The sequence below is a fragment of the Onychomys torridus genome, chromosome 10 (genome assembly GCF_903995425.1).
Source record: "Onychomys torridus chromosome 10, mOncTor1.1, whole genome shotgun sequence".
NCBI classification, from domain to species: domain Eukaryota; kingdom Metazoa; phylum Chordata; class Mammalia; order Rodentia; family Cricetidae; genus Onychomys; species Onychomys torridus.
In genome coordinates, this window is record NC_050452.1 from 681,680 (window position 1) to 822,830 (window position 141,151).

The 141,151-nt window shown below is 40.5% G+C and overlaps 2 protein-coding genes across 2 annotated transcripts; one reads left to right on the forward strand and one right to left on the reverse strand.

Annotated features, from left to right (window-relative positions):
* The first annotated feature begins 17,522 nt into the window (after positions 1-17,522).
* C10H2orf73 (chromosome 10 C2orf73 homolog) lies at positions 17,523-66,052 on the forward strand. The gene is given in 7 exon segments (XM_036201042.1): positions 17,523-17,608; positions 22,101-22,194; positions 29,103-29,179; positions 36,056-36,263; positions 44,354-44,507; positions 64,935-65,050; positions 65,735-66,052. Coding segments are annotated over 7 exon segments (1,053 nt in total).
* A 69,433-nt stretch (positions 66,053-135,485) lies between these two features.
* Positions 135,486-140,660, reverse strand: LOC118592236 (the record flags this gene model as incomplete). Its single annotated transcript, XM_036201043.1, is given in 7 exon segments — positions 135,486-136,346; positions 136,992-137,324; positions 137,811-138,091; positions 138,395-139,037; positions 139,591-139,718; positions 139,973-140,261; positions 140,532-140,660. Coding segments are annotated over 7 exon segments (2,664 nt in total), but the record flags the coding sequence as incomplete, so codon positions are not given.
* Positions 140,661-141,151: the final 491 nt, after the last annotated feature.

A 141,151-nucleotide genomic window follows, 5' to 3' on the forward strand; every position in this document is an offset into this window, starting at 1 on the left:
ATCATATCTGCCATTTCTCTGGAGGTAGTGGTGCATCCATCTCAGTTGGTGTCCTTGGTTGGGGGTTGGCAACCTCAGAGCTGATGCTAGCTGTTGCAGGGGCTGGCGTGTATAGGGAGTCCCTTGGCCCAGGCAGGAGAGGGAAACTGCAAGATATGCTCGAAAATGGGTGAGGTTAAAATGGGGTCTGGAGATCAGACCAGATTTCTTGATACAGTAGCAGAACTTTTCCCAGGGAACTGTAGGTATCTGTAAGACAGCTGGAAAAGATTTACATCATAGCAAAAAATTCAAAATCCATAAAAGTTTAAGGACTCTTAAGAACTGTCTGTAGTCAATGTTGTATCAGTTTATCAAAGATGCATTTATCAATATTATAATTTTGAACCTCTGGAGTTACATCTGAAAACCATCTATCCTGTACCATGAAGTTTGTGAATGAGGCATACCTGTCTGTAACTTTAATAGGAAACATATTAATGAACTGTCAGTAAACTTGGGATTGGAGCTGTCAAACTGATACACCCTGGTCATCAAACATCATCAGATCTGAGAAGGATAAATTTAAGCTTTCCAGCTACCAAGGCAGCAGTCCCAAGTCTCTCTGTGTTTGCTGGGGGGGGGGGGGGACCAGAAGCCCCAAAGGAAGCATTTGTTCAGCTGATAGACCCAGAAGATCTGACAGATTTTTTTTGTGGAGTAGGAATTTGGGGAGGTAGTCCTACCTGTCTTAGCAGAGAGGACTATATCTATCTCTGTTACTCCTCCTTATTCATAGTCTGGACAGGATCTCAGCATTTTGCTGCATGGCCGCCTTGACATAAGCTTTCAGGTGAAGGTTCAGTGGCCATCTATCTTCTTGGAGATGATACAGGATGCTGCTACCAGGAGCTGACATGTCTCTTTTCCATAAAAAGCTTTTATGTTAAATGCCATATTCTCAGATCTCTACAGGTATTTGAGGACTGAGGGAACAAAATCTGTTAGATGTATTTATGACTTTGAGAATATATATATATATATATATATATATATATATATATATATATATATGACTTAAACCTGAATATACAGGTTTCCCAGTTAGTTATGGCATAATGAAGTTAGCAAGGGTGGGGTGGGGGGCTAACCTTCTTAAGCCTGAATAGACCTTGAGTGAGGAGAGACATTCTTTAAGCTGTTGGCTGTGATATCTGAATCTATTACCATTTTTCAGATCCTGTAGTTGTAGTTCTGATCTTTGAGTACAGCCAGATTATAACCTTTAATGACTTATACAGAAATAGTTATTTCTTAAGCTGCCTCCTGAGAAGGTAAAGAAGAGTGACAGGAAAGATCCAGGGCTGAATGAGAACAGGAGGAAAGGGGCTTGTGAGTCAGGGTGCCGCCCAACTCTGAATGATTTATATAGACATAATAATTCCTTAAGGTCATATAATGTCACCTCAGTTCTGCATAAAGAAGGTCAAGTGCAGAATCTTATTGCAGAACCATTTTAATTAATAAATATCAACAGGGAGCACAGGATGATGTATTCTCTATAGCTGCTACAAGTTGAACTGGGGCACAGGTGTTCAGGACCCAGGCAATGGAGGATTTATAATCTGACCTAGCAATAGAGGAAGAAAATAATTACATTTGGCTGGGGATGGTCACATCACATAGACAAGAGTCTCTGTTGGCATCCATGGCAAGGAAAGTGTTGTAGGTTCCATAACTGCTGCTTCAGTGTTTCTGCCACCCTGCTGGAATATAGACTAGAGACAGGAGTTAAACTTTTATGAATTTATTTGAAGCTTTCAGGATTATAGTTTTGGTAATTGGAGACCAGGAGAGAAAAAATATGCCATCTTCAGGAATAAACATATGAGAAAGACTCCTGAACTGGAGCAGGGATGGGACATCTGAAAAGCAGCAGTAGACTCAGCAGTAGGTTTAAAATTCTGAGCTTGTGACCCAAATAGTATCCAAATTGTATTAATGTTAAAATCCAAAATTTAAAATCTTATGTCTTGTATATATTAGAGGGACCAGCCTTAATATTACACATCCCAGGGACTCAGGAGAGAGAACTACTAATAGCAAAGACTATTTTCGGGAAATAGAATATAGAGCACACCAAGCTCTATAGTCCACTTGCTTTAATTCCTCTGGCATAACATCCTATTTACACACCTTCAGTTCTGTTCTCATGCCTAGCTTCTTTATTACCTGATTTCTCTCTATATTTATCTACTGTTCCCTCTAAGTTCTATCTTAATTCTCTTATCTTAACTCTGCCTCATCTAGGTCTTTTTCATCTTGTTGTTACCCAGCTAGTACTTCCCCATCTGACTCTTCTTCATCTTCAATCTTATCCACACATTCTCTCTGATCTAAATCCTCCTTATCCCTCTCTGTTCTAAGTTCTCTACGTCCATCCTAAATCTTCCTCCAATTATATACCCAAGTAATAGCAATCCCCTGGTCGAGCAAGGTCACGAGGCTTGAATTCTATGGGGTCATAAAGGTAGGTAAGAATTTTCCTCAGGCAGTGACCACCAGGCTTTCTTTTATAACCCAAAATGGGAGTGGTAAAAGAGGAGGTCAACTGAGTGCTAATGACCAACTGGTTAGTATATCAAAAAGGGGATCTGTGTGCTCAGTCTACATTCCTAGAAGTGGTTAGGTAAGAAGTTAGGGGTCTATTAGTAAGGTTGTTTAAGAAAGGAGGGTTTCACCCTAAATTGCACAAGAAATAAAGCTATCCGCCTGACCTAGGAGGCATGTGTTGTTTCATTTGGCCTTGGATGCATGATAGGCATTTTAGATAAATACACTGTTAAGAGTTCCTGGAAGTACACAAGAAAATCATTTTAGGAACCAGTTAATATATATACAAAAGCTAAAATATCATCAAGACTCCTTAAGCCATGGCTTAACCTTTGGAGAAGTCCTTGACTTTTCCAAGTAGTAGCTTTTGTGATAGTAGCTGAATTCCATTATGTTTTCTTGTGGCTTGCAGCACTTATGCATTAGTGCTGCTACCCTATCCCACAGGAGCATAGGAGTATGTTGTCCCCACTCCTCACAGGAGGGGCAGCTGAGGACCACCAGGCCAATGAGCTGGAAAGTTGGCTATATCGCCAACATGTAGTTCCGCTGATGCCCCCGAGGGGAGTATATATGTCTCCAGGCCCTGCCCACACAAGAGGTCATGGAGGAATAAACAGCAGACTAAGACTGGACCTCTCTCCACCCCACCCAGATGGTTCAAGTGCTGGGTGCCCCCACCCACACTGCCCTTAGTAATACGACTTGCCTGTTTTGACCTTAGCCAAGATGGTGGCTAGACCATGTGGTTGCCCTTATTTAAGATGGTGCCACCTGATCACATGATTGTCCCTATCAAATATGGCACCTGACCACATGACCAAGTGGTGGCAGAGCAGCCAGTGGAGCCCCATTGCAGGGCAGCAAGAAGGCAGGCTGCTAGAAGAGGGAGGGCAGGGCTCCAAGCCATGGTGTGTGTGGGGTGGGGGGGGCTCACATCAAACTCCAACAGATGGGACAGGAGGTTCTGGTGACAGAGAGAAAAGATTCAAGTGACACAATTACAGACAAGGAGAGGAATTAGGGACAGGCCAAGGCAGTGAGCTTTGCCTGGTGGGCAATTTTACATGTTGCAGAAAGGAACCTGGCTGCAGGTAATGACATAATTGCTTAGCAGAGGCTAGAGAAGCATGGGGGTTGGGGTGACAGGGAGAGGGCTGGGGGCTGTAGGCGCATTTTTCCACAATGAGATATACCAGCACAAGATAACCAAAGGGCTATTGCCACAATGGCGTGGGCCGTAGAGGGCACAGGCGCAATGGCGTGGGCCGTAGAGGGCACAGGCCTGAGGGACTTAGGGCCCGGAAGAGAAGTGGTACCAGCACCATGACAGAATCCTCAGGGGTGGGAAAATGGCCAAAAGGGAAGGATCTTTTTGTTTGTTTGTTTGTTTTGTTTTGTTTTTGTATGTGGAGCTGAGGACCTAACCCAAGACCTTGCGCTTGCTAGGCAAGTGCTCTACCACTGAGCTAAATCCCCAACCCTGAAGAATCTTACAGATCCAATAGGGTAAAGAGTTTCTCCGTGGCCCTCTGGCCAGAAAAAATGGTGGGTAGTACCGGATCCCAAAGCTCCTCCAAGTGACATAGGCAGGAGAAGGTGGTGGGGTTGTCTGGCAACACTGGATGCCAGTGTTATGATATTGTATGAGGGAGGTCCTGGCAGGTAGAGTCAAGGTGCCCCACATGAGAGACAGAAATGCCATATAGACAGTGCTCAGTGAAAAGGTTTTTCGCGGGGGGTGGGAGAAAGGGGGAGGAGGAGGAAGGGGTGCACCACCTCATGGGAGGAAAGCAGAAGAGAAAGACCAAGGGGCCGAGTTTTTCCTTTTACAGGAAGGGCGGTGCCAAGGGTCAAAATTTCACTGGATGGATCAGAATATTAACAGTCCGAAAGACTGTTTCTCAGCAGGAGCAAGCATACCCTTCTTCACTGTGGCTGCTGACAAAGCTTCCTCCAGACCCCACTTGACCGTCCCTGACACAGAAGCAGCAGGACTCACTGTCTGCAATGCTCCCCATAGCTGTTCCTTGAATGACTAAAAAGTGTTGAAATATCACAACTTCTTCTTAACGTTGCTTTTTGTCTCTTAAAATAAAGAAAAGTTTCTAAGATTTCTTTTCCTGAATCTTATAGCCAATTATTAAATCCTCATCGGTTGGCAGAGAGAGCAACAAAGAGGAAACTTAATCGGGTTTGCCTCAGGCTTGTTGTAAGAGGATTAAAACCATGGCTGCGTTTCCAAACTCTGGAGAAGCTTGTAAATGCTGCAGTAATTAACTTCAAACTGAAACACAAATTCCATTACAATTCTATAAAGGAAGGAAGGGTAGGCTAGAATAATAGTATAAAAGACTCAAGAAAGCTTAATTTGATTAACTATTTTTCAAAAGAATGGCATTAGCCTAGGAGGTATCAGAGGTAAACTAAACTATTAATCAAGTGTCTTCCGTTTTCTCAAAGTTCTCAACTGTGATTCTTTTTTAGGGTCAAACTTTTAGACTTTTTTTCTTAATGGAATCTTAAGTTGCCTCTCCACTTTACTTGTGCTACAGAAGAAGGTTTCTACCCACCCACATCAAAACAGTCACTACTGCTCAGCAGCTCAGTGGCAATGTCACACTGTGGCACCATGTAAAGTCACAAGCAGCAGTCATGATGGCCTTTGTGATTACATACTCATTCTTGAATCATTACTGTTTTTGTTCAGCTGACCATGGCACTTGTACCTGTGTCAGAGCTCACTGTGAATGGTGACTTTCCACAAGCAGATGCAGCACACTTAACCTTTGCACCCATCACTGAATTGTTGCTATAGCACCCACGCTACCACCACCCATTCACCATGTCCGAGCGAGGGGCTGTGGATCAAAAACCAGAGACAAAAGACAATGGGTCATACGTGCCAAAGGATGCCTAATGCCATTTATTGAAGAAGGGAAGAAACCTTAAATACAGGCTTATAGCACAATGGAAGAACCCCTGGAGGGCAGAAGTTCAGAAGTTCGCTACTGATCTTCTACATTCTTACATCTAAGCTGTTTACACCAAATGCAGGATACACAGACAAAGAACCTCTTGTGAGCATTCAGGAGGGTGGAGACCAGCAGGGAATCAACATAGGGAGGACACCTGGTTAAGGTTAGCAAGCAGGGTGGCAGTTACCCAACTTGGGAGTTCCAGGGCACTACACTGAATAACTATCATTCCCCATTGACAGCCTTCAGACCTCACTCCTCCACTCACCATCCACTCCTGTCACACGGTTTGATTTTAATTGTTCTAAATCTTGTGATTAAAATGATTTGATCTAAAACTTATTCTCACAACACAGTGCTCCCAATCTCTACAATATAGTCTACAGGAGAAACACCTTGCTCAGGGTATCATGTCCCATTGTTACCACCATGCTTTAAAGCTGAAGGTGGACGAGAGTCCATGGAAGGCCATGATGTCTAAAAGGGAGGAAACTGATGCAAAAGCAAATGGCAGTTGTTTGACCTCTTGCTGGGTGAGGTTAAAGAGAGTAAGGGCAGTAGGTTGACCTCTTGCTGGGTGAGGTTAAAGAGAGTAAGGGCAGTAGGGAGAAATAATTATTGAGGCTTATTTTGGATTTTGTTTCAGTTTGAGTTGTGTTTTTTTAAAACCATCTTTATAACACTTTATTTTGTGTGTGTTTGCATGTGCACAGACATGTGCTACAGTGTGCATGTGAATGTCAGAGGACAATTTGGGGCAGTCTCTTTTCTCCTTTCACCATATGGTTATAGAGATCAAACTCAGGTTGTCAGGTGTGGCTGCAAGAGCAAGATCTGGCCAGGTTTTGTTTTGTTTTGTTTTGTTTTTTAGACAGCGTTTCATTCTGATATCTGTATAGTCCAGGACAGCCTGGAACTGAGAAGTCTACATGAGCTCAGATCCCCAGTCCTCCAGCCAGTGTTCTGAATGCTGTGTGTCAGGCTTCAACCTCACTGAGGCTTCTGTGCTTCTTTTGTGTCAGGTTATAAACCAACCAACCCTACAAGTTCTTCTACTACCTATCATTGTCATTATTTCATTTTTTATTTTTTGATTACTGGGTAAGCACTCTACCATTATCCCTTGATTGATTGATTGATTGATTTTGGTTTTTGTTGTTGTTTTGTTTTTGAGACAGGGTTTCTCTTTGTAACACTGGCTGTCTTTGAACTAGCTCTATAGACCAGGCTGGCTTTGAACTCACAGAGATCCACCTGCCTCCTGAGTGACAGGATTAAGGGTGTGTGCTACTACCACCCAGCCCTTGATTTTTAGAGACAAGACTCATTTAGCTTAGGCTTACCTTGAAGATGCCATCATACAGCTCAGGCTGGCCTTGACCTTTCTACTTTTATCTGCTGATGCTGGTATTAAAGGTATGTACCACAATGCCCAGATCTTTCTTATTTTTAATTACCAACAAAAATATTCAAAATTGAGGGCTGTAAGAATTTAAATAACGTCTTCAGTGACACAAAGAAAGGCTTTCAACACAGGTCTAGTCTGAAAGTTCAATAAATAATAGTTCTCCTCCCCTCAAAAGTACAGAAATGGTGATTTGCACTATCAAAGGACTCAAAGTAGATTTTATGGGTAGGTGCTGAAAAACTCAAGTTGTTTAGCTTAAAAGAACTTTTAATTACCATGTATAAAATGTGGAGATTCTCTAAGGAATACAATAACAGTTTTTATGTGTGTCTATTAAAAAGCTAGAAATTTAGAAACAGTATAGATTTAGTAGGATATACACACTGGCCTACAAAGTAAATAAAATGAAAAGTATTTGTAAAAGAAAGGGTTTTTATAGGTCAATCTCATTCAAGGCTTTTCTTATTACAGAGAGTTCTTTTCTAGGTCTTGGGGTCTTAAATGAATAAATTAAAGCCTTACAGTCCAGTGTTAATGGGTCAGAATATAGAAGTCACTTAGAAACTAGACAGCAAGGCATTGCAACTGCTGTGTGGAAGAGTATTATACCTCTGGAACACTTTAGGCATAACAGGAAAAACAGCCTTAAAAAGAAACTAGGAAACGTAGAATACCTTCCAAACCCCAGTGATTCCTAACCTTTTAAAGATGGTAACATTCATACTGTTTCATTTACAACATCAGTTTCCTCAAATAGTTATGAGGAAAAACCACTAATAGCAGTTCAATACTTTATGTATAAAAAGTCAATAATTATTATCAAATCCATAATGTGCAATACCCTAGAGAAAACACCAACGATGGTTGGAATATTATATTTTATCATCAACACTGAAATGTAATACCCATAACTGTTGATTAATTAATATATATCATTGCAGTTTTATTGCCAAAGTTTTCCTATCTGAGTGGTTTAGACCCCTAAGATTGTGACCTTGTGGTAGGTCTTTAATTAAATTTAATCAAAAGAATTTTTCTTCATACAGTAGGCCTGGGAAAGATGGTTCAGTGTACAAGAGTGCTTCCTGTGTAAATAAAGGACCCAAGTTCAAATCTGAGCACCCATACAAATAATAGAGTATGGATGCACATTCCTGTAACCACAGTACTGCATAGTAGAGACTGGCAGATCCTGGGAGCCCTCTGGCCAGCCAACACCCAAATCAGTGAGTTTCTTCTTGCTCAATGAGAGAACCTGTCTCAAGGCAATAAAGCAGGAGTTTGTGGTAGAGGAAGATACATGACATGTTGCTCTGGCCTCTGAGTGTGAATGCAAAGTGGCACCCATCCACCCACACACAGTTTGTTCAGGTTTACATTTTATATTGATCACACACACACACACACACACACACACACACACACACACACTCTGTGCCTTCCCATCCTCCCTTTTCTCATCCCTACATGGTTGTCATTTAGACAATTTTATTTCTACTTTTGTTTTATACATACATGGTTTTGCATAACTATATAAAATGTAGAAACCACAGATGAGAGGAAATGCATAATTTTTGTCTGAGACTGACTTAATTCACTTATTCTGTCTCTACTTTCATCCATTTTCCTGCAAACAACTTCATTTTTCTTTGTGACTGAAAAGTTCCCTTGGCACCACACACAGGTCACATGGCTTGATAAAGCAGCACTACCTAATGCTAGCTATTAAATCTTCTACACTGCATCTATTAAACCATCTCTACTAGGTGCTTCCAGATTTTATGAATGAAGAAATTCAGGCTTCAAGATACTAAATATCTTCCTTAAACACAAGCTAGTAAGAGACATATCCACAATGCAAACACCTGCTGCTCCCAGGGCCTTTGTGCCTGCCTAGTCAGTTTGATTGTTTTGATTGTTAGGATAAAACTAGATATCTCCATGCGGATACGAATGCCTGGCTCAGCAAATGTCCACCATGACCCCCACCACCACACACACATACACACACACACACACACACACACACACACACACACACACACACACACACACACTTCCTAGCTTTCCAGTTCTCCAACCCATTTCCCTCATGCTTACCACCCATTCCCTCCTCCAAAAACACACACACCATCACATATTCACACACCCTCCCAGCTTTTTAACAACACAGTCCATACCCAAGTATGTAGGTTGCAAAATGTCAAATCTATCCACAATCAATTTTTCTAAGTCTGACAGGACTTTAGGACATGCATACAGAGGTCTAGGGTCAGTCTCCACTAAACCACATCTATCCCAAGCGAATAGAAATGTGCAAACTGACTTTCGTGTCCGGTGATTACACACCCTCCTCATACACAGGAGAGCTCAGTTCAACAGAAACCTCTCTAATCCCATTCCCTTTTCTATGCAGGAAAACACTTCAGTTATCACATGTGCCAAAGACGTTTGGCTCTGGTAGTGGAAACTGGAAGCAATGGTAAAATGAAGTAAGAAATTCCAGGGCCAAGGTGAACGTTAAGTCTTTTCCCGAGAGCTTGCGAAGAAACCTGCAGTCCCCTCACCCACCTTGAACCCCTACACCAACTCCGCTCTGACAGGGCAGATGCAAGCACCACAGGGAACCTCATTTGCAGAGGATTGTTCCTTTGTTCTATTTGAAAGCTCGCCACAGGTCTGGAGACAGAGATTAGGTCAGAAACCACGGTAAAGTGGCAGCCAAGCTTCCCCACGGGAATTAGGACTTGCACAGCACAGAATGTCTCACGGAAAGCCAGTTTCCCAGACAGCGTGGGGAGGCCTGGAAGCCATCCTCGCTCACTCCTCAAGACCATCCTGGTCCCAGCGAGGCTGGCTCTACGTGGCTCTAGGACTGGCTAAGTTCAAACTCATTGTCCAACCTGAGGCCAGAGATAAGAACAAGAGACTTGCTGGCTCTTTCCCTCCCTCCGGCTTGCGGCCAGCAACGTCTGACTGCGAAAGCCCAAGAGAGCTCCCTTACTGCGCCTGCGCCCAAGTCCTAGCTTCCTGTAGCTTTTCCCGGAGGCTTCAGTCGCTTAGCAACACTGGAGTCACAGAGGCCGCGCTCTGGAGCCCCTCTCAGAGTAAGGGTTGGTCAGTGTTCTCTCCTAATGTTCCTGGCTGCCACGTGCCAGGTCGCGGAGGGGGCCATGGACCGAGAGGAGAAGCAGCAGTAAGTGCTAAGGTTCGACTTCCTGTTTCCCTTTCTGAAAATCGTTAACCTTCTTGCAAAACATGAATGAGACCCAAGGAGTGGCTCAGCACCTATGATCCAGGACCCTTCATCCAATAGGTTCCCTCGCTGCTTTCCAAGGGTTGAGTGATTACAGTATTCTTTTTTAAATGCACCGTTTACTGAGCACATACTGTGTACCAGGTACTTTATGCGCGTTTCCTGGTCTGAGATTCTTGAGGCCATCCTGAAACTTGAAATAATCACTCCTTACACCCCACATAGGTAAAAATCTGTGGCCTTTAGTTTTGAAATTATCCAGACTCTACTGCTGCTCACCACTTCCTCTTGTCCTCACCCAGAGTCAGGTACCTCATAGTACAGAAGTCAGCTTCTCATAGATACAGGCATCTCTTTGCTTCCCTAATCTCTCTGTAGCCTTCTTAACATGGCCTCTTAAGAAAATGTTTCCACAGGGCGCTTTGTGCCACTTTCAGAAGTACTGCCTCCTCTTTGCTGCACCTACTGCCTTCCTTCTGGCAGGACTGCTCCTGCATGCAGCTCATTTGCAAGTTATCTCTAGTGATCTTCAGAGTAACACCAGGACAAGCATCAGCATCACCTAAGAATGTATGGAAATGAAAACTCTCGGAGTCTCTTTACACCACACACACTGAATTTTGAAACTCTGGGACACCAACAATCTGCTGTTTAACAAAGCCTTCAGGTGGTGACCTGCATCTTGGAGGCAGTATAGCCAGTAGAGATGATGTGGTGCCAAATATACCTGTTTCTAAAGCAGTATTTTTGTTGTTAGAACAGTGGCTCTTATTGTGGGCCAGCTAGAGAACTAGTTGAAATAAGTCCCTAGGAACAAGCCTCTAGATTACTAGGGTGAATTATACTGACAGATTCGTATGTTTTACAAGGTCACCACTGATGCCAGGGCTGTTCACTTTGGAGACCATGCTTTATGTCCTAAGGATGGATACATTTCTGATACAGAGCTCCAAAAGTTACAGTTGGCTCTGCTGGAATGTTCTTTCCTCAAATATCCACTCAGTTGTGCCCATCCCTCCCTTTCTTTTTTCAATTACCACCTGCATAACACAGCCCCCACCCTTCCTAAATATGCACTCTCTCCTCCCACATACATGCATGCCTTTTCCTCCCTGGGTATTGTCTTTACCATGTAATCTAGCAGATTATACAAGTATGCTCCTGTTTTATTTCTCATCTGCCTTCATCAGAATGTAAACCCTATGAAAACAGAAATTTCATCTATTTTGTTCCTGTTATATCCTCGGTGCCTCATGCAGCACTGGGCATGTAGATACCTGCTGAATGATTTAGCATTATTACTCTTCTCAAATCCTTACAATAGCAATTGTTCCTTCATATAAACAAAGGAATGGAACCTTAGTTATTAAATGGCAACGTTTGGATTCTAATCCAAACCTAACTGCTTCAGAGCCTATTAGGGTTTTTGGTTTTTTGGTTTGGTTTGGTTGGGTTTTTCACTATTGTTTGCATTACTGGTATGGAACCCAGGGTCTCAGGCATGTTAGTGTTTTATTTGTATTTTCCTTGGATAAAGATGTTACTACAGAATCATGTATTTTACATTTGTTATCTCTAGCCATTCATACCATGCAATGCAGAACTCAGTAAATGCATACACATGTAAGCCAACATCCATAGTTCTTTCCTTCAAGAACTTCAAGAAAGAAACTTTGTTTCTAGAACAACTGTGTTGATGGGCTATGACAATGAGAAACAGATGAAGAAAACTGATACTAAAGAGTTCACAGTGATAAATTTATTAACTAGAAAGTCACAAATTTTAAATAAATATGCATCTCTAAGAATGTACTGGAAGCAGCTTAGAAGTCATTTAAACTTTTCCAATAATCAGCTTTTCTAAATCCTTTGCAGAAAGACATTTTTGTTACAAAGCAAGGAACTAAAAATCACAAAGAATTTGAAAAGTGTTTTTATGTGGAGAGTGGAGTGAGGGCTAAAGGTGTATAGCTCAAACAAAGCCAGAGTGGAAAACAATTCTAGTTTATTTGTCTGAAATATGTAAATGGTTCAACATAAACCACAGCTGGACACTCAATCTGGGTGTCAGGCAAACAGTGATCAATGAAATAATCTTGCCTGCATGGAACTTACTGATTCATGTGGGTATTTCTGGTGCTTACTAGAAGCAAATAACTAGATGCATGCAATAGTAAGTACCCTGAAGAGATTATACAAGTCTAGAGAATCATGAGGAGGGAAATCTAGGAAGTGTCTGGGAAAGTGATTTTTCAGCTGCTCAGGGTGTGAGGACAGAGCACTAGTGTTGGATAAGGAAGAGCATGAGTAGGTGTCTTGAGGAGAAGAGAGAACTGAAAACAAGAGACAAAGACACTTGGATGACATTGAGATTAGGCCACCAGATTCTATTGTAAATGCAATGGAAATCAATTTGAGGCTTTTAATTGAAAAATGATACAATAGAAAGAATGGGCTGGCTTTGATTTGAAATAAGGTAGGAGGTATATTTTAAGAGTTGTGTATAAGGCAAAGCATAACTACCCATTGTTCACTATAAATCTGGAATCTTTGCTGTTGTTATTCATTTATCCTGCATTCTCCTCTCTCCCTGGAAATCACACTTATCTGCTCCTGCCTAGCTATTGGCCATTCAGCTTTTTATTAGCGCAATCAGAGAGCACCTTGGCAAAGACACATCTTCATAGTGTACAAAAAGATTATTCCACAACATTTCTTCCTTTTTGTCTAAATAAAAAGGAAAGACACAGTAAAATCATATACAATGACCAAGTAAGAATTACATTCACAATGTCTAGTCCATTTGTATTTGGCAAATTCAGAGAAAATACTCTATTATCTATCTGATCTTGATGAGTCCAAAGTTGTGAACCTAAACCATTTCCTGTCATAACTTGTATTACCAACCTAAAATATCTTTTTAAACATTAAAACATTTTCTTAGGTAAACAACTTAAGCAAGCTTTTATGTCTCTCAAACTCTGTAAACTTTATCTCTCTTTTGTAAGTTTTCTTAATTTGATAACAAAGAAGATGCTATAACTATCTAGTTTTCAACCTTCATCAGAGACTCAAGGAGGATAAAACATTATTTGAGTAAACAGAAAGTACAGAGCAAACAAATTCCAGAACAGTAGAAATGACATAGATATCTGGATACCACCCGAGGTTCCTCTGCAATGATGGGGAATCTATCTTTTGCCTATAGGCCTAGAATATCTGACAGACTTTTCTATGAAGCATAAATTTTGAAGGACTGTCCATTCCTTTGCTTGGAAAAGTTTGGCAGTCACTTTCTTTTATGTCTTGCTTATCCAATTTGGACAGCATACTGTCAGCAGTCGAGGGAAGGGCAGCTTCTTGCCCCATGGCTAACTTTTGCCACAAAGAAAGTAAACTCCATATGGAGTTTCTTTGATGTCCATTATCTTCTCTGAAGTAGATTGGTGCTGCTAGAAGCAGACATGTCTATGGTGATATTTTATTTGTACTGAAATGTGATTTTATTTGTACGTTAATAAATAAAGGTGCCTGGGGATCAGAGGTAACAGAAAGCCATAGCAGAAGCTGGGCGGTGGTGGCACATGCCTTTAATACTAGCACTTTGAAGGCAGAGCTAGGCAGATCTCTATGTATACAAGGATACAGCCAGCATGGAGACACACGCCTTTAATTTCAATAACCATAGAAGACCTGGAGGTTTGTATAGACGAACAGTGACAAAGAGGTCATGTGGTTGGGTTTACAACCAATGAGAAGGCAGAACAGGAAATCAATAAAAAGGACAGACACACAGGAAGTAGGCCTCTTTCTGAGGAGAAGGACAACAGTGACAGCTAAGGGTAAGAAAGGTGGTTTTAAGCTACTGCTCTGACCTCTTGGGCTTTTAATTCTGCAATTGACTCTGTGTTTCTTATTTAATAAGACTGTTCATCTACACATGTCTCATTGTCATTTAAAAAACCCTTATATTATTAAAACATCTTAAACGCCATATTCTGTAGATCTCTGAAATGTTTGAAGAACACCTGTATATCTAAAAATATATGTCTGACCTCCAAGACATACCTAACAAGTTTGATTATAATAGGTGACTATTTATCTGCATTTTTTATTATTCTGAATAGTTTTTAATAATAACTTGCAAGGACTAGAAATTTAAATTACATTGTTAAATGAGATGCATAGGTACAATACCTTAAACAAGGATAGAAACATATGTACAGTATATTCTAATAAAAATTACCTCAAATTTGTTTCAATAAACAAAAAACCATATCAATGTAATATTTAAGACTAGTAATTACTTTTTTGGTTTAAAAGTAGATTCAATAATCTACTCTTTTATCCTATCACTTCTGTATCCCTCTTTTTTCTTTTCAAAAATGAGATCCCTTAATATAATCTCCTTTGTTCAACTTTTTTTCCTGACCATTACCAATAACAATTTGTAACCAACTCCCCTAAACAATGACAAATATCCATAACCCATTGAATGTCCAAAAACATCCACCCCACCTCTTGGGAATTTAGGCATCGTGTTCTTAAAATTGCTTCCTGTTGTCTAGGGGGCAGTGTCATCTCTAGGGGATCCTGAGAAAATTGAAATAATGGTCAAGTCTTAGGAGAGGTAGCTGTATCATTTGTTGTCCAATCTCTATGTAATGAGAAAGTGCAGGGCTTGTCTCAAGTCATGGCTAAAGTAGTCTATGAGGCTGGACCATCTCAGCTAGCCACCTTGAAGTTGTCCTGAGCAGGTTGCAGTTCAAAGCTGATCTTTGGGTGGTGTTTGTCAGCTTAATGGTGTTATTATAATCTAAGTGGAATTGTTGATGTAGGGCCTCATCCTCCTTTTGGAGACTTCAAAGGTTGCTATTAGGAATGAGCATGGTTCACTGCAGAAAACTCAAACATTTTAAATGTCACATGCAGCAGATTTTGAAGGTTAAAGGACCACAATTTGTTAAGGATATCCAGAGTACAGGAACTTAATTCCTAGTTATCTGGTAGACACTCAAACCCAAAATTATCTACAGAAAGCTAGATTAAGCCTTTTTCCAAAATTAGTACTCTATATGGCCATTAATAACAGGACAGATATATATATAATTTTGAGATAATATTTATCTCTTTAAAAAAGTGTTAAAGAGTCAAAATAAAACCAAAGAATTATGAGATTAGTGGCAATATAATAGTCCCTTAATTTTGGTTTTTCTATCCTTATAGCAAGCATGCTTGGGTTTAGAGAAGGAGAGCGCCATGCTGCAATTCCAAAGCCAGCTTTAATTTTTAATAAAATTGGGACTACAATTTGCTTTATATGTCTATAAGAAGAGTAGAAACAAACATTTGGAAAGATTTATGAAATTTTATCCTGTTGGAAATGAGATATACCAATAGGCCAATTTACTCTTTTTCTTGGGACATTTTCTCTGGATGATTCACCCCTTTGCTTTAGATATCTCATTTTTCCAGTGGTCTTCAAATTCCTTAGCCTTCATTCTCGTGGAAAGACAAAAACGAAATCCTGCCCCAACCCTAACTTTGTGGAGTTTCCTTTTTGGCAAGTTATATCTGATCAAATGAAAGGTAATTGTTAGTCTTATAAGTTTGTTTAGAATGAATGGTCACATTGCTTGGTGAACTATCAACTCTTCTAATCAAGAGGTCTCTCTTGGTCAAATCTAATCTTTATCAATTTTAATGGTATTTGTAGTTTTTCTTCTCCTGTGGAAACAAAAGCAAAACCTCTTCCCAAATTAACACATACCCTGGTTTCCATTCAACACATCTTTAAAGTATGCAGACTGATTTAATTCAGTAGTTTTTTTTCCTATTATGCAATGTCTCTCCACAGCTGTCATTTCTTTCTCATTAGCATTTAGAAAATTGAAAGTTAATAGAGCATCATGTAATCTATCTCTGGGGTCTTTATTACCCCTTTCTGTTTATTAAGCATATCTTTTAAAGTGCAATTAGATCTTTCTATAACTGCTTGCCCTGTAGGATTGTATGGTAATTGTAATATGCTTTATATTGTAATATGCAAAAAATGTTTTCATTTTGCTAGAGACATATGCTGGAACACTGTCAGTCTTATTTGTACAGATATCCCCATAATGGCCATAACTTGTAATAAATGTGTAATTATAGACTCAGTCTTTGCAGAATTCAAAGCAGTTGCCCATTGAAATCCTAAATAAGTATCTATGCCAATTTAAATCCTGAATAAGTGTCTATGATATTGTTAGTAAACTGACTGCAAAAGGTGAGTTTTGCAACTCTGTGGGTTTGATGTCCTGACTACCTGGGGAGTTAGGCAACACCTTGAGCTGCTTAGGACAGCTCTGATGACTGACCTGCAAGGATACAGTTCAACTCTGAAGGGTGAGGTATTCCAGACACCTCAAGCTGCTCAGAACAACAGCTCTGCCCTGAAGGTGTCCTGGACACCTGGAATTGTGTAGCACAACTGTGATGGCTGAACTGCAAAGAAGCAGCCCAACCCTGGAAGGGAAATTTTTCTGACTTCTCAGGAGAGTCAGGCCTGGAAATACTTCAGCAGGGAAGGGTATCCTGACTCTTTGGGAATATCAAGGTATACCTGGTGTGATGGGGGATGGTCTCCCTGCAGGATATAGCAATCCTGCTCCTTTCCTGGAGAGCCTCTGCAGCTGACCTTTGCTCAGCCCCACTTGAGGAGGGTTCCTAGCAGAGCTCTGCTTCTTCTACCTAAGATATTGCTTCTTTTGCTTCACTCGGTGAAAGGGGAGACCCCTGCAGAAATGTAGCAATCTCCTCTGGCTCTGGAGAAAAGTGTTACTTATTAGCTCTCTTTTTCTCCTCTATCTGAGGGATGTCTCAGCAAGGATCTTCTCCACACCAGTGAATGAAGATCTTCACACCCAAAAAACTCTTTTGAGGAAGAGATTTATTTGGGAAGGAGGAGTCCAGGAGAGTAGCTGCCTCTACCAGGGTGGAGAGAACAGCCTTTTTTTTTTTTTTTCTAACTGACTAGGCAGGGCGATTTTCACAGGAAGTCTAGGGGGTGGAGTCAACCCCAGACCCAGGGTTCTACTATCCTGCTCTGTGATTGGTTGGTTTCATAAGTCAGTTGTCCAGGGGCAGAGATGTCTCTGATCTGACTGAGCCCAATTGTGTTTCTTTCTGCCCTGATCTGAGCCATCTTTCCCTAGTTCTGTGTTCCAGGGTCAGGGTGGGTTTCTTTAGTCAGCCCCTCTTCCCTACAGATATGGCATACATATTTTAATTTTTCATGTGCTGCAAAATGAAACACATCCAACTGCCAAATTTTTCTAAGTTCCCTTTGGGTTACTTCATGCAGGTAGTAGAGTTTGGTTATACAAAGAACAAGTAAGATAATTTCCTTGGATTGTTGCCAAGTGATGTATACATCTTTTTTCAAACCCTTGCTATTAGCATGGTGTTTCTTATGAAATTCTGAGGCTTTTAGCACATTTCCTACCAATAGTTGACCAATTTCATCATTTATCTTGTGCTAGAGAGCCTGGTAGACTCATATGGGACCTAATATGTCTTATATACAAGGGGTGATTTCTGTTTCTGATTATTTCTTGTAATTGAATAAATAACGAAGTTAGTTCTGAATCATCTGGAATAAGTTCAGCAGTTTCAATATGTAAAACAACTCTTTCTGCATATTGAGAGTCATCTAGTAATACTGTGAGAATAGCATATAATTCTGACTTTTGAACAGAATCATAAGGGCTTTGAACCACTTTACTTAAATTTCATGACTTATAACCTGCCCTTTTTTGGCATCAGTGTAGAATGTAGGTGTCGCGCCCGCCTCGACCAGCAAGGATGACGCAACACCGGGATTCTTCTTAATACAGTTTAATCAGGACCCTTGGTTAGTTGCATTGTCTCTCCCCTGGGGCAAGCCTCTTCCAGTACCTTAGTAGGGCTGGGCTACCAACCCCAGGCAGCCACGTGGGCACTGTCCACAGGTTCACACATATGCCAGCAGCACACGAATCCAGCCATAGCCAAATAAGGAGCTGTTTACCACAAAGAGTGTTTGCCATCGGGAAGGCAGAGGGTGGAAGCCAGTGCCATTTTTAGGGTGCGGCTACACGCAGCTCTCTACAGTTCCCCCTTTTTGTTTTACAGAGCAACAGGCAAGAGTAGAGGTCTGATCTCTGCTAAAATGGAACATGTACTAATGTTTGTCCAGGCGTCGTCCACCCAGAGAACACTAGACCCGTCTGATACCCTTTTCACAGAGGTGGGAGTTAGGGTACCAACCCACATGCAATCAGACTTGCTCTTCTTGAGGTCAACGTATCATAACCTCAAGTGCAGTGCGCAGGCCTCGCATCCTGTGCCTAAATATCTTTTAAAGTAGCCAACCAGGCTTGGGGGGACTGTCCTGCATCAATGGCCATAAAGGCTTGGACAATCATGGCTGCATGGCGACGCTGTGAGATCCTAATGCGACAAATACACCACAAGCATACTAGGGAGGTGAGCACCAGTAAGCCTACTAGGGCTCCTATTCCCGCCCACTCCTTCATGTGATCCATGGCTGTAGCAATCCAGGAAGATAAACCCTCCACCAGTCCAGTATCCACTCGGGTTGAATTCACTGTGACAATAGCCACTCTCAGCTGGTCCATCAGGTTATCGAACTCTCCGGTCCAATTGCCTAAAAGATAACTAGACAACCTTTTAGATAAATTTGCAGCAGAACAATTGGAAGCATCCAAATTCAAAAAATTCAGAGTAAATAATGCAAGAGAGAGTCTGTCCTTAGGGGTACGGCCATAGCCTATTCCCCCTTTTTGTTTTTGAAGTAACTCCTTCAAGGAGCAATGAGCACGCTCCACAATGCCTTGACCTTGTGGATTATATGGTAGGCCATGTACAAGTTGCACATTCATCTGTTGACAGAAGGAAGCGAACTTCTGTCCGGTATAGGTAGGACCATTGTCTGTTTTTAACTGTTGAGGCTTACCCCATGCGGCCCAAGCTTCTAAGCAATGAGCTTAAGAGGCTTTCTCTCCTGTCATTGGGGTGGCATGAATGATTCCAGAACATGTATCAACAGATACATGTACGTATTTGACACGTCCAAATTCAGAAATGTGTGTAACATCCATTTGCCATATTTTTAGGGGGAGCAAACCATGAGGGTTAACTCCTAATCTAGAAGGATGATGAAAAATGACACATTGGGGACAATCTAGTACCACCCTTCGTGCATCCGCATGTGAGATAGAAAACTTTTGTTGTAATGTCCTTGCATTAACATGAAATTCTTTGTGGAAAGCATGTGCTCGTTGTATGGCAGAAGCCACAAACATCCATTCCTGTCTAGTACACTGGTCCACTATGTCATCACCTTTAGCCAATGGACCTGGCAGACTGGTATGTGCGCGGATGTGTTGCACAAAAAAGGGATTCTTACGTTGCCAGGTCAGTTTCTGTAATTGGCCAAACAATGAACTAACAGGGCTAGAAGATTTGATGGGCCCTGCACATTCAAGGCTTTTTAAGGCATTAACAACATAACTAGAACCTGACACTAAATTAAATGCAAATGGACAAGCCTTGAAAACTTCAAGAACTATTGAAAGCTCCACCTGTTGAGTGCACCTGGCAAGAATTGATGCTTTACAGGTTCATTAGAATCCACCATATAAGCACCACAGCCTGTCTTAGACCCATCTGTAAATATAACTCTTGCTCCTGGAATGGGCTGGGAAGCAGTTACCTTAGGGAAAACTACAGGATGTTCTTTAAAGAAAGTTAATAGTGGATGTTTAGGATAATGGCAATCTATGTGTCCTGAATAGGTACAACGCAGTATTGCCCAATCATCTATGGCAGCACATAATACCTTGACTTGAGTAGAAACGTAAGGAACAACTAGCGTTTGTGGTGATGTTCCAAAATATTGTAAACATTGCTGAATACCCTGTTGCGCAAGTAATGCTACAGCAGTAGGATAATACTCAATTGATTTTGTAGGTGAGATTTTAGTATAAATCCATAACAAGGGTCCTTTTTGCCATAAAATTCCCGTAGGTTGTAACTGGGTAGGCAGAATGCACAGGGTAATATCATCATTATTTTGTACTCTTTGAAGAAAAGCTCTTTGTAGCCTATCATCTAATTTTGTTAAGGCTTCTCGGGCTGCATTGCTTAGTTGCCTCGGTGAATCCAAGGCTGCATCTCCAATTAGAACATCATATAATGGTTTTAATTCATAATTGGCCATTCCTAAACTTTCTCTTATCTAATTTATATCTCCTAATAATTTTTGAAAATCATTCAATGTGCAAAGATGATCCTTCCTTAACTCCACCTTTTGTGGCATGATATGATGATTAGTTATTTTAGAGCCAAGATAATTGACAACTTTGTACTGTTGCACCTTCTCAGGGGCAATACAGAGTCCCTTTTGTTTTAGCCGTTCTACAAGTGAGCTATATGCTTCTTGAAGAATGCTCTGCTCCTTAGCTGCTAACAGTATATCATCCATATAATGGAGGCATCTCAAGCCAGGAAAACGTGCTCTCAAGGGTTCTAAAGCAGTTGCTACAAATAATTGACACATTGTAGGACTGTTGGCCATGTCTTGTGGCAATACAACCCACTGATATCTTTTATCAGGTTCCTCATGATTAGTGGACAGTAAAGTGAAAGCGAATCTCTCACTGTCTTTGCTATTCAGTGGAATGGAAAAGAAGCAGTCCTTAATATCTACCACAATAATAGGCCAATTTTTAGGCAAGGCTGACAGCAATGGAAGACCACGCTGTACGGGTCCCATAATTCTCATTTGCTCATTTATAGCTCTAAGATCATGTAACAATCTCCATTTTCCTGATTTCTTCTTGATGACAAATATGGGTGTATTCCAGGGAGAAAGAGAGGGTTTAATGTGCCCTTTCTCCAATTGCTCCTTCACTAATTGATATGCAGCATGTAATTTCTCAGAGGAGAGTGGCCACTGAGGAACCCAAACTGCCTCCTCCGTTACCCAGGATATGGGAATGCCCTCCTCAGCGGCCCCTAGGAAAAACCCAACCCTTGTTTGGGTTTCCTAGGTACTGGTTGTATTGGCTCCTTTCTGCCTTGCAAAAATTTTCCCAGGCCAAAATCAGGATGACACTCCATGTTTTTCATAATATTTTTAGATTCTTTGGAGTATTCATTACTCAACTGAAAGCCCATGGATTTCATAAGATCCCTCCCCCAGAGGGACACTGGAAGCTCAAGGCCGTAGGGTTGCATAACGCCAGAGTGACCTTTTGAATCTTGCCAATTTATCAAATTTGTACTAATATTAGTAACACTGGCATAACCCAATCCCTGCAGTGTTTGTGAGGAAGCCTGTATAGGCCAACCTCAAGGCCAATCTTTGCTAGCTATGATATCTGCTTCTGTGATCTGCTCCAGTATCCAAATCTAGGTCTCTTCCCAATTTCTCCCAGGAAAGCACTGTGAGGTTTCCTGAAATTGCAAACCAAGGAACAACTGCATCACACTGTTCCAGAAATCGTTCCAGGGTGTTTTCTTTTTTTATTTTCAATTTCTTAGAGAGAAGCAGCTCATTAAGAGCCAGAAAAATTGGGTGCGAGGAGGAAGCGCCCATGTTAGTATATTTCTTTCTTTCCTCAATTTGAGAAGTTTCTCGGAGGTTTCTCAGAGCCTTTAACAGCCCCAGCCCTCCGGTTTCACCTGTTTGTTTTGTTTGACCTGCTGGTTTTGTTTCACCTGCTTGTTTTGTTATGCAAATTACCCGTCCACTATAGTCGCACAACAGGTTTCCCTTGTTCACTTTGCTATTCTAATTACCCGTCCGCTTTGGTCGCAGCCCTATTGAATTACCTGTCCGCTTTTGTCGCGGCTCTATTGAATTATTAGTCCGCTTTTGTCACGGCTCTGTTATCCCGCTCTCCCTTCTACAGGTGAGCGTTACCTGCTTTTGTCGTGGATCCCCAGTTTTTTTTTTTTTCTGAGCACTTACCGATACCGCCTGACTGTAAAAAGTTCTGAATCCCAGGGAGAGACGTGGTAATTTTCCCCGTACGTTCGTTTCTCCGTTTTCCCCGTACGGGCCACCACTTGTTGCGCCCGCCTCGACCAGCAAGGATGACGCAACACCGGGATTCTTCTTAATACAGTTTAATCAGGACCCTTGGTTAGTTGCATTGTCTCTCCCCTGGGGCAAGCCTCTCCCAGTACCTAAGTAGGGCTGGGCTACCAACCCCAGGCAGCCACGTGGGCACTGTCCACAGGTTCACGCATATGCCAGCAGCACACGAATCCAGCCATAGCCAAATAAGGAGCTGTTTACCACAAAGAGTGTTTGCCATTGGGAAGGCAGAGGGTGGAAGCCAGTGCCATTTTTAGGGTGCGGCTACATGCAGCTCTCTACATGTAGGGGGTCCAGAAATTGGTGTTCCCTGTAGAATGTGAGGAAGGATCCAATAAGTTCTCTTTGTAAACTGAAGTCTCTTGATTTTAGAATATTTGTTGCTACTCTCTCCAAAAAAAAATTACTGCAAGCTCTTTGTCAGTGTTCATTTTCTGTCCATAACAAGGAAGTTTCAGCATTAGTAAAAGCCACTACAATTTCTGCTGGGTCTATTCCTGCTAATTGAGGAAGTCTTCATTTTCCTTGTAGAATCAATTCAGAAAACTTTTCTACATAGGTCTTTAATTTTTTCCTCTGTATGGTAAAAAATATCCAGTCTAAGATATTATCTTCTCTTTGCATAAGAATTCCAGTAGGAGAATGCATAGAAGGTAAAATAACAAGAATACAATCAAGCTGTGGACCCAAATGATCCACATGTTCATTCTGTAATTTCTTTTCTACCAAATCCAATTCTCTTTCAGCCTCATCTTATAGTTCTCTTGGATTATTTAAGTCCTTTATCACCTTGTAAAGTTTGAAACAAATTATATAGTTCTTGAATTGTCAATCCAATTGTGGGCTATAGCCAGTTAATATCTCCCATTAATTTGAAAATTAAGAGTTCATAATTGATCTCTCCTGATTTGTACTTTCTGTAGTTGAAATTTTTAATAAACCTATGTTATATCCCAGGTAATTAATAGACTCTCCTCTTTGTATTTTTTCAGGAGCAATTTGTAATCCCAGACAAGGCAAAATTTCCTTTGCTTCTTCAAACATTTTCTCTAAGGTATCTGCATCTGAATCAGCTAGTAAGCTATCATCCATATAATAATAAACTATAGATTGAGGAAACTGATTACAAATTATTACCAATGGCTGTTGTACAAAATATTGACACAAAGTAGGGCTATTTAACATTCCTTGTGGAAGAATTCTCCACTGGTATCTTTTAACAGGCCAGGAATTATACGTAGGCACTGTGACAGCACATTTTTCTCTATCCTGTTCTTGCAAAGGTATAGTAAAAAAGCAATCTTTTAAATTAATCACTATAATAGACCATCCTTTAGGTAATAAAGAAGGCAGGGGAATTCCAGGCTTTAAAGACCTCATTGGCTCAATCACCTTATTAGGAGCTCTTATATCTGTTACTGTTCTACACTTTCCAGATTTCTTTTTTATTTCAAATACAGGAGAAGTCCAAGGACTGGTTGATTCTTCAATATGTTGAGCATATAGCTGCTCCTGTACCAGTTGTTTTAAGGCCAGTAATTTTTCTGATGTCAAAGGCAATTGTTCTACCCAGACAAGTTTATCCATTGACCATTTTAACTTATCCTAAGTTAAACTTTAGTTTTTCAATTCTTTTTCTATAATTCCTAAATTCTAATTTAACTTTTTTCATGTTTTTCTGAATTTCTTGTCAGTACTGAAACAGAGATTAACATATATGAGACAACTGTTTTATCCCTTATGTAGATGACTGTCACTTTGCTATCTCACTTTTTATAGGTATAACCCTAGTATCAATGTGAATCAACTTCTTATTACAAATCGAGTACCAATTATAAAAAAAATGTTTTTCATCTCAGACTTGTGTATTCCATTTGCTGTAAAAATCACCCACTTTACAAATAAACAAACTGATATCAAGCAGAATCAAATCTTTTTATTTGTCTTGCTATTTGAGTCAGTCACCATTATAAGAAACTCCCATTCACAAAGTGCTCAAGAGCTAATTGCTGAAATTTAACACATCTGACTATAATTTCAAAAATCTGTACTAAGTTCAAGATTGTGGTAAACCTATCCTTTTTTATTCTTAGTAGCCTAATCAGCAATCAGTTTTTCATATGCAAGTGCCCAAACAACATTCCATCTGCCTATGATCATTGGCCATTTTAAAGGAGAGCTGTCAGTACCTTTGAAAGACCAGCAGCTGTTGTGACCTGTTTATATACCACCTGAATGGGTGGTGACTGTTATTTATCTTTTAATATTTTTCCCAGAAACATACCTTAGTTTATGGTTTGTTTCTGATATGGGAGGAATGTTAATCTGAATATTCCATTGCTGTAACAAATTGTCCCCATAAATTCATTGCTACATTAGCCACATATGGCTTTAATTTTCCTCTCTGTCCTTCTGGCTCTATGCATTTGACCCATCTTGAGCTTTGTGTTTCCTGATATAAAGTTCCAATCCCTAAAATCCTGAACATTTACCTCCTGAAGAGGCCAATTTGGATGCCAAGATTTTGGTACAATTATTGTTACATCTGTCTCTGTGTCATACCAAACACTCAATTACAATGTCATTTATTCACATTTTTAACTTCAGTCTTTGATCATTTACAGAAGTTTGCCAAAATATTCACTTTATGGTTTCTCCTGAAATTTTTGTTTTATCTTCTAAAGCTGTTCTGACATCCAAAGCAGTATGTTTTGCACATAACAGGCATTCAGTCTTTTAATTGCTCTGTGGAAGAGTTTTCCCAATGCTCACAGGAAGTGACTGAACCAAATTTGATATGGGGGCCTGTGAGAGGCCCCCTATGGCATTTCCTGATGGCAAAGGGCTACCTTGCTTGTCTCATGTTGATCTACATTCATTAGACCAATGTCTGCCTTTGCCACACCTTCTGTATATTTCAGAAGGCTGAGGTCTTCTGTTTGGATTCTCTTTAGAAAAAGACATTGTTCCTAGGAATGCCCTGCCTACAATTCCTTTTCAGATGATCTGATTTACCATAACTGATACATCTAACCCTTTGATTTTTCTTTGAATTTTAAGAAGTCACTTCTCCTATCCAAGTATCATCATAAGCATGAGATCCAATATCTGTGGTGATATTGTGTTCCCCAAAATATTGTGCACACTAATAAACTTACCTGGAGTCAGAGAACAGAGTAGCCACTAGATATAGAGGCCAGAAAATGATGGCACACACACCTTTAATCCTAGCATTCCGAAGGCAGAGATCCGTCTGGATCTCTGTGAGTTCAAAGCCACACTGAAAACAGCCAGGCATGGTGACTCACACCTTTAAATCTCAGGAAGTGATGGCAGGAAGCAAAAAAGTATATAAGGTGTGAGGACCAGGAACTAGCCTGGCTAAGCTTTTAGGCTTTTAGCAGCAGTTCAGCTGAGATCCATTTGGATGAGGACTCAAAGTCTGAGGAAACAGGATCAGCTGAGGAATTGTCAAGGTGAGGTGACTGTGGCTTGTTCGGCTTCTCTGATCTTCTAGCATTCACCCCAATACCTGGCTTCAGGTTGTTTTTATTAATAAGACCTTTTAAGATTCATGCTACAAATATCAGATGTAATTGTAATCCATTCATCTATGGATGCTGATCTTGCCTTTAAAGGCTTGGTCACCCTTTTATATTCTGAATTAGCATTTTCAAAAGCCAACGACTCAATATTTATCTAACTTTTGGATCTGACATCATTCTATTTACAGCTGAAGTCAATCTTTGTAAATAAAATCAGTGGAGGCTGCTTTTAGGCCTTGTATAGTTTTAATTAATGGCTCAGTCCTCTTTCCTGATTCTTCAACTTTATCCCAAGCATTCAAAGCTTCTGTACAGCATAGGGATAAGGTGTGATCATAAAATGTGCCTGTCTTTCCACACCATCATAATGGTCCTCGCCAAGGATTTGATCTTGTGAAATCTCATAACCTCTAACCCTACCTCGCTGTTCTATGACCGTAGCTTCATCTATGCACCAGGTTCTCCACTGTAACTGAGGACAAGCTTCCAATGCTGCTATTACTAGATCTTTCCAGTCTTGTGGAATAATTCTGTTCCAAGTGTCTTCACAAGGTGACTGCATACTATATGAAACTACTGCTTCCTTAAATCTCTTCAAATCTAACATTTTATAGGATCCCAGTTAGTTTCTGAATAGCCTTGGGGATGCCTATCATCTGGTAGTCATTCTTGAATAGTAACTGAATAAATTAAGGTTGGTTTTCTAATAACCTTGGGCTGCTCCTCTTCAGTTTCATAATGCAATAGTGTAGTAACTACTGGTGTAAGCTCCTGTCTCTGTGTGAATATTTTTCTTAGTTCCATTAGTCTATCTTTGTAAAGATTTAATCTTATTAGTCAATTTTTTGTATTTGAAACTGATATCAAACAAGTATTTTAGGGATAAAACAAGAATTATCAAAATGATAATTGACATTATGTAAATCCCAACTAAGTTGATTTTCCCTTCATTTACTTATTTCATTTTCAAACCACACATTATGGAACTATACAGAGAACTAACTCTGTGCATCATAATATTTCCCATTTTTAACACGAGGGAAAAACTTTTTTTTTTAAATTAATTTCCCCCTTTACAAATTCCCAGTTACCTCATCAGATCTGATGATGATGACAGTGAAGTGTGAGTGTTTCTGTCACTGTGTAGCACAGATAGGCAGAGAACACAGATGGTGTACAGCCTGGTTGAGGACAGCTGCAGCTGCTGGAACATAGCTGTAAACTGAGAGTGTGTGACAATCGTGACAACAATAGAATCCCAAGCAGATGCTGAGGTGGCTATCCTAGTGTGGCAGTAGCCCAAGGTGGGGATGGAAGAAAAGCCTGCAACCCATGGGAGAAGGAGCCAAGGAGCCAGACATCTGAAAAGTGGACATGGGAATGTGTAGAATAAATATGTGTGATGGGAGCTACCTGAAGGCAGAGCTGGCCCATCATGGGTGGGTAACTCCAGCATTTGGAGCCCTGGCACCTGTGGAGCGAGTTTGGGGCCTGTGGAGTTGGGTGGCAGCTAGAGACTGTTGTAGAGAGGCAGCTCTACAGAAAAATCCCAGCTTTGGTCAGAGGGCTTGGAGCAAATGAAGAAAAGCCAGCCAACTTTGGCAGTTGCAGTGGCTACAAAGCCAGGAGTGAGCAGCTATCTCATGTTTTCACACCTCAAGTTGGATGTCAGGTGATGCATTTATCTAATTATTCTTTATCAATAAAAACTCAGGAGCCAGATATTGACGTAAGATCCTGAATGATCAGAGAAGTGGAGAAGTCACCAATTGCTATCTCTCTCTTCCATTCCTCAATCAAAAGACTTGGATCCTCTCTCAGCCATGCCTTAACTGCTTCCTGACTCCATACTTCAATCCAAGACCTCTATAACCATAGTTTTGGTCAGCTATTAGCTAGCTCTATCTTCTGACTCCAAGCAAGTTTTTTTTTTTTTTTCAGAATATGATCAATATCTCACACAACATTAAACAACCCTCATAAATTATGACAAACATCCATAACCCATCAAATGCCTCTTGGGAATGTGGGCATCATGTTCCTAAAATACTTCCTGTTGTCTGTGGGCAATGACATCATTAGGGGACCCTGAGAAAATTAAGATAATGTCAAGCCCTGAGAGAGCTAGCTGTACCATTTGTTGTTCAGTCTCTGTAATGGGAAAGTGCAGGGCTTATCTGAAGAATTGGCTAGAGTAGTCTGTGAGGCTGGACCATCTTAGCTGTCCACTTTGAAGTTATTCTGGATGTAGATTATTGAGGAAACTGCAAGCAGGGGCATTCTAAGAAGCTGTATCATCTGGACTACTTGTCTTCATTGATGTCTGGTTGATTTTATTTTTTCTGAAAATACAAAAACTTTTAAAGTTCACATACATATCTGCATTAACACAATTATGGAATGTGCTGTGTGTATAAATCAGCTAAAGATGTTTTTTTGTTTTATATTTTGAGCAGGCAAAAACCATCTGTCAACTTTATAAGTATGTTTGGACTGCATAACTAAACTGTCTATGTAGCCAGTAAGATTTATCATGCCTCATCTAGTCTCAGAGCTGCTTCCATGTACGGGGATCAATTTATATGGAGCCTGTCTTGTTGTTTTCATTTTTCTTCTTTTATGTCTGCAACCAAGATCCTCAGAAGGTCTCCCCCAATCAAATCTAATCTGCATACCCTCTCCTGCAATTCAACACATTTCCTGACTTCCATTCTGAAGTAAAGACATCCTTAAAATATGTAGTCTGGTTTAATTTAGCAGGTTTGTTTGTTTGTTTGTTTTTTACAATCCAATATCTCTCACAACATTTTTTTTGGTCATTAGCATTTAAAAGTTCAGTCAACAAAGTACCATACACTGTATATTTTCAATCTTTATATGGCTTACTCTTCTTTTATATTAACTTACTCTTTCTTTAAAGACTTTACTTTGATTTTTTAAACTAATTTTTCTATGACTGTCTGTTCCCCATTGTCTTTTCTTTCTTTAGCATCTAAGCACATTTTTAAGCACACTATACCTGTTTAGAGGGTTTTTTTTTTCTGTCTGGATCTGGCTTTTTTTGCACCTCTGCAATGTTTCTCTGACCATATGAGGCGAGTCTTAAAAAGCCATGTCAGCTTCCACAAGGCTCTATTTATCTCATGGTGTTAGTGACTGGCTCTGCCCCTTTCAGGTCCTCAGGCAGCAGCAGCAAGAGCAACACCTAACTGTCCCAGCTGTGCCTAACTGTCCAGCTCTGATCATCCTGCAGTAAGTGTTTGAATCTAGTACTGAGTTGTGAGTAGTGAGCTGTCTGTTCAAGTGCTCAGCTGCACAGCAGGGCCTCTTAAAGGAGCTGTGCCTGTAGACACAACAAGCACTGGATCTACCTGAGGGACCACAGTCACCAGGAAGCTGAATCTGTCTCCATGTTTGTAACTTTTTTCAGCCTTCTCAGGCCCTATGTGGATTTACATGCCCCACATTGGGTGCCAACTATAATTGGTCTTTCTCATTGGACTTCCTTTTGGTACCACCAACCCCCAAATAATTACATATAGATTTTTTTATTAATTATGAAAGATTGACTTTTACCTTAGGCTTGTTCCCAACTAGCTCTTATAATTTAAATTAACCTGTTTCTATTAATCTGAATTATGCCACATGGTTCTTTACCTCTCTTCAGTATTGTCAGTCTAACTCCCTCTGTGTCTTGCTGGCATCTCTTGTCCTACCTAGATTCATCCTGAGTTCCTCTCTCTCCCTGAAAGTCTCAATCTATTCTCTCCTGCCTAGCTATTGACCTTTCAGCTCTTTATTAAACTAATCAGAAGACACCTTGGCAAAGACACATCTTCACAGTGTACAAAAAGATTATCCCACAACAATAATGTTTTTATTCCTTTGAAAATCCTGTACAACATATTTTGATCATCATCCCCCTCAATTCCTGCTATACCCACCCTCACCTTCCTATCTACCCAACTTCATATTTATTCTATTTCTTTTCTTCTCTATTTCTTCTTTTTAAAATTATTTATTTATTTATTTATTTATTTATTTATTTATTTATTTATTTATTTGTTTGTTTATTATGTATACAGTGTTCTGCCTGCACTCCAGAAGAGGATACCAGATCTCATTACAGATGGTTGTGAGCTACCATGTCATTGCTGGGAATTGAACTCAGTACCTCTGGAAGAGCAGCCAGTGCTCTTAACCTCTGAGCCATCTCTCTATACCTTTTTCTTCTCTTTTTTAACCTATTGAATCCCATTTCTGTTACTCAAATACTCTTGAATTTGGAGCCTGAATCACACCATTAAAACTAAACTAAAACGATAACCCTGACTGTTCAATCCTAGCTGCTATCATATACCAAAACTCCTTAAGTAGAGGTTAGTTTTTTTGCCCATCTACCATTTTCCATGCTGGTATTTGCCTGGATTTAGTTTGCACTGGTCTTATGTATGCTGTTACAATCATTGTAAGTTCATATGTGCTACTCTCCTGTTATGGCTAGGAAATACTGTTCGCTTGTAGTCATCCAACATTTCTGGCTGTTAATAATCTTTCAGCTCCCTGAGAAAATCCTTGAGCCTTGAATGGAAGGGTCTGGTATAGATGTCAACTTAGTGTTAAGTATTTTGAAGTTTCTTATTCTCTGTAATTGACCAATTGTGAGTCTTTGTTTTAATTGCCAATTATTGCAGGAAATAGCTTCTCTGATAAGAGATGCCCAGATCTACAGGTAATTAGAAATCATTTTAAATTATGGCCATTTATCAGAATAATAGATTCTACCAGGGCCTATGATTTATTTAGTCACATGTTATTGACTCCATTAAAGGTGCCAGGTATGGACTCTATGTCTTGGAGTGGACATTAAATCCAGACAGAAAGTGGTCAGTTACTCCTTATATTAGTTACTTTTCTATTGTTATGACAAAACTCAAAGGAAATTTATACAAGAAAGCATTTAATCAAGCTTACAGTTTCAGAGTGTTAGAGTCATTGATGGCAGAGCAAAGGTATGGCAGCAGGAATAGATGCAAGTTCATATCTTGCCCCACAAGTAGAAGGCAGAACAAAAGCACACTGGGAATGGAACAAGTCTTTCAAAACCTCTAAGCCTGCCCCCAATAACATACCTTCTCCAACAACACTACACCTTCTAATCCTTTCTAAACAGTTCCAACCAACTGGAGCCTATTGGAGCCATTTGCGTCCCAACTACCACACTCCTATAATATTTATGCCCTTGAGCCTGTAGGTATACCTTGACAAGACAGTCATTATTATAGCTCATAGAATTAGGAGTGGAGTAATATTGATAGTTACTTTTCTCCTTAGTTTCATACATAGCACCTCCCTGCACTATAAAAGCTAGTCAGTAGGGATAAAGCTTTCAAGTCAATATGAACTTAATTCTTCTGTTTTGTGACTCAAGTATGTGGTGTCTTGAGCAATATGGTCTTGTCATCAAGTTCTGGTGGGTAAAAAGAGTCATCACAATAACCTGTAATGTTTGGGGGTCTATGCAATCCCACTGGCAAAAACATAAATAAAAAAGAGATAATCCATTACTAGTCCTGGGAATTTCTTTGCTAGCACGTGGTATTGGGTTATTGCTTTACCATGGACACTCTGGGTAGTGTACTGGCTTGTTTTGCCAACTTGACACCAACAGATTCAAAAAGGAAGAGAATACCTTAAATGAGGAACTGCCTCCATCAATGTAGGCATTTCTATTGGGCATTTTCTTGATTAATGGTTGATATAGGAGGGCTCAGCTCACTGTGGGTAGAACAGCTGGTCCTGGTTGTATAAGAAATCAGACTGAGCAAGCCATGGAAAGCAAGCAAGTAAACAGTTTCTCCATAGTTTCTGCTTCACTTCCTGCCTCCAGGTTCCAGCTTGAGCTACTATCTTGGCCTCTTCCAATGATGGACTGTGATGTGTAAGCTGAAATAAACCATTTCCTCCCCAAGTTAGTTTTGGTCAAAATGTTCTATTACAGCAATAGAAAAAGCAAACTAATATAAGATGATAATGTGGCTTTTCTAAAAGGCCTTTAGCTGTAGTAATCTTTCCTCATAATCCCACCTCTACTCTACCCTCCCATCACCCATCCCATTTAATCCTTCCTGTTTTACTATTCTCCTTTCTCCCCTCATTTTACTGTATTCTGTCTTCCCCTGCCACCAAAGAAACATTTCTCCCTGCCCTTTGGACCCCTTACTGGTTTCTTAACCTCAAAGAGTATTCCAAACAAAACATACATATCTAAAGATTCAAAGCCAACATCCACATATTAGAGACAATATGCCATGCTTCTCTTTCTGAGTCTGAGTTACCCAATTCAGAATGACTGTTTCTAATTACATGTATTTACTTGCAAATTTTATTTTTCATAACAGCTGAATAATATTCCACTGTGTAAATTTACTGCATTTTCAGTTGATGGATATCTAAGCTATTTCCATTTCCTGGTTATTATGACTAGAGCAGCACTAAACATGAGTTAGCAGGTCACTCTGTATATTAGCAGGGTACTTTGTATGCTATATGCCCAAGAGTGGTAGAGCTAAATTGTATAGTATATCTACTTTTCAGTTTTTGACGAAGCTCTGTGGTGATTTCCAGAGTGGCTCTACCAGTTCCCACTCCCACCAGCAGCTAAGTGTTCCCCTCTCTCTACATCTACAACAGCTCTTCTATCTTTTTTTTAATCTTTGCTTTTTTGTCATTTTATTTTTATTCTGACTAGGATAAGATGATATCCCAAAGTAGATTTAATTTTCTAGGGATGTTGAACTATTTTTTTGAAATGTTTCTCAGTCATTTGTATTTCACTTTTGAGAACTGTTTACATTCATGTCTTTTTTTAAATTAGGATATTTATTTTCTTCATGTTTAGCTCTTTTAGTTTTTTGTATCTTCTAGATACTAATCCTTTGATAGATATGTAGCTGGTAAAGATTTTTCCTCCATTCTGTAAGCTGCTTCTTCACTTGAATGATGGTGTCCTTTGCTGTAAAGAAGTACCTTTTTTATGTCTTGTATGTCTAGCCCTCTCCTGTTCAGAATGTCCTTTCCTGTGCCAGTAATTTCAAACTTATTGCTCACTTTCTCTTCTATCAGATTTAGGGTATTGGGTCTTATGTTAATGTACTTGATTCATTTGGAGTTGAGTTTTGCATATAGGTTTAGAGATAAGGATCTAGTTAACTTCTATATGCTACTATCCAATTTAATTAGCACAATTTTTTGATGGTGGTATCCTTTCTTCAGTGTGTAACTTTGGCCTCTTGGCCAAAAATCAAGTGGCCATATATTGGACTTATTGTGGATCCTCAATTTTATTTCACTGATCATGTCTGGTTTTAAAACAATGATATTCTGTTTTTATTACTATAGCTCTGTAGTATAGCTTAAAATTAGGGATGATGAGTCTCCTCTCATTCTTCTATATTCAACAGTTCTTCACTTGTGGGGTTTCAAGCCCCTGGAGGTAGTGATGGTGGCAAATGACCCTTTCACAGGGGTTACCTATGACTATTGGAAAACATAGATATTTACATTACAATTCATAATAGCAGCAAAATTACAGTCATGAAGTAGCAATGAAAATAATTTTATGGTTGGCACCACCACAACTTGAGGATCCATAGCTATTATTCATACATTTAAATTTTTTATAGTGACAGAGTTTCTGCATGTTGGATTTAACATTTTTCTTAGACTAAGTTTCTCTACCTTGTCTTCAAAACCTGATATTCTCTCTTCTACATGATCCATATATGGGTCAGGCTTTCCTCTGAGCTTTTTGTTTGACTTTCTGAGTTTTCATTTTGTTTTATTTCAGTTTGTTCTTCAGAGTTCATCTCCTTATTCTATTCTCTTTTCATATCTTGAATTGTTTGCATGATTGTTTTTCCTAGGTCTTCATTCAGGCATTTACACATACCTTCTATGAGTTCCTTGAACATACTTATAATTGCTATTTTGAAATTATTTTCTTCTGAATCAGCTAAGTTGATTTTCTCAGGGATTGCTATGGTGTGGGTTCTAATTTTTGGAAGAGACATATTATCTTGGCTATTCATGTTGTTTGTGTGTTTGTAATGGGATCAAGGTATCTGGAATTAAGTCATTGATGGTATTTCTTGATATGGATATATGGTCATTCTTGAGTGGGTATTTGGATCTTTGTTTCTTGTTACCCCAACTGAATGTTTCTTGGTATTCAGTCTTGGGGCCACTATGTATTAATGTACAAGTGGAGTGTCAGAAGTGACCTCAGTTCAATTAGGCATAGGCACAACTTGTCAGCCTAGGAGTAATTTAAAAGATTCTTGCTGCTGATCTCTGGGTGTCTATGGAGGGATCAGTGAAGTTTTCAAGTGGTCCTTGAGTGGCAGAGGATGGAATCACAGTGAAAGTAAAAGTACTCCATGGGACAGGGCATAGGATGCCACACCATCCTAAGATAGAAGTGGGTGAGGTTAAATCCAGCCAAAGTCCTAAGCATAATTTACCTACACTCTAGGCATTCTCTTTCTCTTAGGATATTCTCCTGCTCCTACAGTCCCAAAATGCAGCTATTTGCACCCTTATCTCTAGCTCAGAAAGTTTGACTTCCTTCTCTTATAAATACTGTATCTTCTTTATACTGCAAATATTTAAATTTCTCTCTCTCTCTTTCTCTCTCTCTTTTTTGTAGTTTTGGTGCCTCTCCTGGATTGTGTTAGGCTGGCCTCAAACTCACAAAGATCTGCCTGGCTGGGATTAAAGGCATGTGCCACTGCTGCCTGGCCTAGTTGTCTCTCTCTTATTTTTCATTCAGACTCTAATGGTCCTTGAGTTTTGAAAAGTTTTCTTTCCCTATAATCTATGAAATATTTTAAGCATACCTTTAAGATTTTCCTTGCAATATTTTTTTTTTCGAGATAGTACTTCTCACTGGCCTGGATCTCATTGTATAGACCAGATTGGCCTTGAACTCACAAGAGATCCACCTGTCTCTGCCTGTGCTGGAATAACAAGTATGTGCCACCTCATCTAGCAATTTTTATTTTTATAGCAGTATTAGAAGCAAAGAACACTGAGACTGAAATGATTGTTTCACCTGCACAGTGGTATTTTCTTAAAATTATAAAGACATTTGGTGATATGTTTTCCAAGTGAACTTTTAACATTAAGTCATTATCCTTGTCCAGATGCTTAAACTGTGTAGGCATAGACTGTGAAAAAGGCAGCTCTTAACATAGAAACTTTTTAGCTTTATCTATTTGTCTATTTACCTACCTACCTACCTATCTATCATATATATCATACCTATCTGTCTATATATCATCTATCATCCATCTATCGTCTATCCATTATCTATCATCTATTTATCATCTGTCTATCATCTATTATCTATCTATCCATCTATCTATCTATCTATCTATCTATCTATCTATCTATCTGTCTATGTATCTGCTTGTCTATCTTGTGTGTGTTATATGTACCTGTGGGGATGGGTTAAATGTGCCAATGTGGGATTGGAAGTCAGAGGAGGATGTTGGGTGACAGTTCTACCATTCTCTGTCTTATTGCCTTGAGAAAAGTCTCTCACTGAATCTGGAGCTAGGCTGGCTGCCAGCAAGCCCCAGTGATCCTTCTGTCTCTACCTCCCACAGCCTTGGGGCTGGAGGTACTTGCATATTCTGCTTTTTACATGGGTGCTGGAATTTGAACTCATGAGGCAAGTACCTGCTCTTGCCCATTCAGATGTCTCCCCAGTCCAATAAGAAAGCTTTTAAAGATGTGTTCAGATTAGCATGTAACCTACCCACATGCATAAATACTCCAAACATGACTTATAAGCACAATCATATCACTACTCTTTACTCCAAGAAAATGAATCTGTTCACTATACTAGTGTGCCCTGATGAATAATCACTGTTAACACAGATTCTTTATTTCCTACAGGATTTAGAGTGAGAAGATACTCCAATGTCAAATTTTAATATCATGAGACTTTCAAAACTAAATTGTCTTCACTAATGCATAAAATATATTTAGACTTTATCTCCCTTAATTGTAACCAATGAGATGCTTATTGTGATAAATGATTTACTACTTAATTATGTTTTTCAGACAGCATAAAATAGAAGATGCTGGTATAGCATGCATAACTGAAAAAAAAGAAGATATCAAACATGAAAAAAATACTGGAAAAATCACACAACACTCAAAACTTTGTGTGGACAGAAGACGTGTGAACTATGCTAAATTCATTAACACAAATGCAAGAACATACAATGAGCCAGTTCCCTACATTGAGAATAAAGGGCCAGCAAAGCAGGTTAGACAGATGTTTGTTATATACAAATATAGAGTTAGACTCGAAAGCTGTTTTGCAGAACAATTTGATCACAGTCTATTTTAAGGACATGACACATCTCAGAATAGTGCTGCTGTAACCAGTGGTTAAAGCAGTGACCTAGAGTCTTCTGGCAGAGAACTGGGGTACCTAAGCTCTGTGTGTGTGGGCGGGGGGAAGAATCCAAACAGTCACGTTTCCAGAGCATCACACTGTAGCGCTGTAGCGCTGCTTGAGGATTGCTGAAAACTCTCTGTAGGGTTGTGTTTGTGACATGTGCTAATATAGCATTTCCCATGACACTCAGAGCCACTTACTAACGCACATTTCAACATTAGCTGACAGGCATTGATGCTTCTAATTGTGTTGTCTTCATTCTGTGATCATGTCTTCTCCATGTATATCTGTATGGTGTTCTTTTTTATTTTTTCATAATGCCTCAAAGTAAAAACTTTATGAAAAATGCTAGGAATAAGCTATATTTTATATAAAGTATATTCTTTAATCTCTTCAACAATTTCTACGAGGTATAGTTGGAAATATTTTGCAGGTATTACAGTGTGGTTACAATGTAGGCAGATAGAACAGCTTTTTGATGACCCGAGAACAATTGGCTGATCCAAACTCCTCTCGCTCTATATACCATAAATATAGTAGATTATTTCTGAAGTTGGGTTTGTAGAATAGTTTGCTGTATTTGTCTCCTATTGCTGTTGTTATCAATTACAAGCCTTGGTACCGGCTCAAAGTCACTTCAGGCAGTCTTGAAGTTTGGAAGTCCCAAGTCAGTCTCACTGGCTCCTTGTAGGGGTCCAAAGGGAGAACCTGTTTCTTGCCTTTCCAGCTTGGAGAGGCTGCCTTTATACCTCGGCTCATGGCACCTTCTTCTTCAGAGCCAGCAGCATCACACTTCCACCCTTTCTTCCCAACAGCTGCTCTGCCTTCCTCTTAGAAGGACCTGTGAGATAACTGTGGGTCCATCCAATAATCCCTCATCTGAAACTCTGGCCTGCAGAGCCCTGTGCAATGTGAAGCAATTGTTCACACATTAAGAGATTATGACATGAGTGTATTTGGCTGATCAGAGGAACATTTTTCTGACTCTAGTGTTTACACTGCAGATTTCACCCAGTCTAGCATGTAAGACATGTTACTCACCATAAGCCAGCTGTTGAATGCTGCCTTTGCCTGCAAGCTTCCTGAGCTTATTTGTGTACATACTCTTCCCCTGCTCCAGGATGACAATTACAAAACTGACCTGTTTCTGTAATTTTACCATTTCTAGCAAGCCATACAAAATAATATGTACAGTTTGTGACTTAAAAAAACCTCTCAGGGAAAAAAAAAAAAGCATTTACAGTTTGTCATATGCTGCATGCACTTGAACACCCTTTCTCTACCACTGTGTGTTTCCTGACTCTGGGCAAATAAGCTTTGATGTTCTTATCTATGGAGCAAAGATAGTAATTATCTCTCAGAGGGTTTTTTGGTGAGGATTTGTTGTATGACAAAACATTTCCTGGGGAGATGCAACACACACATCTACTGGTCCCAGATAGGGAACCCATGACAGACCAAAGTACAGATATTATCAAAGTCTAACTTAGTGAACCAGTGAGTTTTCTTGGGGTTACTTACAAGAGTGTGGGTGACGGGTTACTCACAGGAGTGTGAGTGATAGGCTAGTTACAGGAGCAGAGATGACACAAAGGCGGCTTTACCAGCAAGGTCCACCCCAGCAAGGTCCAACCCAGCAAGGTCTACCCTAACAAGGTCCACCCCAGCATGGTCCACCCCAGCAAGGTCCACCCCAGCAAGGTCCACCCCAGCATGGCTCACAGCTCACAAAAGCTGGGAAACCAGGAACACACTCTACAGGCTGCAGGCAGCTCCACAGGTTGGAGAGTATCCTCGTTTCCAAGAGACTGTGGTCTAAACCTCTTCTAGGCAGCTGGTCTGGTTTGGGTCTCCCCCCCCCCCCAAATCAGCTTCTTTCCTTCTGAGAGGGACTCTTAGCTGTCTTTATTGCTTACTCTGGCAGGGAGGGGCCTAGTGAACCTGGTCAGTTTCAGAGACTTCCTGAAGCTATTTTGAGTTCTTTATCTTTCTGTTTAAAGAGCTTCCTGTAGGATGTAGTGTTTTAATCTCTAAGGAAACTGCTACACAACAGAGTTTAGGTAGAGACCTTGGTCAAGCCCTTTTCTAGACACTGTGGATTCAGCAGTGAGCCAAATAAATGGAGGAAATGCCCTGACTTAGGCTGCTTATATTGATTGTAGTGGAGAAATGGCAACATAAGTCTAGGGTGTTGGATGGCATGGGCTGATATAAAAGACAGAAGGGCTCCTGGCAATTTTATTTTTCTTTTAATTCTCTCTCTCTCTCTCTCTCTCTCTCTCTCTCTCTCTCTCTTCCCCTCACCCCCCACCCCATAACTTGCAAGAGTATATGTTCTTCTTTAAGTCATCAGACTTAGTGGCTGAGCCATCTTACTGGCCCAGATGGCTTTAAATAGGTGATCAGAAAAGTTTCATAAAGGTTTTGAGTGACAGCGTGGCCACCATATAGAACATTCATGATAGACAAAGGAAGCATTGTATAAGTTATTGTTCTTAAGTGGCAGAGTCTGACCTTCACAATTATGGGACTGAGGAGCCTACTGTATCCTACTGACAGCTGGTTTCTGTAGTAGGAGACCTAGCAATGTTGAGTCATAGATGCTATTCATTGTCTGCTGCTGCAGAAATGATTGTAGTTTCTCATGTATGTGTTTTCCATCATGCCATTTGTGGAAGGAGAAATGTGCCATCTGAATGGCCTCAGACACCTCACCCTGTTCCACTTCTTTCTCTCTCTGGTTAGGTGGAGTCCTGCATCACATCAAATTTAAATGAAGATGGGGGGCGGGGAGAGACTCTCCATACTGATGCCATCTACTGTTCCTATGTTAACAGTGACTGAGTGCTAGCTCAGAATTGAATCTAACTCTCTCTCACACACACACACACACAAGACATCAAGAGAACAAAGCTGGGTCAGAAAATAGAAAAGTAGAAGCTTGAAAATTTAATTCCAAATAGTTTACTCTCATTTACAGGTCTTGTAAAAACAACAACACAAATGTTAGGACATGCTGTCAACAAAGCTAGCTGGCAAGTGCAGTATACTCACTGTTTGTTGGTGCTAGACCAGTAAGAACCTGGCAAAGTAAGTCTGAAATTGAGTAAAGCACAGATGAGAGAGATGCACCACAGTTAAAGAGGGATTGGCATGCACAAGGAAGGGAATGTTTATATTTCAAAAACAGATACAAAAGCAACAATGAACCTGCAATTGCCCTAATTTCTGAGAAATCCCATGATAAGTGTCTTTGAGCTTGTCTGAAAATGCTTACCATTTCCCAGATAGCTTTCTCTATGGGAACTCCTTCTGTATAACTTCTATTAATAAACAAGTTAGAGAACTGGAGTTCCACAGAACACAAATTAGAAGCAACTGTTACAGGAGATGTAAGAGTTGCTTTTAAAAAGCTATTTTCCCATATCCCTGCTATCTACAGTTTGAGAACATTGTACCTCACATGACCTTGGCTGTCTGGTGTTTGTGATAAAATGTCCATTTTTTTTTTTAAAGACACTGAGTTCTACAATTAAATTCCATGGTCTTTGTAAGGTTTTGTCAGAAACCCATGTCCTTAAGAATCCCCAGAACATGGTGGTGGTGGTGGTGGTGGTGGTTGTGGTGGTGGTGGTTTTTTTGTTTTAGACAGGAAATTTGTGTGTAGTTCTGGCTGGCTGGCCTTGAACTCACAGAGATCTGCCTGCCCTTGCCTCCTGAGTGCTGGGATTAAAGGGTTGCACCATAACAACCTGCCCCACCTGGCTTTTGTCATCACAAGTGGTCTTAGCCAGGCAGCTGTGGCTACAGCTTTGCTTCTAGGCCTACAACCTCTTGCATTCACTCAACTAGTTTCTCTAGAATGTTCTTGCTTTTACCATTTATTGTCTGAGGAAAATCCCATGATTTACCAAGGGAATGGAAGATAGTAATGTTTACTAAAACATATCTGAAAGCTTAGGGATAACACGTAACATATATTAGCATAGCATTTTATAACAGTAATCTCCTTAGACTGACTTCTAAATGTGACCATTGGACCCATGTGGCAACAATCAAGTTTTCCAGAGTCAGAAGTTAGAGAGATCTTTACCATCAAGAATATGTCGGTATTTCCCCAAAACAGAGCCCCAGGCACTAGCACCCTCTGGCCTTAGACTAAGAGAGAGAGCTCCCTTTTAGCACTCAAAGCTTCAAATGAGAAACGACTCTCTTAGGCAGTGTCCCCTTTACAATCTGCAAAACATAGCCTGCTCTACAAAGCACACTCTGCAACATTTCCCAGTTAGGTTTATTTTGCCATAAAATAATTCTATACCAAAGACAGTCAATGCAAGGTTAGAGTGGGCCATGGAACAGTGATGTTTTCTATTACTTTTTACCTGGACCAAAAGGCATGCACACATGCACAGGTACATACATGCTCTCATGACCACACTTTGCAGGTTCAGGGAAGAGGGTCCGAAACAGAAAAGTAACAAAGGTACCACTGAAGAGAAGATGCAGCTAGTGTTTAGCAATATTGAAAGCACTCTAACTAAAGAGTCTTAATTTACCAATCAGACATTAGGAAAAAGTGTTCATTATTTCCTCTATATTTGTGAAATTAAAGAGATAATTTTGGTAAAATTCTTAAGGAATTTTGCTTGAAGGTGAACTCATGATCTCTGCTTGCATTATTCTCTAGTGATAAACATGAAGGCCTCAGACATCCCCTAATGGCTCCTTTGCCCAGAATCATTAGCAAAATAAGTACTAGCAAAATAAGTTTCTGCTCACCCAAAGTAGATGATATAACTATCTGCCTTACGATCTTTTTATAGGAAAACTTCATCAGGGTAGTTACAGTTATGGTTTCAAAGTATGTCTCCTCTAAAATGTATGTTGAAATTCAAATGTCACTGTCAGTGTTGAGAGGCACTGTCTTCATGAATAGGCTCAGTTCTGTCTTCAAGGGCAAGGCTGGCCTTCTCAGCCTTTCTTTCACCTAACCCTCTTCTTCTTACACTTTATAGGCTCCAGAATTGAAAGCCAATAAACTTATATACATTATAAATTACTTATCAATGATGGTCCAGCGATATAGACTAAGACACTTAGTGCTTTGAGGTGATGTGGGTAAGCACAGAATTGAGGGTATGTACAGACAGTGGCTGTTGGCTGACGGCTGTACCTGGAAGTATTTCTTACTCTCTTTGTTCTTTTCTCTTCAGTAAAGGGATGTGCCCACCTCAGAACTGTGCTGACAGCAAAATAAGGCATATACATTCTAGAGTTTGGGCATAATAAGCACTGGCATAATTATGGGATGGAGGAGAAAGCAGGAAATCCAAGACCAGTAGCAAATGACAATTTTTAGCCAGATAGTGAGAAGACACCATCTGTTTATAATCTGTTCTAGTATTTTCTTAAGACTTATACCAAGCATTCTTGACTTAAAAGTCCATGTTTTAGTTAATCCTGGAAATATAAGACATTATTCAATTTCAGTCTATTGTCCTGAATTTACTAGTTCCTCAGTTTCTGTGAAATATATTTATAGTTGCCCATCATTTCATTACTATTGGCTGCAAGTTGTTGGCCTAAAACTGGTGTTGATTTAATAAACTGAGATCTGTTTCCCTTGTGTCCTGTTCAGGTCTTGATCCTCTGGTATATGTTCATCCCATCTTTTCCAGTCTAAGAATATCTCTTCACAAACCACCTGGATTTTAGTAGCTATGACTTCAGCTTGGAACAGTGCTCCCTTCAATATTGTTATACTTTCTTGATTTCTTGCTTCCCATCCCTCGAAAATAATATTTTTTTGTCTTCAGCATTTTCACAATTTTATTCTATTTCTAAACTTCTCAACAATGTCTGCCAAGTTGACCCTGTTAGACTGTATTCTGAATATGCTCTTCTTTCACACATGCTTGTCCTTTTAGAAGCAGACTCCTGTGCAGCTACATGGGATGGGCCTAGGAATGTCTCTTCCTTTGAATCAGTGGAGCCTTAATTGTAGGAATTATTATAATCACATATTCATTCCTCTTAAATCATAGACATCTTTTACTATAGACTCATAGCTGATTTTTAAAGACATTTATTTTTATTATTTTTATGTGTGAGCAGGTTGGTTGTAATGAATGTGTGGAAGTCAGAGAGAAACCAGTTCTATCCCTCCACTGTGAGTTCTGGGGATCAAACTCGGGTTGCCAGGGCTGCTTGGTTTCTGTTGCTGTGACAAAACACCACAACCAAGAGTGACTTATGAAGGTTTATTTTGGTTTATGGTTCCAGAGAGATAAGAGCCTATTGTGGGCAGGGAAGCAGGGCAGCCAGTGGCAGGAATGGCAGCAGGAGCAAGGAACTGTGAGCCAGCATCTTCAAAGAAAAGCACAAAGCAGAAAGAGCAAGCAGGAAGACCACCTGCAGCAAGGCAGTGCCTCCTAAGCCTCCCCAAAGGGCACCACCAATTGAGGACCAACTATTCAAATCCTGAGCCTGTGTGGGACATTTTTCTCTTAAACTGCCACACTTGGCAAGTGTTTTCACCTGCTGAGCCTTCTCACCAATCCAACATTTAATTTCTTACACCCAAGATCACATTGAAACCTAATCAGATCCTGAACTTCCAGATGTGGAGTTGCCTTCCTTCAAGCCTCTCCTCGATCAAGCAGTTTTAGTGTTTTTGTCAGAATTGACTAACAGTTCATTGCTCTCTCAATTTCTAAGGATTGAATGGCCATACATGCTAAGAATCCATCAGTTCAGTAACACTGGAGATAGTTCCCTTAGGGCAGTTTTGTTTTTTTGGGTTTTGTTGTTGTTGTTGTTGTTGTTGTTTTTGGAAAAATTTACAAGTCTATGAATTGTGACATGAAATAGAAGAGAAAGCAGTAAAATAGAAACAGTGTCCCGCAATAATCATAACAAAAATTCCATGACAGTTGTGTTTCACTTTTATATATGTATAGCATTGTATGCTCCTGTAGGATTTAAAATGTATTCCATGATGTAGGGTGGGTTATGGACTAGCAAGTTTGCAAAATATCATTTTAGGCAATACATTATATGTTTTGCAATAATAAAAAGAAAAGAATATGATTTTAGATTAAATCATATTTAACATATGTGTGCATAGATAGTCTATAAGTAAAATAATATAAATATGAGAAATTAAGAACAAATATAACTACTGTATTAATTTTGTTTTGGTTTTCAAGACAGGGTTTCTCTGTGTAGCTTTGCGCCTTTCCTGGATCTCGCTCTGTAGACCAGGCTGGCCTTGAACTCACAGAGATCCGCCTAGCTCTGCCTCCCAAGTGCTGGGATTAAAGGCGTGTGCCACCACCACCCAGTTTACTGTATTAATTTTTATGGCTCTATTACTAGAAGGTAGTATAATAATTGAACAGATATAGTTTAACTAAAATATATGGCTGTTTTTAGATACCATTTACAAGCTAGTGTCCTTGTGAAAACATTTACTTCTAAAAAAAAATAAAAAATTTACTTCTATATTTAAGAATCCCAGGGGATAGTCTCAGTAAAGTGCTCACTGTGTTACCATGAGAACCAGAGCTTGGATCCCTAAGATGGACATGTCTATAATCTCAGCACTGGGGGCCAGGACAGGAAAAGGATGGGAGGAAGAGGCAGATATGGGCAGATTCCTGAAGCTCAATAGCCAGCCAGTATGTCAGCATTAGTGAGCTCCAGGTTCAGTGGCAGACCCTGTCTCAATAAATGGAAGTGGAACAGAGGAAGATACCCAATGTCATGTTCTCCACATGTATACACATATATACATACAGACACACAATACACCATACACACAAAAAGTGAATAATATTTTAATTCTAGACTAATACTTTGTTACATTAAATCACTGAATATTCATAAACTTTAAGCATCAAATGAAATTTTCTATCATTATTTAACAGTGTGTTTCCATTTTTTTTTCTATGTAGAGAAAATGGTGGTTACATAATGAAGCACAACAACCTATCTCCCAACCATCTTATGACACCAAGAGCACACAGAGAAGTGATTTTCAAAAGCCAGCATGCCCGCTGGTTTTGCCAGTCAAACACAACAGGATGCGAAAGCCTTCTTGTGGAATAGGTATTGGTAAAACTTTTTTATTACTCAATTTTCTGCTATTGAATTAATATGTATTAGATGTGTGGGCACCTTCTGAGAAAATGACTTCTCTACAGGAGTTGAGAATACATGGACAACATAGAGAGCCCTCTGAAAGGCTTTCCAGTGGATATCAGATCTCCAGACACTGTGTGCATTAGTTACACCAGCTTCAAAGTCAGAAACTTCAGTTTTGCCACCAAATTCTAAAAACTGTACCTATTAAAATAGCATCTAGCCCTAAATGGCAGAATCTGAAAGTCTACTCTGAGGGGCACTGGTTGTTGTGAGGTGGAATGTCCCTCATAAACTGTTGTGTTTGAACACTTGATCTCCAGACAGTGATGTGTTTGTAGAACCTTCAGGATGTGGACACCTCACCCCTTAGGATAGCTCAATCCAATTTCTTGTTTTCTCTGTCTGCCTCATAATTGTCAATGCAGTATGACTTCACTTCAAACATTTACCAACATGCCTTCCCTGCCATGATGGACTCTATTCCTCTTGAACTGTAAACCAAAATGAATCTTTTTTTCTCTTAAGTTGCTGTATATCAGAGCATTTTGTCACAGCAACAAAGAAACCAAGATGCTAATTGTTATTGATCTTTATAGCTAAGTGCTTAAAAAATGAAGAAATAGTCTACTATTCTTTTATGAAACATGAATTTAAAAGTTAAATTTAAAAAATACCCTTATTCTAAGAATAAGCATAATGACTTCCAAAACATATTTCCCTAATTTTTTTCATCTCACTCTTATTTTTAGATCATCTCATAATTGATGTTTAAAATACATAACTTAGGAAATACTATTATAGATTATTAAATATTTTATATATAAAATGATTTTACCTGACAATATCATTGTAGTAAACTGAGTCACATTTTATTAAAACTATAATGCTAATGAGAGTCAACGAAAGATTCCTTTAATACTTGACCTCTGTGATTTGGTCAGTCTAGTTGAAGATACATAGGTTAGCTAGACTGAAGTTTGCAGCATTAGAAAATAGAAAATGATCGTATGCAGCATGATTCCTAGCTCCAGAGTAGGGGTCATGAAAAGGGCTAACTAGTCATTTCTGACCATGGCCTCTCCTTTAGAAAGCAGATTTCTTCTTCTGACTCATGATGTAGAGTGAGCACAGAGAGCTACATTTTCTACCTCCTAAGACCCCATGAAATAGTAGCAGAGAAATAAGCCATAAAGATGAAGCAAATGTAAGGAAACTTTTTATGGCATGCATGTGAGAAAGAATGGAAACCTACTGATGAGCCAAAGAGAGTAAAGAAGCAATGTCTAAAAAGAAATGCAGAAAAGAAAAGCAGATCTTTATAATGGAACCTCAAGCTTGTCAGCTGACACAAGATAGGACAAGAATGGAGTGAATAGGAGAGCATTACTCCAAGTCACACAGCAATTTCTACCCTGTCTTAACATTAACTACTAAAGATCCAGGCACGATGGCACGTGTCTTTAATCCTAGCACTCAGAAGTTAGAGACAGGCGGAGCTCTGTGAATTCGAGGCCAGCCTGGTCACCATAGCAAGTTCCTGGCCAACTGGAACCATATAGTGAGATTCCATCTCAAAATTAATAAAGAAAAGAAGGGGGACTGGAGAGATAGCTCAGAGGTTAAGAGTACTGACTGTTCTTCCAGAGGTTCTGAGTTCAATCCCCAGCAGCCACATGGTGGCTCACAATCATCTGTAATGAAATTTGGTGCCCTCTTCCAGCCTGCAGGGATGCAGGCAGAACATTGTATACATAATAAATAATTTTTTTAAAAAAGAAAAAAAGAAGGAAGAAAGGGACCACTAAGAGCTGGAGAGATGGCTCAGCAACTAAAGAGCATTTGCTTCTCTTGTAGAGGACCGTAGTTTGACTTCTAGAACTCACATGGCAGTTCACAACCACCTGTAACTCCACTCCTAGAGGAACTGATAATATTTTCTGGCCTCTGTGGATTCCTTCATGAACATGGGACACATAAACTCACAAAGGCACACACATACATATAAATAATAGAGGACTATTTTTTTTTTTAAATGAAGACTACTGGTGCCTAGACTTTTAGCCAGACAATAACTACCATACTAGTTATATTGGAAAATAATTTTTGTCCTTCTCCTTTTCTTAATCATGAATGGACAGCCAAAACCAAAATTATGCCAAGGCAATTTCCTTTGATAAAGGCAAGGAAACATTAAGAACATAAAACAAAATGAAAACCTAAAAAGTGTGAGAGAAGAGAAGCCAGGCAGAAAAACTATTGGGAGGTTCCATCTTTCTGGTGCTCTTTCTTGAATGGAGTAAAATGAGCGTGAGACAATGACTGAAGCATAGCATTTATTGAGAACATACTGTTTATCAGGCACTTTATAGAACTTTCCAAATATAAACTCATTTTATTTTCAAATTACCTCTATACAGCAGTGGTTCTCAACCTGTGATTCACAACTCCTTTAGGTCAAAAGACCCTCTCACAGGGGTCACATATCAGATATTTACATTACAATTCCTAACAGTAGCAAGATTAAGATTATGAAGTAGCAACAAAAATAAACTTATGATTGGGGGGAGGGGGTTACCACAACATGAGGAATTGTATGAAATGGTCACAGGATTGGGAATGTTGAGAACCACTTCTATATAGTGCAATGATGTGGTAATACAATTGGCATTCTCAGTTTTCAAATAAAGTAAAAGACTTTTACCTTACCCTTTCATGATCTTTTATTGGGCCTAAAAATTAAATTAACATAAAGATCAACAAGAGGAAAGCAACACACATTTTTAAAAGCATGTTTTGTGGAACATAGGAGTTTCGTAAGGAAATGAAGATCCAGTGACATATAAATGAGCCCCTGTGTCCTGAGTTGGACAGAGTTGCAAACTGTGAAGACATGAAAAGCAGAGGGACCTAGTCCAGGTCATCTAACTGGGTAGAGAAGCTAGTAATCAGTAGAGAAGGTCAGGTTAATAAGACTTCCCTGTACAGATGCCCTCCAGGCCCCATTTCCCCAGAGTGACAAAGAGACTTTCCTTCTGATAGAGAAAGGACCTCTTATACATTGGAATCTGATCTCACACTACATGTGATCACTTTCTATTTTCTGTATAGATATATAGAAAATATATCTTCAACTACATTGACCAAATCACAGAGGTCAATTAAAGAAATCTTTTGTCGACTCTTACTAGCATTATGGTTTTAATAAAATTATAGTTAACTATAATGATATTGTCATGTAAAATCATTTTAGACTGAAAATATTTGTTAATCTGTGTAAGGAAGCTCGAAATGTTTTTCTTACCTCCATTCATACAACATTGAGGGTTTCATGATGGCATTTGTCTAATTAGTCTTTCACTTCCCTTTTCCCCTATGCTTCCCCCAGCCAGCTCCCTTTCTCCTACATAGTCCCCACCTTGCTTTCAACCATTCCATTACCTTCTCCACTCCTTCCCTTAAGATGTCTCCTTTTATGACCCCCTTTCTAATTTTATGATCTACATACATATACACAGTCATTCTCTCATGCATATAAAATTTAAATTTGGGTTTCTCATATGAAAGAAAGCACAAGGTGTTTGTCTTTCTCAGTTTGTCTTGCTTCAATTAATTATTTCTATACCATCCATTTTGCTTCAAATGTCATGATTTCATTTTTCTTCATGGCTGCATAATGTTCCTTTGTATGTATGTACCACACCTTCATCATACATTCATCTAGATGGGTTCTATTATTTCCTTATTATTGTAATGTACAGCAATAAACACGGATATGCAAGAGTCTCCGTGGTATGCTGATTTAGAAAACTTTGAGTAAATGCTCCATTTTTTTATATTTATTGTATTTGTGTTTTAATTTTACACATCAGCCATGGGTTACCCTGTCCTCCCCACTCCCGCCCCCACCCCCACATTCCCCCAGCCCTTCCCCTCCATTCCCATCTCTTCCAGGGCCAAGATTCCCCTGGGGATTCAATTCAACCTGGTGGATTCAGTACAGGCAGGTCCAGTCCCCTCCTTCCAGGCTGAGCAAAGTGACCCTGTGTAAGCCCAAGGTTCCAAACAGCCAAATCATGCAATAACGACAGGTCCCAGTCCCACTGCCTGGGTGCCTCCCAAATAGTTCAAGCTATTCAATTGTCTCACTTATCCAGAGGGCCTGATCCAGTTGGGGGCTCCACAGCTTTTGGTTCATAATTCACGTGTTCCCATTAGTTTGGCTATTTGTCCCTGTGCCTCTCCAATCTTGGTCTCAACAATTCACACTCTTACACTCCCTCCTCTTTCTTGACAATTGGACTCCTGGAGCTCCACCTGAGGTCTGGCCAAGGATCTCTGCATCCACTTCCATCAGTTATTGGATGAGAGTTCTAGCACAACTGTTAGGGTGTTTGGCCAGCTGATCACCAGACTAGGTCAGATCAGGCTTTCTCTTGACCATTGCCAGTAGTCTACAGTGGATGTATCTTTGTGGATTTCTGGGGACCTCTCTAGCACTTTGCCTCTTCCTGTTCTCATGTGGTCTTCATTTATCATGGTCTGTTATTCCTTGTTCTCCCTTTCTGTTCTTGATCCAGCTGGGATCTCCTGCTCCCCTAAGCTCTCTTTCCCTCAAACCTTGCCCTTCATTACTCCCATTGTTGTCCAGGTTGTTCATGTAGATCTCATCCATTTCTCTGTCATTGGGCTATCCCTGTGTCTTTCTTAGGGTCCTGTTTTCTAGGTAGCCTCCCTCGAGTTGTGTAGCAGTCTAGTCATCTTTGTTTTACATCTAGTATCCTACTATGAGTGAGTACATACCAAGTTTGTCTTTCTGAGTCTGGGTTACCTCACTCAGGATGATTTTTTCTAGATCTATCCATTTGCCTGCAAACCTCATGATGTCGTTGTTTTTCTCTGCTGAGTAGTACTCCATTGTGTATATATACCATATTTTCTTTATCCATAAATGCTCCATTTTTAGTTTTCCTGACACTGTCATACTGATTTCCATACAATCTATTGTTTTTCAGGCTCTATTAAAAATAATCAATATATGAGAGCAGCATTTTTCAGGATGGCACCTTCAGCTAGTACAGAGTTTAAGTCACTTGCTGAAGGCCATTCAGCAGATGATTGGCACAGCAGGTAGCTGGTTCCAGTGTCTGTGCTTGCTAACATTCTGCTCAGCCTCTGAAATGGTAAGGAAACCTCCCTGTAAGAGGCATCCAAAGGGCTCACTGGGTATAACTGGACTTGAAAAAAAGAGCACACACCTGCATATCACGAAACAGCAAAACAAGTTATGAAGAGAAGACTCTCAAACTTCCCATTAAAAAAGTAACCATTTAAGAAATGGCTCATGTGAGGTCAGGCAGCTCCAGTGCACATGCTCAGCAAGCTTGGTTCTGCAGATTCTCAGAGACAATCATAACTCGGCAGGTTTAAGTGGCATCAGTACTAGAACACTTTCTAGTGGCATCAGCCATTGAACTTACTAAGAGGGAAACAAAGTTCTCTTTGGCTCTTAAGTGACAAAAACATTATAATTAGATAATATTGTAGGGTTGTTACTAGAACTAAATAAAACAAAATTTGAAGTTCTACCACAGTGTTTGTATATAGTAATAATAAATGGTAGATATGTGAGTCATTAAACAAATGAATATTCAGTTAATGTTAAACTACTGACTATACCTTCTTAAATAGATACTACATAGTACTCAATAAATTTAATTCAAAGTCATAATGTAATTTAAACTAACAAAGAAAAAGTCCCAACATTGGCCTGAAACAATCCCTATGCAGATGGTGTTTTGATATTAGATTAAAATTTTTAAAAATTTACTGTGACATCTTAGACTGTGTAAAACTTCAGCTGTGCACCAGACTTTTACAGCATACAAACTATAACAGCATGTACTAAGGCCAGTGGAAAGCAACCTTACATCATTCTGTTCCATCAGCCCAATTAATAGTGCCTCATCTTTGGCATTTCAGCAATGTTATCTTGTGCTGACAGTGAAAGTGCCCTTTATACCACTACACAGTTTCCTGGCTGCCATCCACAGTTAGTTAACAAATGGCCATGCTTCATTATGTCTGAGTCCCTGTAAGAACCAGTCATATATTGGATTTGTATCATAAAACTTTGTAATTTGAAAAAGTTAATCTAATTGGTGAAGGGTGGCATTTTAAGTTGAAACAAACTCTGGGCTGCTAACCTACTACTTTTTTTATTTTAATGTTGTTTTGAGTTACAGATTCAGACCCAGTGGTAAAAGTACTTTCCTAAGATGAGTTTTTGTTTGCTGTTTCTTTTGCTCCAAGGTTTATGCTTTCTTGCTGCATTTATTTATTTCTTTATTTATTAAAATCTGGCATATGGAGCATCTTAGTTACTTTTCTGTTGCTGTGAAGAGAAATTATGACCAAAGCAATTTATAGAAGAAATAATTTGTCTTAGTTTCAAAAGGTGAGTCCCTGACCACCATGGTATGGAACATGGCATCAGGCAGGCAGGCATGGTGCTGGAGCAATAGCTGGGAGCTTACATGTTGTGACAACTACTGTTAGGGTCCTGGAGAAGTCCCACAAAAGACCACCATCCACATATGCAATCATCAGAGTGTTTATTATTCTAGCATGCTGGGGCCTGCCATCACACACAAAGGCAAGATAATAAAGACCCCAAGAGGAAAGTGAGGGCTCCTTTTAAGCCTAATTAAGGGGAGTGTCCAAGGAAGTTAGCTCATCTTAGATATGATTGGCTATTGAGAGTGGTAATCATGTTAGTAACTTCTAGTTGGTTGGTGTTAGTTAAGGGTTGGTCAGGGCTACAATTTTCCATTTTGGAACAGGTCTCGGCAAGTCCCAGGCTTTGTCCTTATTTGATTATCATCTTAAGCTATTCATGGCTTAGAACCTAGGCCTCCTTGCTGTGTGTGTGTGTGTGGGGGGGGGGTGTTGGAGATTGATTGCCCTTTGTTTGTAGCTCTTCCTCAGAAACTGCTTGTTCAGTCTCAGGAAATGGAAATTGAGGCCTGATCTCTGAGAGAAGACTGAGCAGCTGTTACAGCATCTGCTTAGTCCTCTTACTACCACAAGGCTAAGAGAGGGCTAAGTGGAAATGGCTTGGGCTTTTGAAAACTCAAAGCCAACCCCCAGGGCACATCTCCTCAAACAAGACCATACCCCCTAATTCTTCCCAACCAGGTCCACCAACTGGCCACCAAGTATTCAAATCTATGAGCCTATTGGGGTAATTTTATTCAACTACTACATGGAGCTGGAGAGATGGCTCAGCAGTCAAAAGCACTGCTCTTGCAAAGGACCTGCGTTCAACTTCTGGCATCCATATCCCTCACTTACAACCTGTAACATCAGCATCTGTGGAATCTGAAACCCTTCTGTGGCCTCCATAGACATCTGAATACATATGCTCCCACACACACTCACACACATACATATACATACACACATATACACACACATATACACATACATACATACACAAATACACACATATACACATACACACATACATACATATACAAACACACATATAAACACCAAACACATACACACACTGACACACACATAAACACACACATATATGTACACAAATAAAAATAAAATGAAAACATCCAAAATATATTATGAGAGCTACAGTTTTTACATTTGTAATATTTTTATGTAGGACTTAAATGAATTCTGCTAAAAAGAGTGCTATTTCCAAGAAGAAAATATTTACTGATGTTTTCTAAGTAACCATAAAAAAATTTAAGAAATGTTTTCAAATTAAAACTGCTAAGTTACAGTTGGGCAGTGGTGGTACACACCTCTTTAATCCCAGAATTTAGGAGGCATAGGCAGGCAGATCTCTGATTTCAAGGCCAGCCTGGTCTATAGAGTGAGTTCTAAGACAGCCAGGACTACACAGAGAAACCCTGTCTCAAAATGCAAGACAAAACCTGCTTATGTTAACACCATGTACAGAGCAACACCATGTACAGGATTCATTTGAATGAATCCTGGCTTTGTTGGTAAAATATCAACGGCTAGATACCAACTCTTTTTTTTTTTTTTAGAAATTTAAATTTTTTTAAAGATTTATTTATTTATTATGTATACAGTATTCTGCCTACATGTGTCTCTGCAGGCCAGAAGAGGGCACCAGATCTCATTACGAGTGGTTGTGAGCCACCATGTGGTTGCTGGGAATTGAACTCAGGACCTCTGGGAGAGCAGTCGGTGCTCTTAACCACCAAGCCATCTCTCCAGCCCCCAACTCTTATTTTAATTAAGTTTCTAAGAATGGATTACAAACATTCTTCATGGACTTTGACTTGTGTTTATAGTTTTCATTTTATAAGACTTCATTTAAGCAATTAGTTGAATCCACTTTAATTCTATTTTAAAAGGTTTCTTTGTATTTTTTAACTATATGTAGGTATGAGTGCCAGCATGTGGGTATGTGAGATCAAGGCCCATAAGGGCCAGAGACCTCAGATTCTCTGGAGTTGAAGTAATGGAGGGTTGTGAGCCTCTCTCTTGACATGGGCACTGGGGGCCAAATTCAGGTCCTCTGTAAGAGCAACAAGTGCTCTTAACCACTGACCCATCTCCTGCTCTCTTGAATCCTTTTTTAAAGGAGTGTTTTATTTATGTTATGTGTGTTTGATTATGTAAGTTTATGTACATTATCATGAGTTTGTATATCCCCTGGACTGGAGTTACACATGGTTGTAAGTCACCACATGGATGCTGGGAACTGAACTCAGGTTCCAGAACAGTAAGTACTCCTAAGCTCTAAGCCATCTCTCCAGCAAAGAATTTGAATTATTACATAGCATAATCATAAAGAATCTGAATGTCTTATTTCAACTTTTCACATTTAGGTGTTGTCCACTGTGTGAATTTTTAGAAACTCTCATATGTTCATGCAATTGAGATTAGTAGTTATGTGTAATTTTAATAGGTATAATGTTTGAGTAGATCAAAAGAGAGACATTCCTCTCCCTTTATTTGTCCCTGTGGAGAAATGGATACTTTTTAAAGCCATTGTTTTTTACATGTAAAAGGTTCTAGATCAGGGTTTACAAGGTGCTAGGTAGTTTTTGTCAACTTGGCACAAGCTAGGGTTGTCTGAGTCAAGGGAACCTCAACTAAGAAAAAGCTTCCATCAAATTGGCCTGCAGGCAAGCCTATGGTGTATTTTCTTGATCAATGATTGATGTGGGTGGACCTAGATGAATTTCTAAATGGTCATATTAAATAATAAACACAAACCCAATTACAGGGTAAAAGCTTTAGAGATCAGGGAAATAGAGCCACCAGCTAATCTTAACTCACCATACCACCATAGCTTCCCAAGAGAGCTACTTCCTGTCTACCCAGGCCTTTAATGCCTTGCTGTTCTGCCCTCTCATTGGCTCTTAGCCCAGCTACTTCACTTCCTTGTCACTGCCTGTCTGTACAAACCTCCAGGTCTCTATGGTTGGTACTGGGATTAAAGGTATGTTACCACACTTGGCTGCTCCCTGGTGTGTTGTTGAACACACAGAGACCCTGCCTGCCACATGATCAGATTAAGGGCATGTGCTACCACTGCCTGACTTTTATGTTAATGGCTTGCTATTTCCTCTGATCTCTAGGCAAACTTTATTTATTAACATACAAATAAAATATCACCACATTTCAGCCAAATAAAATATCACCACATTTCCCCTTTTTGTCTAAATAAAGTAAAAAAAAGTTATAACTAATATAAGAAAAATTATATACAATAAGTACAATAACTATATATAATATATACAAACAAATACATCAACAGTGTCTAGTCCATTTGCATTTGACAAATTCAGAGAAAATATTCCATTATCTATTCTATTTTGGTGAGTTCAAAATGTACCTAATTTCACATTCTATCCTACCTTGTATTACCAACAGAAAACTATTCTATGATGTCTATCAAACTTATAGACTTTACACTTCTTAGTGAGATTCTTTTTTGAATTTCTTTTTTTTTTTCTTTTTTTTCTGGAGCGGAGGACCAAACCCAGGGTCTTGTGCTTGCTAAGCAAGTGCTCTACCACTGAGCTAAATCCCTAACCCCAGAATTTCTTAACAAGGAAAACTATAACTACAATTATCTGATCTTCAACTCCCTCAGAGACCCAAGAAGGAGATAATATTATCTAGTAAAACAGGAGTAAAATGTGAATTGACAGAAACAGCCAGCTGCTTGGACAGTCACCCGACGTTTCTACACAACACTGGGGCGTCATCTTCAGCCTATAGGATTAGTGTATCTGACAGACTCATTTGTGAAGTAGGATGTACACAGGGCCTACAGCTTGACCTCACATTCAGTGTGAGTATGAAATGTATCAGATAAATTTGAATTCCATCAGTGTCCTGTCATGATTCAGGATTTCAAATTCTGGAAATTGCTGGTGTTTTTGGAATTTGGCTGCCTATTCTTCTTGGCTTGTGGGTGGCTTCATCTCCTTTATTAAATGCCAGTCTACCATTGAGAGGTTTTACTCCATCAGCCTAGTTACTCTTTCAAGAATAACTGTTTCAGATACTGTTCCACTGCACACCAGAAACCATCTGTCCACTGCCTGTTCAGCTGCCTTTGAAGAAAGGGACACTGTACCTTTTCTGGAGTACAAAGCCACTTTAGCAATAGTGTCATATTGTCCTGGCCTTAGAGGACACCTGTTGCCAAAGCTGCAACCACACTTGTCTTGGCAAGGATCAGTAGTCCTTTGTTTTGTGTCCTGTTTGTCCATTTTGGATAGCATACTCTCAGCAGTCGATATGAGGACACTTTGTTGCCCAGTGGCTAACTTTTGCCACAGTGAAATTTAATTACATATGCAGTTTTCTTCACTGCCCATATCTTCTCTGAAGTAGATTGGTGCTGCCAGGAGCAGACATGTTTCATAGTCATAAAAAAGAAAAAATTCTAAGTTATTAAAACATGTTAAATGCCAAATTCTGTAGATCTCTGAACTACAAGTTCGATTGTAATGTCTAACTACTAACTTTCATTTCTTTATATACTAATAGTTGATAATAATAACATTCAAGGACTAGCAAATTGCATTACACTGTTAAATGAACTGTATAAGTACAATATCTTGAACAAGATTAAAAATATATGGATAGCATTTTCTAACAATATCAATTTCAATATATATAATTTGTATACAATATATAAAAATCCAATCCAATGTAAACTGTTTAAAACTAGTAGTTGTCTTTTAAAAGGAGATTCAATAATCTACCTTTTTAACAATATCATGTTTATATCCTCTTTTTTATTTTCAGAGTAGATTCAATAATCTTACCCTTTATTATATCATTTCTATATCTTTCTTTTTTTCAAACAAGAAACTTAAATCTAACCATTAACAACAACAGCTGGTAACCAACCCTCCTAAACAATGACAACTATCACAAACCCAAAACTCACTGAAAGATCAAAAACCACCTGCCCCATACCACCTCTTGGGAATGTGGGCATTGTGTTCTTAAAATTACTTCCTGCTTTTTGTGGGCAAAAGCAGCTTTAGGGGATCCTGAAAATAAAATTTTGGGGTTAATTGTCAAGTTCTAGGAAAGTATCAAGTTCTGTATCATTTGTTGTCCTGTTTCTGCATAATACCAAAGTGCAGGGCTTATCTCAAGTCCTTACTCCAGTAGTCTGTGAAGCTGGATCATCTCAGCTAGCCATCTCAAAATTATTCTGAGCAGTTTGTAGTCCTAAGTTGATCTTTGGGTGATGTTCGTCAGCTTAGTGGTATTATTATTGTCCACATGGAATCATTGTTGTGGAGCCCCCTTATTTTTCTGGACACTTCAAATTTGCTGTAAGGCCTGGTCATAATTTCCTGCAGAAAACTGATTAGAGACTCAAACACAAAAACATTTACAGGAAGCTAAATGAAGCCTTTTTCTATAATTAATTAGTACTCTATATGACCATTAATGTCATAATGAAAGTTTAAAATATATATATTAATCTTATAAATTTTGATATAAAATTTATAACTTAAGAAAAGTTTAAAGAATCAAAATAGAATCAAAGAATTGAGATTAGTAGCAATAGAATAGTCCCTTAATTTTTTTCATTTTCTTCTGTCCCATATCAGAAGATGGCTTTTCTTCTGACATGATACAGAGATTTTTGCATTTTCCTTTTAACAACATGCTTGGGTTTAGAGAAGGAGAAAGCCATTCTCCAACTCCAAGGCCACCTTTAATTTTTAATTGAACTGGGACTAAAAAAAGACCATTTGTGTTAAGTGTCTATAGAAAACAGCAGAAATAAACATTTAGGAAGACTTATGAAATTTTATAGATGATATACGAATAAGCAAAATTACTCCTTTTCTGGGGACATTTTTTCTAGATGATTTGTCCTTTTTCTTCAGATGTCATTTTTCCAGTGTTCTTCCAATTCCTTAGGCTTCATTCTCCTAAAAGACAAAAACAAAACCCTTCCCCAACCCTAAAAGGAGGTTCCCTTTTTTTCATTATTAAATGAAAAGCATTTGTTAGTTGTATAAGTTAATTTAAATTGAATGGTCATGCTGGTTGACTCTTCAATATGCTGAGCATTTAACTGCTCTTATATCAGCTCTTCTGAAATTTCTCTGTTGTTAAAGGCCATTGCTGAATCCATACAGGCTTGTCTGTTAACCATTTTAAAGGTAGGGCTGTTGGTATCTTTGGAAGATCAGCACTTGTGCCCTATTCTTGTACAATCTGGATGGCTGGTGATGACTCTTTAGAATAATTCTTCCTAATATTTCTCTCAGAAACATGTGTTAGTTTATGATTTGTTTCTGAGGTTGGAGGAATGTAAATCTGAGTATTCCATTGTTGTAATAGATCATGGCCCCACAAGTTCATAACTATATTAGCCACATATGGTTTTAATTTTCCTCTCTGTTCTTCTGAACCTATACATTCAAGCCATCTTGCACTCTGTTTCACTTGAGATAATGTTTCAATCCCTAAAAGCTGAACATTTACCTCCTGAAGAGGCCAATTTGGATGCCTAAATTCTGGTGCAATTATTGTCACATCTGCACCTGTGTCTACTAAACTTTGCAAGAAAATGTCATTTATTTGTATTTTTAATTTCAGTTTTTGTTCATTGATAGAAGTTTGCAGGTTGGGGATTTAGCTCAGTGGTAGAGCACTTGCCTAGCAAGCGCAAGGCCCTGGGTTTGGTTCTCAGCTCAAAAAAAAAAAAAAAAAAAAAAACCAAGTTTGCCAAAAAATTCACTTTATGGTTTCTCCTGAATTTTCTGTTCTCTCTGTTACAGCTGTTCTATCACCCCAGCAGCCTGGTTTATTCCAATAGTCATTTGGTTGTTTAATTGTTCTGAGAAGGGGTTTCTTCTATGATGGCAGGAAAGGTCTGAACTGAATTTGCTGTGGGGGCTTGCATGAGGCCCCTCTGTGAGTTTCCTGAGGACAGAGGCAAAGCATTACCTTGTCTGTCCCTTGTTGATATACATTGGTTGGTCCAATGTTTACCCTTACCACACCTTCTGCATAATCCAGAAAGGAGGGGCATTCTGTTGCCATTGGTCCTTGAATAAACATTCTTTTTAGGAATGCCATGTTTACATTCCATTTTTAAATGACCTTGTTTTCCACACCCAAAACATCTGATGTTTTTCCTCAAAGCTTTTGAAATTACTTCTCCTATCCACATATCATCATGGTCATAAGGCTCAATATTAATTGTGTTCCTGATCCAATCCTCCAAGGGTGCAAATCTTGCCTTTAATGGCCTGATTATTCTTTTGTATGCTGTATTCACATTCTCAAAAGCCAAAGATTCAATTATTATCTAACTTCTGAATATGGTATCATTCTATTTACTGATGAAGACAACCTTTGTAAGAAATCCAGGAAAGATTCTCTGGGACCCTGTATAACTTTTGTGAATGATTCAATTTTCTTTCCTACTTCCTCAATTCTGTCCCATGAATTCATGGCTGCCATGCAGCATAGAATTAAGGTTTGGTTATCATATAAACATTGTCTTTGTATATCAGCATGTTTGTCTTCTCTAAGAAGCTGACACTGGGAAATTTCCACACCTCTGGTTCTATACTAGTGTTCTATTGCCTTAGCCTCCGCCTTAAGCCAGGTCTGCCACTGTAATTGTGCTCTGGATTCCAGGATAGATGTTGCCAATTATTTCCAATCCTGAGGAATTACAAGTTGACCACGAATTTAACATTTTCTTTACAAATGGATAATGCATGCCATATGATACTATAGCTTCTTTAAATCTCCTTAAATCTAACATTTCCACCAGAGTCTAATTAGCTTGTACACGCCTTTGAGCAGGTAGTTCCTGTAAGGCTACTGGATAAATTACGTTTGATTGTTTGAAAACAGGCTCTGTAACCATATAATTCAATCCTGTAATAATTTTACCTTTAAATTCTTCAGTCTGGGTCTGAATTTCTCTATAATTCATTTTAACAGGTTTTTCTAAAGCTTTTATCTTGGCACTTGAACTGACCAACCCTTTTAATACTAAAATGAGGATAATTAAACAAATAATATGCATAATTGATGTTATGTACGTCCCATCAACATCAATTATCCTCTCATTTAATTGTTCCATTTTCAGACTGCCTAAAGTGTTATCAAACAAAGACCAATTCCTTACATTGTAAAAATATTTACCATTTTTTAATGTGGGAAAATTTTTTTTCTTTTTTAACTAGTTTCTCCCTTTAAGATATCTGATATCCCTTTTCTCTTTCTGCTCTCTTCCCTCTGCATGGTCTCTCTGGTTCGTTTGTTTCTCTCTCTCTCTCCCTCTCTCCCTCTCTCCCTCTCTCCCTCTCCCCAATAAAGCTCTAGAAAGGTTAAAAAAAAATCTGATATCTTGACTTACCAAGTCTTCATAGAACAGTAGATGTCCAAGGGAATTTCAAAGCAGCTACCTAGCATGGTGGCTGTCTGAAATGGGAAGAGAGAGAGAGAGAGAGAGAGAGAGAGAGAGAGAGAGAGCGAGAGCGAGCCTACTAAAAGCTTAAAACTAAAGAAAGTCCAGCCACATGCTTTGGCCTGAGCCAGGTGTTCTGTAAACCCATAAGCAGTCTGACCACTTGCAGCTCTAGCCCCTTGTAGCTCTGGCCACGTGAGTTGGAGCTCTGGCTGCAAGCAGCTCCAGCTGCATGTAGCCAGATTGCTTGTAGCTCTGGCTGAGCCAGGGATCCTATAAGCTCAGGCCACCAATGCTTTTTTAATTAATTTTTGCCACTTGGGCACCAATTGTAGGCAAATTTCTAAATGGTCTTATTAAATAACAAACACAGAGCCAAATATAGGGGTGAAAGCTTTAGAAATCAGGGAAATAGTGAGAGCCACCAGCTAACCTTAACTCACCATACCACCATAGCTTCCCAAGAGAGCTACTTCCTGTCTACCCAGGCCTTTTTTGCCTCGCTGTTCTGCCCTCTCATTGGCCCAGCTACCTCACTTCCTTGTCACTGCCTGTCGGTACAAACCTCCAGGTCTCTATGGTTGGTACTGGGATTAAAGGTATGTTACCACACTTGGCTATTCCCTAGTGTGTTGTTGAACACACAGAGACCCTGCCTGCCACATGATCAGATTAAGGGCATGTGCTACCACTGCCTGACTTTTATGTTAATGGCTTGCTATTTCCTCTGATCTCCAGGCAAGCTTTATTAACATACAAATAAAATATCACCACATTTCAGAACAAATAAAATATCTCCACACAGCATAGTCAATTGTGGGCAGTGCCACCCCTGGGCAGGTGGTACTGGGTTGTATGAGAACACAGGCTGAGCATGCTATGAAAAACGAGTCAGTAAATAGTCTTCCTCCATGGTCTCTGCTTCAGTTGCTGTCCAGCTTGATTTCCTGCCTTGGCTTCTCTTCATGATGGACAGTGATCAGTGTAAGAAACAAACCCTTTCCTCCACAAGTTGCTTTTGGTCAGGGTCTTTATTGTAGCAATAGAAAGCAAAGTAGAAACAAGGTAATTCATTCTAATTAATTCAATTTGCTTTCTTCTGATATATTTCTATTTTGGTATCTCCATAACAAGATACCTTAATTGCTTAAAAGAATACACATCGTATTTGCTCAGCATTCTGCAATCTGGATCTGGGTTGTGTGGCAGTGTTCTGTTGCAGAAGCAGGCTTGAGAATTATACTCAGCTGGCACCCTAGGATGTCTGATCCTCTCCTCCTGTGGTCTCTTTAGGTTGTTTGCCTATCAAGGTGGCTGGACTGCTTACTCAGCAACTCAAGTTTCCCAGAATGCAATGAGCAGAAGGTGCAAAGCTTCCTTGAGGTGTGTGCTAGGAGCTTGCATTGTGTCCCTACTGCCACATTGTATTGGTCCCAGCTAATCACAAGGCCTGACCATTTTTATTGACAGTATGTCCTGGTTTTAATAGGAATAATACTTATTTTTCGATTCTTTAGCTCTTGTCTTTTTCGGGATATATATAAAATATGGCATTATCCTTGATTTATTTATATTTTTATTTGAATGCATCCTTGAAAATTTGGGATTAAAAGGGTTGATTCTTTGAGAAAATCAACAAGATAGACAAACCCTTATCCAAACTAACTAAAAGGCAGAGAGAAAATACATAAATTGACAAAATCCAAAATGAAAAGGGAGACAGGACAATAAAAAATAAGGAAATTCAGAGAATCATTAGGTCATACTTCCAAAACTTATATGTCACAAAATTGGAAAATCCAAAAGAAATGGACAATGGACTTCATATATACCAGATACAAAAATTTAGTTGAGATCAGATAAACAATTTAAATATACCTATAACCCCTAAGGAAATAGAAGCAGCCATTCAAAATGTCCCCATCAAAAAAAAAAAAAAAAAAGCCCAGAGCCAGATGGTTTTAGCATAGAACTCTACCAGACTTTCAAAGAAGAGCTAATACCAACACCCCTCAAATTATTTCATAAAATAGAACCAGAAGGAACATTGCCAAATTCATTTTATGAAGCCACTGTCACCCTGATTCCCACACCATGCAAAGACCCAACAAAGAAAATTACAGACCAATTTCACTCATGAACATTGATGCTAAAATACTCACAAGCTGAATCTAAGAACACATCAGAAAGATCATCCACCATGATCAAGTAGGCTTCATCCCAGAGATGCAGGGATGGTTCAATGTACAAATATTTGTGAATGTAATCCACCATATAAACAAACTGAAAAAAGGATCCATACGATCATCTCATTAGATACTGAAAAATCCTTTGACAAAATTGAACATCCCATCATGATAAAAGTCTTGGAGAGATCAGGGTTACAGCTTAAACATAGGATTAGGATCATACCTACACATAATAAAGGCAGTATACAGCAAGCCAATAGCCAACATCAAATTAAATGAAGAGAAACTCAAAGCAATTCCACTAAAATCAGGAACAAGACTGTCCACTCTATCTCTATTCAGTATTCAATATATATTCAATATTCTCAATATCTCTATTCAATATTCAATACCCAAAGTTCTAGCTAAAGCAATAAGACAACTAAAGGAGATCAAGGGGATACAATTGGAAAGGAAGAAGTCAAAGTATCGATATTTGAAGATGATATGATAGTATACATAAATGACCCAAAAAACTCTACCAGGGAACTCCTACAGCTGATAAACACCTTCAGTGAAGTAGCTGGATACAAGATTAACTAAAAAAAAAAAAAAAATAGTAGCCCTTCTATATGATAAACAGGCTGAAAAAGAAATCAGGAAAATGCCACCCTTTACAATATCCACAAATAGTATAAAATATTTTGGTATAACTCTAACCAGGAAAGACCTATATGGCAAGAACTTTGTGTCTTTGAAGAAGATATCAGAAGATGGAAAGATCTCCCATGCTCATGGATTGGTAGGATTAACTGGTAAAAATGACCGTCTTACCAAAAGTAATCTACAGATTCAATGCAATTCCCATCAAAATTCCAACACAATTCTTTACAGACCTTGAAGGACAATACTCAATTTCATATGGAAAAGAAAAAGAACAGGATAGGTAAAACAATCCTGTTCAATGAAAGAACTTCTGGAGTTATCACCATTGCTGATTTCAAGCTGTACTACAAAGCTGTAGTAATAAAAACAGCATGGTATTAGCATAAAAAACAGACAGGTTGATCAATGGAACTGAAGACCCAGACATAAATCAGCATACCTATGGACACCTGATTTTTTATTTTAAAAAAGCCAGAAATATACAATGGAAAAAATAGAAAGCATCTTCAAAAAATGGTGTTAGTCTAACTGGATATCAGCATGTAGGAGAATGCAAATAGAGAATGCACAAAATTTAATACCAAGAAGCTCAGAGACCTCAACATATATATAAACTGATACAATGAATCTGACAGAAAAGAAAGTGGGGAATAGCCTTGAATGCATTGGCATAGGAGACAACTTCCTGAATGGAACATCAATTGTGCAGGCACTAAGATCAACAATTAATAAATGGGCCCTTATGAAACTGAAACGCTTCTGTAAGGCAAAGGACATTGTCAAAAGGTCAAAACAGCAGCCTACTAATGTGTTTCTGTCACCTTAGTGGCTGTGCATGAATCTACTGATATTTTAATTACCATTCACTCCACACAGGCCCGAAGTCAGTGCCCTGTTCACCACTCAGGATGTGACCTGGAGATACTTCCAGTCTAAGGTCCCAGCTCTTCCACGACTGAATGGTTCTATTTACCAACAACAACTCGAAAGTCAGATGTGGGGATGAAATCTGCTAGATTTATAAATACTTGAATACTCATCATTATTACTAGAAAAAATATTTTATGACAATATCTGAATATCAAATGGAATTAATAAATGTTAATAAGTATCATACTTACCTATTCCTCCAAATTAGAACATGTTCATTTGCTTGTTTTTGACAGTCTCATTATATCACCTTTGCTGACCTGAAATTTGCCATAGACCAGGCTAGCCCCTACTGACTGAGCTACACCTGCCTCTACCTCCTGAGTGCTCACAGTAAAGGTGCTCACCATCATGTTAAGCAACAATCTGTCACACTGGGGAAAACCATGTGTTCTTTTATTTTGTTCTGTTTTGTTTGAGACAGAGTCTCACTGTGTACCCCAGGCTTGTCTTGAACTCATTATTTAGCACAGGCTGGCAACCAACTCGTGGTACTACTCCTGCCTGAGAGCCGCAATTAAAGCTCACACCACCACTTCCAGCATAAAGGTCTGAGTTGTAAAATTTATATTTTGTTACATTTTAATAGTTTTTATATATGGCACATAATTTGAATGCTATAAAATATATAATCAAAATTTAATTTACCTCTCTCCACCTTTCCTCAGTCACAAAATTCTCTCCCCTACAGGGACTATCAGAATCAAATTCTTATACATTATTCCAGAGATATGTCAAGGATATGCAAATTATTATATCCATGTCTATATTTGTTAAAAGGAGAATCAAAAGTATTTGCTTTGACAGAATTCATTCAACTCTTTGATTATTAGCAGCAGGTGGACATTGCAAATGAGTGGAACCTCTGGTATTGGATTGAAATGTAAAAAATTTGTGTTCAGCAATGCCAGCCATCCTGGGTGTCCCAGTGACATCAGCACAGAAGTCTTTGGCCATCATAATCATTCATCCTAGGCCACATATCCAGCAGAAACCTTTTCATACCCTTTCTAGTTGTCAAAAATAATTTGACAAACAACTTATGTTTTTACTAAGGCATATTGGTTTCTAGTTAAAAGCATATCTAATAGGAGCTGAAGAAATGGCTTGGTGGTTAAAAGCACTGGCTGCTCTTCTAGATGACCTGGGTTTTATTCTCAGCACTACATAGTGCCCCACAACCTTCTGTAACTCTAGTCCTAGGGGATCTGACCCTTTCTTCTAGCCTTTGAAAGTATCAGGCACACATGTGCATATACATACATGCAGGCAAAATACTCAGACACATATAATAAAAATAAATATTTTTTTTTAATTTATCAATTCTATGTGTGGAACTAATTTGTTTTAATTTAGATCTTTTCATGCAGAATAAATTCTGAATCCATGATATTAAAGTATGGGTAGGTAATTTACCTAAGTAATTTCTGTTGACTATTTTTTAATTGAGAAAGGGTCTTACCTTGCAGCCTTGGAACTCATTATGTACAGCAGGCTGCCCTTTGCCTCCCAAGGATCAGGACATGAAGGAATCTACCACCATGCCTGGCATTTTTGATGGTTTCATGAAGCATAATATTACAATATTTATATTTCCATACACAACTCTAGTTATTGTACTGATTTCACTGAAATATCTCTCATTTCTCCTAGTTCCACTTACCTGTCTGAGTTCATCAGCAGAACAAGAAAAAAAATTTGTAGAATACATCTCCTTTATACATCAATATGATTCCAGGAAAACTCCCAATGAGCCCATCCGGGGAAAGGTGAGGCAGTGTTCAGAACTAATTATTTAATACTGTAGAATGGAGTAAACTTATGGGAGAACTTGTAAGCCTTTTAAGTCATACTTGTCTTTCTAAAAGTTTATCTAAGCAAAGGTAGTCATCAGTAGGTTAGTCGCAGCTACAAGTTATATAAAAACCAAGGAAGGTATTATGATTTTGCACCACAGGGGCTTTTGTTTATTTATTGAGAGCACTAGCTTAAAGTAATATTGGTAAAATTTTAGATGTTCTTATGCACAGAACAGAATTCAAGAGTAGTTGCTAGAATGTTTCAACTATACATATGTTTGCTTTCATAGTTTGTTGTAAGTAATCCTTTCAGACATTTGGACACAATCATCAATTCTACAAATTGTAGTTTTATTTGCAGTCATAGCAACCTACAAAGCAAAAAATAAAATTTGATACAAATAGTGTGTACACTCCAGTGATAGGAAAGCACAGATGCTTCCTTGACTGTCTGCTTTTTACTTCTCTGCTCTCATTTATTTTCTCTCTGTTTACAAGGCTCACCAAAACTTCTGGTGGCATCTGGTGACTCAAGTGACAGTCAATGGAGAGGCAGACAAATAAGTTCCTTCATCATCAGGACTTGAATTAACCCACACACTCAGCTACAGTTCATGCTTCTGTGGATAATGTCATCTTTGTTTTCCTTTCCAGAGACATGGAACCTTTGTGCAGAGAGAGATAAAGCCACAGACTACACCAATAGTTCCTAAGGGACCAGAGGTATTACTAAACTCTCTAGGGCCATGTTCATCAGGACAGCCCCAAAATACAGAAAAAGAAAACTCGTCAGGAGACAGAGTGACCTCACCAGGCCTGTGCTAACAGAATTCCCAAGAACTGCTGCAGATTTAAAACAGCTTATCAGAAACAGAAGGCAGTATAGCCCAGCAGGCCCAGTGCCTGGGGTGTGGGCAAGCTCTTTTCACCAGGCATGGGCCTTTAAACCCGCTAATAATAAAGTCAGGGTAAGTGAGGACAAATTCTGGTGTTCAGATAAAGGCGTCATCCCTGGAATGTAGGCAGATTTCCCCAGTGTCATGCAGGCACTTGGTGCTAGTATTGTTGGTGTTGTTATCAGTAACCTCAGAACACAGAATTTATATAAGTAGAGGGAAAGATTAAATAATACACCTCAATTTTAAGTGGTCCAAATGAGTGATAGGCTAGGAAACAGTCTATCTGTCTCTTTTATAAACAAAGCAACTTAACAGAAAAACAAACTCTTAAAGGAGAGGCCCAGTTTACACAATCATTAGTTACAGCCCTGGAATCAAACTGGTTGGAATGTTGACTGTATTTCATGAAAGTTCTGTGACCTTGGGTAAATTACTTAACCTCGGTCTCAGTTAGGGTTTCTATTGCTGCAATGAAACACCATGACCAAAAAGCAAGTTAGGGAGGAGAGTTTACTAGACTTACACTTCAGCATTTCTGTTCATCACTGAAGGAAGCCAGGACAGGAACTCAAGACAGGGCAGAATCCTGGAAGCAGGAGCTGATGTAGAAACCTTGGAGGGGAGCTGCATCCTGGCTTGCTTCCCATGGCTTCCTCAGCTGAACTTCTTATAGAACCCAGGACTAGCAGCCTAGGTGTGGCACCACCCACTATGGGCTGGGCCTTCCCCCATTGATCACTAAATAAGAAAATACCTTACAGCTGGCTCTCATGGAGGCATTTTCTCAGCTGAAGTTCCTTCTTCTGATGACTCTAGCTTATAACAAGTTGGCACACAAAAACAGCCAGTACAACTTTTTTAGATTTCATAGAGTTATTGAGCACAAGATTGTACATATTGATCAAATATGGTAATTGTAATCACATCATTACTATTTCTACACTTAAAAGTTCAATTTAAGGATAATTTTCTATAAATTTTAAGTCTTCTTTCTTATTCTAAAACTTAGACTTCCTCTATACACAACTGGGTGATTTGGGATGTCTTTCTGTATACCCTGAATATATGTTGCTCTGATTGGTGGATAAATAAAGCTGCATTGGCCTATGGCAAGGCAGTTGAGAGGCAGGTGGAAAATCTAAGCATATATATGGAGAAAAGAAAGGAAAGGAGAGAGAGATGCCAGCTGCCACCAAAGGAGCAGCAGCAAGACCAGTAATGCCACAACCACATGGCAATCTATAAATTAATAGAAATGTGTTAAGTTATAAGAGCTAGCTAGCAAGAAGCCTGCCATAGGTCATACAATTGGTAATTAATATAAGCCTCTCAATGATTATTTTATAAGTAGCTGTGGGACCATGGGGCCAGGTGGGGCTGGAGAAATCTTCCAGCTACAATTGGCACCCAGACATGGTGGCAATGATTTCCTCCAAAATCCCAAGAAAGCCTTTAAAATAATTCTAAAACAGAGCTAAAAACAGCTTCCTAAGTGTGTCTCTTATGCAAGCCATGAGCTACACTATGGTAGGTTCACGACATGTGGGCTTGAGCTACAGTATGGCAGATTCCCACCAAGTTACACAGAGGTTTCTCCAAGCTGTGCAGCACTCTCCATAGTGGATTTAGCTTTTGCTAGTACAGACCAAAAAAAAAAAAGAGGTTTCTGGGCTACACATTCCTTGATAGAGGCATAGACCCACTGTCTCCCAGAGTCAGCAGATAGTATGACTCCCCCAGAGCTGGTGATAAAGGTACCTCTGCCATGTTGAGAAGCTGGGTGGACTCAGCAGCCAAGGCTGCCACTTTTCATCCTAGCCATGAAGTTTAACAGTTTAAAATCTCTCCTGGTCAGAGAAGGATTGTAGATTCACAATAAGACAGATTCAGATGGAATAAAACTCTAAACTGTTTACAATGTGTGTAAAAATGTAGGTAGACTTGGAAGAGAGAGAAAAAAGAATATATGCAGTTGTATAAAGAAATAGATAGTTTTAAAAATACAGTCTTAAAAGAGACAGTGAAAGTAATATAAAAATAAGCCACATAAAGATGGAAATCACACACAGAGTCTGGATTATATTGTCTTTGGAATTTTTAACTGCAGAGAGACATTTGATTGTAAAGGATACTCAGTTAAACCAATATGTATATTTTAAAGGTACCTTGACTTCAAAATTGTGTCTAAGGATACGTTGCCTTGGAAAAGAGGTTCTGCTTTTATTTCCACAGAAGATGAGAATCTATGGATTGCTTCTAGGCTAATATGGTTTGATCAACCAAGATCCCCTGGAAGGTTGATACAGCCTCACAGACTACTACAGACATGATTTAACTATAATTTTTAATTTTCTCAGGATCCCCATAAGAATGCCAGTGCCCCCCAAGTAGTATGAAAAGCTACACCCAATACATTCCAAAAATATTGCATATTTTCATTTATTTTTCTGCTTAGAAAATTGAAATATGTATACCATACCATTGATTCTTATTCAGGATTTCAGTGGGCAACTGCTTTGAGTTCTGAAAAAGCTGATTCTGTAGTCACACATTTACTAGAAGTTATGGCCATCATGGGTATCCCTGCACAAATTATAACTGACAATTCTCCAGCATATGTTTCTCATAAAATGAAACATTTTTTTTTGCTTATTACAATATATAGCATATTACAGGGATACCACATAATCCTACAGGCCAAGCAGTTATAGAAAGATCAAACAGAATTCTAAAGGATATCCTAAATAAACAGAAAAGAGTAACAAAAACACCCAGAAATAGATTACATAATGCTCTATTAACTTTGAATTTTCTCAGTGCTAATGAGGAAGAAACAACAGCTGCAGAGAGACATTGGATAATAGAAAAAACTACAGAATTAAATCAGCCTATATATTTCAAGGATGTGCTGACCTCAGAATGGAAACCAAGATATGTGTTATGTTGGGGATGAGGTTTTTGCTTCTGTTTCTACAGGAGAAGATAAGCTGTGGATACCATCAAAATTGATAAAGGTTCAATTTGAACAAAAGAGACCTCTTAATTAGAAGAGGTGATAGTTTATCAACTAGCATGACCATTCAATTTAAACTAATTTATACCATTAAAACATGCCTTTTCATTTACTCAGATATAACTTGCCAAAAGGGGAACCTCCCCAAAGTTAGTCTTGGGGAAAGGTTTTTGTTTTTGTCTTTTAGGAGAATGAAACCTAAAGAATTGGAAGAACACTGGACAAATAAAACATCTGAAGAAAAAGGACAAATCATCTAGAAAAAAAATGTCCCAAGAAAAGGAGTAAATTGACCTATTGGTATACCACATATAAAATTTCATAAGTCTTCCTAAATGTTTGTTTCTGCTGTTCTCTATAGACACTTAACACAAACGGTGTTATTCTTGTATAGCTTTGGAGTTGGAGAATGGCTCTCTCCTTCTTTAAACCCAAGCATATTGTTAAAAGGAAAATGAAAAATCTCTGTATCATGCCAGAAGAAAGAGACATCTTCTAATATGGGACAGGAGAAAAAAAAAATTAAGGGACTATTCTATTGCTACTAATTTCAATTCTTTGATTCTATTTTGATTCTTTAAACTTTTCTTAAGGTATGAATTTTATATCAAAATTTATAAGATTAATATATATATTTTAAACTTTCATTATGATATTAATGGTCATTTAGAGTACTAAATAATTCTAGAAAAAAGGCTTCAATTAGCTGTCTATACATGTTTTTGTGAGTCTCTATCAGTTTTCTGCAGGAAATCACAGCCAGGCCTACCATAGAATTTGAAGGCTCCAGAAAGATGGTGGGGTCCCACCTCTATTCCACATGGACAATAATAATACCACTAAGCTTTCAAACATCACCCAAAGATCAGCTTTGGAGTGCAAACTTCTCAGAACAATTATGAATTGGCTAGCTGAGATGATCCAGTTTCACAGACTACTTGAACACAGACTTGAGATAAGCCCTGAACTTTGGCATTATGCAGAAACTAGACAACAAATGATATAGCTACCTTTTCTAGAACTTGACAATTAACCCAAAATTTTTCTTTTCAGAATAAAGATGCCTTCACCCATAACCAGCAGGAAGCAATTTTAAGAACACAATGCCCACATTCCCAAAGAGGTGGTGTGGGGTGGGTGGTTTTTGATCTTTCAATGGGTTTTGGTTTGGAATAATTTTCATTGTTTAGGAGGGTTGGTTACAAGTTGTTGTTGTTAATGGTTAGGAAAAGGGCTAAGCAAAGGAGATTAGATTTAAGTTTCTTGTAAAATATATATGTATCATAGAAGGTAGATTATTGAATCTACTCTGACAAGTAAAGAGAAGATATAGAAATGATATAGATAAAAAGAAAAATTATTGAATCTACTTTTAAAAGACAATTACTAGTTTTAAATACTTGACACTGGATTGGATTTTTTATATTGTATACAAATTATATAGATTGATATTGTTAGAAAATGCAATATGTATATTTCTAATCTTGTTCAGGATACTGCACTTATACTGTTCATTTAACAATGTAATGCAATTTGCTAATCCTTGAATATTATTATTACCAACTATTGGGATATAAAGTTAGTAGTTAGATACTACAATCAAACTTATAGTCATATTAGGTATGTTTTCAAGGTCAAGCAGATATATTTTAGATAGGTCATCTTCAAACCTTTTGGAGACCTACAGAATATGGCATTTAAAATGGTTTTAAAAATTGAGACTTTCTGGACAGTGAGACATGTCTGCTCCAGGCAGCACCAATTAACTTCAGAGAGAAAGATGGCCATCAAAGATACTCTATATGGAGTTTATCTTTTTCTTGGCAAAAATAGCCATATGGGCAAGAAACTGTTCTTGCCTGGACTGCTTGATTGACTAGATATGCACGACCCATAGGAAGGTGACCACTGAACTTTGCATGGCAAAATGGTCCTTCAGGTTCCTGCTGAGCAGAGGAAAATGCCAGACATTCTACAGGACAGAGAGAAGTGACTGAGAGACTCTAGACCTGTGGGCTGAAGACAGATACCCCAACTTTACAAAGGAACTTTGGATGACTGTCCAGGCTGCCAGATGTCTCTATCTGCTCTTGCAAGGCTCCCAAAAGTTGCTTGCATCCCTCTCCCATTTCTTAGGTAATATATCATTCTGAGGTCTTTTATATAGTTGAAGACTAACTTCCTTAGTTATGATAAAAGATAAGTTAGATATGAAACCTTAGACTCACAAATATAGAAGAGATATCTTCTTTAATTTTGCCAAATATAAATAGATATTATAAATACACTAAATATTGTAACTGTAATTCTTGCTTGATAATTGTTTTTTATATGTAATTTTACTATATTAAAGTTAAAACTTCTTTTTTGAAAAAAAAAAAAAAGAAAAGTGGAAGCACTGTGGATATCCATATGCTGTGAATGTGTTGCTCTGATTGGTTAATAAATAAAGTGCTGATTGGCCAGTAGCCAGGCAGGAAATATAGGCGGGACAAAGAGAGAGGAGGATTCTAGGAACAGGAAGGCTGAGTCAGGAAATGTTGCCAGCCACCACCATGAGAAGCCACATGTAAAGATACCAGTAAGCCACAAGCCATGTGGCAAGTTATAGCGTTATTGAAATAGGTTAATTTAAGATGTAAGAACTAGACAGCAGGAAGCCTGAGCCATTAGGCCAAACAGTTTAAATAATATAAACATGGGCTGGGACACAGGAAAACTTCAGCTACAAAAGGGGGTTAATTATAAATACAATTTCTTCCTAAAAAAAGAAAAGGGTATAGTATATATATGATGGGATAAAAGGATAGATTTTTAAATCTACTTTTAAAGAGCAACAATTTGTTTAAAATGTTTTACATTGCATTGGATTTTGGTTTATTGATACAAATTTAAATTTTGCTATGCTATATGTATATTTCTACTCTTGTTTAAAGTATTGTGTTTATGCAGCTCCTTTAAAATTATAATATATAATTAAGAAATACAGGTTATCTAGGATAATCAAACTCATAGACATATTAGTTAAGTTTTCAATTAGTTAATATTTCAATTAGGTGGGTAATCTTCAAACATTACAAAGACCTATAGAATATGACATTTAAAATGTTTTAAAAACTTAGACTTTCTGGACAATGAGACACATCTGTTCCTGGTATCACTGATTTACTTCAAAGAAGATGATGGGCATTGAAGAAATTTCATATGGAGTTTGCTTTCTTTATGGCAAAAGTTAGTCATTTGGGCAAGAAAGTATTTTTGCCTGGACTGCTTGACAAAATGTTGCTATCAACTGGATATTCAAGGCCCATGGAAAAATGACCACTCAATTTTGCCAAAATAAGACAAGATGGTCCTTCAGATTCCTGCTTTGCAGAGGAGACTGCCAGACATTCTGCAGGACACAGAGAGAACTAACTAAGAAACACTGGGCCTGTAGGCTAAAGATGGATACCCCAATGTTGCAGAGGAACTTTGGGTGACTGTCCAAGCAGCCAGCTGTCTCTGTCATTCTAGATTTTTGGAAGTTTCTTACAATGCATTTCCTGTTTACTTAGGTAATATTATATCCTTCTGGGGTCTTTAATGTAGTTGAAGATTAAATAGTTATAATTATTACTTTCCTTGGTTATGATAAAAGATAAATTAGATATGAAACCTTAGAATCACAAATATAGAATAAATAGAATATTTTCTTTAATTTTGCCAAATATAGACTAGATATTATAACTGTAATCCTGCTTGATAAGTGTCCTATTATATATAATTTTACTATGGTAAAGATAAAACGTTCCTTTCTGATTAGACAGAAAAGAAGATGTGCTATGGGATGTTTTTCTGTATGCTGTGAATATGTGTTGGTCTGACTGGTGGATATACAAATCTGCATTGGCCTATGGCAAGGCAGCTTAGAGGCAGGCAGTAAATATAAGCATATATATACAGAGAAAAGAAAGAAAAGAAGAAAGAGATGCCAGCCGCCACCAAAGGAGCAGCAAGAGGCCAGCAGACTGGTAATGTCACAACCACATGGCAACTTGTAGATTAATAGAAATGGGTTAAGTTACAAGAGCTAGCTAGCAAGAAGCCTGCTATAGGTCATATAGTTGGTAATTAATATAAGCCTCTGAATGATTAATTTATATTCTTCTGTGGGACCGTGGGGCCAGGCAAGACCAAGAGAAATCTTCTGGCTACAACTGGGAATGTGAAAACCAAAAGCATTTTTTATAGTCATACACACAAACACAAATCAAAGACTCATGAGTACTTAGGAAATGAAAAATCTCCTAAATAGTGTTTTAGCTGTATCATTTACCACACTAGCTTAGTTTGGATCATTTGGTAAAAGCTGCTCCTATGGCTCTTCCAATTTGTTGTGTTTGGTGTGCCATGATATACACATGCAGAATTAGGTGGGAGTATGTTGTATTGTTTATGAGCAGAAGCACAAGAATTTTCATGATTCAGACAATGGTTATCTTTATTCCTCCACCTCATGTCCACTAAGGGAATTTTAATAAACTGCAAAGAATAAGTGCCATATCTGTGTTGGGGATTTCTGCCTCTGTCATGGTGGATAAAGGCTGATAGTGAACCGTGTTGCTGCCAAAATTTAGTATAAAGTAAACAACCAAATATAGATAATCATAAAGGAGTAAACTCCCATGTTCCAAATTAGGAAAGGTGCTTGCTTCTGCATCAGTGAGTGATCTGACAACATTGTCAAAACACGCACATTACCATGTCATTTTAACAGCTCAGTTTTAACTACATCTGTTACCATTAGTCAAATCATCCTCAGATACTTCCTGCATATTTCAACCCCCTTCTAAAGCAAGGCTGTGATACTAAAACAGATTATACTGATGGTGGTCTAGCAAGCTCATATTCAAAGAAGAGCATGCAACCAAGAATGTGAGGTATCTCATTCAACAAACACTGTGTTAAATCAGGTCAGTAAGAACTCCGATAAAGAGAGAAAAAAGGAAAAGTGGTAATCAGATTTGAAAAAGGACCTAAAGACTTGATTTTGAATTCACATTTGAGCAGATATGCAACTTTATAATCTCTAAAGTAAAACGTAGAATTGAAATCTTGAAGCTAGACTCTCAAATGCCTTGCTGCCAATACAATGCATACTCCATTCCATTCACAATGAAGATGACAGCAAGAAAGTTTGCATCTGTATAAACTACAGATTGTGAGTAATCCAGTGAGAAAGTAGAGCCCAGGCTTGTGCCACACTCCAATTTGTAACATGTAAATTCATATTTCTCATAGTTCACAAAGGTAACAATCAAAATCCTACTACTGATGCTTCTGGGATGCGCAAGAAAAGCCAATGCAACACTCACCCCAGGATATTTCCATGATTCTCAAGAGAAAAAAAAAAGATTAGATCATAAATAAAAAATATACCTCTGAGTCAGGAATGGTGTCTCAAGTCTGTGATCTTAGCATTTTGGGAAGCTGAGGCAGAAGGATTACAAGTTTAAGGCAAGCCTAGGGTACCTGCCTCAAGTACAACTCTACCAAATAAAATTACAAATCATACAAGGAAAAAAAACAAACCAAGCAAAAGTCTGCTTAAAACAAAACAAAAACAAAAATAAAAACAATGAAAGCTTCAAAACTGGATAGTAGAATTAAAACACTTGAAGGTCTCTGTGTGCGCACATGTGCATGTGTGTGTGCATGTGTGTATACATGTGTATGCATATGTACATGTATGTGTGTGCATGTATGGGAATATCTGTGTGCACATGTGCATGGGTACATGTGTATATGTGGTATACACATGAAAATGTGTGTCTGCACATGTGTTTGTGTAGTGTGGTGATGATGGTGAGGATTATATACTATATGGTAAGACATATGCTCTATCACAGAGCCCAGACCCTAAATATTCTTATCTTTCTCCCAGCTTAGGAAATTTTGCTATATTACTTCTATCCCTTCTGTTACCTGTCTTCTTTTTTGAAACAGCTTCTAAATGAAAGTTTCAACATTTGGATCTGTCATCTAACTTTCCCCCATTATCTTTCTCCTGGTACTTACCACTCAGTAATGTATGAATTCTTTTACAGTAACTTTCAGCTAACTTGTTTTCAGACATATTCATTGTTATGTCAGGCTCTCAATTTAAACATAAAATAACATCCACTAAACTTAGCATATAGTTCAATACCTACACATGCTTCCTTAGTACATGTGACTGTATTACAGCACCCAGAGTGTTGTAGTTGAGCTTTATGTCTTATATTTGCCCTCCTTAAATGTATTGATTTTTTTCTTTGTAGAGTGAGATGTCTTACATTCTTGGTTGCATGTTCTTCTTTGATGATGTGATCTCTAGACCATCATCAGTGTAATGTTTCTGTTTACTGCTGCCTGGCTTTGGAACAGGGATGAGATACACAGACAAGCAGAACCTGAGTATGATTTGACTAATGGATGCTCTGAGTACAGTGGCAATCAGCAGTTTCTCATGCATCACCTACCTCTGCAACTCTACTGTGTGACTCAGTTTCTGTCACAGCCATCTTTTACTCAACCCATCTGAGGACAGGGTAGGATGGCAGATTTTGCTGTTCTGTGTGCAATTCTCTAGTTTTTTTTTTTTTTTAACTGAAACATGCCCCAAATTAACATACACTTACCATATCCATTAATCTTAGCTGATTGTCCGTTAGATCAGTGGTTCTCAACTTGGGGATCAAACAACCCTTTCACAAGGGTCACCTAAGACCACTGGAAAGCACAGATATTTACAATACTATTCATAATAGAAGCAAAATTGCAGTTATGAAATAGCAATGAAAATAATTTTACAGTTGGGGCTCACCCCAACATGTATTAAGGGTTTCAGTGTTCGGAAGATTGAGAACCACTACATCAGATCTACCACCACTTATCTATATCCACATGTTAGGCTTTTGTTCTTTTGTAGTATCCTTCAAAACTGGTTAAAAATTAATTTTATCTTATTATACCATTCGATGTTTTTTAATTCTCTTAAAATGGATTTTATTACCTATATTTATCTACATGTACTTTTATAAACTCTAGGAGGAAACAAGAACCAGATGTATATAATCAATCTGCCATCTTAAATCAGTCTCTAATTATCTTTTAAGTAAATTATTTGCAAACTTAGAACATTGCCCATTAGTAAATAACATATTCTCTGCAATGGACCTCATTGTTAACTGACAAACACCACTGAGGCCTTTTTAAATGGTCTTTCTGACCCAGAGAGTATGTTTTACTGAAAGGTGAAGGATTGGAGCAAATAGCCCAATAGTGGGCTATTGCTATCATAGGCTAGATTGGTTCTTAATCTTTTCAAATGTGAGGCATGTTTTTGCATTAAGAAAGAAAAATGTATGGTTGCTTACAAAAGTAGTAATTGAACTTTCAGGACCCATTGTTTGGGAAAGCCACAATCGCACATAAAGTTGGCATTGCACAGAGTGTTTGAATTTTTCTACTTAGTTTCCTCACCAGGTTCTTTCATGGGTTGATAAACCTGATTGGAATGTAGTGTTTTTTTTCAATTACCCCAAACCAAAATCAAACCCACAATGTTTCTTATAACTTAATATTCTAAGATGCTATAATAAATATATGAATGTTTTCAACTCTAAGATTATTATTAGCACTAATGTAAATTTGAATGTTAAGACATCTTTAAATCTATTAATCCATGTAATCCTTACAGCAATCTTATCTAGCTAGGCAAAGGATAATGGTCCAATTCTACAGAAGGTCAGAAAACACAAGCAATTCCTCCAACTGTATTGTTAGAAGCAACAGAGCTAGCCTGGAACCAGAATTTCTCAATGAGCTGTGCATTAATTTCCAGAGGTCAACCCTCAGGATAGTGCTGCCTTCTTACAAATAAAAAGATGAGGACAGTGTAAAAAGTACCAAAGTAACTAATTACAAGACTTCAGAGAGACTAGACTTTACTGCTCTGGTAATTTAGAATCTGTTAGGCTTCTTAATTATGATTGGCTTAACTGAAGTAGCAGTATCTTCATCAAAGGTCTGTTACCATTCTTCATTTACCAGATTTCTTTTTAATAACAAATACAGGAGAATTCCATGGGCTAGTAGATTCTTCAATATGCCGAGCATCTAACTGTTCTTTTACCAGCTCTTCTAAAGCCTGGAGTTTCTCTGTTGTTAAAGGCCATTGATGAACCCATACAGGCTTGTCTGTTAACCATTTTAAAGGTAGATTTGTTGGTGTCTTTGGAAGATCATCAGTTTTTGTGCCCTGTTCTTGTATAATATGGATGGCTGGTGACCACTCATTAGAAGAATACCTTCTAATATTTCTCTCAGAAACATGTGCTAGTTTATGATTTATTTCTGAGGTTGGAAGGATGTTAATCTGAGTATTCCATTGCTGTAACAGGTCTCGACCCCACAGGTTCATAGCTATGTTAGCCACATATGGTTTTAATCTGCCTCTCTGTCCTTCTGGGCCTATACATTTGAGCCATCTTGCACTCTGTTTCACTTGAGATAATGTTGCAATTCCTAACAGTTGAACATTTACCTCCTGAAGAGGCCAAGATGGATGCCAAAATTCTGGTGCAATTATGGTCACATCAGCACCTGTGTCTACCAGACCAGACAACAAAACACCATTTATTTTTATTGTTAATTGTGGTCTTTGTTCATTTATAGAAGTTTGCCAAAAAATTTTCTTTATGGTTTCTCCTGAATTTTCTGTTTTCTCTGTCTCAGTTGTTCTATTACTCTGAGTAGCCTGGTTTATTCTAGTAGGTATTTGGTTATTTAATTGCTCTGAGTAGGGGTCTCCTCTATGATTGCAGGAAAGGTCTGAACTGGATTCACTGTAGGGGCCTGCCTGGGGGCCCTCTGGGAGTTCCCCGAAGACTGAGGCAAAGTATTACCTTGTCTGTCCCTTGTTGATCTACATTCATTGGTCCAGTGTCTTCCCTTACCACATCTTCTACATACTCCAGAAGGGAGGGGCATTCTGTTGCCATTGTTCCTTGAAGAAACATTGTTTCTAGAAGTGCCCTGTTTACAGTCCCTTTTCAAATGTCCTTTCTTTCCACATCCAAAACATCTGATATTCCTCAAACCTCTTGAAATTGCTTCTCCTACCCACATATTATCATGATCATGAGCCTCAACATTAACCGTGTCTCTAATCCAATCTTCCAAGGGTGCAGATCTTGCCTTTAATGGCCTGATTATTCTCTTGCATGCTGCATTTGCGTTCTCAAAAGCCAAAGATTCAATTATTATCTTGCTAGCTTCTGGATTTGGGACCATTCTATTTACTGCTGAAGTCAGTCTTTGTAAGAAATCTTTGGGCCCTGTATAACCTTTGTAAATGACTCAGTTTTCTTTCCTGGTTCCTCAACTCTGTCCCCTACATTCAAGGCTGCCATTCAACATAGAATTAGAGTTTGGATATCATATAAACATTGTGTTTGTGCTGCAGCATATTGGCCTTCTCCAACAAGCTGATCCTGGATGATTTGTATACCTCTATCCCTACATTGTTTTGCTATGTTTTTAGCTTCCTCTTTGAACCACATTTGCCTCTGGAGCTGCTGTCCAGGTTCCAGAACAGCCTGTACCAGCTCCTGCCAGTCCTGTGGTATAATCCTAGTATAAGTTGACCAGGAGTTTAACATTTGCTTTACATATGGAGAATGCATGCCATAAGATACTATTGCTTCCTTAAACCTTTGTAAGTCTAACATTTCAACTGGAGTCCAAATACTTTGTGTATTCACTCAACCAGGTTGCTGTTGTATGGTTACTGGATAAATTAAGGGTGATTGTGTGAAAACAGGCTTTCTTTCTGTAACCTTATAATCCAATCCTGAAACAACTTCACTGTTAATTTCTTCTGTCTGAATCTGAATTTCTCTATAATTCATTTTAACTGGTTTTTCTAAAATTTTTATCTTGGCACTTAAATTGACTATCTTTTTAAATAGTAAAATAAGGATAAGAAGATTGATAATGTACATAATTCGATCAACATTAATCTTCTCATATAGTTGTTCCATTATCAGACTGCCTAAAATTTCAAACACCCAATTTTCTTCCAATGTACACATAAAACCCATTTTTTTAAAATGTGGAAAAAAAATTCTTTTAAATAGTTTCCTTTAAAATATCTGATATAAATGACTTACCAATTCTGCGTAGAACAGTAGAAATCTGAGGGAATTTCAAAACAGCTACATAGCATCCAAGGTGGGACTCCAGAGAAAGAGAAAGAGAGAGAGACAGACAGACAGAGAGACAGAGAGACAGAGCAAGAAAGCAAGAAAGCGTAGCCACGTTCTGGCTAAAAGCTTGAATCCAACCACTTCAATGTTCCCATTTGAGCCAAGTCGAGCCTAGGCTCTGGCTTCCTTAAGCTCCGACTGACCACGTGCACTGGTGTTTCAGCCAAAAGCAGCCTATCTGCAGTTGCATGTAGCTACTGCAATTAGTGGTAGCTCCTGCAGGCCTGAGTTGTTCGTAGCAACCGGCTTTTTAAGCAAGTAACTCCAGCTGCGGCGGTAACCCTTTGTAGCTAAGATAGGTTGGACCTGAGTCCTTTAAATAAGAAACACAGAACCAATTGCAGAGTTAAAAACCACGAGGTCAGAGCAAGAGCGGAAAACCTTACCCTTCACTGCTTCTTCTGTCCTTCCTCTATGCAAGAGACCTACTTCTGTATGTCCTGTCTTTTTTATAGATTTTCTGTTCTGTTTTCTCATTGGTTGTAAACTCAGCCACATGACCTCCTTGTCACTGCCTGTTTGTACAGACCTCCAGGTCTTCTATGGTTGGTATTGAGATTAAATGTGTGTGTCTGCCATGCTGGCTGTGTCCTTGAACACACAGAGATCTACCTAGCTCTGCCTCCCAAGTGCTAGGATTAAAGGCGTGCATGACTAATGCCCAGCTTCTGCTCTGGCTTGCTCTGACTTCAAGGCAACTTTATTATCAAAGAAATAAAATCACATTTCAATACAAATAAAATATCACTATATCATCTAACTGTAACCCCTTCTTAGGTAACTGAAAAACTTTCTGAGAATCACTGGAAATGCAGCTTGAACCTATTACAACCAAACACTAAAAAATACAGTTTAGATAGCAGGCCCTCCATAGAGCAGATCTTGTCTATGTAAACATTAGTTTCTACTTCACAAAGCAAGAACAATATAGTCTGTTGAAGTCATGATTGATAACAAGGACTAAAAAGATAAAAGGCAGTTGATTTGTGCTCTGAAACTGAGCTACATATCTACCTAATTAAGTTATTTTAATAGGGACAAAAATATCCTGTTACTGTGGGATAAAATGACTAATCCTTGATAAACAGTGTGTACTTACTTGTTTTCTAAGCATTATTTTATCTTTGCTTAAAATAGTGAAAGCTTTATGTTCCTTTCCTCCTGATAGTTTTTCATTATATTTCAAAGAAATGAGACAGAGAATTTGAGGACACCCAATATTCTGTGACCTTCCCACAAATATGCAGGTGCATTGACTTGCACATAAATATATATACCACTCATGCATATATCACAGACAAATACACACAGACAGATGCAGACACACACACACACACACACACACAGAGAGAGAGATAGAGAGAGAGAGAGAGAGAGAGAGAGGGAGAACTGAAATATCATTTGCTGTAGAGAGTATGGTATATAAGAAAGGGGAATTTCAGGAAGGCATGCTTCACAGTCAAGGGTCAAGATATTTGAAAGTAAAACACATGGGAGGTCAAGTGAAAATTCTTCTGTCAAATATTGAATGCATCCCTATTAGTTGTTGTTTGGGGAAGCCTCAGAGGCCACCCAGACAATGTGAACTATTGCCATTGCTCTTAGAGGCCCATCAGAACTAGATGGTAAGACTGTATTGCTGAGGTCAGCATGTGCTTTGGTTGTAGGACATAAAGAAATAAAGCTGAAATTGAGCTGGATGTTTCCTCCCTTTGGAATAGCTTTTATAGTGCCTGATGGTGCTATGAAAGAAGCTCTGGGTAAGTTATCAACAGTCTTACCCAGCAGTGACCCTTGCATGTTATGATGGCAAGATGTGCTCACTACTGTAATAGTGGCATGACAGTTATGGAAGAAACCAACTACTTTCTGACTGGATTTGTGGCCTGCTCCACAGGATGGAATTCATGCCTGATACAGTAAATAAAGTAAAAAGTCCATGGCTAGGGAGGTCATAGGCCCTGGGGATAATCTAATATTGCTAGACTGCTAAATGGACATGGTGTCAAGCTTCTTTCTAAATATTTATGTTTACACCCATAAACAAGTGCTACTCTTAACTTTGATCAGAGAAGTTTGGTTTTTTTTTTTTTTGCAGTAACTATAGTGAATGCAGAGACTCATGGCTGCTCAAGGTGCTGAGAACAAGTTGCTATTTAGTTCTTAGTCCTAAATGGGACACCTGTATCATCTCCCCACCCCTACAAGGCTAAGGAATCATAGAAGAAGGAATTAGAAATAATATAAAAGTTGACTGATGGAGAAGAAGAACTATGATGGGAAGAAGAGCTATGATGGGAAGAAGAGCTATGATGGGGAGGAGGGCTACAATGGGGAGGAGGGCTATGATGGGGAGGAGGGCTACAATGGGGAGGAGAGCTATGATGGGGAGGAGGGCTACAATGGGGAGGAGGGCTATGATGGGAAGAAGAGCTATGATGGGGAGGAGGGCTACAATGGGGAGGAGGGCTATGATGGGGAGGAGGGCTATGATGGGGAGGAGGGCTATGATGGGGAGGAGGGCTATGATGGGGAGGAGGGCTATGATGGAGAATAGGGCTATGATAGGGAGGAGGGCTATAATGGAGAATAGGGCTATGATAGGGAGGAGGGCTACGATGGGGAGGAGGGCTACGATGGGGAGGAGGGCTACGATGGGGAGGAGGGCTATGATGGGGAGGAGGGCTATGATGGAGAATAGGGCCATTTTCTGAGAATGATATGACTGTGAAAATCATGAATTCATAGTGTAGAGGACCCATTCCCACTTTTTACCCCAGGGTACTCTTGAGGAGTAAGGGATAAGATATTTAAATAGAAATATAGAGGGGAGAGAGGCAGAAACACAGGATAGCCTCAAGAGGGCCTGGATCCATATCCACCGACCCAGAACTTTATTCAAAAGGCTCTTTGTAACAATGCCAAGGGGTAAGGCAAAAGACCTCCCCCTTGCTAGATACAACCAAGTGCAGACCCTTCTAAACACCTGGTACCCAGGCCCATGGTCCAATCATCCTCTTATGCAGCCCTGCTGAATAAAGCAAGCTCAGTTCTCACTAGGAAACCTCTGTGGGCTCCCACACCATAGCAGCTGTAGTTGCTTGCACTGGGCCAGTGGCAGGCTGGGCCTGTCAACATTCAGTCATTGACAGAATAGAGGCTCACGCCCTCCCTAAGGAACTTTATTATTGGCTGTTGTTGATGGCTTCTGAGAGAGGGTCATTGGTGTAATCACTGCTTCTTTCTCTGTGCTCCAGTAGATAGCTGTATGCCCATGCTCACATGGACTGCTCTGATTACACTCAGTGGGAAGCAAGATAAAACAAAAGATATGAAAGTGAGAGGGGACTGACGGAAAGAGGACGGGTTAATGAAGATGGGAGGGACAGTGAAAGACTGGAAGTGTGATTAGGATGCATTACATACATGTATAGAATTGTCAAAGATTAAATTTAATCTTACAAAGATAATTTGAAAGGTAACACATGATGTGGAACAATCTTTGTATACTGTAAATATGTATTCTCTCATTGTTAATAAAAAGCTGATTGGCTGATAGCTAGGCATGATTTTCAAGGCAGAGGGAATGCTGGGAAGAAGGAGAGCAAAGTAAGTCACCAGACAGACAGAAAGGAAGCTGGACATGCAGGAGAGGTAAAAAGCCATGAGCCTCAGAGCAGCATATAGATTAATAGAATTAGGTTAATTTAAGGTGCAAGAGCCAGTTAGTAATAAGCCTGGGCTATTTATAATTAATGGCTGAGCATTTACAACTAATAAGTCTCTGAGTGGTTATTTGGGAAGCAGCTGGAGGAACAGAGCTGATTGCAGTCTGATGAAAAACTTCACTTACAAACACACACAAATCCCAAACCAAAACACCAGTGGTGCTAACTTCAGCTATCAGCCAAGCCAATGAGTAATAAAGTGAAGTCACTATTTTAGTACTCAGAAAAAACATGACCACATGGACTTTCCTGAGATTTGATGCAGAGACTTGTTGACAGAACAGAGAGATAGGAAAGTGAACTTTATATAAGAGAAACAGATGATTAGGAAGATGCATACTTGAGTGTATTTTATATACTGAAGATGGTAATATGCTGGAGGGCAGAAGCAGACAAGAGGTGGGCAAGATACAAACTCACCTGGTAACTGGGAAACTTCTTGATTTGACCATTACTTAGCCTTTCCTCAGTTGAAAGACTACTGATATCATGCCAAGGAATTCTGTTTTCACTGAAGGAGAGCCAGATAAAATTTCTGGAGAATTTTAGTTTTGGGGCAGTGATTAACCCCTTTGTCAACCCTCTATCTCCAAAAATATTTGCATTACAATTCATGATAGTAGCATAAATTACATTTATGAAGTAGCATCGAAAATAATTTTATGCTTGGAGGGTCACCACACCATGAGGACTGTATTAAAGGGTCTCAGTGTTAGGAAGGTTGAGAACCACTGCTTTAAAGACTGAATTTTAAGAAAAGACTTTTTGTTAGTGTGGAGATCACTGGCTGAGTGTGGCAGCAGAAGGAATTCTAGTAGCACTTACAGGCAGCCTGGTAAGCCTTGGACACAGAATAGAGACAAATATGTTATAAGAGGGACACAGACAAGCAGACGTTCTGATGCACATGGACATTGATCTTGCTTTGTTGATGAAGGAGGAGCTTCCAAAGAGGGTGGCAGAATGTTACAGACATGAAGGAAGTATTGAGGTGTGGGCATCCAGTGCAGAGGAATGGGATAATAAAAGGGCATAAACACGTCTGGCATGTTTAGGGGAAAGTAGGTAACTCTGGGTAGGGCACAAAACAAAGGGCTGGCAACATGGGTGGCTGGAGAGAAGGCATCCAGCTGTGAAGCTGTGTAATCCTAGCAACAACCAGCCTTTAGAGACTTCAAAGTAAGAGTGAGACTGATTGGGCTTAGGTGCATCTGGAAAGACCAAAGCCAGTTACATCGTGGAGAATGGATTGGGTCCAGGAAGATGAGATCATCTGGGAAACCATTGTCTGAGTGGTGAACATCTGAACTTAGTAAGGCAGGCAATGGGTGTGGAAAACAAGGAGTGAATGGAGAACAACTTGGATCATGACTGGTGGTGGAGTGTTGAAGTTTCTGATCCCTTTGATGACCTAAGATGGCCATAGCTGGAAGGGAGAGCAGAGCTGCGGGGGGGAGGGGGTGTAACATGGCAAGTGGAGGCAACTCTGGCTTGGGACATTATAAGCATATCAAGTATCTATCACAATAAAATAAATGACCCCAAATACAAAGGCAAACAACCCTCCACTTTATTACCTGTGAGATGGCATGTCTTCATCCTATGCAAAGCTTCAGTGTAAAGATGAGAGGTGACTAGGTGGTTAGATCTGGACAATGGGCTATAGGAGCCACTAGTGTACCTATGACCAGGTGGGCAAGATGAGAAGGCTGAACTGAATGAGAACTATGAGGTGAGATGCCCACACATGGCCTTTCCATCACAGCAGCCTCAGGGGAGTAAAGTTTCCACAGAAGTCTGTAGGAACATGTACTGAAAGTGTGCAAAGTGACCTCTTATGACCTGGCCTTTGATGTCTCAAACTATTGTTTCTGACTTACTTTGTCTAAATAATCACAAAGCTTGCAAGATTCAAAGCTTGGGCCCAAAGACTCCATCATTGAATAGGAGTGTCAGAAGGCTCAAGGCAATGTTTTCAAACTGCCACAGAATGTAAGACTGTGAAAGAGGACAGCTAGGAGACAACAAGACTGCAGTCTCCAAAGCTGGAGGAGCCTGGGGTCAATGCAGACACTGGATTCTGCAGACATTACCTTTGTAATGGGGTCAGGGTAGCTGAGTTCTCTGTTACCCACTGTCCCATCTTAACAAGTACAATGGTAAGCTACTTCAAAGGTCAGTGAGGATTTTGTTAAGACATGTAAGGATTCTACTACGGCACCAGACATTGTCCCATTGAATATACTTCAGCAATTACTGTTTACAAAGCACTTCCACACACATTATCTCATTTATTTCTCACCAGATACATCTGTTATAGCTGTTCAAATTACCATCATGTAACAGATGAAGAATTGTAACCCAGAGCGGTCAGGTAACATTTTGAATGTCACACAGCTAGGAACTGGTAGAGTGGAAACTTGCTTTTCTGCTTCCACAGAGTCAACTCTTCCCATAGCTATGAAGCTGTTCCCCATATAGGAGCATGCTTTGAGTTCAGTCCTTCACCCATACACACTGTGGGACAGCCTCCCGGCAAAGGCACTATGTCGCTGGCATTTATGTTGTTCTCCCGGGAGATGCCACTGAAGCTACCCCTATCTCACCCACCACAGGCATGTCTGAAATGTATTAGATGATTTGACAACTGTAACAGCGGGTATGTGCCTGCAGGCACCCAGCCTCTGTGCTTGAAATATAGGGACTGCCGCTTTTGTTCTGGAATGGAAGGAGTGGGTAAGGCCTTTTCTCCATGGCTAAAAGGAACATGAGATAGTCTTTCCCTTGAAAACTGTGCAAGAGAATATACCAGGCCCAGCTGTGCCTGCCCAGGACAGCGCTAGGATTGCTGAATAAAAACAGCCATGACTTTTTCTGTGACCAACAAAGCTCTTGCTTCCTGGGAGTTCTGTCTATGTCTACCCTCCCCATCTCAGCCTGCCTCACTTTTCTATTCAGGGTAGAGGGTTCAAAATCAGACAAAGAAATATTCAAACAGTGACATGTTACTTCTTGCTTCCTGACCAGCCTAAAACACTGACACATCTGTGGGAATATTCATCTACTGACCCGTCAGACCCTGCAAATGCCCGCCAAGGAGTAGCATGTCTTCTGCTCTCCATTAAAGGTCACCCTCCAGGCTCTGAGGAATTTTTCCTGAATCATGAAGAAGGAAGAGATCAAATTCCTGTCATAACACACTTCAGAAAGTAAGGAGTAGTTAGAAATTCCCATTCATCTGAGGAATCTTTGAAAATCCTGCCTTGGGTGGAGTGACATTTTCTAACAATGACAACAGTGAGGCTGGCAGGCAGCCCTGGGTGGAGCCAGAGAACCAAGAACACTGTCCCTCTGGGTGTCTGTGTCTCAAGACTTCCAGGAAGTTCCTGAGAACAGCGGGAACTCTGTCCTGGCTTGGGGATCACCCCACCCCCAGGCTTCCTTTGCAACAATACCACAACAGAACTTTGTTCTAGAAGGAGCCCAGTGGGGCCTCTTCACCTTGCCACAGCTCTGGAATCTTTGGGCAGAACTTCTCACTGACTGGAGTTCCCAACAAGTTTACTCGATGCCTGCTCAGTACAGAACTAGAGGGATAGTAGTTTTGGATGTTAAAACCAAATCTATCCTATTAATTGTGCACCAATAGGTCTGCACTTCCAATTTACTAGTTTTTATATATTTTAATCACCAAAATGACTAATAACCACAATACAACTTAAAAGGAATTATCAAAGCATTTTTTAATTCACAATGCATAATTTCCACAATACCCTCTTCCCCTTATGAAAATATAATTTCAATTTTATAAAAATTTAGCTGGCAATATAGATACATAATAAAGAAGTATAGATCTATTGCTCTGTGCTGTGGTGAAGTCACCAACTGTGCTTGAAATAAGATGAAAGAACATCACATTACTTTAAACTAGGATCATCCTCCATGGCTCTCAATAACTCCAGCATTGTTTTCTGAATGCTATAATGTGAAACACCAGCATGACCCTGATGCACAAGCTACCCAGGAGCCTGAGAATGCAAATATTGCTTTAGAAAAGCAGAAAACAAACACATTTAGTGTGACTTTCCTTTCCTTCAAAACACTCTTTCACCAGAACTAAGGAGTTATTGCTATTATTTAAATAACCACCACTTTAATTTGCTGATTAAAATTTGCATGGAGGAACTGGTGACATGTCACAGAACCCATTTCACAAAACTGTCCTCTGACCTCCACACATGTGTTGTGGCAAGTTAGGGCACACACACACACACACACACACACACACACACACACACACACACACAAATAGTAAAATAAAACTTTTCCATAAGATCCTGACTGCAAAGACAGAATAATTAAATTCCATGTCTTCTGACTTGCAAATCAAACAGTGTTGGGAATAGGCAAAAAGCACCTTGTCCTAAGTGCTGTCATTTTTACTTCAGACTCCATTTTATCTGTAGGGTGAAAGTTCAGGATTCTAAGCCCTGTGGGAGCTAGGAAATTTCCAATGGCTGACCCACCTCCTCCGTAAACCATAAAACAGTCGGTATATACCTTTAGTTCTCTAGAAACATCATGGCTGTTCCTAACAACGGAAGGAACAAAAGAATCTAATTGGTTGGACTGACAAGCTTGCATTGTAAGTCACTTGACAATGATGGAACACTTAAGGAAAGCCCTTAATCTTTGATTTCTGATTGGTGAAAATTGTAACTGTTATTAGCAACAAATGTTTGTGGGTTTTATGCTTAAATACTTGCTTCACCTGGCATTTAGGGTCACAGTTCAGCTCCTGAGTGTAGATGAACAGTCTTATTAAATAAGAAACACAGAACCAAATGCCTAGCTAAAAGCCCAAGAGGTCAGAGCAATAGCTAAGAGCTAAAAACCCTTTCTTACCCTTCACTGCTGCTGCTGTCCTTACCCTCAGTAAGAGACCTACTTTGTGTGTCTGTCCTTTTATTGACTTTCTGTTCTGCCTTCTCATTGGTTATAAACCCAACCACATGACCTCCTCATCACTGCCTGTCTATACAGACCTCCAGGTCTTCTATGGTTGGTATTGAGATTAAAGGCGTGTGTCTCCATGCTGGCTGTATCCTTGAACACCAGAAATCTGCCTAGCTCTGCCTCCCAAGTGCTGGGATTAAAGGAGTGCACCATCACCGCCCAGCTTCTGCTATTAGCTCTGACCCCCAGGCAACTTTATTTATTAACATACAAATAAAATCACATTTCAGTACAAATGAAATATCACCATACCTGAGTCTGTTCTGTGGCCTTGATAGGTCAGCACCAGCTTTCCTTCTTCTTTTGTGCTGTCCTGCATTAAACCTTACTTTGCAGTAACTTCTTGTGTCTGCTTGGGTTGATTCAGACCCTCAGACCACAGCAACACTATTTCAAATCAACTGCCTTTCATCTTTCTTAGTCCTTTTATCAATCATAACTTCAACAGAGATACTATATCATTCTTGCTTTATGAAGTAGAAACCAATGTTTACATAGGACAGGATCTGCTCTATGGATGCCCTACTGTCTAAACTGTACTTTTTAGCATTTGGTTGTACTAGATCTAAGCTGCATTTCCAGTGATTCTCAGAAAGTTTACTAATTACCTGAGAAGGGGTTACAGTTATATGATAGATGTCAAATGTCTGCAAGTGCAGGCAACTGATGTTACACACACACACACACACACACACACACACACACACACACACACACACACATACAGAGAGAGAGAGTATGTGTACCTACCATGTGCACATTCTGGGTTCAATCTTGACTGTTGTAACAAGAAAAAGAGGAGGGGGAGCAGGAGGCGAAGTAGTAGTAGTCGTAACCAGTAGAACAAACCAGGTATTCACATTTTTGTCTCTTTAGACCATGCTATATATATCATTTCACTTTAAATCTGCATCAGAAAAAAAATGTGACATAAGCCTAAGCTTGACTGTAGTCACCTTTCAAACATATAGCATGCAACAGAGTTGTAATTCTCTTTCTTTTATTTTTCACTTGGTAAATAAATAAAAGTAAGATAAGAGTACTAAATTTTGCATAAAGATTCCATGATAATACATGTCAATACCCTTCCTGAGTCTCACTGTCTTCCTTGCTCCATACCTTTCATGTTTTGGTATGCACAGCATTTCAATGCCCTGTTTACCCCCTGGTCAGCAAAAAGCATTCTAGTTTTTGCTCACCAGAATATTTAATAAAAAAATTAAATGTTATCCACCCTCCCCCAACCCCCACTTTTTTGGCAAGGCCTCATTCTAGCCCAAGCTGACCTGGGACTCACCCATAGCTCAGGCTGAACAGGAACTAACAGTGATTTTCTCACCTTAGCCTCTCAAGTGTTAGATTACAAGCATGAGCTTTGAATTAGAACCACACTATATCCAGTGATGGGGAAATCTGGCTGGAGCCAGAGTCTTCAGGAGAATACAGATACAGTATTTAATGCCCAGCACTGGGAATGACCAACTAGTATTGGGGCTAGCATTCAAAACTACATGCCTGAAGGACAACCCACAACATCTATGACCTGAATCATAAAGGATTACCCAGAAATGAGGGTAAGAATCTGTGATCTGTCCTCACAAATGACTTCTTGGGAGGTTGGTGGGCACCTGGGAGCCAGGACTGATGCCAGCCAGTGAGACTGCGTTCTGACTCTAGATCTCATCCAGGTCTCTGTTCTTCACATTTCTTTTTTCATTAAGAAAAATTTTTAGTCATTTTACATACCAATCAAAGATCCCCCTCTTTCCTCCTCGTGCTCCTACAGCCTCCACCCCCCCAATCCACCCCCCATTCTCTCCTACAAGAAAGTTACTCCCCATGGGGAGTTAGCAGAGCCTGGTACATTTAGTGGAGGCAGGTCCAAGCCCCTCTCCATTGCCTCAAGGCTGTGCAAGGTGTCCCATCACAAGTAGTGGGCTCCAAAAAGCCTGCTCGTGTATCAGGGCTGGATTCCAATCCTACTGCCAGAGGGTTTCTTAAGCAGATCAAGCTACACAACCGTCTTACCATGCAGAGGGCCTAATTCTGTCCCATGCAGGCTCCACAGCTGTGGATCTAAATTTCGTGAGTTCCCACTAGTTTGGTTTGGTTGTCTCTAGGTTTCCCCATCATGATCTTGTTGCCCTTGCTCATAGAATCCCTCTTCTCTCTTTTTGACTGGACTCCTGGAGCTTGGCCTGGTGTTTGGTTGTGGATCTCTGCATCTGCTTCCATCACTTACTGTAGAAAGAAAGGCTCTATGATGACAGTTAGGGTAGTCACCAATCTGATTATTGGCATAAGCCAGTTCAGGAACCCTCTCTACTATTGCTAGTAGTCTAGGCTGAGGTCATCCTTGGGGATTCCTGGGAACTTCCCTAGCACTTAGTTTCTCCCTACCCCCATAATGTCTCCCTCTATCATGGTATCTCTTTCATTGCTCTCCCACTCCATCCCTGTTCCAGCTCAACCATCCCATTCCCCCATGTCCTCATCCCCCATCCTCTACCTTCCATTGTTCAACCCTCACCCCCAGTTCACTCATGGAGATCTCATCTATTTCCCCTTCCCAGGGCTATCCATGTGTCCCTCTTAGGGTCCTCTTTGTTAGCTAGCTTCTCTGAAGCTGTGGGTTATAGTCTGGTTATCCTTTGCTTTACATCTAGTATCTACTTATGAGTGAGTACATACCATGTTTATCCTCCTGAGTCTGGGTTACCTCACTCAGGATATTTTCTGGTTCCTTCCATTTGCCTGCAAATTTCATGATGTCATTATTTTTCACTGCTGAGTAGTACTCTATTGTGTATATGTACCACATTTTCTTGGTCTTATCAGGGCTCTTGTTCCAATCAGAGCTGGTGGATTCTGTGTCTCCAGAAGCCTCTCTTGGTCCAATGAGAGCTCTTTGTCCAATGAGAGCTGGTAGGTTCTATATCTCAGGAAGCCAATGGGGTAGCAGGGAGATGGGTAGGTTTGGGGTAGGGCATGGGTCTTGTAGATTGCAGGGTCCAGAGGGGGTTTTGGTGGGGGAGTCTGCTGCAGTAGTCTTCCCTGCTGGCTGGCAACTGGGGCAGATATGGGTGGGGGTTTCTAGGGACTGGTTGTGTCTCAGGGTCTAGGTCCTAGAGGCAGAGAACTCTGGGTGGTAGAAGAGTCACTCACCTCTTGGTCCAATGGGAGCTGGCAGCTTCTGTGGGCGATTTGGTGGGGGGGGGGCTGACTGCAAAAGTCTTCCCTGCTAGCCAGCAACTGGGGCAGCTGTTCTTCACATTTCTTTGTCTTTATTTAATACCCAGCACCAATCTAACAGGTCAGCTTTGTCTCAACCTCCGCAGAGCTAGGACTATTTTACATCATTTGATTGCATTTCTTTACTTCTATGTTTTCATTCTCCCTTAACCAAAATTGCCTCACTTCCCCCCTTGTCTCCATTGTTCAGCTTTCTATGGCCCACATTGAATGCCAAAATGTTGTTGGTTGTTTTTTACTCTTTTGGCTCTTTGGTCTTTGGCTCTTTTGGGGGCCTGCTACCCAGCTCCCAAATAAATCACACACAGAGAGACTTATTATTATTTATACATGTCCAGCCTTAGCTTGGCTTGTAGCTTACCAGCTTTTCTTAAATTATCCCAGCTACCTTTTGCCTCTGGACTTTTTCTTTTTCTTACTTCTGTATATCTTACTTTCACTCTTACTCTGTGGCTGGCTGTGTGCCTGGATGGTTGGCTCCTATTGTTCTCCACTCCTTGTTCTCTTGCCCTTTCTTCTTTTGCTTCCAGATTTCTCCTTCTATTTACTCTCTCTGCCTATCAACCCCACCTATCTTTTCTCTTGCCTCGCCATTGGCCATCCAGCTCTTTATTACACCATCAGGTGTTTTAGACAGGCAAAATAACACAGCTTCACAGTATTAAACAAATACAACATCATTAAACAAATGCTCCACAGCATAAACAAATATAACATGTCTTAATATTCTACAATGCCCCCCCATCCTTCCTTCCATTGATTTTCACTGTACATTTTTAAATTTTTTATTTTATGTGCATAGTTGTTTTGCATGTATATTTGTTTGTCACATGTGTGTCTAATACACATGGAGGCTAGAATAGGGCACTAGATCTCCCTGAACTGGAGTCACACATGATTGTGAGTCAACATGTAGGGACTGAGAACTGAACCTGAGTCTCTGGAATAACAGCTGAGTCTCTTCACTGCTGAGCCATCTCTCAGCACCTATACTATGATTTAATTGAAAATGTTTTCTATACCTTTAGCATGAAATTATTCTTCTATATTCACAATTTGTAAATTTGTCAGTTTTTCCCAGTGTCACATAGCTCTTGAGTGTTCTGTTTCCCCTTTCCTACTGATTTATATTTGTCATTGTCCAAATCCTCTACCTTGCCTTTAAGCCTTGGTAGTCTATCCTCCCCTTGATTTACTCTATTAGTGAGGCTTTCTGTAGAACTCATTTTTGATTTATTGAATATTAAATTCCAATGCTTCAGGGTTCTTTTTTAGTAGTTCTCTTTATTGAACCCTACTTTCATGATCTGTATTGACTTCCTTATTTCAATCAGCTTTTTAATCTTCTCTTGGAATACACTGGGAAATATATTGTGTCATCATTTATTTGAACTTTATTTGATCATTCTTTTGAATTCTTTGCCTGGCATTTCATCTAATTTACTCTCTTGGGAGGTTGTAATGGCTAGTTGTATGTTAACTTGATGCAAGCTATAGTCATATGAGGGAGGAACCCTCAATTGATAAATTGCCTTCATAAGATTGGGCTGTAGGCAAGCCTGTAAGGCATTTTCTTAATTAATGATGCACACACAGCCCATTGTGAGTGGTGCCACCCCTGAGCTGAGCAAGTCACAAGGGGCAAGCCAGTAAGCAGCACTCCTCCATGGCCTCTGCATCAGCTCCTGACTCCAGATTCGTGCCCTGCTTGAGTTCCTGACCTGACTTCCTTTGATGAGGAACAGTGATGGGACGTGTAAGCAAACAAACCTCTTCTTTCCCATGTTGCTTTTAGTTATAGTGTTTCATCACAGCAATAGAAACACTAACTAATACTGAGGTCACTACTGTGGGTTAGTAATTTTTGGAGGAGTCATAGTGCGTGCCTTGATTTTTTCTTGTATTTCTGTGTTGGACCTTCTGTATCTGGGCTTAGGTCATTGGTTATATGTCCTTTTAAAAAATCACCCACATTCTTTCAGTGAAGGGTTTGCAATGTTTAGGATATAGTGTTGTGTGGTATCCACTAAAGATAACTACTTGGACATGGGTTTAAGTCTTTATTAGCCAGCCAGAGACTACACTGGGTGTTTGGAATCCCAGTGTAACCCCAAGTCTTCCTCAGGGTGAGCTTTTAAGCACAAAAACCATATACTGAGTTGACATGCCTCAGTTAATAAGAACAGTTAGCCAGAAGCAGAACTACAGAAGCCAAAAGGCAAGGTTCATACATTTAGAGATGTTCCTATAACTGAGGACTTTGATGGATTAAGTCTTTGTTTTCATTTTGGCAGGTATGCTGTCTATGAGCTGACATCCATCAAGAAGTCAACTGTGCTAAGCTCTGGGGGCCTGTTATAGTCATAGAGTGAAGGTATTGTTTTCCTCCCCTGGATAAGCATTGGAAGCATGAGGCTCTCCTCTAAGAGTGGAGCACTCTCTGCAAAAACAATCACTATCGAGTTGAAGACCCACTATGAAAAGGCAATAATATTCAAATAAAAACATGGAAAAAAGGAAATTACTGACCAATCTCCCTAATGAACATGGCTGCAAAAACTCTCAATTAATACCTGTAAAACAGATTCAAGAACATATCAAAAATGTCATTCACCATGATCAAATTAAGTTCATTCCAGAGATGCAAGGATGGTTCAAGATATGCAAATCAATAAATGTAATACATCACATAATGCACTCAAGAGCTGAAATCACATATTCATATCAATAGACACCAAAAAGGGTTTTGACAAAATCCAATAGCCTTTTCTGAAAAAAGCCTTGAAATATACCAGGAATAAAAGGACCATATCTCAACATAATAAAGCTCCATATGACCACCCTAGACTACATTATAGTAAATATAAAAAAATTCAAGGCATTTCCATTAAAACCAGGAACAAGACAAAGTTTCTTCTTATCCAATGTTATTTTGCAGATACGATTCTATACACAAGACACCCTATAGACTCCACTAGAAAAGTCTTAGAACTGATAAACTCTTTCAGCGAAAATAAACAAGAAATGAAATTTGCATGTAAAAATCAGTAGCCTTCGATAAAGTGGATGCTACAAAAACATGAGAACACCCATGTAAAAGCCAGTCCCATTGGCATGTATCTGTCACCCCAGTACTGTGAGCATGAGAGGTGGGTGGGGCAGAGCCAGCCAGAGCTGCAGATTGGCAAGCAGAGGACATGCATGTGGACACAATGGGAAAAAGACCCAGCTCCTGCAGGCTGTCCTGTCACTGCCACACACACACTGTGCAAAGAGCTTGCATGCTCATGAAATTGGAAGAATTCATATTACAAAATAACTACCCTTCTAAAAGAAATCTATGGATTCAGTACAATCCCTGTCAAAATTCCAGAGCCATTCTTCAAAAAAAGGAAAAAAGGTCTTTAAATTCATATGGAGCACAAAAGATCACAGACAGATAAAGCAATCCTGAGAAAAAAAGAACAGTGTTGGAAATACCACCATACCTGATTTCAATTTATACTACAGAGCTACAGTAGCAAGAAAGCTAGTGTTGGTACAAAACAGACTTGTAGATCAATGGAACAGGACAGAAGACACAGAGAAAAACCCATGCAGCCATAGTCACTTGATTTTTGACTAAGATGTCAAAATATATGAAGAAAATCATAGTATACAAATTAGTCGGCTTTAGAAAGACAAGTATTTTACCTTTTCTGTCATTTCTGTCAGGTGTAGTAGCACAGGTCTATAATCCCAACACTCAGGCACCTAAAATAGAAGGGTCACAAATTCAAAGCTAGCCTTGGTTACACAGTGACTCTCAGGCCAGCGAAGCCTACACGAAAAAACCTGTCTCAACTTTAAAATGAGATTGTTCATACACAGTATTGGTAAGGGTGAGAGGGAATAATTTGCTGTAATCTAGAAGCAACCTTTCAGAAGGGCAATTCTATAAAACTTGTCAGCTTTGTAAATTCACTCTACCATTTGCTCTATTTCTCTTCATAGAAACAACTACAAGTAATCAGTGACTCTTTTAAGAACTCCACTTGCTACACTTACATAAAGTGCAAATAATTGAAGAAAACTTCAATGTTCTGTAGCAGGGAACTCAAAATGCCTCATGATATAATTTGAATACTGTATATTCAAAACAAAGCTAGATCTTTGCTCCAATTTTGTTTAATTTTTTTTATAGTGACTTGGATTTATTTAATACCTTTACATTTTAAGAAACCAAGAAGTCTGCTGTGTTATTTATTGCCTCTCTTGTGTATGAAATGACTTCATAAACAAAACCTGAATAATGACAATATTAAGAGACATGATAACAAGAAAGAGGGAAAACTACAGGCAACTAGTGACTGCTGAGAGAGAGGAAATTAGCCCCTCCCAGGAATGAGCAATCAGCCCCCAAATCATATACACTTGACAAAATAGCCTCATTAGAATGTATTTACATGTTTGTCTGAGTGTGTGTGTGTGTGTGTGTGTGTGTGTGTGTGTGTTTGTAACAATAATAAAGCAAAAGAGACTAACAATTTGAGAGTGGGGGACATGAGAGGCTTTGGAGGGAAGAAAGAGAAGAAGGAAGTGATGTAATTAAATTTTAATTAAAATGTAAATAAATAAAATAATTGAATAATAAAAATTATACTCAAAGAAATTCCAGCTTTATTTCCATCATCAACTCATAGTTTTATATTTAGGAGGCATATTACAATGTGGCTTGCCTGTAATCCAACTTACTGAGGAGGCTGAGCCAGACAACTCACAAGTACAAGGCTAGTCTAGCAGCACAGTGAGACCTTGTCTTAAAGGGGGAAAAAACTGAAATTTTATATTTATCTTGAAACCACAAGTTCACCTTATGATCTCTTTGCTTACCTGACATTCACTTCTGACTCTCTCCATGACTGTGTCTCACTCACTTCTCATTTCCAGATAACTATTCTCATGAATAAATTTGGCCTGTAGTGGTGATTGCCCAAAATAAAACAGTATATGCTCACCAGGGAAAGGGCTGGCAGTCCCCAGAATAACACAGAGTGAAAGAAAGTCAGGCAGACTTACCCTCTGCCACCTTACAGTGACTGTGTGCTTACATATCCCTCAGCCAGGCCTGCCACTTCTTAGTTATTTGCAATGAGGCCCATGAAACTGGAATATTCTAGAAGAAGCATTACTCACACACCAGGGTTTATGTCAGATTGTTTTTTCTTAGGGGAAAAGGCACTGCTTCCAGGACCACCATGAGGCACACACCAGGTCTCCACACAGGGATTTGGTGAGAGGCCCAGTAAGCCTCCTGTCTTCACTACTCAACCTCCATTCAACACTCTCTGTTTTCCAGACACCCACTCTCCTAGCCAAGTCTCTAATGAGAGGATAGACTCTTGTGCTTATAGAAGATAATTCATTAGAACTTGTGGTATGCTTATTTCCTTATAAAGGAGACTTATGACAATGCCCACCTCAGACTGTGGTATGTTGATAAATGTTTTGGGGTTTTGTTTTTGGTTTTTTGAGTTTGGGTTGGTTACTTAGTTGGTTTTCTGACACAGGATTTCTCTGTGTAGCCCTGGCTATCCTGGATCTCTGTAAACCAGGTTGGCCTGGAACTCAGCTCCTCCTGCCTCTGCCTCCTGAGTGCTGGGATTAATCTCAATTGTCAACTTGATCAGATCTAGAATTTCCCTGTTAATAGGCCTCTGGGCATGCCTACGGAGAATTATCTCAAGTTGTTTCACTGAAATAGGAAGACTTTTCCTACTGTAGGTGGCTTCATCCCCTGGATTGAGATCTTGGAATGCATAAAAAGGAAGTAAACTTCCCAAAATGAACATGCCTTCATCACTCTCTGTTTTTTTTCCATTTATTTCTTTTTTAAAATTTTCCAACATAATATTTTTATTCATTATTTGGGAATTTCACAACATGTACTCTGATCACATTTACTTCCTAGTCCTCCCACATTCACACATACCCTCAACATTATGACCTCCCCCGCACAAAAAAAAAAAAAAAAAAAAAAAAAAAGAGGAAATTTTAAAAAATCCAATTAGTGCTGCCCATATATCCACTGGGGCATGGTCAAATTCCCAGTGGCCAGCCCCTTAAAGAAAACTGAATCCTTCTCCACCCATAACCCCTAAGAGAAGTCACTAGTTGTAGAGGGCTACACTTCAGCATTCTTATCACAGTTCAATGGCTTTCTGTCTAGGCTGTTACTTTTGGGGGAGATAGGGGAAGGGGTTGTCACAGAAGCCTTCTATGTCCCTCTTTCTCAATGGTGAGTCTACAGTCATAGATACAATGCAAAAGTAGCTTCCTTGTCCTTTGCAGTCCATTGGAGAATGGATCATGGACTTCCAGATGGTCTCTAGTGACAGCATGGACCACACACATTCACATATTCTCTGGTATCAGCATGTGCCACCAACTTCAGCATAACATAATCTCCTGTGGCAGTACAAACTATGGATATCAACTTGGATTTAGGCAGGCAGCACAGACTACAGATATCCACATGGCTTTAGGCAGTAACACTGGCCATAGACATCAACATGACCCCCATAAGCACCAGGAACAGGAACCCCAACATAGCCCTTTGTGGCAGCATGGAACAAGGACATCAACATGGCCTCAGGTGGCTGCACAGGCCATTTATAACAATATGGCCCTCAGTGGCAGCATGGTCCATAGATATCCAAATGGCCTTTGGTGGTAACACTGAACATGGACATTAGCATGACCCCCATCTGCAGCATAACTAGGTACCCGAATATGGCCCTTGGAAGCAGTATGGACCACAGGCATCAACATGGCCCCTGGTAGCAGCTCGGCCCATGGATGTCAACATGGATTCAGGCAGCAGAATAGACAACGACATCTGCATGGCCCTCAGGGCAACACTGATCACAGATATCAATACTTCCCTGGCTGCAGCAGTACCACAGACTCCACCATTGCAACCCGGATCATGGACACTAATATGGCCACCATTATGTCTCATCACTCTGTTCCTCCATCTTTCCCACCTCTCTATCATATAATCATTCATCATAGTGGCATTGGAAAATGCAGTGTGTCACACATTTTATGTATATTTTTGCCCAAACAGCTTTACATGCAAATATTCATTGCAATGAATCATTAGCCTGGTTCAAGGTTCCTAGCTTCTGAAACACCACAAATACTGGACCATTGCCAACACTCCTCTTGGATATCCTACTGTTGCCCAGAATCAGGCTGATTCTGCAGTTAGGCAGGGCATCTGGGGGTGATGTCTGCTCCCCAAAGCTCAACCTTTGTGCTTGTAGCCTGCAGGCAGCACCAAGCTCTCTATGTCCCAGTAGGTCAAGCAGCACAGCTACAGCTGCAGCTGCATAGGACCAACTCTACTCAGTAACGGTATTTCTGCAGGACTGGCTCCTCCATATACTCCACCAGCTCATAAATGGAGTATATGTTGGGGTAGATAGACTCAAAGCACTAGATCTGGGCCTGGATGGTAGCCACTCTCTGCTTCTTAACTATGTATAATTAGCCCTGCTGCCTGGACTCCCTGATATGAAGGACTGTACTATTGGTGAAATTATTAAGGTGACTCCATGTAGTTAAAAGGGAGGTTTATTTTGTGGCATAACTTACAAATGAAGGGATAGGCAGATTGTAGGGTCTGGCAAAGGTATGGCGCAGTCCGGTGGTGCTCTCTGGAGAACTCTGCTTGGTCTACCTCCAGCATCCAGGGTCCAGGCACCAAGAGATCCTTCTCATTTGGACCCTGGGTCTTTAGCTTCCTCTCTCGGCCCCAGCTTGTAGGCGTGACTGTTACTGAAGTCTCAATGGGGGTTGGAACTTCCAGGCCAAGGCTGGAATGGCTACCCACTACATCCCCCCCTTTTGTCTAAATAAGAAGGTTCTAACCTAATACAAGACTATATACAAAAAAATGGTTATCAAATATTATCCAGGAGTAATGAGGGATAATGACCTAGGTAAGATGGAATTACAATCAATATAAACAATATCAAGCAAGAAACACATGCTAAAATCCAGGGAACTCTAGAGCGTGGGTAGGTGGCATGTTACAAAGATCATTCCAAAAGGTGTCCTATCCTAAAGAACCTGAGTCTAATACTTAATATATTCTATCTAAGATAATATATATGTTAAGTTGTAACTATAACTGCTAGTCTTCAATCTCATCAAAGACCTGAGAAGGGATATAATAATACCTGAGAAATGAGAGAAGGATGCAAGCAACTTTTGGGAGTCTTGTAAGAGTAGACAGAGACAGCTGGCAGCCTGGAGAGTTACCTAATGTTTCTCAGCATCGTTGGTGCATTCAAATTGGCTACAGGCCTAGAGTATCTGACAGACCATTTTCAAAAGCAGGAATTCTGAAAGACCATCTTACCCTGTCTTGGCAGAGTACAGTGGTCGCTTTCCTTGTGTCCCGCTTGTCCAGAAAGGACAGCATTTGTACTGTCAGCAGCTGAGGCAAGGGCAGTTCTTTGCCCGGTAGGCCATTTTGTACCAAGAAGACAAACTTCCAAATGGAAATGTCTTAGAAGCCCAAATTCTCTCAGGATCAAATTGCCAGGAGCAATTGTGTCTCACATCAACAGAATTCTAAGTTATTTAAATGCCATATTCTCTAGGTCCACGAAGTGTTTGAAGATTACCTGTCCATCCAACCTATGTATCTATAAATCTGGATAACCTAACTAACATAATTATAGAGATGACAAGCATAGGTGACAAGAAATCTATAAGTCTTATCTACCTAGACAAACTAAGGACTAAGGCTTCATGTACACAAGGCAGTCTGTAAGCAAATGTACAGTAAAAGAACAATGATTTTAAAATTGTGACAATACACAAGATATCTTTAACAGAGGTAGGAATGTATAGTGCAATATGCAATATGATAATAATCATAAATATATATCAGTATACAGAATATCTTAAACAGAAGTAGATCATACATACAGTATGACAGATATAAATTTACATTTGTATCAATATACAAATATTTCAAATAAGAGTAAAAATATGTGTACATTATAACAAACATAGTTCTGTATTTGTATCAATATACAAATTATCTTAAACAGGAATATATAAAGTATATTTGTATCAACATATAAGAATTCATTACAGTATAAATTATCTAAGGCTGCTATTTTACTAAATTTGTTTACTACTGTATACAATAGTCTACCATAATATATTATACCTATCCATTCCATTTCTTCTTTTCCCTTTTTTTTTTTTTGAGACATATTTTCTTTCCTTAAGGAGAGTACTGAGTTTAATAGTTTTGAACTGTGAGCCAAAAAAAGCCCTCCCTCCCTTAAGTTGCTTTTGTCAGAATGTTTTTATCATAGTCAAATAAAGAAAAGAGAATTTGATGCTACAGGAATCTCATGTTTCCCACTTCCACATCCTTCTGTTTATGTTTTCCCACACAAAACGCTGCCTCCCTATCTGTTTTGCTTGCAAAACTATCAGTGTTCTGATGTCTCTACTTCCAGCACGTCTTCTCTTCCCTTCTACCTCTCTGTGACTAGCTACCTCCATGCACACTAATAAGCATTCAGATGACTTCTATGCAGTATTTATTTGCTTCTCCTTGCTATGCTAACAAATAAACCAAATATGAGTATTGGTGGAAGTATTAAGGCAACTCTATGTATTTAAAAGGGAGGTTTACTTTGTGGGGTAACTTACAAGTAAAGGGATAAGTTAAAGGGTCCAGGAAAGGTGTAGTGCAGTCAGTGGTGTTCTCTGGAGAACTCTGCTTGGTCTCCCTCCTGCATCCAGGATCCAGGAACCAAGAGAGCCAGCACATCTGGATCTCACATCTTAAGGGCTCCCTCTCAGCCCTGCCTCATAGGTGTGGAAGCCTCAATGAGGGTAGTACTTCCAGGCCAAAGTTAGAACAGCTACCCACTACATCTCCCCCTTGTTTGATTATATCAAACAAGAGACACATACTACGATCCAAAGAAGTCTGGAGCACAGGTAAATGGCGTGTTACAAAGATCATTCCAAAAGGTGTCGTATCCTAAAGAACCTGAATCTAATACTTAATATGTTCTAGCTAAGATAGAAGATTGTAACTGTAACTGTTAAGTCTTCAATCCCATCAAAGACCTGAGAAGGGATTTAATAATACCTGAGAAAGAAGTACACAAGCAATTTTCAGGAGCCTTGCCAGAGTAGACAGAGACAGCTGGCAGCCTGGACAGTCACCTAATGTTTCTCAGCATTGCTGGTGCATTTAAATTGGCTACAGGCCTAGAGAATCTGACAGACCATTTTCAGAAGCAGGAATTCTGAAAGACCATCTTACCCTGTCTTGGCAGAGTTCAGTAGTCACTTTTCCTTGTGTCCCACTTGTTCAGAAAAAGAAAGCATTCATACTGTCAGCAGTTAAGGCAAGGGCAGTTATTTGCCCAGTAGGCCATTTTGTGCCAAGAAGACAAACTTCCAAATGGAAATGTCTTAGAAATCCAGCGTTCTCTCAGGATCAAATTGGTGCTGCCAGGAGCAATTGTGTCTCACGTCAACATGTGAGGAACTTCATCTAATTAAACATGTGTTGATTTATGACAGTAGAATATAGACAGAAGTGACGTTTGCCATTCATTGGCTAGAGTGGTTTGAAAAATGCCCACACATTCTATGATGCCATTCCCTTTAAAAAAAACAAACAAACAAACAAAAAACAAACAAACAAACAACAAAAAAAAAAAAAAACAGTAGAACTGTATTGACCTCCTCTTGTATGAGAGTTATATTGAAAGATTTTCTTCTGATAGTCAAACATGGCAGATGTGGCCACATATAACTTCTGTTATTGGGTCATAAAAGGCTGGAACATCAACTTTCCTGAACCCCAAACTTGCTCTGAAGGATACTAACTATCATATTATAGGGACAATAAATCAGCTTCAATGGAGAGGACCATGTGGCAAGAATTGAGCTGACAAAAGTTTGGGAGCCAGCTTAGGATAGGACCCTGCAAACTCATTCAGTCCTTCAAAATGACTGTAGGTAGGCAAACCTTGATCTTAGTCTAATGGGAAATGCAAAGCCAGAACCACCTAGCTATCCTGTTCTTAATTCCTAACTCACAGAAACAATGAACTAATATTTACTGTTTTCAGTATACCAGCAGATTAACTATAGATGTATGGATAACTAATACATGGGCTAAGCTATGAAATAATACATGTAATATTTCAGCAAATTCATTTTTCCTATTTATAAACCTTGAAATGAATGCTACTAATTCTAGAAAGGCATGAGGGAAGAAGCCAATATCCCTTAGTTACTTGAACATGAGATCCTAGAAAGCCACTCCATTACAGACTTGGGACTTGCATGTCACTTGCTCATGTTTCCTCTGTGTAATATAGCCTCCTTTTACCTCCCAACACATTTAGTGTTCTTTATTACATATAACCATTGAAGAAGAGTCTTTTTAAAACTCTAGTCTTTGAGTTGCTTCTTTTCTTTATATAAGATTTCAGATTAGTAAACATAAAATCCTGGTAGTATATGCTAGCATGCCTCGGCAGTGCTCACTTCCACCCTGTGGACTAGATACTATTATTATTCTGAGTTTTGGAATACAGACTCTGGGTTGGAAGGAGGTTCAGTTGATTCAGGCCCAGAGAAGGCCAAGAAGCTGCATGTTCTGATACACAAAGTCTCAACCATTCTGCTGTGCTGAGAGCACCTCTCAGCCACTCCCACAATGGCATTTAATTAATGTCTGTTTCTGCATAAGTGAATGAATGAACAGCCACAAAAGGGATAATGTCACAAAAGTTCACAGTTAATTTTTTTAAGGGCATCTAGGTTGTTTCCAGGTTCTGGCTATTACAAACAATGCTGATATGAACATAGCTGAGCAAATGCCCTTGTGGTATGATTGAGCATTCCTTAGGCATATGCCCAAGAGTGGTAGAGCTGGATCTTGGGGGAGATGGATTCCCAATTTTCTAAGGAAGCACCATATTGATTTCCAAAGTGGCTGTACAAGCTTGCATTCCCACCAACAGTGGAGGAGAGTTCCCCTTGCTCCACATCCTCTCCAGCATATGCTGTCTTCAGTGTTTTTGATCTTAGCCATTCTGACAGGTGTAAGGTGGTATCTCAGAGCCATTTTGATTTGCATTTCCTGGATAATTAGGGATGTTGAGCAAACCTAGATGCCCTTCAACTGAAAAATGGATAAAGAAAATGTGGTACATATATACAATGGAGTACTACTCAGCAGAGAAAAACAATGATATCATGAGGTTTGCAGGCAAATGGATGGATCTAGAAAAAATCATCCTGAGTGAGGTAACCCAGACTCAGAAAGACAAACATGGTATGTACTCACTCATAGGAGGATACTAGATGTAAAACAAAGATGACTAGACTGCTACACAACTCCAAGGAGGCTACCTAGAAAACAGGACCCTAAGAAAGACACAGAGATAGCCCAATGACAAAGAAATGGATGAGATCTACATGAACAACCTGGACATGAGTGGGGGTAATGAAGGGCAAGGTTTGAGGGAAAGAGAGCTTAGGGGAGCAGGAGATCCCAGCTGGATCAAGAACAGAAAGGGAGAACAAGGAATAACAGACCATGATAAATGAAGACCACATGAGAACAGGAAGAAGCAAAGTGCTAGAGAGGTACCCAGAAATCCACAAAGATACATCCACTGTAGACTACTGGCAATGGTAGAGAGAAAGCCCGAACTGACCTACTCTGGTGATGGGATAGCCTTAACTGTCATGCTAGAACTCTCATCCAATAACTGATGGAAGTGGATGCAGAGATCCTTGGCCAGACCCCAGGTGGAGCTCCAGGAGTCCAGTTGTCGAGAAAGAGGAGGGATTGTAAGAGTGAGAATTGTTGAGACCAAGATTGGAAAAAGCACAGGGACAAACAACCAAAATAATAGAAACACATGAATTATGAACCAAAAGCTGTGGAGCCCCCAACTGGATCAGGCTCTCTGGATAAGTGAGACAATTGAATAGCTTGAACTGTTTGGGAGGCACCCAGGCTGTGGGACCCAGACCTATCCTTAGTGCATGAGCAGGCTCTTTGGAACCTGGGGCTTATGCAGGGACACTTTGCTCAGCCTGGAAGGAGGGGACTGGACCTGCCTGTACTGAATCTACCAGGTTGAGCTGAATCCCCAGGGGAGTCTTTGCCCTGGAGGAGATGGGAATGGGGGGTGGGCTGGAAAGAGGGGGGAGCAGGAGCAGGAGGGGAGAGGACAGGGGAACCCATGGCTCATATGTAAAATTAAATTAAATTATAAAAAATAATAATAATTTTTTAAAAATCCAGTTGTCCTAAAATAGTTTTGCCCTCATACAAATGGCCCTTTTTAGTTGTGTGCATCTGAACTTTAAGGTATCAGTGCCTAGAATATATAAAGGGATTCTTTCACTGCATGAAAAGCATGCTTAGAGAATAGTTTAAAATAATTAATTAATTAGTTAATTAATTTAAAAAACTTCTTCAATTTAGCTCAGTGGTAGAGCACTTGCCTAGCAAGCCCAAGGCCCTGGGTTCGATTCTCAGCTCGAAAAAAGAAAAACACAAAAAAACAAAAAAACTTCTTCATTGCATCTCTACTTTTAGATCAGAAGCCTCAAGTGCTTTGGGACATCAAATAAATTTAGGACTTCTGTGAATAGACAGCTCATTAAGGAAAGCTGCAGAAACCCACCAGCACCTTGTAAGGACAGAGTACAGATGGATTCTGGGGTCACTAGAAACCTGTATCCATTCACGAGGGCCTGCCTGAGGAACCTCAGCATGGTGACAAAGGGTGAATTGTTCCTCCAGAACAACATGCCATGCAGAGAGAGAACAGCTGCCTGTGTACCCAGGGAAAAGGCCCCAAATGAGTCTCTGGCACAGATACAACAGATCAGCCTCGACAAAGATGGGGACAGAGCTTTCTGCCAAAGAACTTGTCTCAGTTGGCTTGCTTTTGAGTTCAAACTCTATCATACTCAAACTAAAAACAGCTAAATTTCCAAAATATTCAGCCAAGTGCACCCTGGGAAAAAGCAGAGCTCTTAGTGAAAGCAAAGGGCTTCCTTTCTGATCTGCTTGGAACTGGAATTAGGCTCAAGCCATCTGTTTCCACATCAAGTTCACCCTATGATTTCAGTTCTCCTGAAGGGAAGCTTGAGTTTTCTGTACTACAAACATTTTTTTTTCTTCCTTCAAGTGAAGTGTTAACAACAGTTAGCTTTTGAGGAAACTGGTGATTGAAACCAGACCAACACATATTGCCTATTCTTGTCTTCCTGCACAAATTAGATTTTTGTCATGTGCATTTATTAATTTACTTTGCTGTGTATTTATTCTCTCTGTCTTCCTCTCTCTCTCTCTCTCTCTCTCTCTCTCTCCCCTACTTCTCTCTGTTATTAATTTACTTTGCTGTGTATTTATTCTCTCTGTCTCTCTGTCTTCCTCTCTCTCTCTCTCTCTCTCTCCCCTACTTCTCTCTGTCTCTCTCTCCTCCTTCTCTCCCTCTGTGTGTGTGTTTCTCTCTCTTTCTCTGTGTGTGTGTGTGTGTGTGTTTGTGTGTGTATGCACATATGGAGGTCAGAACACTTTATGGAGTCAACCCTCACCTTCTACCTTTATGTGGGTTCTTGGGATTGAACTCAGGTAATCAGGCTTGTGCAGCAAGTGTTTTGACCTGCATAGCCATCTTGTCAACCCTATTTTATTTTTTTTGTATTGCAGTTATGTGGTGGGGGGAGGTAGTGTGCATGAGCATACCATGTTACACATGCAGAGGACAACTTCAGAAATCTGGTCTCCTTCCACCATGTGGGTCCCAGGGATCAAACTGAAGTCACCAGCCTCATTTACCCATAAGGCATCTCAACAACTCTGATTAATTTCAAACATTGGAATTCATGAAGGTGGAGATTGTGGCTATTTAAGTATTTTGCTTTTCTATTATTCTGTTTCAAAAGAAATCAAATATTATATTTGGAAACTTCAATAACTAGAAATCTCTGCTCCAAAATAACAACTATTGTTCCCATAAACAAAAGCCTTACCTATCAGGGGAAAAGCCAGTCTCTTCAGTGTGTGCTCCTTATAGTAGAATGTTAACAGAAAGACACACACACCACATCACATGACAAAATGAGTTACTTTTTCCCGTTAATATTGTTTAAAATAGTGTACTCATGTTTTATTTATATTTGTTTTTATTTTCTGCAGTGCTGAGAATTGAAGCCAGGGCTTTATTCGTGCTAGGCAAGCACAGACTATTGACTTAAATCCCAGCCATATTACTCTTTTATGTGAGTATAAAAATTGGTTTCTAACTGAGGGATATTCCATCTCTACCCAGAGGACATATAACAGTATCTAAAAACATTTATCAAAACTGGACATGGGGAAAGGTTCCTGCTGATGGATATGTATATGTATACATGGTACAGGCCAGAATGCTACTTAACATCCTTCATAGATGAAAGCCTACAAACAAGTGACTATCTGGCCCAAACATCAGTAGTGCTATTGATGTGGATAAGCAACATGATTCAAATGTCCTGACCCTTTCTATGACATAGAAATTCACCTGAAAGTCATGCTCACAGTTAGGGAAGGAATTAGGGCTTAATTGTTTAGCTGACACATCACACATGGGCTGAGATTAGCCAGAGCTCAGGCAGTGTTTATGTCCATTCTTCCTGCATATGCAATCTACTTAATAAATGCTGTGAGGTGAAATAAAATAAAAACCTGATTTTTTCTTTTTCGTTTATTTCATAAATATTTGCTGAATATCTGCTGTACTATCAAGTAGACAGATAAATAGTTCTGCTAAGCATGGTGGTGCATGACTTTAATCCCAGCACTCTGGAGACAGAAGAAGGTGGATCTCTGTGAGTTCAAGGCCAGCCTGTTTTATAAAATGAGTTCCAAAACAGCCAGAGTTACATAGGGAGACCCTGTCTCAAAAAACAAAAAGAAACAAAACTTCAGAAAGATAAAGGGTTCTTCAAACATGAGCATTGTTGTCTTAGTCAGAGAGAACAGTGCCTGGGTTATTTCTAAATGTCACAACAAATATTTTGGCCAGGAAATGCTATTAGAACACTAAAAGGAAACAAGAATAAAACTGGAATGTCTAGGCACCTTACAAATTAAACATGCATATAATTAATTGTTTATGGACAAACATAGACTTCAACACCAATTCAAAGGACTAGAAAGAGACTTAACGAGTGAGAATCCAGACTGGGAATATGGGTGGTGGCAGCTTCTGGAACTTCATCTTTAAACTTTCTGACTGGCTCCTATCCTGATGATCTGCCTCAGAACAAGAGGTTCTCTGGGACTTCCCTCTGCAGCAAGAATAGCCGGAAGGAAGGACATGACTGTGTCATCCCTGGGGACTGAATTTGGCTCTTCAACTTGAACAGAGTCACTGGGAAAGGTCCTGACCTGTCCCTGCCCAATTAGTCATGAATCCATTCATTTTTAATTCCCTCATCAAAGTAAGACTGTGACAATATTTTTACTTGATGAAATTTTACAAGGCCTGGTTGTTCAGGCCTGTAATTCCAGCTAGTTTGGGAGGCTAATGCAGGAAGGTTACAAGTTCAGAGGTATCCTGAGCAGCTAGTTAGATATTGACTCAAAAAGTAAAAGAAGGCTAGTGGTTCAGTTTGGGAGTAGCAGACAGGGTGGGGGACTTCAGTAAGATCAGTGCTCTCAGGAGTTCTAATACTTGCAGCATTGTTAACACATGGACATGTAGACTAGTGAATTAAACTCTTTGAATACAATACAAAAGCAGTCCTTGAACTTTTTCACGAGCCTCTGGCTAATTGTCCATCCCAACACGAGCAGGTCTTTCTTCTTGAACTTAGCAGAATTATCACTATAAGCACTTGATAACAGCTTCCTTTGTTTATGATTTAGAAATATCATTTCTAATAAAAATATGTCATTTTTCATAACAGTAGGAGAGCTGTGGCACCTTCCTGATGTGGGGTAACAGAGTGTGTGTCACCACACCCAACACATAAGATGAATGACTTTTTTATTGAAAATCAATTTTTTTCACACATACATTCTGACTTCAGTTTCCCTCCTTCACCTCCTCCTCCTCCTCCTCCTTCTCTTCCTCCTTCTCCTCCTCCTCCCAGTCCCTCCCCACCTCTCCCCACATCCAGATCCATACCCTTTCCATCTTTTGTTAGAAAACTAACAGGTATCTAAGGAAAAATAATAGAATAAAATAAGATAAAACAAAACCAAACAAATTGGAATAGGATAAAACAACCAAATCAGAAAAAGAGCTGAAGAAAAAGCATAAGAAATGCATATAGATGCAGAGGCACACATGTTCACACACAGGAATCCCATAAAAATATAAAACCAGAAGCACTTACATATGCAAAGGTCCTGTAAGAAAACAAAACTAAAAAGCCTTGGCTTAGCATTGTGATACAAGAACTTCCATAAATGACCTTGAGTTCCTTTTGTGTAGGGCATCTACTTCTGGACATGCAGCCTATTCTTAAGAGTGGTTTGTATCCTCACTGAGACTCCCTTAAAGAAAACTTATTTTTCATTTGCAAGTGGCTATCAATTGGAGCTAGCTTCTGGGTTAGAAATGGGGCCCTTCTCTACTTTCCATCTCAATGCTAGAACTCCATCTGGTGAAGATCTGTGCAAGCCCTGTGCATGGGGCCACAGTCTCTGTGGGTTCATAAATGCACCAGAGCTCTCTTGTATGTAGAAAGCCTTGATTCCTTGGCATCCTCCATCCCCTTTGGTTCTTACATCTTTCTGCCTCCTCTTCTGTTGGGTTCACTGAGCCCCAAGGGGAGGGGTTTGATGGAGACATCCCTTTTAGGGCTGATGATTTTAAGGTCCATCGCTCTCTGCATGATATCTGGCTATGGGTCTCTGTATTTGTTCCCATTTGCTGCAAGAGAAAGCTTATCTGATGATGGCTGAGCAAGGCACTGATTTATAAGTATAGAAGAATGTCACCTTAAGAGAAACCTGTCTAAAAACAAACTGATAAAGATAAATAAAAGGTAAAGACTAATATCTTTTGAGAAAAGCAAGTAATTAAGAGATGAAGGGAACAAACACGGAAAGACTTGCGTCTTCTTATAGAAGGGTAAATAGCATAGTGGAGTTGGAATCTTAAATTAATGCTCCAAGGTAGAAATGATGAGGAAACAGCCACAGGTCTTAGGGGCACTGTAGAGGGAACAATGTGAAAATTCAGACTCTTCAGAACTAATCAGTGGATTTTTAGTGCTATAGGAAGATAGCAAACCCAATGTGTTCATTTCAATACACATTTCAAGAATTTGTTCACAAGTCCTTGGGAAGCAGTCCAGTTACTTCTTGCTCTTTAGCTGCAGGTGGCATCTTGGGGTGGCATTTGTACATCCAGCAGATGCGAGAAGGTCAGCTTTGCCCTTCCCTGGAGAGGGGTCCATGTTTGCCCTTCCCTGGAGAGGGGTCCATGTTTGCCCTTCCCTGGAGAGAGGGGTCCAGTGGCCTGTCCACTGAGACTTCACATCTTCAAAGAACCTATGCTCTCCCAGGGTGCTTCCTTGAGATAGATAGCCGCAACTTCCAGAAGCCTTCTAAGCTGAGAAATCTCCCAGGTTTCCTGGAGAATGGGGAGCAAGGCTGGCCACCGCCAAAGGAGCCCTTCATCACTAAGGCTTAGTGGGATCAACATGTAGCACACACAGTAAGGAATAGTGTGAGTAGATGGATTCACTGGAGACTATGAGAAAAGAGAAATAAGGACAGAAGAACACTATTAAGACCTGCAGGGCCACAATTGTAACCCCAAATAAAATAAGGCCCCACTCACTATCCTCCCAGCTGCAAAAATTTTGCAAATTGACAATCTTTCTCTCCTAAGAATAACAAAAAAATAAAAAATTAAAAATTAAAAAAAGACCAAATTATCCAGGGGTAGGAGCAGGAAAATGGACTCCTAGCTTACTGACCTTAGCAGCATGCTTACTGACTTTAGCATGGCATCTGATTTGGAAGGGATCTGATTCCTGGAGTCTTAAAACACACATGTTAATGGTTATTTCATATAAATACACAGCTTTCTTAACTTTGTCTCAGAGCTTAATTATTCCAAGGACGAACTGATGTCTTCCCCCCAGTACTCAGGGATACTGTATCCTGAACCCTGGGCCTCTCAAATAGAACACAAGAGATTTAGTCATACATACTTAACCCTTTTAAAGTTATGAGACAGGATCTCTCTGAATAGCCCAGGTTGCCCTTGTATTCACTTTGTTGCTCAGGCAGACCTTGATTTTGTAATCTTCTTTCTTCAGGCTTCCCAAACAGTTAGGATCACAGGTATGTGCCCATATGCTTTGAAAAATAGTTGTGAGGTGTTATTAAGGGAGTGTTGATCTAACTCAGTCTGTGCTAAGTTGTACCTTAGAGTGGGAGCTTTAAAATGCTAATAATTGTAGGCCACGGCAGAAATTCCAATGGAATTGTCCTGGGGTGGTCCAAAATATCCTATCATTTTTAGAAGTTCCTCCAAGGGACTTAAATGTGCAAAGAGACCTAAGAAAAGAGTGTAAGAAATTGACTTTAATCACTAGGATCCAGTACAGTGAAACTCCTAGGCCACAGAAGCAAGCACAAACTGGCCTAGACTGATCCTACCACAGCTTAGTAAATACGAATATACCAGGTGGGAAAGTGTGAAACACTTTCTAAACATGGCTCTCAATACTAATTTATAAGCCATGTGGGTTAATAAATCACAGCAAGAGCATATCCGAAGAGGCAATAAATGAGAAAAAGTCAAAGTATTAGAACAGTAGGTAATAAGACAATCTCAGTGACATTAGCATGGACATTTAAGGTAAGTAAGAGTAAGAGGTTTATCTTAAAAGAATGGATGTGAGAACAAAAGACAAAATGAGGAAAGAGAAAGAGTGATTAAAGGAGAAATTTGTGTTGGAGAGATGGCTCAGCTGATAATGGTGCTTCCCACCAAGCCAGACACCTAAGTTTCATCCATGAGACCCAAATGATGTAAAGGAGAGAACTGACTCCTGAAAGTTGTCCTTAGACCTCCACATGTGCACTGACATATGTATGGGAACACACAGAAATGAGACAGAAAGTCCACAAAATTATCATTGAGCTCATTTTGTATTGGCCAACTGTTCCTGGGCATGTGGCCTGCCCTAAACTATGGTTAATATGCCTAAGGTGACTCCTTTGCCAGCCATTGTCAGTTGCAGATAGTTTCTTGGTTAGGGATAGAAGCCTGTGTCCACTTCCCTGTCTCAGTATTAGGACCCTATTGAGCTCGAACCGATGCAGATCTTGTGAATACTGCCACCATCTCTATTAGTTCATATGTGTACCAATCCTGTTGTGTCTGGAAGACACTGTTTCCTTGGAGTCATCCACCACCTCTGGCTTGGGTTTTGATGAAAACATCTCATTTAGGACTGAATGTTCCAAAGTCTCTCACTGTCTGTACATTCTCTAATTGTAGGTTTCTGTGTTTGTTCCCATCTACTGCAAGAAAAACCCACACCTTGAGGTTTGCCATGGTCTTCTGCTTTACATCCTCTGAACTATCCTGTCAATTGTACTGCACCATCATATAATTCTGGTAACCATCCACTGTCTCCTTACCACTGGAGGACAGCACCCTCTGGTACACATCCCTAGCTTGGGTATAATTTTCTCTTGTCCCAGGGCAATTGTTTCCTCTGTAACTCTTGGTCAACATCAGCTTCAGCTGGCTGCATTCTTCACAATCTTGAATACCAGCTGTAACTTTAGGTTCTTGTACAGTTTGACATCTCTTTGGTTCCATTTAATGGTTTCTGTATACTGCTTCATAGATTGGGGCTAGTCCCTTTTTTGGAAGCATTTGTTGCCCATATTCCTCTCCTCCAATGCCAAGTCAGAGTTGGTGTAGGCCAGCTACTCTTGCTCCTTCAGGATTTTCTCTGCTGGTCTTATGTGAGCCTATCTGGGGTTCAGTTCTATGTCAGAGATTTATGGAAATGATGGTATCTTTGTATTTTCCTCTTTGAAATAGGAAGTGCCAATTCGGGCACCTTTGGAAATCTGTTAGGTAGTCTTCTTGATCCACTCTGCCCATTACAATGGTCTCACAAACTCCAGAAATTTGTTGTGGTCGTCCTTTTCAAAGTACACAGCTGCTTGACTGGCTGTAAGTCATGCTGGCATATCTGCAGAAACTAAACTACTAAACATTTAAGTAACATTTTAGGTAATCAGTTTATTTGAATAGTCTCAACTTGTTGAAGCAATATAAGAAAATGGCTTTATGTACATATTAAGTCACTCCCTTCAACAATGTCCTGTCAGATCACCCCTTCTTAACCCTTAGTATTAATTCAAACAGATTTGGTGTCTCTTGGGTCACTTGTAGTTATTACAAGTTGCTATAAATTAATCTTATAAGGGATTCAATGCTTTTTTCTCCAAAGAAGGCTTGGAGAGTATTTGGCACCTGTGTTGGATCTAGTTCTCATGGCCAAACCCTCTTATAGTGAGCTACAAAAGTTACAAGGATTGAGGATTGCTAGTACCACACTGGCTGAATCCTTCTGAAATTGGAAGTCTGTCAATACTAGGCTTCCAAGTAGCTGTATAGTACCTGGAACAATTAGAAATCAGTGTCTCCAAGGAATCTTCTAAAGGCTTTGTCTTCATTTCTCCCACAGCATCCACAGGTATCGGGCAGGTACTTCTTCAGTTCTTCTTAAGGAGGGGTATCACAGAGCTCAGACTCTACATCTATGGGTTTGCCAGGGAAAAGGATGTTGTATAGCCTGTTATGGTCTTGGTTTTTTACCCTGAGATAAATCTGTTCTACTCTAATAAAGACTGATCAATGAATCCCAATGAATAATTGATTATATCTGCATTAAGACTCTTTAGTGATGAGGTAGGAGAAAAAGTAAAAAGAGAAATATGTCTTACTCATCCAGGTGGTAATGTCAAAAAGGAGAAGTGATCAGACATTTATTCACAGAAACATTGTTCTCCTAGCCTATGGGGAGTAAAGAAGACATGTCTTTTCTAATCAGATATCCATTTTTCCCCTAAGAAAGAGAATCACAGATCAGTTACATCTGGAGGCAAGGTGGTCCCTCACCTAACTATGCCCAGACCCCCCAACTTCCATTTCTCTACCCTTACTTTCATGACAGCTTCGGGTGGTGAGCCTGTGCTAGACCGACCTGTGTTCTAGGGCTCCAGTTTACCAAGGTCACTGTGAGTACTTTGTCCTGGAGAGAAAGCTATCCTGAGAGGCCATCATTCACACAAAGCACCAGGCTGGTTTGGCTCTTTGGGCCTGTTCAAAGGCCTTCCACACTTGCCACAGTTCACTTCTGTTCCATTTAGGAACCCTAAGTAGCTGAGGCCCCATTCTTTGTGACCTGTTATATAATTTGGGTTCTCAGTATCAATATCTCTGATAGAAACTGATTAAGCTATGTAAGTCTTCAGATAATCTGTGGGATACTTTAAGCACTATAGTACAAGCATTAAAGCAATTTCAACACTTTTTGTTGCTGAGCTGTTCAAATATTGATGTATTCTGCATTCTGAAGATGCTTCTAGTTCACATCACAGCACTGAAATACAGTCCATCCAAGTGGCACTTATTCCTTTCTACCAAACACAGAAAATAACATTTTGAGGGTAATGCAGGTGTCCAGGGAGACATTGTCTTTCTTTACAGTCCAGTTTTTCATCAATTAAATAAATCATTTCTTTCTTTTTCCTCTTTAGTTTTTTCATAACATTAATTCCCCTTTAAAACATTCTTTGCATGTATATCATTCAGACTAACATTTGTCTTCCTTTAAAATATTGTGAAAACTAAAATACAATGCTTCCTGCATTTCTACTTCCTCAGAGTCTAAGAAGCACTTCTAGTTTTGCCCAGAATGAATCTCTTTCTGAAATCCACAGAGGAAGGGATGAACAATCTTCTCAGACAAGAAACACTGAAATATTTATAACATGAGCAGGTCAAGGATACGTGCATTTGGAGGTGATTGTATGCATGCAATTAGCAAGATGCATAGGCTAATGAGGTACAGAAAAAGTGACAGTTCTCAATGATATAAGCCTAAGTAGATATCTTCCAATGTGAAATTTTTCAGAATGTCTGTTATTAGCAGTTATCACCATGGTAGTTTTAAAAAATTGTCACTGGTTCATTCTGTCCATCTGGACATGACTCAAGGTACTGGCTTCCTTTAGAGAAAATTATAGGAATTGAAAGATGTGAGAAAGTTCTAAGAATTCCAGGAACCCAGTGGGCAAGGTAGCATGTGCCTGGAACCCCAGAACTCAGGAAGCTGAGGCAGGAGAATATCAAGTTACATACCAGAATGAACTACATAGTGAAACCATGTCTAGAAACAAAAACAAATTCTAGGAACTCTGAGAACTCCATCTCTGCGTCTCCCCCAAACTGCTAAGAATGGAATGACTGATCACAGGCCATGGTCCAAAACATCACCCTTGCCCCTTGGTTGATGTGGCAGAAATACTTCTCCAGGAACACTGAGAAATAACCAGGATTGCTGAGCTAGCCTCTCCAGAGTGTTGGAGAGTCCTCAGTGTTCTGGGTTTTCTCCTGAGTGCCTTCCCACTTCTCACTCCAACAGTGTTAGTGAACACCTAGTCACTGTCATTGCTGATGGAGCCCCTGGGAAGACTCTTCCTTCCCTGAGGAGGACTCATGTATGGCTAACATTTCTAGCTTTGCCCAAAGTGTCTATTAATTTTCTCTGTGCTGGGCTTTTAGCTTTAAAAAAAAAAAAGTTGTGGTTTTTGTTTGTTTGTTTTGTTTTTTGTTGTTTTGATTGTTTTGTTTTTCTTTCTTTCTTTTTTTGTTTTTTGTTTTTTTTTTGCCAGGCAGTGGTGGTGCATGCCTTTAATCCCAGCACTGGGGAGGCAGGCAGATAGATCTCTGTGAGTTCAAGGCCAGACTGGCCTACAGAGTGAGTTCTAAGTCAGCCAGGGCTACACAGTGAAACCCTGTTTTGAAAAACCAAAAAAAAAGTTTTTCTTAATTTTTTAACTTTTTAATGATGCGTATTGTGTCTGTCTGTCTGATATGAGAAGAGGGTATCAATCCCGCAGAACTGGAGTTACAGACACCTGACATGGTTGCTGGGAACTGAACTTTGGTCTTGTGTGAGAATAAGTATTCTTAACTGCTGGGCCTTCTCTCCAGGCCCCAAACATTCAGCTTTCACATGTTCCGTCTCAGACTCTCTGTTAAATAAGTTAAAGTGTCTGATTTCCTACCATCATGAATAAGTCTGACTACTTAGTTAACCTTATTCTTTTCTTTGGTAGATGTATACTATACACGTTGGTTAGCTAAGCTGAGACTACATTTCCCATAATTATCTTTCTTGCCCAATTGGCTTATTTAAAAGAGAAATAATATAGTCATATTACTTTTATCCTGACAAAGTTGGTGCAGACACAGGGTGCTCTTGCCACTCACACATGTCATTGCCGAAATGGGCTCTGCTGGAAATGATGAGAGAGCATTCCAGCTACCACCACTCTCCTCTGTCAGTGTTTGCGATTCTGGAGCAAAGTATCCTGCCCTCTGTGGGAGGCAATGGCCAGCTTCTTCTGAAAGACAGCTGCACCACAGAAGTGAGAGGTTTTTAGGAACACAATAATCTATGGTGAGGTCCCAGCCACCCTCCTTTTTCCCCCTCACCCTCATATGCTCTAGTATGGTTCTGCTTCCTCCACTTTATACACATTGTAACTAATCCTAACTTACTGACTTCAAACTCCAGCCTCAGAGGCATACTTGTCAACCAGTCCATTCCCACACTTACATAATGTTAGATCTGTTACCAGAGAAGCTCTTCTACTGCTCTGATCAAATTCTGATGGATGTACAGACTTCCCTTGGTTGACTATATTTTGTGAAATTAGCAAAGAGAATTTAAGCTACAACTAATAAGGTCAGGATGCTTTAGCCTCACTTGGATGGAAAAATCCCCAGATGCATTTAATGTACGGAGTTGAATCAAAATTCTAGGATGGGGACCAACAGTCTGTCCTAATGTGCAGAGAAGTCTCAACTTTGTTTTAAGTTCTTTGAATAAGTTAATGGAGCACTGGGTGGTCAGAATATCATCCTGCGGCCAGCCCTCCAGAACTGAGTAATTCAGGCACACAGAAGTACTCTGGTCTGCCCAGCCAGCCTTTCACCACATGATAAGGCATATTAGAACAGGCCTCTCCATGGGGTGGAAGAGGTATGACAGTGATTCCATGAGGCAGCCAACTGGGGAGAGCTGATTGGATTCTCCTACATGGGTGGGTCTGTTAAAGAATGTGTTTTCAATTATGAGAATTATCCAGAAACCACAAAAATACAATTTGGTTACATGCATTCTTATAAAGAGAGCTGATGAGTTCTGGAACACACTTAAGGAAGTTCTTTGTGTTGTTCCATGGCTAAACTTTTTTCTTTCTTTCTTTCTTTCTTTCTTCCTTTCTTTCTTTTTCTTTTCTTTTTTTTTTCTTTTTTTTTTTTTTTTTTTTTTTTTTTTTTTTTTAGTATACAGGTCATGACTTGTATGGAGCTTAAATAACCACAAACATGGACAATAAGACCACCTCCCAGTCATAGCTGCTGACAGTGGATACTGCCAAGCTCTTCTTATGAGAAGGAAATGATGTTTTCAGAAAACTGTTTTCTTTCTTCTGGAGTTTATTTTGCACTCAATCCAAGATGCAGACCTAATTATTTTGTTAGCTCAAAATATCAATACTTGAAGGAATTGTGAAGCAGTCTTGCTTGCTGCCTTACTGGTCCGCACAGACCTGGCTAAATTCTGCTGGGTTCAGAGAGAGTAATCAGTCAAGGCAGGTTTACAAGCAATCAGTGCTACTGAGAAAGGGCCATGCAAGTGAAAGACAAACATTGCTCAACTAAAGGACATTAAGTCTCTTGATGTAATCTTCTTCACAGTGAATTTTATTAGTTTGCATCATTGGAGCTTTGAGCAACACAAAGCCATGTTGGTCGAGGCACAGGGCTTCATGTATATACAGGGATATTAGGATGTTCACAAATACAGCCAGTCTTTTACCAACTGAGCACAACAAAAACTAGAACATATGTATATGACACTTTGAGGTGTGTTTTCCATGACTTGAAGTGTAGGGAGCCGCCATTCTAAGATGGCGCCGACTTCCTGACAGCTTTGCTGTAAACAACTCCATATTTGGCTGTGCTTGCTGGGCTGCGAGCCTCGAGGCTTGTGCATGCGCGTATATGGTAATTTGGTCTTATGTCCTCAGCCTATCCCGTGGCTCCCCGTGCTTGCATTCTGGCGGGATCCAATCACAGATTGACCCGTTCGCTTGGTTCCCTATATAAGCAGCTGCCTTTTGGTTCTTGGGGCCCCTCACCTCCCGCTCTCCCTCAATCAAGAGGCGCTCCAATAAAGTGTGATCTGAGAAGAATCCTTGAATGGTGGTCGTTCTTCCTCGCTGGTCAAGGAGCTCGCCACATTGAAGATATTGTGATCTCAACTAACAAGGTTAGTTAGAAGAGGTTTCTAACACTGTTTCCCCAAAAAGCTTCATGAAGATCTTGGAGGCCACTCAACACACTGTCCCTCAGTTCCCAGGCAGTCAGAGCATCCAAACCAACAAAAGTCATCATAGAGTTGACACATGATGGCAATTCTCCCTGTAGTGCCATCAGATATTACAATATGGATCAGTATCATGGATCATTCCTACTATTCACATGTTGGTTTGGTCGATGACACAGTGCTTGCTGACCCTCAGGTTAAAAATGAAAACAGCAAAGTGCACTCTGCAATGGATTCAATGATGTAGTGAATCCTAGGTCTGGCTGGGTGGAAAGAATAGAATATGTGGGATTTAATAGAGTCCATTTATAACAAGCTATTTTGTTATCAACTTCTCCAACCCTCAAGGCAATCCATTCCATTCTCTCAAATTCAATAACTCATTAACAACTTCAAAATCAGATTTGTACTGAACAGATTGAAGCTGAGTTGAAGAACACTAGACCAATAAATAAACCACATTCTCACCCCCTAGGTAGTGTATCCTCATGTCCCAGACAGCTCAAACTTACATAATTGAGTAATAAATGAAAGGAAGTTGGAGGATGCAGAGAATAAAAAGCGGCACCAAAACAAACTATTTGGCTTCTTGAGGCATACATTTTGAAAAGGATTACAAGTCAGAGAAGGTGGATCTTTGTTTTATTTTAATTAAAAATATTAAGTAATATTTTTGTACCGAGAAATATCAGCAAATTCAGAGAAACTTGCAGGAAATAAGTACTTACTGACTTAGTGATTTTTCCCTCTTTTTTTAAAATTATAACATTTTATGATGTCATCTATATGTGTTGTGATAGTTATTCACTTTGTGGTTTCAACCTTGGACAACACTACATGCTAACATTTTTTGTCTGACTGTATCAGTTAGTATGCATTAAGATGCAAGTATTAGAAAACGTAATAAAGGTTCAAACCATAAATACATTTGTGTATGTGGTTATCAAGAAGTCTTGGGGTTCCTTCAATGAGTGGGTAATACCATCAAGTACTAAGGTTCTATCATTTCAGCTGTTCCTTCTCAAAGAATTAATTATGCTGCAAGATGGGTGGCACAACATCTAGACACAGTCTTCAAGGTGAAAGGCAGAACAAAAGACACATGGATGGAACTGATTCACCTCTGTGGCTGGGAAGATACTCAATTGGTGAAATGCTTGCCACCTATGTGGACCTGAGTTTGGATCTCTAGCACCCATGGGGCATGTGCTCATAATCTCAACACCATGGAAGTGGAGACAGGAGAATTCCTGGGACTTGCTAACCAGCCAGACTAGCAGTGAGTTCTAGGGTCAGTAAGAGACCCCATCTTCCCCAAAAGTGATGTGAAAAGAAAATTGAAAAAGGTATCTATAGTGATATTTTATTTGTATTGAAATGTGATTTTATTTGTATGTTAATAAAGTTGCCTTGAGGTCAGAGCAGAAGCTGGGTGGTGGTGGTGCACGCCTTTAATCCCAGCACTTGGGAGGCAGAGCTAGGTAGATCTCTGTGTGTTCACAGCCAGCATGGCAGACACACGCCTTTAAGACATGGAGGTCTGTACAGACAGGCAGTGACGAGGAGGTCATGAGGTTGGGTTTACAACCAATGAGAAAACAGAACAGAAAGTCTATAAAAAAGATAGGACACACAGAAGTAGCTCTCTTGCCGAAAGGAAAGACAGCAGAAGCAGTGAAGGGTAAGGCTCTCAGCTATTGCCCTGACCTCTTGGTTTTTAACTCTGCAACTGGCTCTGTGTTTCTTATTTAACAAGATGGTTACATCTACAGGTATCTAATGTAGACTCTGGCCTGCACACACACATACATACACACACCACACATACATATCCTCTTCTTAGATCTTACCTCATTATGAGGAGAGAATTGTCTGTTTTTTATGACTTCCAACAGGTTTCTCCCTTGAAGCCTGACCAGGATTTGGTCCTGTAGCAACAACTGGCTACCAAGGGGGTAGGAAATCTTCAAAGCATCTCAACACTTTGTATTTGAGACAAGCAAAGAAGGCTTTCGAAAACACCTATTGAATAAGCTACAAACATCATCTACAGAGAATATGCTCTTAGAGAGTGACAATTGTATATTTTTGTTATCTGTGTAACATAACAAAAACATGAAACACTAACAGTAAGTGTATTCAAATAGTATTATGAAAAAAATCACCTTTCCATATACTATGATGTCTTTTCTAAGGATTATTTTCCAGTCAATGTCCATAGTATCCATAAATATTTCTTACCTTTTTTATGTTGTTTTCCCATTTAATATTATATTATACTCATTTTCCAATTTTTACATATTGCCAGTAATTATAATTTAATGGAATTTTTTTAAGATTTGTAGTCATAATTTACTTAGCCACTTCCATATCACTGAACCCATAGACTTTATGGCACAGAGGATTCCCTACTTCTGGTTACAGTGGTTGATACAGTAATACCAGGTTTGTGGAATTATAATTTTTATAATATAACTTTTTATACTTTTATTTATAATTTTATGCTAGTAGAATTACTTCAAGTGCAAAATATGCTATGAGTATGTTTATCATTTCTAAAATACTAGTGTATATCCAGGATGGATGGCAGTTTATAATATCGATGGTGATAAGTACACAGTAGCACACCAAATTACAACTGTATCGATACAGTGACGTACTTTAGCTAATTTGTATTTTCTGATGTACCAACCATAAAATGTGTTTTGTTTTACAAAGTGTGAGATTCACAGTCTCATGCATTATAATCATTCAATAATGATGGAATTAGCTTTCTTCGTGGCTCTGGTGAGCCTCATTTCATTTCTGGCTCTCATTTCAGGCTGCTGCTTAGTGGTGTTCCAACAATAAGCACTGTTTTTTAGAAATGATTGAAAGCAATCACAACATCTTAGAGCTAAAAAAATAAAATAAAATAAAATAAACGAGAAAGTGCTCCACTCTCTTTAAGAGACAGATAAGTAAGATGATCCCAGTGAGTTCTCAAGATATTTCATCAAATTAGTGCCTGAACTCAGGGGCCCTGTTTGTCCCAATGCTGAGTCCTTTTCTATTGGTTACAGTAAAACTTATTGTTCAGGTGGAAGTTCCTCCTCAGCTCGCTCGCGCTCTCTCTCTCTCTCTCTCTCTCTCTCTCTCTCTCTCTCTCTCTCTCTCTCTTTCTCTCTTCAATGTCCCACAGCTCAGGTTTTGTTGGCTAGGGTCTCACCTATCTGGGAACCAGGACCCAGAACATTCTGCCTGACCATGCTATTGGAGACACTGATCCCTCCCCCATTTCCCCAACTCTGCCTACCCATCCCCTCCTACACTGCCATGATTCCATTCAGTAGCCAACATTTCTCACATTCCTCCCTCTATCCACCCCTCCACCCTTTTTCACCCTCCAGGACAAACATCAAGGACCAAATTCTTCCTCCTTATGGACTTCCTGTCCTCTCCTCCCTCCCACTGCCCCTTCCTATCCTTCAGTGTCAGAACCTACACTCTGGTCCCCTTCCACACACTGGCCTAACCATGCCCTGCCCCCCAACCTTTTTTTCTTACACCCAGTCTTGGCAGACTCCTGCCCACCTCTGCCCTCTCCAAGAGGTGGCTGGAATCAACGGAATTGTTCACACCCATGCCCCCTTCTCCCTTCAGGAGCTCTCACAGATAGAAAACAATTGGGTTCCTTCTCTGCTAATCCTTCTGTTTATATCAAGGAGTTTCATTATCTTTCCCAAGCATGTGATCTGACCCAGAACAACCTCCACATCATCCAGGCCTCCACTCTCATGCCTGAGGATGGAAGTTGAGTTCAGGCAGCAACTAGACAGAATGCAGACCAGACCCACCTAGTGAACAATATGGTCCCTGTGGGTGACATGTCCATGCCAGCTACAGAGCCCTACTAGGCTATCAACTGCATCAAAACAGCCACCAGAGGCAAGACATGATAGTCTGCTGCCTCCTCCATGGTATGGAGGTCTTGGACAAAGTTGTTAATTTTGATAAGCTCTGAGAGATTAAGATGTAAGCTGACAAAGTCTCGCCATTTTTCTAAACAAATTACAAGAGACCATGGTTCAGTATACCCTCCTTGACCTAGCCTCCCCAGTGGGGGCCATGGTCCTGGCCACCCATTTCATTTCTCAGTCAGTGCCAGATATTAGAAAAAAATTTAAACGGACTGAGGACAGTCCCCAAGCCCCATACAGGAATTGCTGAAAATGGCTTCTAAGGCGTTTAACACCAGAGAAGAGGCAGCTGTGTCTTCCTGGCAGGCTGGGCCGCAGCAGAAGGCTAGGCTCCAAGCCCACATGTCAGCAGCTGCCCTGAGGCCACCAGGGCCCCACAAAGAGGGTAGGGGAAGTTGACCACAAGGCTCCATCCCACCGGAGCTCAGCTCAAGTCAACTCTGCCAGGGGTCTGCTTCAAATGCGGCCACTGGTCACAGTACTCCCCTGAACCTCAGCTGCCATTGAGCCATGCCCATCTGCTGAAAGCCTGGACACTGGAAATCAGGATGCCCCTTCAAAGGCTTGTCCTCTATGCCACACCATGGAGGTCCAGCCTCACCAACACTGGCATCTGAGATCATTCAGCCTTCAAACTCCTCAGCCTGGTGGACCACTGAAACAGCCTGGACTTGGTGACTCCCATTACCCTCCCTGAGCCTAGGGTGATACTGCAGGTAGTGGGTAAGTTCATTAACTTTCTATTGGACATGGGAGCTACCTATTCTGTTTTACTCAAGTCTCACAGTTCCCTTGCTTATTTCTGTCACAGAAATAGATGAGACCTTCCTCCTTCCCACTTAAGACCCCATCACTTCCCAGCATTCTTGTGTTGTGCTCACTTGCAGGACGATTCTTCTCACACCTTTTCTAGTCATACCTGCTTGCTCTGGACCTCTACTTGGTTGTGATATTCACAGCCACTTTGGGGCCACACTTACCTTGGCCCCCATAACCTCTCCTGATTCCCACCTTCTCCCCTTAATAGTCTCACAGATTCCTACCCCAGACTTTCCTGTCCCTACCCTCCCTTATCTAGTAGATCCCCAAGTATGGGATACCTCCACTCCAGTAGTGGCTACCCACTACCAGCCAGTTCTAGTTTGCCTTAAGGACCACTCCTCCTTCCCTTCAAGACCCAGGTTTCCTATTTCTGAAACTGATCACCAAGACCCTAAGCCTATTATTACCCACCATTTAGTTCAAGGACTTTTAATTCCTCTCAACTTGTCCATTCTTCCTATATGTAAGCCCTCCAGGGCTTTCCATTTAGTTCAACACCTCTGCCTCAATAATGAGGCAGTTATTTCAATACACCCAGTACTCAACAACCCATAAAACCTCCTGTCTAACATCCTTCCTGATACCTCCCACTGTAAGACGAATTGCTAAATAATTTTATTAATAAAAAACCCAGAGCCAGATATTGGGGTGAAAACTGAGAGGTCAGAGAAATAGAGCAGGCCACAGCCAACCTCATCTCACCAACTCTTCAGCCTCCAGAGAGAGCTACTTCCTGTACACTCATGTATACTTGCCTTTCTGTGATGCCCTGCCATCTTCTCTCCACCCAACTACATCATTTCCTCTTTCCATCCAGCTCTCACTTTCTGTCTGTCTGTACAGACCTTCAGACCTCTATGGCTAACTAGTGCTGGGATTAAAGGAGTGTGTCACCACATCTGGCTCTGTTCCCAGTGTGGCCTTGAACTCACAGAGACCGGGATGGATCTCTACATCTCGAATGCTAGGATTAAAGGCATGTACTACCACTGCCTGACCTCTGTGTTTAATATAGTGGCTGTCTTTTTCATCTGATTCCCAGATAAGCTTTATTGGGATGCACAAATAAAATATCAACACACTTCCCCTTTTTTGTCTAAAATAAAAAAGTTATAACTAATATAAGAAAAACTATTACAATAAGAACAATAACTATATACAATGTATATGAGCAATAAATATATCAGTAATGTCTAGTCCATTTGCATTTAACAAATTCAGAGAAATTCATTATCTATCCTATCTTTGTGAATCCAAAGGATTGTGTCTAATTCACCTTCTATCCTAATTTGCATTACCCAAACTATCTTTTGATGTCTTTCAAACTTACACACTTTACACCTCTTTAGTGAGTTCCTTTTCTTAAATTATTCAAGGAAAACTATAACTATCTAATCTTCAACTCCCTCAGAGACCAGAGAATGAAATAATATTACCTAGTTAAACAGGAAGTGCAAATAAGCAACTTTAAAAAAAAAAAATGTGAGGAATGACAGAAATAGCTAGCTGCCTGGACAGTCACCTGAGGTTTCTCTGCAATGTTGGGGCATCCAACTTTGGCCTACAGGCCTAGCATATCTGACAGACTCATCTGTGAAGCAGAATTTTCTAAAGAGCTTTCCTACCTTGTCTTGGGAAGGATTGCAGTTCTTTATTTTGTGTCCTGCTTGTCCATTTTGGACCGTATACTGTCAGCAATCAAAGCAAGGGCATTTTCTTGCCCAGTGGCTAACTTTTGCTGCAATGAAGGTAAACTCCATATGGAGTTTCTTCAATGACCATCATCTTCTCTGAAGTAGATCAGTCAGTACTGACAGGAGCAGACATGTCCCATTGTCATAAAAAAGAAAAAGAAAAAAGTCTGTTATTAAAACATCTTAAATACCATAATCTGTAGATCTCTGAAGGGTTTGAAGATGACCTGAATATCTGAAATATAGCTCTGCTTGACCTTGAAAACATACCTAATATGACTACAAGTTCAATTGTAATGACTACCTACTAACCTGCATTTCTTTATTATTCTAAACAGTTGATAATAACTTTCAAGGACTAGAAAATTGCATTCTATTGTTAAATGAACTGTATAGGTACAATACCTTGAACAAGATTAGAAATATATATACAGTATTTTCTAACAAAATTAATCTCAAATTTGTATCAATGTATATAATTTCTATACAACATACAAAAATCCAATCCAATGTAAAATATTTAAAATTAGTAGTTGCCTTTTAAAAGTAGATTCAATAATCTACTTTTTTATCTTATCATATCTATATCTTCCCCTTTTTTCTTCTCAGAGTAGATTCAATAATCCACCCTTTTATCCTGTGATATCTATATCTCTTTTTTTTCAGAGTAGATTCAATAATCTACCTTTTATCTATATCCTCTTTTTTTTTTCAACAAGAACCTTAAATCTAATCTCTTCGTTTAGCCTTTTTCCTGACCATTAACAATAACAACTTTAACCAACCATCCTAAAAAGTGACAATTACCCAAAATCCATTGAAAGACCATTAAAACCACCTGCCCCACCTCTTGGGAATGTGGGTATCATGTTCTTAAAATTACTTCCTGCTGTCTGGGGGGAAAGGCATTTTTAAAGGATCCTGAAAAGAAAAATTTTGGAGTTAATTGTCAAGTTCTGGGGGAGGCAGCTGTATCATTTGTTGTTCAATCTCTGCATAATGCAAAAATGGAGGGCTTGTCTCAAGTCCTTGCTCAAGTAGTCTGTGAGGTTGGATCATCTCAGCTAACCATCTCAAAATTGTCCTGAGCAGTTTGTAGACCAAAGCTGATTTTTGGGTGGTATTTGTCAGCTTAATGGTATTAACATTGTGCTGATGGAATCATCATTATGGAACCCCATCATCTTTTTGGAAACTTTAAATCTGCTGTTAGGCCTGTTCATGATTCCCTGCAAAAAAATTAATAGTGACTCAAACATAGAAACATTTATAGGCAGCTAGATGAAGCCCTTTTCATACAATTCATACCTTAAGAAAAGTTTTAAAGAATCAAAATAGAACCAAAGAATTATGAGATTAGTGACACTAGAATAGTCCCTTAATTTTGGTTTTTCTTCTGTTCAGGTGGCTCTTCTGACATGATACAGAGATTTTGCCTTTTAACAAGCATGCTTGGGTTTAGAGAAGGAGAGAGCCATGCTCCAACTTCAAAGCCAGCTTTAATTTTTTATTGAACTGGGACTACATAAAGACCATTTGTGTTAGGTGTCTATAGAGAACAGCAGGAACAAACATTTAGAAACACTTATGAATTTTTTATGTGGTATACCAATAGGCCAATTTACTCTTTTTTTAGGGTGACATTATTTCTGGATGATTTGTCCTTTTTCTACAGATGTTTCATTTGTCCAGTGTTCTTCAGATTCCTTAGCCTTCATTCTCCTGAAAGACAAAAATAAAAACCATTCCCCAACCCTAACTTTGGGGAGGTTTGTTAGTTATTTATTGGCGCTCTTACCCCGTGAGGAACACGTCCCAAACACGACAAGACCACAGAAGAGTTTTTATTAAAAGAGGACAGAGAATGTGACAGGCCTGTGTGAAGCACACACGTGAGTGAGTAGAGGAGAGAAGAGAAGAGAGACCTGTGCAAAATGGTGCCGGCTTTTTAAACGGTGGGTTGCACATGCATACAGGACTGCATGTGGCTACTCCACACATGCGTGTAGATTACATGCAAAGCCACGGAGTCCTAGCCACTTGAGATGTTCTGACCTGGAAATGGCTATTTTGAACCGAAAATAATTAGGCGGTCCACTGGGCAAGCCCAACCGTGTGGACATGTTGTGATTTCCTATCATTCCTGACTTATTTTCTCTTAAAAAAGAGAAAAAAAGTGTGGATGATTGGGTATGGGGCGCCATTTCTCTCAAAGACTGCTTCAGGCTGAATGGTGGGCATCGATTAGCACTTGGGGAAATGGGGAAACTGGCTCCTGAAGTCCTGGGATGAGGTCCTGCAGCTGTGTCCATCCTTCATGGTATGGCTGGTCCTGGGATGAAGTTCTGTCATGCCTTGTCCTGCAGCTGTCCATCCTTCATGGTGTGGCTGGGAACCTTCTGTCTGACAGGACACTGGTGACATAAAAAGCTTAGAGAAAAGACTCATTATTATTTTATTTTTGGAGTTGACACTTATCTGAGGTAGATCTGGCATGTCTGGATGGAGACATGTTAAAAAGGTGGCTGTGATGTTTTAGTACTCTGCTTAATTTTTTCCTGAAACAAGCCTTATTTAAGGTAGTTTATTTAAGGCACCTGTTTGTTTTGTTAATTTAGCATTTAGGAAACACAGGTGATCAGTTGCTGAGTATTGAACAGTGATAGATTGTTATAGCCTTACCGCCTGGATATTTTGATGATCCCTTTTACCTCCGGCCCTGTGTGGCCCTAGTTGGGAAGGGAAGGGGTGATACCTTATTCCTCTGGAATTGGTGACAAGGCAGTGGATCCTGGTGTCCTCTGGAGCTTGAGAGTGGAAGAGAACTTATTTTTTTGAATTAGAGACAAGGCAAAGATCATGGCCCTGTCTGTATGCACATGAGAAACACAGGCAGTAACTTCAAAGTGAGACCTTATCTTAGTTGGAAATCTTTCTCCTTAAGTAACTCTGAAAGTACAATTAAATCTGGTGAGGTAAGTAAGGCTGTCCTCTGTTCCCGACAATAGAAAGGAGGAGTGACATCCTAAAACTCCCAGGACTGAGTCAATGGCTCTGGTGTCCAGAAGGAAAGAAACTGATCGCTTCCCTGCTGAGTTCTGGGTTCCCTGCTGTGTCTGTAGCCAAGCCTAGGTTTGCTGGAGGTCTTAGCTTGATGTACCCATGTGTCTTGGCACCTGGGGGCAGTCAGCTGACTGGTTGTTTTCCTAGGCGGCGCAAGGACAAGGCTGTTGATGTGCAGGGCATTTGCTAGCCCGTGGCCTTTTTCACTTAAAACAGGGACCCAACAGCTTTCGGGAGTCAGCGAGTGCCAGCACTTGGCAGTTTTGTTTTCGGGCTTCTATCTCTTCCCTGGCACACCTTAAACGCCACAGATGACTCTTTTGCCTGTGGGGTCAGGAGCCTTGTTCTCCAGATACTTAACTTTAGCCAGAACAAGAGACGGATTTTACTCTGTGTCCTGAATTTTCTCTGATGATTGGTGGCTTAAGGACAGCTTTTGGAAGATCTGCCAGTAGGCAGATTTCACTGTAAACCGATCCTTTAGAAGACTTGCCTGAGGCTATAAGCTGATTTTTTTTTTTTTTTTTTTTTGCTTAGGAGCCATCCTGATTATTGTAAACTTAATTGTTTAGCTCTCAGCTGCTTTTAGACCGGTCTGTGGTTCTCAAGGCAGTTTGAGAATGAGTGGGTGGAGTTAAGGTAAGTTAGGGCGACTCTTAGAAACCACCCAAGCCTGCGCATTTGAGCCCGCCCACCACTGGCGCAGAGGTCAAACAGAAAAGGTTACACGTGGCAGATGCCGAATTGGGAAAGGAAAGAAAGTTAAAGAGCTTTAGCAGAAAGCTTGGAGATGAAGCAACTCTTATTTTCCCATTCGCTGGCTGAAATGCCTGCCACACTGTTATGCGTCAGGTTTATGCTGTTATGTGGCCAGGTTTACCAGTACCCACCCCTATCTGCCAATGTAGGTGGTAAATGTATCTGCCCATTTGTCCCATGGTTGTAGCCGAGAGAAAAATAAAAAATTAAAATAATAAACCGGGATCAGACTCCAATCTTGGGCGTCCCCAAAGAATGGAGAGAGATCTAAGAATCAGCTCAAGTTCGCCATCCTCTTCGTCAAGGGATGGGAAGGGCTGCAACTGTGCTGCAGTGGTCTACCCGGTAGACCCCAGACGCCATTTTTGTTCCAAGCAAAAATGTGCCTGCCATTGCCAGCACAGCCTGAGGACAATCCCTGGGATTGTCCCTCACAATTATATCTGATAAAATGAAAAGCAATTGTTATTTGTATAAGTTAATTTAAATTGAACGATCATGCTGGTTGATGAATTATCACCTCTTCTAATTAAGAGGTCTCTCTTGTTCAAATTGAAAATTTATGAATTTTGATGGTATCCATGGCTTTTCTTCTCCTATATAAACAAAAGCAAAACCTCATCCCCAATGTAACACATATCCTGGTTTCCAATCTGAGGTCAGCACATCTTTAAGTATATAGGTTGTGTAGATGTAACCATCTTGTTAAATAAGAAACACCTAGCCAGTTGCAGAGTTAAAAGCCAAGAGGTCAGAGCAATAGCTGAGAGCTGAAAACCTTACCCTTCACTGCTGCTCTGTCCTTCCTCTCTGCAAGAGAGCTACTTCTGTGTGATTTTTCTTTTTTATACACTTTCTCTTCTGCTTTCTCATTGGTTATAAACCCAGCCACATGACCTCCTCATCACTGCCTGTCTGTACAGACCTCCAGGTCTTCTATGGTTGGTGTTGAGAATAAAGGCGTGTGTCTCCATGCTGGCTGTGTCCTTGAACACACAGATCTGCCTAGCTCTGCCTCCCAAGTGCTGGGATTAAAGGCGTGTACCACCACTGCCCAGCTTCTGCTATGGCTTGCTCTGACCCCAAGGCAACTTTATTAACATACAAATAAAATCACGTTTTAATACAAATAAAATATCAATATATTTCCCTTTTTCTATTTTAATAAAAGGAAAAAAGTTATAACAAATATAAGAAAAACTATATACAAAAGTACAATGACTATATACCATATATACAAGCAATAAATACCTAAACAATGTCTAGTCCATTTGCATTTGACAAATTCAGAGAAAATAATTGCATTATCTATCCTATTTTGGTAAGTCCAGAATGTACCTGACTCACTTTCTATCCTAACTTATATTACTAACGGAACTGTCTTATCATGTTTTTCAAATTTATACACTTACACCTCTAGTAAGTTTCTTTTCTGAAATTCTTAACAAGGAAAACTATAACTAACTGATCTTCAACTCCCTCAGAGACCCAAGAAGGAAATAATACTATGTAATAAAAAATAAAAACAGGAAGCGCATGCAAGCAGCTTCCAAAAAAAATGTGAGTTGACAGAAACATCTTGGACAGTCACCTGAGGTTTCTCCGCAGTGTTAGGGCATCATCTTCAGCCTATAGGCTTAGTGTATCTGACATTTGTGAACTAGGATGTATACAAGGTCAACAGTTTGACCTCACATTCGGTGAGAGCAGTCCATGTACCAGAAACACCTGAATTCCATTAGTGATTCAGGATATTAAATTCTGGAAATAATTGATTTTTTTTTCAATTTATCTGTCCATTTTCCTTGGCTGTATATATGTGGCTTCATCTCGGCATCCTGTTCTTCTCCACATCCCTCTATTAAATGCCAGTCTACTAGTGAGAGGGGGGAGCTTAGTTCTTCTTCAAGAATAACTGTTTCATCTGCACCTCAGAAGCCATTGGCCCACTGCCTGTTAAGCTGCCTTTGAAGAAAAGGGCATGGTACCTTTTCCAGATTGCAAAGGCCACTCACTTCAGGGATGGAGCCATATTGTCCTGGCTTCAAAAGATGCCTTTTGTTAAAGCCACAACCCCACTTGTTTTGGCAAGAATCGATAGTCCTTTGTTTCATGTCCTGTCTGTCCTGTTTGTCAGTAGTTGATTCGAGGATACTTTGTTGTCCGTGGCTAACATTTGCCACAATGAAAGTTAACTCCATATGCAGTTTCTTCAGTGCCCATATTTTCTCTGAAGTAGATTGGTACTGCCAGGAGCTGACATGTCTCATAGTCATAGCAAAAAAGAAAAATTCCTAAGTTATTAAAACATTTTAAATGCCATATTCTATAGATCTCTGAAGGGTTTGAAGATGACCTGTCTATCTAAAATATATCTGTTTGATCTTGAAAACACACCTAATATGACTACAAGTTCGATTGTAATGTCTAACCACTAACTTTCATTTCTATATATCCTAATAGTTGGTAATAGTAACATTCGAAGATTAGCAAATTTCATTACATTGTTAAATGAATGGTATAAATACAATATCTCAAGCAAGATTAGAAATATGTGTATGGCATAGTCTAACTATATATATATATATGTGTGTGTGTGTGTGTGTGTGTGTGTGTGTGTGTAATTTGTATACAATATAAAACAATCCAATCCAATGTAAAGTATTTAAAACTAGTAATTGTCTTTTTCTTTTCTCTCTCTCTCTCTCTCTTTTTTTTAAACAAGCATCTTAAATCTAATCTCCTTTTCCTAACCCTTAACAACAACTTGTAACCAACCCTCCTAAACAATGAAAACTATTCCAGACCCAAAACCCATTAAAAGACCAAAAAACTACCTGCCCCATACCATCCCTTTGGGAATGTGGGAGTAGAATTCTTAAAATTGCTTCCTGCTGGGTATGGGCAAAGGTATCTTTATTCTGAAAAGAAAAATTTTGGGTTGATTGTCAAATTCTAGGAAAGGTAACTATATTCTTTGTTATCCATAATGCCAAAGTTGAGGGTTTATCTCAAGTCCTTATTCAAGTAGTCTTTGAAACTGGATTATCTCAGCTAGCAATCTCAGAATTGCTCTAAGCACTTTGTAGTCCAAAACTGATCTATAGATGATGTTTGTCAGCTTAGTGATATTACTATTGTCCACGTGCAATTGTCCTTGTGGGGCCCCATCTTCTTCCTGAAGATTTCAGTTGATGTTAGGCCTGGCCGTGATTTCCTGCAAAAAATTGATAAGAGACTCAAATACAAAGACATGTATAGGCAGCTAATCAAAGTCTTTTCTCTAGAATTAATTAGTACTCCATATGACCATTATTATCTTAACAAAGTTTAATATATATATCTTGTAAATTTTGATATAAAATTCATACTTTAAGAAAAGTTTAAAGAATCAGAATAGAATCAAAGAATTGAGATTAGTAATAGAATAGTCCCTTAATTAATTTAGTTTTTCTCCTGTCCCATATCAGAAGATGGCTCTTTCTTCTGGTATGATGCAGGGAGTTTGCATTTTCCTTTTAACAACATGCTTGAATTTAAAGAAGGAGAGAGCCATTCTCCAACTCCAAAGTCAGCTTTAAATTTTAATTGAAGTGGGACTACAAGAAGACCAATAGTGTTAATTTTTTTAGAGAAGAGCAAAAACAAACATTTAGGAAGATTTATGAAATTTTGTAGATGATATACCAATAGGCCATTTTATTCTATTTCCTGGGATAGATGATTTGTCCTTTTTCTTCAGTTGTCTAATGTGTCCAGTGTTCTTCAGATTCCTTAGCCTTCATTCTCCTATAAGACAAAAACAAAAAGCCTTCCCCAAGACTAATTTTGGGGAGGTTCCCTTTTGACAAGTTATATCTGATTAAATGAAAAGGCATGCATTAATGGAATAAGTTAGTTTAAATTGGATGGTCATGTTGGTTGATTGCTGTGGATATCGCTCTGTGTAAATAAAGTTCTGATTGGCCAGTGGCCAGGCAAGAAGTATAGGCGGGACAAGAGAGAAGAGAATTCTGGGAAGTAGAAGGTTGGAGGGAGACAATGCCAGCTGCTGCCATGGAAAGCAACATATAAAGACACTGGTAAGCCACAAGCCATGTGGCAAAGTATAGACTAACAGAAATGGGTTAATTTAAGATAGAAGAAGTAGATAACAAGAAGCCTGCCACAGCCATACAGTTTCTAAACAATGTAAGTTTCTGTGTGCTTTCTTGGTTGGGTCTGAGCGACTGTGGGACTGGCGGGTAAGAGAGATTTGTCCTGACTGGACCAGGCAGGAAAACTCAAACTACAAATGGCGCCCAACATGGGGCAAGAATTTCCACCTAAAACCTGAGAAAAAAGATTCTAAAACGGAGCTAAAAACAGCTTCCTAGTTGTCTCTCTCAAGTTAGTGGCAGCCTGCAGGTTTGAGCTACTATGGCGGGTTCCTGGCGTGTGCGTCTGACCTGCAGTGTGGTGGGGATGAGGAGTCTACAAGTAAAAGACCCCCGGAGGGAATCTCCCCTCAGGTGAGACCCCCGTCTCAAGGAGCACGCAGCGACCACAAATCAGATGCAACAGCACGAGGTTTATTCAAACACAGGTACCTGGGCGACAAAGCCTCTCGGAAGACTTGCGCGCCTCTGGGTTGGTGAGATGGGTTTTTATAGCAAAAAGCGCGGGTACAGAAGCAGAAAGCATTGGTCAAAGGGCTCTGATTGGATAATTCAAACAAGGCGCGAATGGTTACAGAGCTCTAATTGGACAAAGCGAGGCGCGAGTATACAAGTATAAATCCAATAGGGCGTGAACTCAGGCTCAGGGCGGTTTGTGGGTCTCCTTGGTAACCAGATATGTGTGTTGACTCAACCCCTATCTAGAATTCCTCCCGTACTGACGCCAGGTGGTCTGTCCCTGACATCCTGCTTATCTCTACACCTTTGCCTTCTAGCTGAATTCCTTCGTTCCCCTACGTGCCTCATCTCACAAGCTGGGGAATTTCCAATGGCTCTTAGGGGGTTTGCACAACAGGGCATTGACGAAGGTTTGGCTGAGAACAATCAGTGTCAATCAAAGGGTTGAGCAACATTTCTTAATAGCTATCTGGGCTGTGGTGGGGCCATTCTGTTTCCTGGAACTGTCTTTTGTTCCTTACAAACATAGTATTACTATATGGGTGTCGGGGGGGGGTCTTTCATTCCCCCATTTTCTTTTTAACTAAATGGAATCTTTCATTTATTGGGATGCATAAAGGTGAGGGGCCAGGGGTGGTGGTTCAGTCTCTGACTGATGGAGTCGTTGATATTGTTGAGTTAGTACCAGAGTTTGAACCACCGAAATTCTCTCCTTAATAAATTGGATGAGTCTGTTTAAAATGCAAGGGCCGAACATCAAAATAAGCACAAGAATCAGTAGGGGGCCCATGATGGTCGATATGAGGGTGGTGAGCCATGGGGACCTGTGGAACCATCCCTCGAACCATCCTTGTTGTTCTTCAAAATATCTCTGTCTCTGCTTCAACCGCTCTCTGAGTTTCGCCATGCTATCTCTGACCAAACCTGTATGATCAGCATAGAAACAACATTCTTCCTTCAGAGCGGCGCATAGTCCCCCCTCCTGTAGAAACAGGATGTCCAGTCCCCTACGATTCTGGAGTACTACCTCAGAGAGAGAGGTTAGGGACTTTTCTAAGGCACTTATAGATTCCTCCAGAGCCTGTATATCCTGGTTCATGGCGGCTTGGAGCTGCAGGAAGTTTTGAGTTTCAACTAGGGCAGTTGCTCCTGTTCCTATCCCAGCCGCAATTCCCCCCATAGTGAGACCTCCTAACATAACGGCTAAGGTCAGGGACATAGGTTCCCTCTTGGTTCGGGCAGGTCTCATCTCAAATTGAGCATAAATGTCCTCAGGCTCATGATAGGTTATCCTGGGAAACAGTTCAATTAATACACAAAAGCTGGATTCATTGCCTTGTAGTACTGACCAGGATGCACAGGGGGTGAGTCCCGTGTCGCATGCCCAGTAAGTTCCATTAGGACCAATGGAGTATCCGGTTCCCGAGGTCATAGTGGTATTACAGAGGTTACGATGGGATGGGGGAGGATTCCCCAGGCATAGTCCCTGTCCAGATACTTCTGACAGAGTCATCTTATGTTGGGTCTCTCCCAGGCATCGAGCTGGGGGGGTGTCCAGCTGGGAATGCGGGCCCTGTATTGCTACCCCTTCATAGTAGGGAGGGAGAGAGAGTAAACATAGCCAACATTCCTGAGTTCGGTCAGGCTGGGTGGCATTTAGGGTGGAATAGGCTCCTTGCAATAGACCAAAGAGTCGATCCCCTGTCCCTAGGCGGGTCCTGGCGGGGGCCGCAGTTGTTGGGGCTGCAGTTATGTTGGGAACATTCATATTGGGTGACATAGTGGGAGTGTGGAGTTGCTTACCCTGTCCCGTCTGGGATGGGGGTTTCTGATCTGAGAGGACTGTATTGGGGCCAACTGACAGGGGGGTGGTTTCTGCCTTGAGCTGAATTTTGAAGGTCAGGCCTTTGTTAAACCCTGTCATATAAAACCTGAGTCCCCAAGTATGCCCGGACTGCCATCCTCTATCCTCCTTGCCCTTTTCAGTGAAAGAGATAACAATTGGTAAGGGGACAGTTCCCTCAGTGCTGACTGTACATTTGTTGGGGCTGGAATAATTTTTAGACACCGTTATCAAGTCCCAACTAGAGCTGGGCTTCCAATAGGCCCCGCCGGTGGTCTCACATCCCCATTGTTTGCAGAAGAATTCCTCATATCCCCCACATCTATGGGCCTCCTTCCGGTTGCGGCCATCACGGGGGCAGACATAAAAGTCATAAGTGGACAAGGAACAACGGGTGTCTGCATTGATACATCCCGGTCCCCTCTGTGGGACATGGCCCCGTCCTCCCCCAGGCCTGATTGACCGGGCTGTGCGAACCGGGAAGTCAGAGTGACTCAAATGAGCAATGTCCCAAGCGTCCAGGCCCGCTATCAGCTGACAAATATCGGGAGTTAGGGGTGGCCACCAGGTGTGGGGGGCATGGTTGGCTGTGGTTGACCATATGGTCTCCCCGGTTTGGGATATAACTTGCCAAGTGAGCCTTTTAACCTGGTGAGGGGATCCTGACCCCAGGGTTGGGAGAGGGGTAAGGGTAAGGAGGAGAATCAGGCACGAGAGAGTCTTATCTTCAGTGGATTTTGAGTGCGCTGTACCTTCCATGTGGACTCCTTGGCACTGGTCGGGTCAATCTCCTTAGCAGCCTTCACGTGGGAGGCGTGGACCCAGGCAGCAATCCCGTCGACCTTGAGAGCAGTTGGTGTGGTCAGCAGGACGGTGTATGGTCCCTTCCACCGTGGTTCCAAATTTTTGGTCTGATGTCGCCGAACCCAGACGGAGTCCCCGATCTGGAAGGGATGAGGGACTATTGGGTGGTCCAGTTGCTCTCGGTAGGCCGCTGCCAGAGGTTTCCAAACTTCCTTCTATACTAGCTGGAGGGCCTGGAGGTGTGCCTCTAAGGTAGGGCTGGTGGCGAAGGACGAAATGTCAGGATGAAGGAAATTTACAATAGGTGGGGGGGCCCCATATATAATTTCAAAGGGAGTCAAACCATAGGGTCCGGGAGTATTCCGAGCCCGGTAAAGGGCTAAAGGGAGTAGGAGCACCCAGTCTCTAGAGCCAATTGCAAGCGTTAATTTGGTCAAAGTCTCCTTAATGGTTCTATTAGCTCGTTCTACCTGTCCTGAGCTCTGGGGCCGGTATGCACAATGAAGCTTCCAATCAATCCCCAGCAATCTGGCCACCCTCTGACTTACCTGGGAGACGAAGGCAGGCCCATTATCGGACCCCATTACCTGGGGCATCCCATATCTGGGAAAAATGTCCTCCAACAGCTTTTTGGCCACGACGTTGGCTGTTTCCTTCTTGGTGGGGAATGCTTCCATCCATCCAGAAAAGGTGTCCACAAAAACCAGGAGGTAACGGTAACCATAGAGTCCGGGCGTTACCTCTGTGAAATCTATTTCCCAATGAGTCCCAGGGCGATGGCCCCTTAGGCGGGTTCCCTTGCCTAAGTGGGCCTTTCCGGGGTTCACTTGGGCGCATGCTGGACAGCTAGAGGTCACTTGCTGGAGTATTTGGTCCTGGTTCAGTAGTATAGCCCCAGAAGCCTCGTCGGCCAGTAGGGCCTTCATTTTGCCCTTGCTTAGATGGGTCAGTGCATGAAGGAACTTGAGCATGTATTGAGTATGGGAAGTAGGCATGACTAGTTTGTCTTCTTTTGTATAAGCCTGCTTCTCAGAGTCCCATTCCGCCCCCATTTTCTTTGCTAGCTCATGGTCCTCAGAGCTGTAGGGCATAGGGCCTCTGCTAGGCGGCGGGTGACCCTGCAGGAGCATCAACAGCTGCCCTTCCTTGGGTGGTTGGGAGGCTGCGGCTCGGGCGGTTAGGTCAGCCAGCCTGTTTCCCCGAGCCACTGCTGTGTTCCCCTTCTGGTGCCCTGGACAGTGCATTATACTGAGCTGCCGTGGGAGGAATAGTGCTTGTAGGAGGTCCAGAATCTCTTTTTTATTTTTGACTTCTTTACCTTCTGAAGTCAGGAGGCCCCTCCGTCTGTAGATTTCTCCATGCACATGGGCAGTGGCGAAGGCATATCTGCTGTCAGTATAGACTGTGAGTCTCTTACCTTCCGCCATCCGGAGGGCCTGGGCGAGTGCAATCAGCTCCGCTTTCTGGGCCGATGTTCCAGCCGGCAACGGCGAGGCCCAGACCACCTCAGACTCAGTGGTGACAGCTGCTCCTGCTCTTCTCATCCCTTCCTCGAGGAAGCTGCTCCCGTCCGTGAACCAGACATAGTCTGAGTCCTTCAATGGTTGATCGGTCAGGTCTGGACGGGTGCCGTGCGCTTCTGCCAGGATCTGGAGGCAATCATGCTCCCCCGAGGAGGTAGGCAGGGGTAGTAGGGTGGCCGGATTGAGGGAAACTGTGGGGCCGAAGGTCACTCGGTCGGTGTCCAGCAGTAAGGCCTGATAATGAGTCATTCTGGAATTGGAGAGCCATCTGTCTGGGGGCTGCCGGACTAAGGCTTCCACCGCATGGGAGGATAGCACAGTCATTGGCTGACCCAGAGTCAGTTTACCCGCATCCTTGAGCAGGACTGCAATAGCGGCTACCATGCGTAAGCAAGGGGGCCATCCAGTGGCTACCGGGTCCAATTTCTTGGATAGATAGGCCACCGGCCTCCTCCAGGGCCCCAGTTTTTGCACTAATACCCCTTTAGCAAAGCCTGAGTTCTCATCCACAAATAGTTCAAAGGGCTTGGTTAGATCTGGTAGGCCCAGGGCTGGTGACTCGAGCAATGCTCTTTTAATTTGTTGGAAGGCCTGTTGATGTTCTTCCTCCCATCGGAACATAATTCCCGGCTTAGTGAGAGGATACAGAGGGGCAGCCAGTTCAGCAAACCCAGGAATCCAGAGGCGGCAGTAGCCGGCCGTGCCCAAAAATTCTCTGACCTGCCGAGGGCCCTTGGGAGGGGGGATTGAGACTATCGCCTCTTTTCTGGCTTCGGTCAGCCATCTTCGCCCTCCCTCCAGGGTGTAGCCCAGATAGATAACTTTGTTCTGGCATATCTGGGCCTTTTTGGCCGAGGCCCTGTAGCCCTTTTCCCCAAGCCTGGTCAGCAGAGCCTGAGTTCCTTCCAAGCATTCGGTCCGGCTCCTGGCGGCCAAGAGGAGGTCATCTACGTACTGGAGCAGAGTCAAGGTTGGGTGTTCTACCCGGAATCCGGCTAGATCTGCATGGAGGGCCTCATCAAAGAGTGTTGGGCTATTCTTGAACCCTTGGGGGAGCCGGGTCCAGGTCAGCTGTCCTGAAAGTCTGATTTCTGGGTCCCTCCATTCAAAAGCAAACAGTAGCTGACTCTGAGGATGCAGTCTCAAGCAAAAGAAAGCATCTTTTAGATCCAGCACCGTATACCAAGTATGGGTCGGTGGGAGGGTGCTGAGGAGGTTGTAGGGGTTAGGTACTGTGGGGTGTATGTCCTCCACCCGCTTATTGACCTCCCTTAAGTCCTGGACCAGTCTGAATTCCCCCGTACCTGGTTTCTTGACGGGTAAGAGGGGAGTATTCCAGGGAGATCGGCAGGGTTTGAGCACTCCCTGGTCTATTAGCCGCCGGATGTGGGGTTTAATCCCCTCCTGCGCTTCCCGAGACATGGGGTACTGTCTGATTGAGATTGGAGTTGCGGAGGCCTTCAATGAAATGACAAGGGGCGGCTGGTCGTGCGCGAGCCCCAAGCCTCCTGTTTCTGCCCATGCCTGTGGAAACCTGTCTAGCCAGTCCTGCATCTCACCCGGTGGTTCTTCCGGGGGCTCAGGCTCAAAAAGGCGGTATTCTTCTTCCAGATTTAGGGCGAGGACTTGCAAAGGGGTTCCCCCAGGCCCCGTGACCGTGGGTCCTCTTTCATCAAAGTAAATTTGTGCTTTTAATTTGGTCAGTAGGTCCCGGCCCAGCAACGGGTGAGGGCAGTCGGGTATATGTAGGAAGGAATGGGTTACTTGCCCCGACGCCAACTGGACTTTTCTTTCAGTCGTCCACCGGTATCTCCTACTACCGGTGGCCCCCTGGACCAAAGCGGAACGGTCACTGAGGGGGCCTCCAGTGTGGGTTAGGACCGAATGTTGGGCCCCCGTATCAACTAGGAAGGTTACGGGTTGCCCCCCGATCTTGAGGGTTATCCGAGGCTCAGGGGGGGGGCTCCTGGCCTGGACCCCCCTAGTCTTCCAGATTAAGGAGGTCCACAGCCTTGGGTCTGGGTCGTCGGGGTCCCTGTGGTCTCTGTGGGCACTCCCGAGCCCAATGTCCTTTTCCCTTGCAGTATGCACATTGGTCCTTCTCCAAGGGGGGTCGCCTTCGTTCTCCCATCCTAACTCCCTCTCTGCCTTGGCCCTGCAACACTACGGCGGCCAGTGTCTTGATCTCCTTGTGTCGTCTCTTGTCCCTCTCATCCTGTTTCTGCCATATCCTTTCCTCCCTTTCCTCCGGAGTCTCCCTCTTGTTAAATACTTTCTCTGCCTCCCTCAACAGATCCGAAAGATTCAATGTCGACAGTCCTTCTAACCTCTGTAACTTAGTCCTGATATCTGGGCTCGACTGGTAGATAAATGACAGGATAACTCCTGGTGCCTGCCCTGGGTCCTCTGGATCATAGGGGGTGTACATTCTATAAGCCTCTTTTAGCCTTTCTAAGAATGCGGCTGGAGTCTCCTCCTTTCCCTGGATGGTGCTTCTTACCTGGGCCAAATTAGTGGGCCGCCTGGCAGCGGCACGGAGACCCGCTAAGAGCAACTGGCGATAGAGACGTAGGTGTCCCCTACCTTCATCGGTGGTATAATCCCAATTTGGGCGCGTGAGGGGAAAAGCTATGTCAATGAGATTGGGGAGCTGGGTAGGTCTCCCATCTTCGCCAGGGACCAGCTTCCGTGCTTCCAGGAACACCCGCTGCTTCTCCTCCACAGTCAGGAGGGTCTGCAAAAGCTGTTGGCAGTCATCCCAGGTTGGCCGATGGGTCACTAGGATAGACTCAATCAAGTTGGTTAACGCCACGGGATCTTTGGAAAACGGGGGGTTAAATTGTTTCCAGTTATAGAGATCAGAGGCCGAGAATGGCCAGTACTGGAGGTGGCGGCCAGGCCCTTCTCTGAGGGGAAAGGCCTTGGATTCCAGGGGGTGTCATCCCGGCGGACCCGAAGGCGACCGGCGATGGGTGAGGGAGCCGGGGTCCCCCCTGTGTTCCTGCTAGTTGCCATCCTCTCAGGGGCTGCTGCCCCTCCGATGGCCGGCGTCCCTGTTTCCAGTCCCGCGGCTGGCGCAGCTGGTGCCGCGCGATAAGGCGGCGGCTCAGCTGTTAGGAGGTCAATGAGGGGAGAGTCGGGGTCGGGGGGGAGGACGGAAGGCTTGAGAGCCTCTTTGCGGGGAAGTATAGGGTATAAGGAGGAGGAAGAAATCGCAGGCGGTGCGGAGGGCGGGGGAGAAGCCAAAGGGGTTGTAGAGGGACCTAGGAGGAAAGGCTTGACCCATGGAAATGGGTTTTCTACCAGGGATCTCCAGATGGCTATGTAGGGGCCCTGGTCTGGGTGCCCGTGGGGTTTGGGGGCAAAAATCTTCCCTTCAACCTGTGAAATCAAAGAGAGGTTAAAGGAGCCCTCTCGGGGCCAGCCGACATCCATCCTAACCCATTCGGCCTCGCAGAGGGTGGTCCATTTATTCTTTTTGATGATGACTCCTTCATTGTTGCCACGGCCTTTTATGTCCGACCAGTGGTCAAGAGTGAGGCTCAGGGGCGTAGCGACAGTTTGTCCCATTCTGGTGTCTAGATAAAGAAGAATTAGGCAACAAACAAGAAACAGACAAACAACAGACGTTACAACAAATCGCGCTGCGCGGCTTCGGCGCAAAACCGAAAGCAAGAATTCGGTTGGGGATTGGGAGGGTTTGCGCCCTCCGTCCCCTGCCAACACCACGTATCCCTCGGATACCTGGGAGGCCCCGAAAAACCGTGCCCCAAAGGGGACTTCAGACTCCCGTGGAACGTCTTCCAGGGTTGGTGAGCGAAGTCCGGGCTCATCAGCCCCTTCAGCCTCACCCCGATACAGAACACTAGGGGAGATACCCTAGTGCGGGACTCAGGCGGCCCGGCCTCACGACAAGTCTGCCTGCCTCCTCTCCCGGCACTACAATCAGGCGGCCCGGCCTCACGGCAGACCTTGCCCGCCTCCTTTCCTGGTCCCTCCGGACGCTGCGCAGGAACAGAACTCAAACACAGAAACAGACAGCACAGGACAAAACAGACACC